The sequence below is a fragment of the Nymphalis io genome, chromosome 13 (assembly GCF_905147045.1).
Source record: "Nymphalis io chromosome 13, ilAglIoxx1.1, whole genome shotgun sequence".
Classification (NCBI taxonomy): domain Eukaryota; kingdom Metazoa; phylum Arthropoda; class Insecta; order Lepidoptera; family Nymphalidae; genus Nymphalis; species Nymphalis io.
The window spans coordinates 12,580,786-12,724,964 of record NC_065900.1 but is presented as its reverse complement, the minus strand read 5'-3'; the positions used below and the strand labels follow the sequence as shown (position 1 = coordinate 12,724,964).

Genomic DNA, 144,179 nt, shown 5'->3' with positions numbered 1-144,179 from the left:
GGGGTCCTCAGCGACGATAGATATGATGGGCTCGTTGACGCGGGCCGTATGTTTAATTCCTGGTGAACAAATAAAAAAACATTTTTTTTGATAATTCATACTAATTTTTACTTACACTTTTTATGTATTAATTTTATATATAAAACAAAAATCGATTATTTGTTTTTCGTTGTGTTTAAACAAAATTAATTAAATATGAAATGTATTAAAAAAATATATTTTAATTTTTTTTAATTCAATTTTCACAGAAAAATAAATTTTTATATGACAAAAATATTTTACCTGCATAATATATTTTTTGTTGGAATTTCGGCTCGTTATCATTTTCATCTAATATCTTAATTTTAACAGTGGTCACACTGATGTCTTGGCTATCTGTGCTGTTGTCTATGGAGTTCAAGATGGCCGCCGCATGCTCTAGTATCGGATTGTTACTGGCATATATTGTCATCGAATATTCGTCTTCTATTTCTCTATAAATTATGTCCATTCATATATAATTATGATTGTATTCATTCGTTTGCTGGTACATACATAGTAAATAATATATCATTAAGGATCCTGTGGCTAGTCAATAATTAAACGATTAATTAGGTATAAATAAATATATAAAATTTTAATTTAAGATAAATCAGTACTGTAAGAAAAAATAATGGAAATGAATTAAAAATTAAACAATAGTTAGCACGCAAAATTGCTACAAATAAGTCAAGTTTTTTTTAAATTATAAAATAGATATGCGGACTGGCAATCATTATGAACAGATATGACAGAATTTGATCATACGATACATACAGGCTACACGTATTTTTCTTTCACCGGAGTATACGAGATGAATTTTAAACACAAATTAAGTACGTGAAAACATAACAGTTCTTGCCCAGGAAACCGCATTACCATTTTTTTACCTGTCAAAAGTCATATTAGCTCGAATGATCCCTTGTGTTCTGTCTAGTGTGAATCCTCCATCCTGATTGCCTTCCAGTACATGATAGTATACCTTTCCATTATCACCCGAATCTTTGTCTATCGCTTTGACGCTTCCTGAAACGATTTTTTAATTGTATTAATTCAGCATAGATATTAATAAGTAATTTAATCTGTGGTTATTTATTTAGTTATTTGAATGAGAATGAGAAAAGTATAATGAGTTTTTTTATTTCTCATCGTTAGTAGTATTAAAAGTTCTTACATAAATGCCTTTAAATATATTTTAACTTAACAGTAAGCAAAAATTAAAAAAAACTAATAAAAATATTTCAATCTTTCTTATAGGACTTTTTCGTATTTGTGTAAGTGACTGCAAGGCATTAACTTCTGACACAGAATTAACTAAATAAACAAATACTTTTTAAATACACAAATAATTTATTAGAAAATTAAAAAATATATATAATCTCACCAACAATAATTCCAGAAGGTAGATTTTCTTTTACTGAAAATTGGTAGTGGCGATGAAGAAACCTTGGAGCGTGATCTTCGTCATCCACTAACACCACAGTTAGAAGACGCAACGTTTCAAATTGAGCTGGCTTACCATTGTCTACTGCCGCTATTACCAACTGTAAGAAATCAATATAAAAACCGATATAATGTACATAATGTTTTTACATCCATATTTTTATGGCAACATTTTGAAGATAGGGCTTCTATGTCGCATATTATTTTCTAAATCTTTGTAACTGGACACACAAAATTATGCTTGCAGTTCTCATATTGTTTATTAATTTATTTATTTTTCAAAATTAGAATACGTTTTATTTTCTTGATCGGTTAGTTATGAAATTTAACTTTTGTAATTCAAGAAAGTAGGCATAGAGAGATCTAGTTGTTCTTTAAAGGTGGTATTTTTTGATCTAAACGGAACTTTAAAAACGTAATGAAAATAAAATTTGTTTGCAAAACTCTTATTACCTGATATTCAGCCTGTTGTTCTCTATCTAAGAAAGTTTTCGTCTTAAGCTCGCCTGTATTCTTGTCGAGACTGAACTCTTGAGTTTCACCAACATTTTGATTATCCACTTTCAGATAGTAGGAAACTTGACCGTTTTCTCCAGAATCTTCATCTGTAGCTTCCACCGTCGTTACGAGATAATCGGCTTGCGCTGCGTGCTATAGAAAGTTAATGAAGTAGTTTATTTTATGGAGACAAATAGAGGTAGATCAGGATCGATCAAATCGGCGAAGACTCGATTTTAAATAGAATAGCCATGTAATCGTACGGTCAGTAGTTTGACAATGTCGTTTAAATTTTGGGTTTAATGTCTAATCATTAGAAACGTTCAGTCTTAAACGATCTATTCGGTCTGAGTATACCAAAAATTATAAAACATTTAATCGGACAGAGCTTATAATTTCCCTAGGACGTATCTCAGGTTGTCGCGGAGCGGGAGCGGGAAGAGGACGGCGCTGCAGACCCGCTCCGAAATGCATAACGCGTTTTTCCAGCGTTAAAAAAAGGACGTACCTCGGGCACCTCGAGCACGCGCAGGTCGGCGGCGGGGCGCACGAAGGCGGGGCTGTGCCGGTTGACGCGCAGCGCGGCGATGTCCACGCGCGCGCTGTCGGCGTGGCCGCGCCCGCCCGCGTCGCGCGCGCCCACCGTCAGCTGGTACGTCGTGTCGCCGGACACCGCTTTGGCGGGGTATATTATACCGCTGTTTGGATCTACCGTGAACACTCCTGTTGGGGATATGAATTAAATTAATTATAATCACCTAATATCAAACGTTTTTTTCACGTATGCTCTTTGTGTTATCATTTTACAAGACAAATTATATGTAACGAGAAGAATTGGCGAGTGACTGTTTTTACTCTTATTTGAAAATCTTTCGATAATTTTTATTTATCCTGTAAATAGTACTAGCTCCAAGCTTTTATATTAAGTATAAGTATCTTGTACGAAATAATGTACATTAATTATTAAAAAAAATATCATTTAAAATTATCAAAATTTTTTTTTATAGAATAGGAAGGCGGACGAGCATATGGGCCACCTGATGGTAAGTGGTCACCAAACGCCCTTAGACATTGGCATTGTAAGGAATGTCAACCATCGCTTGCATATCCAATGCGCCACCAACCTTGGGAACTAAGATTTTATGCCCCTTGTGCCTGTAATTACACTAGCTCACTCGCCCTTCAAACCGGAACACACCAATATCAAGTAGTGCTATTTTGCGGTAGAATATCTGATGAGTGGGTGGTACCTACCCAGACGAGCTTGCACAAAGCCCTACCACAATCAAAATTAAAATATGATAATAATTAGGTTTATGCGAAACGATTCCAAAAACTTAAGTAATATATTTTACCTGATTCACTTTGTTGCAGTATGCTATAAACAACTTTCCCATTGATCCCGACATCTTTGTCCTCGGCGAGGACCTGGAGTATCGCGGCGGGGGGATCCAGCTGCAAGTTCTCAGCGATGGTACTCTTATATACCTTCTGAGTGAAGATCGGGGGATTGTCATTGATATCCAGCACCGTTATGTGTATCTGTTCAAAGATTATTATAGTACGTTAAACTTTGAAATTGAATGTATATAGCAAATCAAAAAGTTTTTATAATAAGCAACTATCCGCTAGGGACAAATCGTGTAAAGCAACACGGTAATCAGCTCACCGGCACGCTGGCGGACTTGCGCAGATGTGCGGGTGCACTGTCGGTGGCGACGGCGCGCAGCCACAACTCGGGCCACACCTCGCGGTCCACGCCGCCATCCGCCGATACTTGCACGACGCCCGACTGCGGGTCGATGCTGAACAGCGATGACGACTCGCCCGACAGGCTGTATGTTACCTTACCGAATTCTCCTAAAGAAAGCGTACATTTAGTATAATATGAAAATAGTGTTGCACTACATAGCATATACTAAAAGATCGTAAACCTTGGTCAAAGATTGGTGGTTACAACCCGGGCAAGTACAATTATTTTTTATGTTTTCATTTGTTTGTGTTTATAATATTCATTTCGCGCTCGGCGGCGTTAAAAATCATCGCGAGACATGCCATATGCGTATCCTCCAACACGCATTGGACGAGAATAATGAAATAACCCAAAACCTCAAGAAGAGAGGAGACCTTGGCCCAGTAATGAAACATTTACCTCGAAATTTTATAAAAAATAAGTTCAACAATTTGTTCTTACCTTCATCCTTATCAACCGCAGACACGGTAAGAACACTCGTACCCGCCTTCGCGTGTTCCTCCAACTCTGCGCTGTACGTTGAGTTCGTGAACTTGGGCTCTTCATCGTTCACATTCACAACCTCCACGAGTACCCCGGCAGACGTCGACAGCTGCGGCACACCGGAGTCGAACGCAACGAGCGTAAAGTTTATCGAATGGATTTTCTCGTAATCGATACGTTGTGATGTTTTGACAACACCTGTTAATCGTAATAATGTAATAAGAAGAAAATAGTTATATTTATTTTTTTGTATAGAATAGGAAGGCGGACGAGCATATGGGCCACCTGATGGTAAGTGGTCACCAACGCCCATAGACATTGGCATTGGCAAGAAATGTTAACCATCGCTTACATTACCAATGCGCCACCAACCTTGGGAACTAAGATGTTATGTCCCTTGTACCTGTAAATACACTGGCTCACTCACCCTTCAAACCGGAACACAACAATACCAAGTACTGCTGTTTTGCGTTAGAATAGCTGATGAGTAGGTGGTACCTACCCAGACGAGCTTGCACAAAGCTCTACCACCTACTGGTAATATTTAACATACTAATTATAAGTGGCTTACGCTATTTTAATTATGTAAGTCTTTAATAACTAAAATATTTTGTGTTCGGTTTAGTACTATTATAAAATAGTCCCTTATTTAGTTTAATCGAATATAAATGATATATCAATATAACTTAAGAAAAAAAGAACCTGTATAACTAATTCATAACTACGCGCTTAGATCAAAGTCGTTTAAAATATCTCGTGGTTCGCTCAAAGTTCAATCTTTATATTTAGTTGAACAAATACTAACAATTATAATTAACTTACCAGTGACATTATCGATTTCGAAGTAGGGGCTCGGGGGGTGTATGACAATTGCGGCGATGGGCGTCTCCCGATCAGTCGCCGTGTACGTGTTGAGTACGGTCCCTATTGGCTGCTCCTCCAGTATTCGCTCTACATAAGCTGGCTGACCGAAGACGGGAGCATGACGATTGACATCCACTATGTTTATTATTAATTCTCCTGAAATTTCGTTCAAAAATTCATTCTATTTCATTATGTATTGTATATTAGGCTTTATAATATTGGTAACATTTTGTTATAAATATCATCAAAATTAATATATAACGTATGCTTGATGGATTGATAAACTTTATGTAATAAAATAATATGCGTGGGATCTTTGTACACGTGACAAAAGTAAAACTTATTAATATCATAATTATTTCATTTAAAAGTTACATAAAATGTGTCGCGTTCGTTTGTTTTTAAAAATGTTTTATATTAAAAATCGGAAATACACGCATCAGAAGCGAAATCGTTCCGGTGCAGAAATGTTCTACTCAAAAGTTACATTGCGAAATTTACTCCTTCATTTATAAATGCGTTTTATTTTCAGGTGGTAGTAGAGCTATGTGCACGTGTGAGTACTATCCACCCATCAGATATTCTCCCGCAAATCAACAGTGCATAGTATTAAGAATAAACACCATTGGTCCTCTGCAGCGTGGGCGCCGACGCGTCCGTGACGGCGACCGGCAGCGTGACCACGGCGGCCCGCCCGCGGTCCACGCGCTGCGCGACCGCCACGCCGCCGTCGGCGCGCACGGAGAACCACGACCCGAATATCCCCTCCTCCGTCACCTGGCCAGAACCGCACCGGGATATAATGTACGTTAAAAGTATTGGTAAAAATTCATTAAGATAATAATATTCCATTTCCTCTTCCATATTCTTTCTAGAACATTTTATTGAATCGATTTATGTTGAATATAAAAATCATAGTGTATTAAATAGAAAATGATACTCGTAGACATTAAATAAATTTACTCCTTATGGAGAAGGTTTGGAACCTATTCCACCACGACGTTCCACTGCGGGTTTATCGATTTAGCAACATTTCCTCCAACAAACAATTAGATGCTCCATATCTACTGCTAAACACCCCTTCCTCCTCAGGCCTTAGAATGTTTTTATATATATAATAGATGACCATTCTCAATAAATAAACTATTTAACGCAAGTTTTTTAAAATCCTGAATGAATGATCCTGGTTTTAATGCGTTCAAATTAACAAACAAGATCAAATAAGTGTTATTAATTAATATTAATATTAGTACAAATAGATTAAAAATACCTTTATAATATAATACTACATAAGACGTATTTATATTCTACTATATTTACCTCTTTCCCATTCTTATCTACGGCTCGTATCGGCCGATCCGTGGCTAACTCGTAGAGCAACTGTCCGTTGTCGGTTATGTCCGGGTCCACCGCGGTGAGGTGGTGCAGGAGGGTGCCAACCTCTGCGTCAGCGGATACCTCCGCCCTCTGCACGGGAGGAGTGAAGGAAGGCTTCTTGTCGTTCACGTTGATCACGTGGATTGTGAGTTCCGTTGTTCCGGTTAGACTCGGTATACCTTAATTATATATTTGTGTGAAGTTCATCGGTATATTCACAAAATAAACAAACAAGTTAGTATAGGTCACGATTTAGACCGGCACAGGGTAATGTACAACTACAGACATTTACAATAATATTATATTACAATGGAAAAACTAAACAGTTGAATAAGGACGTAAGTTTTATACAAAGTTTGCTGGTTTAAAGTACAATTGAATTAGGATAAGCTATGTTTTTTAATTCACAGTATATTTTTTAAGTTTCTAAATGTTTCAATAAAAAAAGTTTCAAAAAATCCATACCCATATCAGTTGCTACGATTTGTATCCGATACGTGTTCTTCCGGTCGAAGTCCAGCTTGGCCGCCACGCTGACGACGCCCGTGACGTTGTCCACGACGAATGAGTCCAGAGCTCCTTTCTGGATGCCGTACTTGATCTCTGCATTTACCCCACTGTCCAAATCTGTTGCTCGGACTGCAGCGACTTCAGTACCTATATTATATATATATTATTTCAAATTGATAATTTCTCACTATCACTGAATATTTTTGTTTAATAAGGCTTTGGTACCGAACCAAAACAGCCTGTGAATGTCCCACTGCTGGGCTAAAGGCCTCCTCTCCTCATTTTGAGGAGAAGGTTTGGAGCTTATTCCACAACGCTGCTCCAATGCGGGTTGGTGGAATACACATGTGGCAGAATTTCAGTGAAATTAGACACATGCAGGTTTCCTCACGAAAAACACCTTCACCGTAAAGCACGAGATTAATTATAATCACAAATTAAGCACATGAAAATTCAGTGGTGCTTGCCCGGGTTTGAACCCACGATCATCGGTTAAGATTCACGCGTTCTTACCACTGGGCCATCTCGGCTTTTTTTTAGGCTTTGGTAAATAAAATAAATTACTTATATATTTTTTTAATTTTTGATGATACAAGATGATTATCGGTTCGTTTCGGTACAATCTACATTTCGAACCGGTTGTAGGTGTAAATTAAATTAAACTTTAAATTAACTTAAAACTTTGAATAATGTATATTTAGATAGCATTATATGATACAGGGTTTGACCAAAATAAAATATAACTCAAAAACAAAACACATTCTTTTTATATTAAAGGGCCACAAGTGCAATGGTTTACGATCCACCTGCGATGCAAAAGTGACAGGTTTAATCAAAACCCCAGGGGCTATTGTTGTCCCCACTCTTGATGCAAGCTTTACGCTTAATTGGAAGAAATAACTAGACGATAGATAGAAGGCATAATGGATATTAGGTACGCATAAATAAAAAATCTTACCAACAGGAGCATCTTCAGTGATATTCGCATCATATTTATCCGTATCAAACGACGGAGCATGGTTGTTGACGTCTCGAATTGTAATTTCTACCTTGCACGTTGAATTGTGTACTCCATCTGTGGCCTGAAATATTTTTTTTATATAAAATAAAAATAAAAAATAAGACGTGTTTGTTACATGACATTACAAATCTCATAATCGACCAGATATTAAGAAGCGGCGACGTGCACAAACATGTATTATCTCATTCTCATACTCAACAAATGGGACTCGCTGAAGATGGTCAGGAGCAGGACCACTATATATATACAGACTTTTACATAATGATAATTACTTTATCGAAAGTCCAAAATATTTTACCCGACATGGGATTCGATGTCTTCGATATTGGTCTTGCGATTACACCAACGAAGTGGACCCTCATTTCCCTCAAATATGCTTCAACCCTACTATTCTTCAATCATAATTTACTAAACATTGTTAAGTTTTAGTACATATCTGGATGTAACTCACCAAAACAGTGAGAACAATCTTATTATCTTCGGTTGAGTTCAGAACAGCGTTTCCTAGTACTGATATCCTTCCAGTGATGGGCTCGATCCAGAATGGAGAGTTTGGAGGGTAGGCTATTGAGTACCGAATGTCAGACGTAGTGTCGATGTCCCTCGCTTGTACCTACATCAAAATATAATTAGCAAAACCTATTCAAATTAATGAACACATTTAAGTACATGATTTAGTTTACCACATAATACGAAAAACACATGCAATTCAATAAACTCTGATCCTGCAATGTTTATTGTAATTAATATGCTTAAGACAAGATTGTAATATATACAACAAAAGTATAACAAATATATTTTGAACATTTAATCAAGACTTTGTTTAAAAACATATTGCATAACTTTGAAAAGATATATTTGCTCATAATAGTAAGTAACTTCTATCTTTAGACATTTACCAGCGATGAAATTGTATGGTTTCCTTACAGTTAACGTATCAATAATTAAATTTTTCTTACAATCAACTCTGGTTCGAATTTCACAGCATCCTCGTCTATAGATGCTTTGTAAACGGGTGTGATGAAAACTGGTGGATTGTCGTTGGAATCAGTGAGGGATATTTGAAGAGATACAACTGTCATCTGTCCCGCTCCGTCATCGTCTGTAGCCTAAAATATGATTATATTTTACAAATAATTACGAAAATTATACGTTCTCGTATCTTTGTCTCTCTATATATATCACCCCGATCTAAATCAAAATGTATAAATTTTATATAATATTGTCTAATAAATTGAATTACAAGCGTCATACTGAAAAAGTTATACATATAAGGTATAGATAGACATCTGACATATTTTAATATAAATAGACACGAATTATTTATTTAGATATATTAATAAAATACATCGGAAACGAATTATTATTATGTAGTCTAAACAGGTTAAAATATATAAGATTCGTATATATGTTTATGTATATGTTATGTTTTTGTAAATTAATTATCGAATATTCTTATTGTTAATGTAACTTAGTTGTGTTTAAGTAAAATACCTTATATTGTAAGAAATAGTCTCTCCTGGTCTCGTAGTCGAGGCAGGGCGGGCGGCCCGGCGTGGCGCACGGAGCCACCGTTATCACTCCGCTGCGGTTGTCCACGTGGAACAGTTCTGCTCCGTTACCGGACAGTTGGTACACTATGCCTTCTGTACCGTATCTGTGAGGATGATTTATATAAATTGTGGTTATTAATGTTCCAGGAAGATTCAATTCACGCACAACAAAAAATAAAAACCCAGGGTGGGCCATGTGGCTATTGGCGTTCCTGGTGAACTAGGTAGGACGACGCGGTAATATGCGCAAATACCTCGCAATGCGTATTGCTGGTTTGTAATGAGTAGTCCAGCACTTAGCTAGTACACCTACGCACATACTTTATTCCGCCTAGCCGGTGGGGGAAATGAAAGACTTTTCCACCGATTAAAAGATAGTTTTGTCAATTTAACTCAAATTAACGAGAGACTTTGGTATCGTTCCTGATCACATTTTCACCAATATCAGGATATATACATATGAATTAACCGGTTTGCAAAATAGTCCACGACGAGTCAGCCGTTACCTGCCGGTGTCGCGGTCGGCGGCCCGCAGCGCCGCCACGCGCGCGCCGGCGGGCGCCGCCTCGGGCACGGCCGCGCCGTACGCCGCCTCCGCGAACTGCGGCGCGTTGTCGTTCACGTCCCACAGCGACACCGTCACGCTGGCCTTGGACCATAGTCGCGGCGAAGTGTGCAGCTCCTCGGCTATCACCTGCAAACGGTGACGCGACGGGTTACGATACGGCCGGGAGGTCGACGATCGCACGCTGATTTTGGAGGTCGTACTGAGAACCGGCGTGAATCGTTTCGATTAAAGAAACTGTCACTGGCGTCTCGATCAGACTCGGTATTTAAATAGGCTGTTATTTATTTCAAGTATACTTAATTTAATATGCGGACGGTCAAATGGAGACTACCGCTCTTTGATATTGGCGCCGTCAGAAATATAAACCATTCCTTACATCAGCAATGCGCCACTAACCTTGGAAACTAATATCATATGTCCCTTGTACCTGTTGTTACACTTACTCCCCATGTCAACGGGAACACAACAGTACTTAGTATTATTGTGTATCGTAAGAATTTGTGACGGGTGGATTGTATCCACAAAGACTAGCTTGCTGAAAACCAAGTTTGGTGGTAACCAAGTAAATGTTTTGCTTTTTTTTACATTAATATAATATAAAATACACAACTTACCTCTAAAATAAATTTTCTCTGATTTGGATCCTCATAATCTAGACTGGAATTCAGTCTCAAAGTAACGGTAGCGCTGCCGGTCGCCACGGAGGGTTCTATCACAAATGCTCCCATCTCATCAGACAGACGGAGAGTGAATACTGAATTTAAACCCTGAAAAATTACATATTAGATATTTATAGAGTTAGATCTACAGTCATAACGTAACAGATATATTTACTTGATATTGATATAATATTTCTCATTTAAATGCCCATTTTCGATTCAATTGATTTTATCTTGGTAAAAACGATTTATTTATTCAAAAATATAATTCATTCCAATTGAAATAAGGAAAAGGTGAATAATCAAGTTTGACCTTGAACTGACATGACATTAGGGATAACTAAGGGTATAAATATTTTGAGAAATTTCTCACCACATCGGTGTCGGTGACCACCATATCCAGGTTGGGTAACGGCGTCCCGGGCGGCAAGCTCTCGGGCAGCCCTACGCTATATTCGCGTCGGTTGAACCGCGGCGGCTCGTCGTTCACGTCCTTGATGGTGATGGTCACCGTTGCCAGAGACGATGTAAGTTCGGAGACTAAAGGCACACCGTTCACTATTTCGCTTGCCTGCAAAATATATTTTAAAATCTCAATTTTAAGTGCGAACTGTTACTATTTTATCTGTAAAAAGATATTTATCGTCTATTAAAGCTTAAAGCAAGAGCAAAATAAACTTGTATATAAATAAACAAATTTCAAACCATTAAGTTCGGAATCTATCCTAAGCTTTGATCATATAACTAACTAATAAATAAAATTAAAGTCAGTCGTCTGTGATTTCATACTAACGGCCTCTTTTTAAATTAATATGGCTAATTGTGAGTTACTGTTACTTTATGTGTGTAAGTCAATAGACATTATTTACGTTAAATGGCAGATTTTTAAGAATTTTCGTCACAAAATGAATTCCACACTGGCAAAGCCGCGGGTTTAGCTAGTAAATAAAAATTAGAGCTTTCTTGTAAAACGCCTCTTATATATCCTTAGAAAGTTACAAGTTTGATACAAAAAGAAAAACAAAGGAATTAAATATTATATATACATTATAAGTTCTTATGTACAAAATATCCAAAAATACTTACCCTAACTGTTAAATTGAGCGGAGAAGACGGATCAGCAAGCGCTTCTCTGTCCAATGGTTTAGCTGTTTTTAGTTCACCCGTTGTGCTGTCCAACCAAAAAAAGTCAAGAGGATCTGAAATTAAAATATTGTTGTTTTACTGTCTTAGTGACAATGTCCTTCTACCCGATTCTTTCTACGGTAGTCAATTGCAGATTGATACAATATTGCATAAGATTGTCCGAATAAATTGGTACCAAATCTATTCTGTTATACGATTGGTGCAGAATTGTGCTTTCTGAGGCACAGACTCTGTCCAATGGTTTAGCTGTTTTTAGTTCACCCGTTGTGCTGTCCAACCAAAAAAAGTCAAGAGGATCTGAAATTAAAATATTGTTGTTTTACTGTCTTAGTGACAATGTCCTTCTACCCGATTCTTTCTACGATAGTCAATTGCAGATTGATACAATATTGCATAAGATTGTCCGAATAAATTGGTACCAAATCTATTCTGTTATACGATTGGTGCAGAATTGTGCTTTCTGAGGCACAGACACAGCACAGCAGGGGAACACAGATAAATTTTGTTATAGAACCTAGCTCTGGATTACTAATAAGAATTTCGTAAAGGACAACTCAATATTATCTTATTAGACTAATAGTGTAATAATCTGATTAAGCGAAAAAGCACAAGCTCATACCTCGTAGATGATCCACAACACATTCACTGTGGTATGGCTATAATTTATAGTCATTTTGACAACTAAAATTTATAAAATACACTTATAAACTATTCTATGATTCAACGTACTTGTAATGAGTTCGAGTTTCACGTCCCTCGGCTGAGCTCTGTCGGCATCTCTGGCTTTGATGACCAAGGCCACCGTCCCCACAGCTGCGTCCTCCGCTAACGCCCCACTGAGGGATCCACTAAATACGGGCGGACTGTTCTGTACGTCTACTACCTTCACTTCGACATGAGCTGTTGATTGGAGACTACCATCCTGAAAATATTTATAATCTGTTATAGTTATCCTTTGCAATTATTAAACACTTACCGAATATTAACTGAGTAAGTACTTAATATTGGGTAATTGTTTGTTATTACTCACAGATAGTATGTGTGAACAAATATCATATGTAACTCAGCTTTACTAGGAACTCCTATGCTAGCACTTAAAATAATTTCTTAACAGAAAGTAATAGTAACTCGCATATTAGCTTTACAAAAGAAAAATAATATCGTATATATTTTATATTACTACATAATAAGATAAATAACAAACCGTGGCATAGATCTGAAACTGATAAAACTGATTCTCGTTGTAGTCCAACTTTTTCTTGAGGACCAGAGCCCCATTGTACTGGTTGGCGGTTGAATGTAGGCTCACAACTTCAAAGTAGTCACATACTTCTGGCCACTACAAAAACAATTACAAATATATTAGTCCTAAAACTAAAAGTAACAGCGTGTAAATGTCCCAATTCCAAATTGTTGGGCTAAGGCTTCCTCTAATTTACTCCACCACGCTGCTCTATTGTGGGTTCCTCACGATGTTTTCCTTCACTGCTGAGTACGAAATAAATTATAAACACAAATTTAATTTAACAAGATTCAAACCACGATCTTAGATTTAAAAAAAATGCTGAAAAGAATCCTAGAAAACCTTAATAGGTTTTCTAGGATTCTTTTCAGCGAAGTAATCTTCGCCCCCAGCACTTACATATCTGTTACGTTCAAAAGCCTTTTTGAAATATGATTTTATTAATATTTAGCTATGATTTTATTTATAAAATAACTGATATATTCACAAAGCTATGTCTTCCTTTGTTTCCTTGGTAGTGCTAGATAGACTAAAGAATTATAAGATGGAGATTAAAAACAAACCTGTTCGTTAGGAACGCAACCAACTTCTAAGCTGTCTCCAACAGAATCGATGTCTTCAACTTCAATGTTTCGTAAAATAGTTTTTCCAATCTCCTCGTCTTCAGGCACATCAACTTCGTAAGGACTCTGAAAATTATAAACTCATTAAAAAGTTAGTCAACTAGTTAAATACTTTAAACATAAATCGTAGCTTTGGGAGCATCTCTAAGCTTGTGCCGTTCGGTATGAACATAATTTATCTATTTAATTACCTTTTTATATTTGGTATAATCCTAAGCTCTAAACTCCAACTGGTTTATTTTATTAATAATACTGGTTGGCCAAATTCCCAAAAAAAAAAATCAAGCAATACGTCAATCATCCCTGTCCTACCTGTTTTAAGTTAGATTATTTACGTGTAAGGTATTTTATTTTCTTATCTTTTGATAGATCACGGCGTTAACTTATGAAGAGCGTGAAACGAAAATATTCCGAAGGAATTCGATTACCAAATAAACATGAATAAAAACGGAATTAAGACTTAAAATAAAATGTCCGTTTAGTTTGTTAATGTGACGTAATATCGTCGGTCCCTTAATGGTCGCTCAATAGTGTACTTACATTTTTAAATATTGGTGGGTTGTCATTTTCATCCAATACAATGACGGTGACTGGCTGGGATTGGTACAATGGATTTTTCGTGTCAGGATCCTCATTTTCAATAGACACCAGGAACTTAATCGTATCTTCTTTCTGCATATTAAAAGATAAACAATACTATTGATAAACGTTAGCTAAGTTTATATTAATTTAATTAAATTCCATTAATAGGTATACAAACTTTTTAGAATCGGAAAAAGTTGAAATATACAGATGTGTCGTAAAATAAATAAATAAAAAAATACCTCTCTGTCTAAAGGGAGAACAAGTGTAACTTCGCCAGTCGAAGAGTTGACAGAAAACTTATCGGTCCCCACAAGGCCATATTTGATCTGAAATAAAAATAATACATAATTACTAATGATAGTTTTATAATTTATATACCTACACAATATTAATAAATAAATTTTCTCTCTTATCATTAGGCCTAGGAAATGCGTAACACCGGATACTGACTAGAAAGTCAATTTAACATTATATAAATTAATATCAACAGTTTCAATATGAGTTCCTAATGGTACTGCTCTATATTAATACTGCTCCATTAGCATACTTAATTTCTATTTCCATAGTATTATGTCACATGGTACCATTGTAAATATTAAAACTGAAGTATATTTTTTATAATACAATTGGACGAGCAGATCGGCCACCTTTCCTAACATCACCAATACGCCACTAACCTTGAGAACTTATGTCCTATGTTCCGTGTGCCTATAGTTACATTAGCTCACTCACCCTTCCAACCGGAATACAACAACGGGCTTGCGCAAAGTCCTACCGAGTCATTCATTTTAAATTCAATGAAATTCCTACATTAAGTTTGTACGAGTTTACATACTTGTGTCCGCGCTAATTTTATTTATGTGGTTCAAACCGTTAAGGACGAATTAAAATTTTTATACACAATAAATATGTGTTTAAATACATCTTATATTATCATATACTAATAATTTTAAATAAATAAATTTATTAAAACAAAAGTTAAATATTGTCACAAAACATCCAGTAGCCAAGCCTGTCTTGCGGGTACCAACTACCGGTCACAATTTCGCACGCTTAATCAATAGCTCGGACGATATGCTATCCCATAAAAAATTAAATAATAACTTTTCTTTATAGATCCACCAACCCGCATTGGATCAGCGTGGTGGAATAAGCACCAAAAACCTTCTCCTCAAAAAGGGAGAGGAGGCCTTAGCCCAGCAGTGGCACATTCACGGGCTGTTACTGTATTTCTTTATACAAAATGCAGTCATATATATGAAAAATATAATAATATATAATACCTAAAGAACAAAAAATTAATAAATAAATAAAATATAATCAGTGTAGTGGACAAGAGACAAGACAATTCTTATATGCTATTGTACAATTTTTTTCTATACTTATTTTGCTTCTTTGTATTGACACGGCTCCCGCACCGTGGAGTAATAATAATAATATGTTTATTCATAATAGAGATAGTAGTTAAATATTGTAGTATTTAATTTTACAATTTGTAAAAATTAATTTAATTCCAATCAGGTTATATAGTACTGCACTCCTCGCTAAGTTATAAAATAATCTGTATTAAGGAGTAACACTAAGCCTTTACTGCAAAACAGCAGTAATTGGTGTGGTTGTGTTCCGGTTTGAAAAGTGAGTGAGCCAGTGTAATTACAGGCACAAGAGACATAACATCTTATTTCCTAAGATTGGTGACGCATTGGCTATGTAAGCGATGGTTAACATTTCTTACAATGCCAATGTCTATGGGTGTTGGTGACCACTTACAATCAGGTGGCCCATATGCTCGTCCGCCTTACTATTCTATAAAAAAACCGTATTAGTTTCAATTGCTTGTAAGAGCCTACTTGAGTAAAGTATATTTTAAATTAATTTTGTACATTGCTTTTAAAACTCACACTACTCTACTGACTGACGTAATTTTTAATGAAATACTGTTTACTAAATATTATTTTTATTAGTCATCACTGTTTCTCGTTTATTAATAAAATTGTGTAGCTATTTATTTTCTCAACATTTCATTATTATACTTACACATTACATATATTATGTTATAAAAATTATAATGGCTCAGTGGTTAGAAGACGAGAATCTTAATCGGTGTTTTTTTTATAGTATAGGTAGGCGAACGAGTATATGGGTCACCTGATGGTAAGTGGTCACCAACGCCCATAAACATTGGCATTGCAAGAAATGTTAACCATCGCTTACATCACCAATGCGCCACCAACCTTGGGAACGAAGATGTTATGTCCATTGTGCTTGTAATTACACTGGCTCACTCACCCTTCAAACCGGAACACAACAATACCAAGTACTGCTGTTTTGCGGTAGAATATCTGATGAGTGGGTGGTACCTACCCAGACGAGCTTGCACAAAGCCCTACTACCAGTATACCGAGTTTACTCCAGGCAAGCAGCACTGAATTATCATGTACTTATTTTTTTTAATTTAGCAACACAACCAGTTTTTCTACACACACAGTTTTGAAGAATACTCTTGATAAACCGTATAAAGCACAAAACAGGTCCTGAGTCTCCTTGCAGCGGTAGTATTATGTATAATGAAGATTTGGATATTATTGGTTACATCGCTGAACCAACGCGGCCTGGCAGCTGACATCATACATGGCATCCGCAACATGCTTACAATATTTTTCTTAACCGCCGAGCGAGTGATTAATTCATAATTCACGAAATAATACATATACTTACAGGCAAACCCTCTGGATCAGTGGTTCCTTGTAATGTGTATACAATATCTCCTACCGCTGTACTTTCATAGAGAGCGAAGTTGTCCATGTCTTGAATGAAGACCGGCAGCTTGTTGGTTAAACCTGGAAATACAATAAGGTTAAAATTATGAGTTTTGAGAAACGCTTTAATATAAACTACATATAACGACGATAACACCGTAATGTTTTAGTTGTTATGTAACTCTTGATCTTATTGCTTAATACTTAAATCAAAGAATTCAACAAATTTATTTTAACGAAAAACACTGCAGTGCTATTTTGTAAGAATTCGCTTCATTACTCACTTGAAATGTTGACATCCGACTTTGTTTTGAAATTATATAATTATTATGGTCAATGTCGCATGTCACTTTCTGATATTTCACGACCGTTTTCTGCGGTTTCTAGTCAGTTCTTACAGCATAACCGAAGTACCGAGAATTCCGCAAGGATCAAAGTTATCTACATTCAGTATTTATATATATACTAATATATTGAATCTAAATTCTGAACCGGTAGCTTTAAATGCTTAACTTTGTAAAACGACGATTAAAAAGCTCGTAAGAGCATACTTGAATGAAGCTTATTTTTATTTTGTTTTCTTTTTTTTAATCTTGTTAAAAAACCAAATGTATCTTTAATTTTCAATAAGCAAATGTTTTTACAAAAATATTTTCTAAAGTTAAATTGGACAGTTCGTAAGCTATATCAGGGTTTTGAGGCCATTGTATAAAATACTGATTCATCTCAGTTAATTGTGTTAATGAAATAACAGTTATTTCATTGTTTTTAGAAAGATACTTTTAGTTTATGTAGAATGTTTAATAAATGATTCTAATTATAGGATAGTAGCAATTTCTCCAGCTTGTATGATAATAACACAATAGTTCACTATCCGATAAATGTCCCAGTTCTTCAATGTAAATAATTCTTTTATAGCAATAAAACACATTAAAAGGTAAATAATTAATTTATGTTTAATAAGCGTTTTACACGTGGCTACAATCGCATCATAATTCGAAATTGCTAAATACTAATTTCCCTGGTTTACATGGTTTTATACAAATTTTCATCCTCTTTACTACCGTAAAATTTCCAAAAATCCCCTTTAGTGCTCACCTAGCATATAAAAGTAATCCGTATGCAAAGAGCTGTGCATGAATATGCCAGTCAGTTATTATACATATTAATAATAAAACAAGGCGTCTTACCAACGTGGAAGATCACAGCTGCAACGCAGACCACCGCAGCAGGCCATCTCGACGCCATGTTGCGACTTCTGAAAAGAAAATAACCGTTTTAACATCCTTTAAAAGATAAAAAAGTCATTAAGTTACTAAATCTTAAGCTGTAAAGATCTTAAAATGTACTTAAGGTTACATAAAGATAAGAAAGCTAAATATACATATCGCAATCGAGTCTATGGACCTTACTGATAAAGTTGATGTTCATCCTTCTTCATATATTTAAATTTAGGTGACTTTTTTGTCATATATAATATTGTTTATATGTTTCATATTATTTACGCAGTTCCACTTTTATTATTTAATTGATAAATTCTTTCTTTCGGATGTTAACAGCTATCTTATTGTGCTCAACTGAATTGTAATAAGGTGTTTACAGTATTTAATTTCCAGTTGTGTTTGCTTTTGAATGAGTTTGCACAACTCTGTACAAGTTTTAATTTTATATTATACTTTATTATAATTACTAAATCGCTAGCAAACCATAATTAAAAAATAAAATATTGTTTTAGTAATAAAGTGTCGGTTGAAATTTTGCTACATGTGTAATAGAATTGAATTGAGGAGTAAGCACCAAATCTTCTCAAGGTGGAATTAGACATTTGCCCACGAGAATTTACAAGTAGTGGCTTTGCTATTTTACTTGACATTATTCCAGGAGTTAAAGACTGTACACGGTTTAACGTCAATTATTTCAGCCTCTCTGTTATTACCAGTGATGCGGTAATTGAAAAAACGTTATGTAGGGCTGCGTTCTCTGACTTTTAAACAAAAGCCAGACATATTAAATGTCCATCCCTGAATTTACATCACGTGTAAGCAACAGTTCAAATATGGACGTCTAAATGTTTTTCTCTTTCGCTCATTGGAATATACATAAAGCCGTCTCAGTCGCTCTTGCCGTAGAGATATTGCGGTATTTAGTAAATAATAGTGGACATCAGTTGTGTAACACATAATTTTTCATAATTATTATATATAACATAATTAATGTTTTATTCTTTTATATACCTAATATGATTCTTTATTTTTCCGTCCGCATAAATAAATGTATGTCACCTACATATTGATAAAAAAGAATAACTACTGAAAAAAATAATATTCGACTACAAGGTATCATCACCCAAAATGGTAAAATAATTTGAATAATTATATTTATAAATAAATATATATATATCGAGTGTATTTGTGTTTGCGCAAACACTTGTGCTCTATAAATACGTCCTGCGAGGTTTAGCCAACCTCTTCTCAGAGATTGACTACCGTGGCCTAAATCAGTCAAGAGGACATCAATGATATGAACGGCTCATTAATTCACACCTAAATACTAAATTACAAAGTATTGTTGTTTGTTAGTAGAATAAATGATGTGAATGTAGTACCCAACATAGATAAGATATAGAACCTTGCAATTGGTGGTTTAGCTCATTAAATCTTAAAATCAAGCATAAAAGATGCTGAAGGCAAATGCCAGATAACAAATCACAAGTCTCTATCTCGTAGAATCTCGACTAATTAACTAAATAGTCAACAATAGACCGACCAGCAATTGCAAAGGTCAATTAGTCCAAGGTCGTTCAGTAGAACTGCAACAAGTACATAATTAATTTATCATATTCACAGTGACCTATTAATGGAATAATAGTCTAATGACTTCCTTAATGTAGCTTATACAGCTGCAGGACACCAAGCCCCGATTTGATTGTCGGATCAGGTCAAGTCATTGTATTCTTTAATACATCTGAATGTAGTTTGACACAGTTTACTTGGTGGTAGGGCTTTGTGAAAGCCAGGTTGGCCTCACCCATTTGCCCGTTGAGCAGGCACCACTCATTCATCAGATATTGTACCGCCAGTTATACTTAGAACTGTTGTGTTTGGGTTTGAAGGATGAGTAAGCTAGTTTAACTACAGGCACAGAACCATAACATTTTAGTTCCCAAAGTGACAATGAAACCATTTCTGGTTTCATTATAAAAAAAATAAACTAAATAAAATTTGATTAAAATCAGTTCATAAATTGACCTAGTTCTAGTCAAATTATGAATGAATCTTAACGGGTAAAAATCTGTAAGCGTGAATCTTAACCGATGATCGTGGGTTCAAACCCGGGTAAGCACTCGGAATTTTCATGAGCATAATTTTTGTTTATAATTATCAGTCAAGGTGAAGGAAAACATCGTGAGGAAATCTGCAAGAGTCTCATTTCACTGAAATTCTGCCACGTGTGTATTCCGTTAACCCAGATTGAAGCAGCGTAGTGGAATAAGCTCCAAAACCTTCTTCTCAAAAAAGGAGATGAGACCTAGCCCAGCAGGACATTCACAGGCTGTTACTAGGTCATAAATTTATATTACCTGTCAATGTTAGAAAATAAGTTACGCCACAGACGGTCGCGTGTGTCGATTTTATTAGATTTTTTACACAACCTAACAAAATTGCAATTATAACGGTAATTGACACCAATAACTCAAACATAATCCCACGACAAACATCGGCTGCTGCGCGGAGAGCGAACAATGAGCAAAATGTCAAGATTAGCATACTGGGTTGTATCTGACGAATATATATATATATATATATATATATATATATATATCAGGATTATAAAAAAATGTACTCAACTGTTTAATCTTTTAAATTATTTACGGACTTTTTATTAATATAACTATTAATAACTCCTCGCCTTGAGAAGCTTATTCCACCACGCCACTCCACTCTGGCGTATGCTTCCATTTCCTTAATCGAACGCTTTACACGTTATCAATTATCAAAACAAAATAAGCAATTCAAATTCCAATGGTGCTTGCCCAGGTTTGAACCTGCAATCATCGGAAAGTTTCACGTGCTCTAAACACTGAACCATCGGGCGAACTTGACTCAAATATATATGGTACAATATATTACTATTTATATTTTTCCCTTCAAATCGACTTGAAGGTCAAAATCGAACACAACTTTCACACCGTTAGGCTGAATATAGAGCATTCGAATTTCAAAGCTTTTGTACAAAAATTAAATAATTAATACACGTATTATTGTTAATATTTTTAATTTAATGGAATTATTATTTGCTAAACTAGAAATTTGCAATAATAGTAATTTGCTGTAACTAAATTGCAGAACCGAAATCTCATTGGAACGAAAAATATAATTTTTGAATAATTTTTGACATTATTATTATTAGCCAAATAATTCACATAATACCGCGAATAATACTAACATACAAATATCAATCAAATGAAAATAATTTCGAAGCTATTTAAATCATTTTTTATAATGTAATTGTATTTGTTCTCATAGGGATGGATGTTAACCTATCGGAGTGTCATGTTAATGCATATGAGTGTTAAATAGAATAAATGCTTGACTAGACGAGATATGATATAGCGACATACAATATACATAATACATGGTGTATATAAGTATTATATAGTGCCCACAGTGATGACCCATAGAAGTGTTGTAACCGGGACAAGTACCACTGAATTATCTTGAGCTTAATTTGTTAATTTATCACGTATTCGGCGGTAAAAAAACATCGTAAGGAAACCTACATGTGGCCGATGGAAATCTGCGACATGTATTAAAGTATCTCCCCTTATCTTCGATTGTGATAGAGTATATGCAGTTTTACTATATATTTTATGTTATTTGTATAGCTCACGTTTGTATTTAGCTATGTTTAGTGAATATATACTGACTCTACCAATTGAGTTTTTTAAACGAAACGATAGAGTGATATATAATACGTTGCGTAACTTATTCGCATGGCTATCATTAATGCGATGAATGCTGTGAATTACGCTAGATGCTTGGGAATATTTCGAAACCGTTTAACGGATCCTCAGTTACCCTGAAGTTACTCACATAATTAACCTATGTGTTACAGATTAAAATAACAGATTTTAACCATTGTTTGAAAATACATTTTCGTCAGTATGTTTCTAAATATTTAAAACATTAAACAATTATATTTCAAAAATGGCCACAAATACAGATTTTTTATATCATTTATAGTTATATTATTATTCATATATAATATTTATTATATAACATATGTATGTTCTACATATTTTACAGTTAAGCTTAGACGCGCAATCAAACCAAAGGGATTTGGATATACAATTGTTGGTAGGGCTTTGTGTTAGCTTGCCTTGGTGCACCCACTGATCGCATATTTTACTGCCAAACAGCAATACTTATTATTGTTCTATTCCGGTTTGAAGGTTGAGTAACCAGCGGTAAAAATTATAGGAACAAGGGTCATTACTGTTCCCAAGTTTGCTGTCGCATAGGCGATGTAATGAATGGTTACCATCAGCAGGCCCGTTTGCCAATCTACCTACTTGCAAAAAAAAACGATAAGAAAAAATATGAATTCGAACATAATTTAAATGCTTATATTTAACTGTGTATTAAATTAGAAAAAATAACTGTATCTACTGAGTTTCCTGCCACTAGTTATATAGTAAATAGCCGTGAGAACATCTTGAAATGAGTACATAATGACGATGTGTCAGGCTCAATGCTCAACTATACCTGACCCCGTCCCATCGACCGTTACAATCGGCATTATCGTACAGTTACGCGCAAATGACCTCATGCTTCTTGCAACTTGTCGCGACCATTAGGATCGATCCACACTATCATTCCACAAATCGGTCTCGTAGTTAAAGTATTCTCAACTGTTAAGATAAATTCCGTTTGAAACTCTAGCAATAATCAGTTTCAAGGAAATGTCATATACAATGCTATTTTGTAAGAATTAACTTCATTACTTATGTGAAGTGTCAACCTTATCAACATAACAACCGACTTATGGTGATATACTATTTTGGTGCGTATATTCTAAAAATGTTATAATTATTACGGTCAATGTCGCGTATCACTTTCTGACATTTCACGACCGTTTTCTACGGTGAATTTCGAGTTTGTTCTTACAGAAGAGCCCTACTGGTCGAGATGGAATTGTAAAGACGTGTACAGATTATGTGAATGCTCTTCTGTTCAGGGCTCAATCAGATATTTCCCGCAGAAATGGCAAGTGGATTTCGGTTTAGAACAAATGATAATCGAAGTAAGATTGTATAATGTGTTCGAAATTATAGTGTGAATCGACCCTTATTGTCGTGAATAGGATCATTTTGGAGATATTTCTTCTTAGAGAATGACTCTTTCTTTCGAAGAATAACGTTTGGAACGATTTTACCTCCGCATGCCGTTGCATAAAGACGAGTGATTTATTACAGTCATGTTGTATCTGGTGATTTAGTCTCCCTTAAGATTGGCTGCCAAGGTCAAAATCGATGATCGGTTTTGTTCGATGATCATTCTCATGATGCGTTTATAAAGTTAGTTTTCTCACAATCATACACAGATTAGAGTGCAAGCCCCTTTTGGGGGAAACATTTTTAAAATTTCTGATCTATTTACCCGGGGTTTAAGCTTTCATCAAAACCAGCTGCATGTTCTTGTTCTTTGTTCGTTTTATATATGTTACCAGGACAAACTAACAGAAGAGCAAGGTAATGCTAAATAATATTAAGGTTTCGTTCAGCTCAAAAAGCATATTTCCGGCTATTACACATGTCTTGTTTTGGGGGGAAATGTGTAAAATTTAATCCCGAGTCTATCGTTTGTAATTTAGGGCCTGGAAGCTTTAATGTTGACCTCGAAACGTCATAATGATTCTATCACTATCCCACTTATGAAATCGAAATGGGATGGCACTTCTTTTGAATGCATCGCCACGACTTTCGACTCTACCAAGATGCATTTGTTTTACATATAGCATATTCATTTCTATTATCGATTTCGATAATTGATTTTCTGTCTTTGTTGTCCGACTGGCAGTCAGTTAGTCAGTGTTAAGCATATATTAAGTTACAATAATTTTTCTTTAGAAACTAATATATTTCTGAGCCTATAGCCTTCTATCGCACAAACTTTCTAGTTTTATAATATAAATTGATTTTAATCAAATTTATACTACGTGCTTCGGAGTGCACGTTTTCGATAATGTTTCTTGCGGCAGATTGTCGTTATATTGTACTCTCGTAATATAATTAGTCTGTTATCATTTATAGATGTTAATTATTGTGTAGGCTTTGATATATTAACCTATACTTATATATAAATGGGCAAGTAACTTTTGTCTGTCTGCTTTCAAAGCGAAAATACTAAAAAGACGTTGATAAAATTTGGTGCGCAGCAAGCTTGCACCCCAAGAACAGACATAGATTACTTTTACTTATCACCACACCCTCCTCCCCCACACAAGCGGGTGAAGCAGCGGGCGGATACTATTTTAATATATTTATGTTTAAATGATTCAACACAGGCGATCAAACAGACTGATCAAACGTTTTACTAGATAGGAGGATTGTATTACATTCATATTATCATTATATGATTTTTCAATTTATTTAAAGATGGCTTACATTGATAACGTGACCTGTTATTCCACATAAATGATCCTTTACTCATAGACATTGACAGTTCAAAAAGACCACGTGTTACATTTATTTATTTATTTTGTTTTTCGTTCGGAATTGTTCTTCTTTTTTTTTAATAAGAAAAAAATAATTTAAATCTATAACTATAGTTTAATGTTACAAAGTAATGTGACACAATAATTACTCGTGAAGAAGATCAAACCTATCCATATGACATTGGTATGGATAGCAAAACATGCTTATAAAATCACTTTTATATAATTTTATAATCAACAGATTATAAATTGAGATAAGAATTATAAAATCGCCATTACATCTAATTAAATATACACAGATCGCATTTTACACGTAAAACGTGTTCAAACAGCGTAAAAAGTTGCCTCCGTACGAGATCGTATTGCGTAACAGATGAACGAGACAAATGTTGCGAGATTTCACGCAAGAAACGATTCAAACACTTTATTTTTTTCATTGTTCTGGATAAGGTAATGTGTTATCTATTTAACAACACTATAGCAAAATTGCAACAGAGTGAGACATTAAAATTATTTTATAATATTTTTTTTTAATATATAGGCTAGCGCTTGACTGTTATCCTACCTGATGGAGAGTGTTGAGGTGGAGCGTGCTTGCCTAGAAGATGCCTATTCACCTTGACTTGAAGGTACTCATATTGTAGGTAAAAACGGAGGTCGGGATGGTATTCCAGACCTTAGCGGTGCGTATCAGAAACGAGGAAGCAAATCGTTTCGTACGTGTCTTTAGTACGTCAACTACGTACAGTTGCAGATAATTTTCGATGCCTCGCAGTTCAGTGGTAAAAAGGTGGTTGGGGAACCAAATTAAAAAATTCCTAAGCACACTCTCCGAAATATATCCCGTACAATACCGACAGACAGGCAACTATACTAAGTTTGATCAATATGGAGAATATATATATGAAAAGTAAATAACCGACTGTTTGGCAATGGTCTCTTCTGAGATTATTCTACCACGCCTCTTTTCAAGTTGATGGATACTATTACGACGAAATTTCATCTTCTGATGTTATACTTCAATATCGAACTTTAAATTAATTATTAACACAAAATAAATACAATACGAAAACGCAGAAACGCCAATATTTAGACAAGCTTCATGTCTACTAGCCAGACAGCTGGTAGATTCTTATTAAATGAACGAAATACAATACATGGGATGTGCTGTACTAAATTATCATTAACACACCTGTCTGACAGGGCGTTAGGCTCGATATAACTATTGTATTATAATATTCAATGCTATGTACACCCCTACTTTTATTTTTGCTGTTATACCGATAATGCCGTCTCTTGTACATATCTCTTGTATGTAATTTATGTCTATATTTATTGGTGTACAATAACGAATATTTTGAATTTGAGTTTAGAATATTCGTTTATTTAAATTTGTTTAAATGATATTTTAGTGTAAGATCCAGTACAGTACTTAATGTTATCATTGTCATGAGTATATAATGTTATTATTAAGGTTAAATAACATATTACACGGTAGTATGCGCAAGCGATCCCGTTGTGCCCCCCTCCCCCACTGTTCCCTTGGGGGAAAGGCATAATGCGTTTTTCCAGCGTAAAAAAAAGTTTAAATAATATATGAAACGTATTATTTTAATATAATACCAAAACATATACGTAATATATGCCAATGTGCCTATATTTTCTTACATACTATTGTAATCCATTCTATATAACCTATTAAAAGTTAAGGACTCGAAAACGTTTTTAGCGGGTATTTATTGAAACAATGCTGTCTTCTTCTTTCGAATGTCAAATCAATAATGACAGAAAGAGAGGAATCAGTGTTTAATTAAACATTGCATTTTATAAGTAATGCTGTTGGTATGTTGGTTAGTTATATGAAATAAGTTAGCGCTGCGAACTTCGTCCCTAACCACACAGATTGCTCACTAGCTCAACGCGTCAGTAATGCTAACAATGCTGTGAAACAGGTAACCCGTTCGCTAACTTAGGTTAGCTTGAGTAATACTTGATTTTGAGTTATACATGTGTATATATGAATATATATAACTACAGATGAGATACAGTATATCTTAAAAAATAATAAAATAGATAAATGTATTATAAATTAATTTAGGTATTGTTTAGCTAATTGAGTATATTATGTACACTCGTTACTGCTGATAGATATATAATATATTTTACTTGGTGGTAAGGCTTTGTGCAAGATCTTCTGAGTAGGTACATCCCACTAATTAGATATTCTACTGCAAAGGTAGTAGTACTTATTATTGTTGTTGTGTTCCGGTTTGAAGGGTGAGTGATCCAGTGTAATTACAGGTAAAAGGGATATAATGTCTTGGATCCCAAGGTTTGTGACGTATTGGTCATATAAGAGATGGTTATAATTTTTACAATGCTAATGTCTATAGTCGATGGTGGCCATTTACCACCATTCGCCTGCCAATTCTAAAATACATATATTTATTATTTTTTATAAATCTTTAATGACCAAGTGTCCGTACTCCATGCCCTTTATAAATTATTATGCAAGCATTAACTTTAAATGCCTATAAGGATGCACTACCGTTACTCGGGGAGCCCCACTATTCAACTTCGCTCCTCGAAACTCCAGTAAGCTCTTCGATCACGGTCCACTCTCTGTCACTTATTGTCAAGAAGATGGTGTAAATCCTTATCACATATGTGACTAACTTCACTTTTTTGATAAAGATATTTATATATGTATTAAAATATATTTAGGTACTGGTAAAATGTATAAACTAGTAGAGTGCTTAAAAAATAGTGCATTGCAAACTCTGCTTCTGTTATAGATAATACGTTTCACATACATAAACGTTGCACTTAAATTCGAAATTTGAATTTGCACCCAAACAATTTTCACATCCACTATTGTAATTATTTTATTATTATTTCTTTTTTTTTGTAATTTTGCAAAAGGTATTCGCAATTCAATTATTATATAACAACTAATAATAATTAGGAATATTAATGAATCGTACCCTCAAAGCATAAATATTTTGCAAGGAGCGTGAACGACAATAGGTCAGGGTCGAATCTGCGACTTTCACATCGCTAGACAGCCAGTTTATCGTTGAGCTACTAAGACTCGACATTGTCATGATTTCCTAGGCGATAAATAATTTAAGCAAGTTAAATTTCATTAAAATCTATTGATAAAGATGTTAATATTAAAATCTTTGGCGTTTAATAATGTTGATATGATGACAGTCACACTCTGCGCATTAAATGGTTTATATTTAAAATTTTAAAAATAAATAAAGTTCATGTTTATCTTAAATTAATAAATTATGTATCAATCAATCAATCAACTGCCAATCGTTGTCCACTGCTGAACATAGGCCTCTCCCAAGGTGCGCCAAAGCTCCCTGTCCTCCGCCTTCCGCATCCAGTTGGTGCCCGCCACCTTCTTAAGGTCGTCGGTCCACATGGCTGGAGGGTGCCCTACGCTGCGCTTGCCGATTCGCGGTCTCCACTCTAGGACTCGTCTGCTCCAACGGCTATCGGTCCTACGACATACGTGACCAGCCCACTGCCACTTCAGCCTGCTAATTTTGCAAGCTATGTCGGTGACTCCGGTTCTTTTCCGGATAATCTCATTTCTGATCTTATCCTTCAAAGATACTCCGAGCATAGCTCGCTCCATAGCACGCTGAGCGACTTTGAATTTGTGGACTAGTCCCGCAGTTAGTGTCCACGTTTCGGCACCGTATGTCATGGCAGGTAAGACGCATTGGTTGAAGACTTTCGTCTTCAAACATTGCGGTATAGACGACTTGAGGACTTGACGAAGGTTGCCAAATGCTGCCCATCCCAAGCGAATTCTTCGATCGGCTTCCTTCTCGAAGTTGTTCCTACCGACTTGTATTATCTGTCCTAGGTAGGTATATTCACTAACAACTTCGAGAGGTTTCCCCTCGACGTATATCGGTCCCGGCACGACATGCCTATTGAACATGACTTTGGTCTTGTCCAAGTTTATACCGAGACCGACACACCAGGAAGACTCGCCTAGGCTACGCAGCATTTCGGTGAGTTGTTCCAGCGACTCTGCTATGATGACGATATCGTCGGCAAATCGAAGGTGTGAGATGTACTCGCCGTTTACATTGACTTCAGTCCAATCCAACGTCTTGAAAACGTCTTCCAACGCGTTGGTGAATAGTTTCGGGGAAATTACATCCCCCTGTCTCACCCCTCTGCGCAGTTGGATCGCCTTCGTCTTACAGTCCTGTATGTGGACAGTCATTGTAGCAGCGTTGTACAGACATCTCAGTACCTCGATATATCTCCAGTCGATATGACATCTCTGCAATGAGTCGAGCACTGCCCAGGTTTCGATGGAGTCGAAGGCTTTCTCGTAGTCCACAAATACCATACACAGCGGCTGATTGTACTCTTCTGTTTTCTGTACAATCTGCCGAACAGTATGGATGTGGTCCACGGTGCTGTAGCCTGATCGAAAGCCGGCTTGCTCTGGGGGCTGGAACTCGTCAAGTCGTCTGGCGAGACGGTTCGTGACGACTCTTGAGAACAGCTTATTCACGTGACTCAGGAGGGAGATTGGTCTGTAGTTTTTCAAGAGGGTTTTATCACCTTTCTCGAAAAACAGTACCACCTCACTCCCGCTCCACGTTTCCGGGGTCTTGCCATGTTGGATGACGGAATTAAAGAGGCTTTCTAGCTCTTTCAGGACCGGAGTCCCGCCTGCCTTAAACAACTCTGTTGTGATTCCATCATCTCCCGGGGCGTTGTTGTTTTTAAGCTGTTCTAGAGCCGCCCTAATCTCGCCTGCTCAACGACCTAATCTGCCTGGTCAACGACCGGGAGCTCCTCGGAGAAATGGCGCATAAGAGGGGCGCGCTGGTCATCAATACTGATTCCCACGGGTTTATCCGATCTTGAAGAGAACAACTGCCCATAAAACCTCTCTACTTCTCCGACAATCTCAGGCCTAGAGGTAACGACCCCACCATTTTCAGTTTTAAGTTTTGTCAGACGCGGCCTCCCAAACTTGCGAGTGAACACTTTCGATCCCCGATTTTGCTCAATCGCAGCCTTGATGGCACGGGTATCGGAGCATCGGAGATCGCGTCGCGTCAGCGTTTTTATTGTTCGTTTTAAGGCCTTATCTGACAAAAACGATGGTAGTTCTCGTCGTTTTCTCATCAGCTCGAGTGTCTCAGCAGAAAGTTTTGGTGCGTTGTAAGAGACACTCTGTGGCGGAAAACACTTGCGGGATGTGTTTTCCAGTATTTTGACCAGCGTGTCAGTTTTCAGTTCGACACACTACTGATTTCCACAATGCTGCTAATGAGATCCTTTTTGACTAGAAAACCGACACCACCCTGGGAGAGGTTATCACCTTCGCGGAAGTAGAGTAAGTTACCGGACTAGAGTTATCGTGTCCTCCCCCTGTCTTCGGACTTCAGATAACCCCAGTATCCAGTTTATATGACTTAACTCTACTTCTAATTCGGCGAGGTGATGGTCCAGCCTCATCGAGCGTCCATTGTACGTTGCCATGTGAAGTCATCTTATATGGTAGCCTGCCGTGAACCGGTGATTCTTAGCACCCTTTGCCCTGCTGATACCGCGACCGCTACCTTGATCGGGCCTAGCGGGCTTGCCGGTAACTGGGGGCCTTTTTTTGGGCGCATCTGCCATTTATGAGGGTTTGCCCATACTCGACGCGCTGGGCAGGCGTGTTGGCGAGCGCAGTAGGGGGGTGAGATGTTTATGGGGGGGGGGACGCAGCTGCCCATCCCCCCTTTTCCCCGTCCCTCAGTCGCCTCTTACGACACCCACGGGATGAGATTGGGGGAGTACTATTCTAAGCCGGTACTCCACGGCGAATTATATATAATCCCATATTATATACTTAATCTATAAAGTAAATTTTATATAAAAGATAAAGAAACGGTGCTTAAAATTTTACTCTTCCAATACAATAGAGTGGTGTTTAGCGGTTTAATATCTGATGGTAACCAGACGGGCCCTACCACCTATATAACTATCCAATAAATACAACTTCTAACGACTTTATAACCAATTATATGCGTTATCGATTATTAATTCACACGAATATTTCACGAACACCAATAAACTGTTTATGTGGTACAGCTGGAAACACAAAATCCTACGGATCATTTTACATTCGACCTTTAATACATTTAAAGCTTAATATATTTAAAATCATTGGTCAATAAGGCTTATTATTGTACATAAGATTATATAACGATAAAATTCTTTGATCATCATGCAGGAATTTTAATTGTAGACAGATTAATATTATAAATGTGAAAGCAATATCGTGTGTTTATTACCTCATCTCGACTAAAATACTGGATCGATTATGACGAATTTCAAATCTTTTTTAATTTTTAATTTGGTAGGTGGTCTGGAAAAGGGGCCACATGAATGTAAGTGGTCACTACCACCCATGGACATTGGTAGTGTAAGAAAGATTAATCATTCCTTACATAGCTAATGTGCCACCAACCTTAAGTTGTTGCGTCTCAAACCGGAACACAATAATAGTACTCTAACACAATAGCAATACTCAGTTATTGCTGTGTAATGGTAGAATGAAATGAAAATGAGTAAGAATCATCATCATCATCTTTTAGTCTGTGCTTATAACAGATACCGGTTCAGAATTCATGCAAATTCTAGTCATTAAAATAGGCTTTAACAAGGACTTTGGACTTAATTTAGATGTCGGTTAAATACGTACATAGATAGCTATAGGTAGATAGCCTATAGCATACAAGTATAATAAACTGTTCGAATTAAGATTACATTTATATATCCATCTGTTTACGAGGTCAAGGCTGATTGTTATATAAATATAAAGCCTTAAGTAAATAAACTTAAAACTTTCTTCAATATAATTAATTAAACAATAGCTTATAATTTTGACACAATCGTTTGAATTCGTACAGTTAACGTTGAAACGCTATGATCTTAAAATAATCATAGCTCAAAACATTTCTAACACATAGCACCCGTCTTATTGTCTATTCTGGTGACTTGAGAGCGAGTTCATTTTTCACCCAGAGAATCGGAATTGCCATTCAACGCAAAAATACTTCTAGCATTCTTACTACCATTCCACTGGTAGATATGTATCTTACTTTAATTTTGATCTCAATACTCAAATTATTAAGTCTACATTTAAACATTTGTTGATTCTATTCGTTCGATCAAATTCGGTATAATTGTTTGTTGATCAACATGCTATTAGAAAAATATTCAACACTTGAAACTCGACTTAAAAACTGACATTGGTGATTTGTTATTTTGACGAGTTCAGTTCATTAAATGAAGACCGCGGATTCAAACCTGGGCGAACAGTTTTTGTAATTTTAAAATTGGAGCAAATATATAACACAAAATAATAAATCAAATATAACCCAAGGCATGGACGACACACGTCTGTGCAGAAATTAAATTAGAATTTAAAAAAAAGATGGAAAAGCATTGTTGTACCTTTAAGTGTAATTTGTGTTTATCGTGATCGACGGTGAAGGAAGACGTCGTGATTAACATTGATATAACTCCTCAAAAAGGAGAGGAGGTCTTAACCCAGCAGTGGGACATTTACAGGCTGTTACTTAACTTTTATACAATACTTTTTGTAATTATTAGTCAATATCGCATACCACCCCTGACGGAGTGTGCCGCGTGGGGGCACCAGAGGCATTCCTTGGCGGCAGTTGTCGGCTGAGATCTCTCCTTGCCGAGCATCATCAACGTGATGCTCGGAAGCGAGAAGTACTAGTCGGAAATGGTCTCCTTCTGTGAAAATGTGATGTCGCAGAAGGAGGCCGCGGAGCAGGAGCAGGAAAAGGATGCCGCTGCAAACCTACTCCGCCGAAGAAGACTGGGGAGAAGAATGAGGCGCTATGCGCACCTTCTCCCTCCGCCGCAATAGGCGTCGCCGGGACTAGGGTGGTCCTCAGTACCCTGGTAATCCCAGGCCGCCCGTCAGAGCGTCGCGGTAGCATGCGCAAGCGATCCCGTGGCGCTCCTCGTTGTGACGGAAAGGCTACCGCAGGTTTTTTAGTGGGCATTCCGTTGTTCGGGGCGCACTCGGCGCCTCGGACATCGACGAGCCCCACATACCCCCCCACTGTTCCCGTGGGGGAAACGCGTAATGTGTCTTTCCAGCGTAAAAAAAAATCACATATCACAATCACGGACGAGTTCTACATCGAGCAGTTAGTTTCCACAGTGTTTACAAATTATTGATATATCAGCGAGACAGTACCCAGCCAACAGTCACGTAACGAAACTGGTCACATAATCACCAGGTGGGTTGGAACAATGTAATGCAATTGAAACGATTTCTCAACAACATCGTATCGAGATTTGATTCTGTTTCACAACAATGACGTTCGTGAATATTTATGATGTATCAATTAGCAATTTCGTATAAAATTAATGTTATACGCAAAGTATTTATTATATTAATAATAACAAAGTATATATTATACTACCTCGTTGGTCGAGTGCCTTGATGTAAGGCTGCAGACCCGGAGGTCCTGGGTTCAATTCCCAGGTCGGGCCAATAAAAAGTTATTGGATGTTTCTGCCAGAAAATTCTCAGTAGCAGCCCGGAGTCTAGAAGTTGGAAGTATGTAAGCTCCCGTACCTCGGAAAGCACGTAAAGTCGTTGGTCCTGCGTCTGAACTCTTTCCGGTCTTGTTTCCGGTATAGTCATCGGATTATAAGAATTAGGGAATAGAGTGCACCTGTGTTTAAGCACACAGATATCCACTATAAAATCTCCTGCATAGTTGGCTAATGTCTGCCAAATACGCTGGCCACCGTGCCCGAAATCGGTCTGGAGAACATTATTATTATTTATTATAGTAAAAATCCCACTAATCCCCTTTTATGTAATACAGTAATAGTAAAAAGTAATAGCCTATAAATATTCCACCACTGAGCCTCCTATCCTTTTGACGTTTGAAGCTAATTCCACCACGCTGCTCCAATGCGGTTTGTTGGGTATCCACGTGCTCTAACCTCTGAGCAATCTCGGCTGAGCTTATTTCACTTTACACCACGATATTTTCTTTTACAATCACACGAGATATAAATGCATTATTTAGCACACGAATCCGAACTTCGATTAAGATTCACGTGTTCCGTCCACTTACATGAAAGGTAAGTTATCAAGATTAAATCGAATGTATAGCTAAAAAGCCGAGATGGCCCAGGTGTAAGAATGCGTGAATCTTAACCGATGATCGTGGGTTCAAATCCGGGCAAGCACCACTGAATTTTCATGTGCTTATTATAATTCATCTCGTGCTTGACGGTGAAGGAAAACATCGTGAGGAAACCTGCATGTGTCGAATTTCACTGAAATTCTGCCACATGTGTATTTCACCAACCCGCATTGGAGCAGCGTGGTGGAATAAGCTCCAAACCTTCTCCACAAAAATGGAGAGGAGGCCTTAGCCCAGCAGTGGGACATTCACAGGCTGTTACTGTTACTGTACTGTAAAGTTAAAAACCACCGTTTCAGAAAATAAATTCAAACGAGAAAACTCGAAAGTTAATTCTCAAATGAAATGTATAGTCAGCTACAATTATCGTTAAATGGATCAATGATTTTTATACAATAAAATATACATCCTTGCAAGTATTATAGTCGGATAAGTTATATGTTACGGTAATAAATAAAGACACAAATAAACTTATCTCTATATAATTTTAGTATGATTAAATTTTTTATTTAAAAATAGCTTTTGTTCCACCCTCGTGGACCGTAGCATTATGATAAATAGCCGATAGCCTACCTCAACAATTAGGCAATTAAATGCAAAAAAAATAATCAAATACGACTTCTAGTTGGCGTGTTTAAACAAAATCTTTAGCTTTATTATATTATCTACATAACTAACTGATTAACGAATACTACCAGGCAAGCGCCATAAAAATTTGCAAACGGGTTCCTTTTACACAATAAGTTAGTACCGAGAGAGGATTTTCAAAATTTAACCCCTATGGTAGGGTAATAAAGTTTGTATAAAAATCGTTCATTTTTGAATATTATTATTAAGTAACTGAATTATAAGGCCGCGGGTAATGTGCTAGTATAATATATTCACATTTTAAATGTATTCGAAATAGACAAAAATATCTTTCAACAGTATAAATGATACAATAATATATTAACGTTATATACTTTTTATAATCAGATAATTAAATAATACATTTACAACAGCGTTATTTAATTACATACATTGCATATACATATACGTTATAGCCATTATACTTTTAAATATACAAAAAATATAACAATTATGCCATTAAAAATCTGTCGAAATTATGAGTTAAATATTCAATGAATAATTTGTTTTTGTGTTTTTTTTTCATAGGGTTGCCAGACCACTGGATTTGACATATTTTTTTTTTATATTGTAATTTTTTTTTAAGAATCGTAATAAATTAAATAACGGATTTATAATTTTCTTGTCAAATTAAACTTTTCTAAATATTTTTTATTTATATGTTTTAATTAACTTATCTGACAAGATAATGACAAGATAATGGGCAGTTGTTCTCTTCAAGATCGGATAAACCCGTGGGAATCAGTATTGATGACCAGCGCGCCCCTCTTATGCGCCATTACTCCGAGGAGCTCCCGGTCGTTGACCAAGGAGAGATTAGGGCGGCTCTAGAACAGCTTAAAAACAACAAAGCTCCGGGAGATGACGGAATCACAACAGAGTTGCTTAAGGCAGGCGGGACTCCGGTCCTGAAAGAGCTAGCAAGCCTCTTTAATTCCGTCATCCAACATGGCAAGACCCCGGAAACGTGGAGCGGGAGTGAGGTGGTACTGTTTTTCAAGAAAGGTGATAAAACCCTCTTGAAAAACTACAGACCAATCTCCCTCCTGAGTCACGTGTATAAGCTGTTCTCAAGAGTCGTCACGAACCGTCTCGCCAGACGACTTGACGAGTTCCAGCCCCCAGAGCAAGCCGGCTTTCGATCAGGCTACAGCACCGTGGACCACATCCATACTGTTCGGCAGATTGTGCAGAAGACCGAAGAGTACAATCAGCCGCTGTGTATGGCATTTGTGGACTACGAGAAAGCCTTCGACTCCATCGAAACCTGGGCAGTGCTCGACTCATTGCAGAGATGTCATATCGATTGGAGATATATCGAGGTACTGAGATGTCTGTACAACGCCGCTACAATGACTGTCCACATCCAGGACTGTAAGACGAAGGCGATCCAACTGCGCAGAGGGGTGAGACAGGGGGATGTAATATCCCCGAAACTGTTCACCAACGCGTTGGAAGACGTTTTCAAAACGCTGGATTGGACTAGGTATGGAGTCAATGTAAACGGCGAGTACATCTCACACCTTCGATTTGCCGACGATATCGTCATCATAGCAGAGTCGCTGGAACAACTCACCGAAATGCTGCGTAGCCTAGGCGAGTCTTCCCGGTGTGTCGGTCTCGGTATGAACTTGGAAAAGACCAAGGTCATGTTCAATAGGCATGTCGTGCCGGGACCGATATACGTCGAGGGGAAACCTCTCGAAGTTGTTAGTGAATATACCTACCTAGGACAGATAATACAAGTCGGTAGGAACAACTTCGAGAAGGAAGCCGATCGAAGAATTCGCTTGGGATGGGCAGCATTTGGCAACCTTCGTCAAGTCCTCAAGTCGTCTATACCGCAATGTTTGAAGACGAAAGTCTTCAACCAATGCGTCTTACCTGCCATGACATACGGTGCCGAAACGTGGACACTAACTGCGGGACTAGTCCACAAATTCAAAGTCGCTCAGCGTGCTATGGAGCGAGCTATGCTCGGAGTATCTTTGAAGGATAAGATCAGAAATGAGATTATCCGGAAAAGAACCGGAGTCACCGACATAGCTTGCAAAATTAGCAGGCTGAAGTGGCAGTGGGCTGGTCACGTATGTCGTAGGACCGATGGCCGTTGGAGCAGACGAGTCCTAGAGTGGAGACCGCGAATCGGCAAGCGCAGCGTAGGGCGCCCTCCAGCCAGGTGGACCGACGACCTCAAGAAGGTGGCGGGCACCAACTGGATGCGGAAGGCGGAGGACAGGGAGCTTTGGCGCACCTTGGGAGAGGCCTATGTTCAGCAGTGGACAACGATTGGCTGTTGATTGATTGATTGATATCTGACAAGAGTGGTTAACATACTTGCATTAATATAAATCAGTTCAACAGTTGAAATTTTGAACACTTTTCTGGACTTGTAATAATACTTGTTTTCTTGGTGATAGGTATTCTTTGCAAGCCCTTCGCATTTATTCGTTATTACAAACCGATAATTATACTATACTATACAAGCAAGCGTTGCAATGCCTTATTAAACGATACAACTCGCACGCAAACAATCCTATTTTTTTAAATATGTTAGTTTTTTAGATTTCACAACCCTAAGAAAAGACGACGTCCAAGGCTCAAGCATTATAAACTTTACACACACTGTAATAAAATAGAAAGTCAAGTGCAAGTGCCATTCGTGTTGTTCGTATTCGTATTGTTTTCCTTTTGACACTTGAAAGTGAAACTGTGTATTGTATTATAGTCCAGTCAGTGTCGTATGACATGTTTTAAATAGGATTAAAAATGCAACGCGGATTTCTAAGCGACCATCTCGCTGAATATTGGAAAACTTTTTTAAATATAAGTATTTCATATGTAACATTCAACCGCTTGATGAAATTGTGCAAACATGTGCAACCGGAACTAGTTCAACGTGAGCAAATTAGGCCCAAAACTTTCTCTTAAAGGAAAGGGAAGATCTACATGTTGTAACTTGCTTTTTTTGGATACTAATAACGAATTTGTAAATAGATACTCATAACATTCCTATAAGAAATAAACACAAAATTATTTATTTATATATATAAAACTTTATATGTAATAAAATACCTAGTTAAACTACAAATACACTTACATAAGGATAATACTTTTGTTCTAAAAATATATTCATATATTTGTATTTATAATAAAAATGTATATCTTAATGTACAAACGATACATATAAAATGTAGTTTTAATGTAAAGCTAAATAATATTGTTATAAAACTTATTATCTTGTTAGTTTTAGTAAATAAGCCAGTATTCAATGTACTAATATAAATTATTGCACTCATTACTCGACTGCAAAGATCCAGCAACTCTTTTGTGTAGCATTGTATATACCTTTTTAACATGAACACAAAGCGTTAAAACTGTCTCTGGTGCTAAATAAAAATGCAAAGAAGCATTGGGGTTGAAAGTTATATAATTAGGGATTTGGTAATTGTGGGAATAAAATTACCAACTTCTGTCTTTTTCTTTATCATATTGTATTTAAAATAATAAACGATTACAGATTATAACAAAAACAAACCGCTAATTTTTTACCGGTTCTTCTCAGATTTAAGTATTTTAGTTAAAGCTTCCATTTTTTTAGTTAAGTCTTCGACATTAAAGACAACAATTTGCATAAACTTGATTTTTTTTATGAATTGACGTTATAGCTTTTTTTGCATTTGTTCATTTATAGTCTTAACTTCGAAGTGTAATCTAAATAAATAAAGCACTGAAACATTTCTAAATTGATCTACATCAAAAAAGATTACCATAACGGAGTTTGCATTTCTGTAAGTTTTATTTAAGCAAAAAGGTTTTCATTTCACGCTCCACCGCAGATAAAAAATCACGTTGGCACTTTACAGTTTCCTTTGCCTCTGTTTTTTTTATCTATCCTATTTACGATGGCGTGGTAAGAGGGCTGGCTGAGAAATTCTGAGTCTAAGGTACTGGTTGACATATTAAATTACTTTTGCGGTGATAAACTTATAGATAAAAAATACTGACTCATTTTGCACAGCAAGATAGCATTGACCTTTTGCAAATTATTCGACTTATAAAAATATATTTTAAAGGTCAAATAAACATCGAATCAATAACACGTATTGAACAAAACTTGCTCTTATGCCATTGTACTGCTAATAAAAAGTTAAAATATTAACAGGTAAGTTAACACTGAGTAAGTGATTCCGTCTCGTTCTTGCCATATCATAATGGTTGATTAAAAAGAGATAGCTAAAGGATTATCGACAATGATAGCAATGATTATTATTATTATTATTCCTCTCGATACAAAAATATAAGTTGACGTATGGCTGGAAGTTACACTTAGCTAATGCACCTAAATTTAACTTCCAGCCATTTTTCTATCTTACTATTAAAAGATAATTTTATGTTTTTAATATATTACATTCATGCATATATTACCTTTTTATAATGTTTCTTCTTGTACTTTAAAAATAATATGTTAATTACCGTATTAAATATATATATACGATAAATGAGCTATATCACGCAGTATATACTTTACATACGCCTTTGGAGTCGAATATCGTATACATATATAAAAAGAGTAGACTATTTTATATATATATACAATAGTAGCAATATTGGAGCTTATACAGTAGTGGCAAATTATAAGGGTACTCTTGGATTCATTCCTCGGTTCCGTTTAATAAAATTGTTAAGAATTTCGTAATAGCAGGTTCTACAAGACACTCCCGTACAAGAAGTCCGTAAAACAGTTGGCCCTGCGCTTTAACTGTATCCGATTGCGATCACATCGAATTGTCATCGTAAAGAGTGCCATTGCGCACACAATTGTGCACTATAATATAACTAGCGCAGATGACGAAACATTATTGAAAACGGCGGCCATGCCCGAAATCGGTCAGGAGAACATCATCAATTGCAAATATATAAAAGAAATAGGTCAATATCAATGATATAATAATAATAATGTCCTGGGACATTTTTATATAATCCATCTGATCCCAAATTAGGGTTGTACAGAGCTTGTACTATGGACACCAGACAACTGATATACTACATATACTATTTTTCTTTTGTAAATACATACTTATATAGATAATTACACTCAGACTCAGGACACACAGATATGTTCATGAACACAAATATCTGTCCTGGGTGGGAATCGAACCCACAACCTTCAGCGTGAAAGGCAAGCATCCACCAACCACGCCAACTGGCTCGTCAATATATATATACTCCATTTAATTCCATGTCCTAGTTGTTGTTCTATGTAGAATCTACATTTCGAACCGGTAGTAGGTTTATGTTTAATCAAACATTCAAACGTGCCTGTAAGAGCCTACATTAATGAAGTTTATATCGTTTTGAATACCAAAACATTGTACGTGCAGATATTAATAACACTATCTTCTTGCAACATTCCTTACAAAATATGACAATCAGATTTTGACATATTATATTATTATACATAAAGATATTTATAGATATTATAAAACAGACCTCGTCTAAATACTTTAAGTAAGTAAGTAGTAACAGCCTGTGAATGTCCCAGTGCTGGACTAAGGCCTCCTCTCCTTTTTTGAGGAGAAAGTTTGGAGCTTATTCCACCACACTGCCCCAATACGTTGGTGAAATACACATTTGGCAGAATTTTAGTGAAATTAGACACATTCAGGTTTCCTCACGATGTTTCCCTTTACCGCCAAGTACAAGATGAATTATAAACACAAATTAAGCACATGAAAATTCAGAGTGCTAGCCCGGGCTTGAACCCACGACCATCGGTTAAGATTCACGCTTTCTAATTACTGGACGATCTCGGATTTTTTTATTAATAAATACTTTAAACACAAACATATTACTTATTCTCGAAAATGTATTAACAAATCTAAGTACTCTTTTTTTATTAACGCCCGGGATGCTATTTTTTTTATTAAATATGATTCGTCGTATAATATACTTTGACTTTAGCCAGAAATCACCACATAACACGTCAGCAACTGTACAGAGTATATAGATTCAACGGAATTAACAATTCTTGAACATTTATTATTAATTATATAATTATATTATTCAGGCCACAGATACCGTGGTCATGAGTTCAAAACCTAGTTGAGGGCATTAAAAAGTTATTGGGTTTTCCGTCGAGATATACACAATAGCAACCCGGAGTCTGGAAATTGGCAGCGTTTACAGTCGCGTGCTTCGAAAACCCGTCGGTTCGGTTTGGATTATGAGAGTGAGAGAATAGAATCCCTTGCAGTTAGCCAGTCGCCATGAGAATGGCCACCGAGGATGATTTAGATCGGAAGAACATCATAACATTCTTTTTAGAAAGGTCAATGAACTATCTTTGTGTAACTCATTCTTATAAAGGGCAAGAAACAGAATACTAAATCTCAGTTAACAACGTACTAACAATGTCAGGGGTTTCAGTGTCAAGGTCAATAGTAATGACCTAATATTAAATTAGCAATTGCTTTTCTATATAGTTAATATTAGACAAAAAAATAAAATTGACAATATCTTATCAGAAATAATTAATTGTCATGCAGATTTCTCGCTCCACTTTTAATTCTAGCACGCTGGACACTGTTATCGCTATCTTCCGGTCCGTGGTATATTTTTGTAACTATTTTCTTTCATTTTTCTGTCATTATTATTGGCAAGCAGACTAGCAAATGGCTCCGGACCAGATTGAAAAGATTTTGTTTTATTATTTAAAATAGGAAAACTGGCAATTTGGCCACTTGATAAGTCGTCGTCAACACACACATAACCATTGGAATATTATGAAATATTAACCATACCTCACATTGTCCATGCACCACCAAAAGTGCCTGTAGTTACACTGACTCACTCACTTAAAGTATTACTGTTTAGCCTTAGTATAAATTGGTATAAAAATACTATTAAGTAGTACACTGAATTTTCATGTGCTTAATTTGTGATTATAATTCATCTCGTGCTTTACGGTGAAGGAAAACATCGTGAGGAAACCTGCATGTGTCTAATTTCACTAAAGTTCTGCCACATGTGAATTCTACCAACCCGCATTGGAGCGGCGTGGTGGAATAAGCTCCAAACCTTCTCCTCAAAAAGAGGAGAGGAGGCCTTTAGCCCAGCAGTGGGACATTCACAGGCTGTTACGGTTACTTTAATTTTAAATTATTTTAATTCAATTTGCAATCAATTAATATAACTTACGAAATCAGAACCGGTTTTAAGAATGTTTGCTTAATGTATTTCCACATCATCGCGTCACATATTTGCATATCCGACTCAACGACATCAAAGCCTCTCTCATTCATGTCTTGGATGTATTCGTTTCAAACGTGATCATCGTAACTAGTTCAAAGCGACTTCAAACGTCGATTATTCGCTGCCATTCATCTCAGCAATTACCAATTGGCTCGTTCACATTCACTTTAAATTACTTTATTTTTTTATAGGAACTTATGTTCGTGACTCGTTTCAAATGTTTAAGTATTCGCAGATAAATAATGTTCTAATAAAAATGGTATTACATATTATACGTGGACTCTCTGTGCAGCTCTCTGCGTGTAATGTTTTATATAACTCCTATTAATACTTCCGCGACTGACACTGTACCTGCAGCTTTTGTTTTTAAAATACCTCAAAACTATATCTCGGCTGACGATAGCAACTAATTTCTGATCAGCTGACCCTTAGTGCTTGGCGTTAAAATAATTAATCTGAGAATCGTGAGTACCTACCCAGTTGGGCTTGTATAGATCTATATAACTACCAGTCAAAAGGGAACAGTTTGAATGGTGTTGTAACAAAAGCTGATCTTGTGAATATGAATTCTGATCATTGGTAACTAAACACCATACGGGTAATGTTCTCATAATAAGCTCTATCATAATAATATCTATGTGGGCTTATCTTTACTAAAATATAAAGTTTGTTTATTTATTTGAACGCGTTAACCTCAAGATCTAACATACGCAGATCACATATTGAGAAAGGTATAGCCTTTCTATTACTACGACCAGTGTCCAATGAAATTGTGCCACGTATGTTGGCACAAAAATGCATTGGATTAGCAAGTGGAGTAAGATCCAAATCTTCTATGCCAGAATGTTTAATATCAATATATGTTCGGAAGCTAAATAGGAACTGCATTTGCTTGCAGCTAATTAATCCTGAGCCACGGATGACACACGATCGTATTGCTACTAATTAAAAGGGGAATGACCTCAACAGTACTTAAATGTATAGTACCATAAGGCAAACTGTCTCGTTTGTTATTGCTACTGTATAATGGATTTGTAAGAAGAAATCAGCATGGAAGCATAATAGCACTGCATATTATTTAATATAAATTGTTTTTATATTTTTTACAATATAAATTATAAAATCAAATCAAAGTATTCTTTACTAACCCGCGTTCGACCGCAAAATCTTTAATACCGTTTAGACATTACCATATAACATTATTCATAATCGATTCGCGAAAAAAAACTGCATTTTGAATGCCAGCGAAGTTGTCAGAACTTTGGAAACAAAACTAAAGAAGATAAGAAGTTAAGAGTAATATTGTTGGATTATAAATAAAGGTTATTTAATCAAGAACTGTTTGTAGTGCGTAATATAGCAATTATAAGCAGATCGCATGGGAAATATATTGTTTGTTTATCTTTCCTATTGGAATACTCCATTCCATTATCTATACCGGCTTATTTTAATAACAAGTAAAAGTTTATTGAATTTTTTTTTTAATATCATCTAATACATATTTATAAAGATCGAATATATTTTTATGGCAATTCTAAAAGGTAGATCTAATTATTATTATTATTAAAAGGTATTTGTTACCCTTTCTAATTAGTAAGCAGATATTCGCTAAATACAAACATGCAATCTTTAAGATATAAATGTTATGTGCATGATTCATTCGGATCTCCGTGTGTGACAAGCCAGTTGAGAATGGCGAAACGGACCTTCTCGCAAGGTCGTGATACACTCTCTTTAGTTATATTGTCGCCAAAATTCGTCGTAAATAAATATTTTACTCCTAAAATTTCAATTGTGATGCTGCCTGTGAATAAAAACTTACGCGCAAATATTAAGAAGATAAAATTTAAGTTAACAACTTCAATTAAGTTAAAAACACATGCATATAGAAATATTTAAATCTATTCATTTACATGGTTTTTAAGATTGTAAATTGCAAAATATACGTGTATAACTAAAATGTCAGCTTAGCTATATATATATATAATTGTGAACTACAGACATGCAGTGTATATCTTCCGTTTTCGCGATAGCTACACTTTTTACCAAAACCCTACCAAAGCTTTAAATAACAAATAACTTTTTTAGCAACACCACAGCACTAAACGAATAGACGAAGAGTTCAGAGAGCAATTCCGATCTTTTATGCTGCACAATTGATGTTATATTCGAAAGTCAATGGATGGACCGTCGTCGAAATTGTCCGATCTTCGATCTTAAATAAATTTGATTTCAATTTCAAATTCATCTTCATAAATGAACAAGGTTATCACGTTTGACGCATACGTGTATTTCATACATTTTCAATGACGATCGGCTAGACTGATTTGGATAATTTTACTGTATTTTATTATGGTAGGTCTTCAGATAGTACAGAATATTCTTTGACATGTATTGTATCTTTACAAAATATTATAAAATAAATACAAGAAATGCTTTACTAGTTCCTTATTCGTTCCCGTGTAACTGGTACCTTATCTACTGTTCCGTAATAAATATTTAATATATTATTTTCAGATACATAATTAAGAAAATGGGGGGAAACCATGTTAACAAGACTGTCTACTTTATGCAAGAAATAAATATAGTTTAATAAACTTTAAATTTTTATTATTTGTTGCCTGTTAGTTATGAATAATTATTGTAATCGCAAATAGAATAATCAGTAAATTAAGTAAATTTCGCGTTTTATTATACTTAATTTCGAAAGAATGGTTCTTTCATTACATACCTTTACATACCTAAGTAAGAGGTATTGTCAAGCTTTTAACCTTGCCTTGTGAGAACCTTTTGATAAAATTACTTTTAGTTTTAAGCATTTGCTTAAGTTGGAAATGTAATTAATATACATAACATACTGGTGGTAGGGCTTTGTGCAAGCTCGTCTGGGTAGGTACCACCCACTCATCAGATATTCTACCGCAAAACAGCAATACTTGATATTGTTGTGTTCCGGTTTGAAGGGTGAGTGAGCCAGTGTAATTACAGGCACAAGGGACATAAAATCTTAGTTCCCAAGGTTGGTGGCGCATTGGATATGTAAGCGATGGTTGACATTTCTTACAATGCTAATGTCTAAGAGCGTTGGTGACCACTTACCATCAGGTGGCCCATATGCTCGTCCGCCTTCCTATTCTATAACATATGCCCTAATTAAGTACTTCTTTTTTTTTTTGATGTCCCTTGATTTCGAATTGGTTTTTTTTAAACACTTAGTTTTTATATTTATACTCATATTTTTTAGAACATTTGAAATTTGTTTTTAAATACAAATAGACTAGGATCTAGTGTAGTTAGTCAATAAAAATATAAGTATTTTTTAATGTAAATAAAATATTATATAATTTTCGTACTCTAACTTAAGTTGCTTTTATTAACCATAAAATGATCTTATCAAACAACATGCATTTATAATTGAACGTAATAAAATTGCTAAGCTTAACCATCTAACTTATGCAAATAGAAATAAAAACAGTGATTGCAGCGTGCGCAGACGCAATGTGCAGACTAACTAGGAAACTTGCTCATAAATGCATGCGGAACTTAAAGACTTTTCACAATACTTAACAATTTAATAATCTGCAGTAAATAATGAGTTTGGTGTAAGAACTTAATGTGTTATATCGTAACAATTGTATTGAATAAATAACATTTTAAATCTTGTTAAAACTTCCGTATTATCGTTCTAAGTAAATTTATTCACAAGAAGTTCAAACAAAGACATTTTTTAAGTCAAAGAAATAAACCAAAATAATGCATTATGAAAAGCTTACCGTTAAAAATTACTCAAAATTAATACATGATTGCACATCCGTCTTCCGCGTTGCAGCCTACATCGAGGTGTGCTTTAAAATTCAGACTTCACCAGCCAGATACCGTTAGCTGTAAGACCATCACAATTCACCGAATTATATTCAAAAACACACACACACAATGTTTATTACACACACTTATTAGAATAACACAAGTTTTAATAATAACTTCTGTTTAAAACACACGCTAAGTTATTTTTAATTTACGAGATATATTTTTAACTCGCCACGGTGGTATTGCGTTTACAACTGACGGCTGACATCATAACAAGTTTACGGTTCATGCAAAGTTGTATTGGCTAAATATATCTTTTTTCTCTTTTACTCGCCCTGTCATGTAATCAGAATAGAAAGAGATATAACATTTCGTAAGTTCATAACAGGGAAGTCTTTTGAATACAGCGCTCCTAGCGTGGGAATCGGAAACCCTAATACAATTAAGTATTGATTGTAATGCTCAAGTTAAGGACGTGTCGAATAGATGGCGCTGATTTTGTATAATGTTGGTTTTCTACTTACGTAAGAGATGGCGCTACATATACAGTCACTAAGGCCTTACTAATAAAAAAAATTACTTTTCGGATCTTCGAAACTTCGCATAATATAACTATTTTTACTTATTTTCTATTAAGTTTTTAAACGACTGCTGTGTATTCGAAAAAAAAATTGATTTTTTTGAGTGAGTTTGACGAATTGTAATAATACGAAGTATTAATAAGTTTTAATTAATGTTTCGTTGTAGCATAAATCTGAGTGGCATTTAGGGTTGTCACCTTTTTTGAGCAAATAAATATTTTTATTTTTGAAGTTAAAAAAATTAAGTATCTACTATTTAAAAAAAACCTTACCTTCTCCTCAAAAGGAAGAGGAGGCCTTAGCCCAGCAGTGGGACATTAACAGGCTGTTACTGTTACTGTTACTGTTACTGTATTAAAAAAAAAAGTAATTAAATACATATTATACTACTTGCTTTTTGTTGCGTATAAGAATTTCTTATAAATATTTTAACAGCATATTTACAATTACAATAGTACGTTTAACGTTCAAAAGTAGACCGTTAAGTTACAGCCAAAAAAGTTAACCATTTTGTTTCTTTTAGTAAACAATTAAAAAGCTTCAAATGTAAAATTTATAAAATAAAGTATTTTCACGTACTTTAATGCCTTTGCATTGTTATAAAGTAGGGTAGCAACCCTAGATAGCAATGCTAGATGGAACTGTGAAATGAATCTTTTTAACTAGTGAATTTATTAATGTTTAATACAACTTACCAAATACATAATAATTTTGTTATGTTATTTGTATTGTTTGCTTTATAAAAATAATTTTTTTCAACAACGTGTCGCATGGGCGATAAGGAATGCTTAATATTTCTTACAGCGCCAATGTCTAGGTGCGGTGCTGATCAAATATCATCAGGTGGCCCAATTGGCCGTACGCCTATGTATTTATTAAAATAAAAATAAATTATACTAGTACTGTTCTATTGTAGTTACTAGACAAATACAAAAAAAAAACCTTAATTATTGTTAATAATAATAATAATTTATGAATTAATCAATATTATTATCGGTCAATACTCTTTGCACATGCGTTACCAAGGGTGTAAAGTAGTAAGAACAGTAACGAGGGGTCCCTTATGACGTTTAAAATTGATTGTCTACTCACCCTTTATGCCTAAAATAGTAATTTCATTGTATATTATAATACGTTGAGGGTAAATAAGGGCTTTCCCAATTCGAAACTACGACCCTACCAATTACAATATAATGACGTAATCAAAGTATTAATGTTGGCATTGGTGCCCCCCACCTCTTTTCAAGTGCACTTAAACGAAGGAACGATTTTCTTCTCCAAAATAAAAACAATGTAATGACAAAATCTTAAATCTGCACGATATTGCACGATGCAATTATTTTTTTAGCGATGGTATATTTGTTTTTAATTTAAAAAAGTAATATTGAATCTTGAGTCAATCAAATTAATAAAAATAAATCTTTTAAAATGATTATTATTACTATTTAAATAATACTAGATACTTCATTCATGAGCTATTTCTACCGCCGCAGAGCACTTTATTGTATTTCTGTGTACCGGTTTGAAGGGTGAGTGAACTATTGAGATTCCAGACTCAAGTGTGAATTTTGGCCTTTTTGGCTCTTTATTGGCCCGACCCGGAATTGAACTCAGGACCTTAGGCATCGGCCTTATATCTAGCCACTAGACCAAAGAGGCAGTCTATATAATACTTTCTTACATTAATTCCCCTAAACCCTAAACCCCTATTCCCCTAAACTAATTCCCCTGAACTATAATATCCTCCGCGTAGTTGGCTAGTCTTTCTTGACAATGGCCGCCGTAGCTGAAAACGTTCAGGTGGATATAATCCTCCACCTCAATCTCGTCACACAAGTTTTATGCATGACTTGGAAAAAAAATCTCAATATATTTTGGAATGAAGTCTGAAAGTAGTCGAATTTAGATTGAATTAAATTAAACTGAACTCATTTTGGAATACAAAAAAATACCAATTGTAAAGTGTATTTGTTTGATTTTTTCCAATTCAATAAGGAAAGACGAAGTAATTTCCTACATTATAATAGACAGCTGGACATTAGTCGAGACAACTTGACAGTGTTTACTTAAGTGCGTCCCAGTTACGGATGCGGCAGAGCTGCGCACGCGCAGGCAATCATTTCACTCTCTATAACAACGGACTGTAGTAAATGGATCTTTATTGAAACATACGTTATTTAAAAAATATATGTCTTTGTAAAAGTTTTAACTTAACATCATATCAAAATGTATTGAAGAAGGCTTTCTTATAAGCACTTTTGAATCTTTATTTTACAATTTTAAATTTAAACCATAATAACTTCTATCAACTGGTCTAAGATTATGAACGATAAAATACATAACGTTCTGTTCGCTTTTGCGCCAAACACTTCATTTATTTAAGTTACATAATATTATTTATTTGAATATTTGCTAAGTGTTAGGTTATGGTTGAAAATATTTTTTTATTACCTTTCTCAAAATGGAATATTTTATCATATAATTATTTGATGATGTCTTTCTGGACGATTTCGGCCACGACGGCCAATTGCGCAAGTTTTATACTTTTATATTATATTGAATAATATTCTTCTAAACGCGCTGTCCAATGAGACAGCAGATGGATTATCTCTATTGTGGTGGAGCTAATTGAAATGCGACTGCTTTAAAAATAAAACCAATTTAAACAATTTGAAATCGGCAATGATACGAATAACCGGTTTACAATCGACATCAATAACGAGGAACATATACAAAAATTAAGCTGGATAATATGGATTGATGTTAGGTATTGACAGTGTAAGGAAGGTTAATATTTCTTACAGCGTCAATGTCTACGGGCGATGGTGACCATTTATCATCAGGTGGCCCAGTAGAAGTTTGAGTACTTTTCAAAAAAGGTTGGAAAATATTGTTTTACTATGGACTGCTTCAATTGGTCACAACTAATGCTATTCCATAGGTGGACATCGGGGGACATCTTGACCACCTCATTACTTCTATAAGGTGTGGGATTTTGAAGTTAAATAAAACAGCACATTTCCGAATTAGTTTAATTAATAGTTCGACGATTAGAATAAGGCAGGAGTTACGTGTGCACACACATAGGTACAGGATATTTATGATTTACATTTTTCAATTGTAATTTTATTTTAATTAAATTTGAAGTATTTAATTTTTTAAGAGGTAAGAATTTTTTTTCTTTCAATTTTTTTTTGTATATTTTGGATATTACAATTTACACTGTCTTAAATGCAAACTGTAATTGCCTGTAAATGGTATCATATATATTTTTAGCTGTGTTGTTGTTCTAAAAAATATATCATTAACATTTTTAAAAGTTTTAAAAGGAAATAATTGTAATACTTATTTTGTCCTTTAAAGTGAAACTAATTTGATTGTTATTAATGCAAAATATTGTAAATTGTAACTTGATGTTTACAATACAACGTAACTACCGCAGCCTTACAGCTGCGCACGCGCCAGTAATCATTTCACTCTCTATAGACAGTAGCGTTGAACATTTCAACTTTATAATTTATAATGGAAGTTATCTTAATTGATATAAAAATGAGGTTATAATTTAAGTAATATGTTAAATTTCAATTAATAAGTTATTATATAATATATTGTTCATTACAAACAATTTCTTAATCATTTATCTACTAAATGTTTAGTAAATAAAAACTATGTTAAATATAAAATAAAAATACAATAATAATTAAAATAATTGTGTATTATTTATTAAATAATTATAACTGCTTCTAACAACTGTTTTAGCGCCTATAGTTGACAATTTCATCCGCCTCCAGCGCGCACGTTTTCCCAGTGGGGATACAGGCGCCGGCACACCGCGGAAAAAAGTAAAAACACTATCGTTAGTCAATAACAATGGTGCGCGCGCGCCTTTTTTCCTTCCATTTCTAATTCGGACAGCGGCTACTGCGGACGTCACTTGCGTCTTTTCGCGCGCAAAAAAAATACACGTCAATGCGTTCGAAAACTTTTACTGACAAATCAATTGTGAATTATTTACAGCTTTTTTTATTGTGATTTTAAAAATCAGTGCTAGTGTTAATATGGCGTTTAAGTGTTTTATTAGTGTAGTTTTTATTTTGGCGGTGATACAGTTTTTAGAACTTTCATACGCGTATAGTCCAAGAGGTGAGTTTGTTTTTATTAAAATGTTTTCTTGTATAAAGTAATACTGAATTGATTAGTTTCGATTGTTGCAAATAGGTGAAACTATGTTATTTCAACAATAACACCTGAAGCGATGATTTTATTTCAAATTACGGTTGTTATCGGTTAAGAAGCCAAGCTTTCCATAGTAGTTCAGGAATTTGTTTAGTTATAGAATTAATTTTCGATAAAAATATGACGCGAAGTTCATTTTCATTATCATAAAAATAATTTAAGATGATTTATCATTACCGCTTTATTTTACTATTGTCTGTATAATAATGTAATGATTAAAGTAAAAAAGTAACAGCCTGTGAATGTCCCACTGCTGGGCTAAGGCCTCTTCTCCTTTTTTTGAGGAGAAGGCTTCTATTCCACCACGCTGCTCCAATGCGGGTTGTTGATTATATCATGTATATTTCATTATATTCATATGGTAGATACTATATTTTTTCATCTCATTTTTTTTGTGTGTCTTTTACTTTAGTAATATTTCCTACACTATCTAAAACAAATTTAGTCTATCAATTATATATCGATAATTAATACCTAATAATAATTATTATAAAAGGTTAACGATACATCAGGATAAGTTTGCAAAAGGTGCAAAATATGAATTTGTTTTAATAACCAACCTTTTGATTTTCATATGCCTTGTATCAATATTGACATTTGTATATATACAATTAAGAAGCCGAGATGGTTCAGTGGTAAGAACGCGTGAATTTTAACCGATGAACGTGGGTTCAAACCCGGGCAAGCACCATTGAATTTCCTGTGATTAATTTTTGTTTATAATTCATCTCGGGCTTTTTGGTGAAAGAAAACACCGTGAGGAAACCTGCATGTGTCAGAATTTCACTGAAATTCTGCCACATGTATATTCCATCAACCCGCATGGTAGCAGCGTAGTGGAATAAGCTCCAAACCTTCTCCTCAAAAAGGGAGAGGAGGCCTTAGCCCAACAGTGGGACATTTACAGGCTGTTACTGTACTGTATGTATATATATACACGTCGTATTTTGTATATATACCCGAAAACGTAATATTTAAAGAAATATTAAAATAGATCAGGCAATTCAATTATGATAACAAATAATTTGTGATTTAAGTTTTAATTCATATTTATATTAAGGCATTTTTTTTATCAAGTTTATTATTATGATTATATTTTATTCTAGTTTCAAATAAGTTTTTAATCAAGAAATCGTTGACATTATTCAATATTGTCACTGAATGAACGCGTTAAATCACTTTGATTTTTGGGTTAATTTATTGCTTTATCGAGTATATTGTACATTTGTAGTCAAAGTAAATAATAGAACAGAGTTTTGGATGTCTGCCATATTGTATATCCATTTGATACATTTCCAAAAAACTCTCACTTCTCTTTTTACAAATCAAAGTCTATTTGTTTGTTATAAAAAAAACAAGTAAATGTTTATAATTCTACTGGGAATTAAGCAGATTACGGTCGAACACAGATCGGATTTTTTAAAGTCGACGAATCGATATTTTACAGTATATTAACCATATTATAACCATAAGGGTGAGTGAGCCAGTGTAATTACAGGCATAAGGGACATAAAATCTTAGTTCCCAAGGTTGGTGGCGCATTGGCTGTATAAGCGATGGTTGACATTTCTTACAATGCCAATGTCTAAGGGCGTTTGGTGACCACTTCCCATCAGGTGGCCCATATGCTCGTCCGCCTTCCTATTCTATAATATATATATATATATTATTTATTATTCTTGTTTCAACCGCGATCTTACATTTTATTATTTACGATCGACATATGTACATAGAACCGCATTAGTTGTTATCATATCTATTTTATAATCAATCAATCTATTTATTTGTTATATATAATCCGGTTTTTATTATTTTATTTATTTGAGCCGGTGGGCGTGGTTGGTGGATGCTTGCCTTTCACGCCAAGGTTGTGAAGGACAGATATTTGTGTGCATGAACATGTCTGTTTCTCCTGAGTCTGGGTTTAATTGTCTATATAAGTATGTATTTACAAAAGAAAAATAGTATATGTAGTATATCAGTTGTGTGGTTTCCACAGTACAAGCTCTGTACAAGCCTTATTTGGGATCAGATGGCCGTGTGTAAAAAATGTCCCAGGATATATTTATTTAGTCTATATATCAATTAATATATCGCATTCATTAATTGAGATGTTATACTATAAATAAGTTGGCTACGAATAGAGATAATCCATAGTAGTTTTATGCATTTATGGCAGATGGGTACCTCGATATTGTGAACTAGTTTTATGTATCGTGTCGTTATTCATCAGAAGCCTATTGGGGTCATATATTTCTATAAAGGTATTATTTCTCTTGTAAAGTTTGTGACTTCTACATCTTTGCATCCAACAGCTATAAATCTTATGATTCGAAATATTCACCGAACACAAACGGCGGCACAACACATACTGACACACAAGCACTTCAATAACGTCAAAACGAAATACAACACGATGCGTGCGTCTCGTGTGAATATACCTTTATTTAAATCGATGGACGTAATAACGATAAAAAACACTAGTGATAAACACGAGATTGAAATGTTCACTTTTGTTAATATCGACGTAATATATTCACTGAATCATATTTTTTATTAATAAAGGTTCTCTTCTTTATCGTCAATATCGCGTATCACTTTCTGACATTTACAACTGATTTCTGCGGCGAGTCTCAAGTTTGTTCTTACAGAATAGCCTGTAGACCTATAAAAATTTGACGGGCCGGTTGGCGTGGTTGGTAGATACCTGCCTTCCACGCCGAAGGTTGTGGGTTCGATTCCCACTCACAACAGATAATTGTTTGCATGAACATGTCTGTTTGTCCTGATTCTGGGTGTAATTATTTATATAAATATGTATTTACAAAAGAAAAGTAGTATATGTAGTATATCAGTTGTCTGGTTTCCATAGTACAAGCTCTGCTTAGTTTGCGATCAGATGCCCGTGTGTGAATAATGTCAAAAAAAAACACCGCGCAACTCTAAGGAGTAAATCAAACAAAATCAAAATTAAAATGATTTATTCAACATTGAAGCATTACACTTGCTTATTGATAGTCAGACCAGAAACTACCACCGGTTCGGAAAAGAAATTTCCGCTGGTGCCTGAGAAGAACCAGCGGAAGAAACGATAAATTAATTAATATAAAAAAATACTTTCATGACTTAATAAAGTACATTATATTAAATGTTTAAATTCAAATTTTATAATTCAATTATAATAATTACCTCTCAGAGGAAAGCTTTGAATTGCACACAAAAAAACGGGTAAACGATAACGCGATTACAATGGAAACTTGACGTCATCCGTAATAGATATCTCAATTTGTGTCTGTCCACTTTGCACCTTGAAAAAAATTAAGTTTCTTCGTTCAATTTAGAAGCATTTATTACGAGAAAAAGATAATATAATATATTTTTATATACATTTCTAACTGCTTGTTATGAAATATAAAATAAAATGATCAATTAATTCGGTAATATATTCTGTCTCGGAAACTCTAACGATTTGGCTCAATTTTTTGTATTTAATTAAATATTTTAAGCTTATCTATATGCCTTTACAAAAAAAACCGTAACCGTATCGTAACAGCCTGTGAATGTCCCACTGCTGGGCTAAAGGCCTCCTCTCCTCTTTTTTGAGGAGAAGGTTTGGAGCTTATTCCACCACGCTGCTCCAATGCGGGTTGGTAGAATTCACATGTGGCAGAATTTCAGTGAAATTAGACACATGCAGGTTTCCTCACGATGTTTTCCTTCACCGTAAAGCACGAGATGGATTATAATCACAAATTAAGCACATGAAAATTCAGTGGTGCTTGCCCGGGTTTGAACCCACGATCATCGGTTAAGATTCACGCGTACTTACCACAGGGACATCTCGGCTTTACAAAAAAAAACACTAAAATAATCAAAAAAAAATCCAAATATAAAATAATAGTCATCAGAGACGAGCGAAGCTCGGTCGCTCAGATACTGTTTTTATAATATGTGTTGGCTTATATATTAAAATCTTATGTATGCAGCAGGTAATATTAAAGATTTTTTTTATATAAACTTTATCTATGAATAGCATCATATAGTTAGCATATACGTATTAATATTTTATACATTACTATTAATGTAGTTATTCTACGGTCTTATATCACATTATATTATAAAATTAATTCTATATGCAATATTAACAAACTGTATATAGACTATTTAATTTAGATTTGTATAGATATGTAAGTCAATTATGTATATAAACATTTTATTAAATTTCAAATAATGAATAAAGTATATAATAAAAACTGGTGACAGTACATAATCGTCAGATGAAAACGGAACACATCTCCAATTCACTATCAAAAGGTAGTCTTAAGTCTGTATCGATTTTCAGTCATTTTTATTGAGTTTCTAAGATTGTGTCGGGAATTAGATTCACTTTCACGTATTTACAGTCCGACGAGGAAGCGGAGACACGTGCTCCGCGGAATCATTCTTACCTTAATACATTATTCACTTGATGCTGTAAATATTTCATTAAAAATAATTCATTGTATTTATATAATTATATCTTAAAATTTTATATTAGATTATTATACAGATTTTGGTTTCTATAACATATTTAGTTAAGCCAATGAAATATATTAAATGTATGTTAATAAGAAATATTAATAAATAAGGCGTGTTGCTTGATATTATATAGTATTTACATAACATATATACGTGTGTATAACTTAAGAACCGGAAAAGTGAGATTCTTGTCGGTTCTCCTCGGTTGAAATATATTCCTAACCCATATTAACAAAAGCTGTAATTTTAAATATATTTTATATATGTTAAATAAACAATTTTTTTTTATAGTATGGGTAGGCGGTCGAGCGTATGGGTCACCTGATGGTAAGTGATCACCATAGCCCATAGCATAGACATTGGCATTGTAAGAAATGTTAACCATCGCTAACATCGCCAATGCGCCACCAACCTTGGGAACTTACTAGACTAGCTTGCACAAAGCCCTACCACCAGTAAACCAAACCAAAAATTATAATGACACTTTCATTATCATATTGTCAAGAAAGTCATTCTTAAAAAAACTAAGGTTTATTTATTATGTTTATATATATTTCAATAAATATATACCATATAAAATAAAGATGAGTACGTTTAAATTCCTGATTGTATTGATTCACTAGGCAAATTCGATTTAAATAGGTAAGTAACTAAGTGCCTTTACTTAAATTTAAATCCAACAATATGTTGTTAGAAATATATCAATACATAGAATTTGTATTGAATAAGTCATTTTATTGATTTATTTGTGTGAAATCAACCTCGAGTGAACTTGATTGCCGCTTTCTCGTTTTTATACGAGTTGTAATCTTATTAATACATATTGTAACGCCATTTAACTTTATTTACTTTTTATTGTTATGTATATCGTATTTAAAAAATAATTTGATGTAGTTAAAATTAGAGCGCTAATGAACATTGAAAGTTTATTTAACGATCGGTAATAAAGTTTTATTTATTTAAAATAGGTAGGCGCAGGTGAGATGGCCCAGTGGCTAGAACGCGTAAATCTTAACAGTCGTGGGTTCAAACCCGGGCAGGCGACTAAATTTTCATGTGCTTTATTTGTGTTGTTAATTAATCTCGTAGTTGACAGTGAAGGAAAACATCGTGAGGAAACCTGCATGTGTCTAATTTCACTGAAATTCAACCAACCCGCATTGGAGCAGCGTGGTGGAATAACCTCCAAACCTCCATCAGTTGGACATTCACAGGCCGTTACTGTTACTGTACTGTAGGCAGACTTTCAAATGGAAGCGCCAATGATTATAGACATTGGCACTATGAGAAATATGAACTATCCCTTACATCGCCAATGCACCACAATCTTCGGAATTAACATGTTTTGTCCTTTGTACACTGGCTCACTCTCCAACACGAACACAATAATACTAAGTAAGTATTGCTGTTTTGCGTAGAGTATGTGACGAGCGGCGTACTAAACCCAACCGTGCTCGAGTAAATTGTTTAAATAATTTGAAATAGTTTTTCAATTTATATTGAAAAACTATTACTATATCCATACATAAAAAGGAACATTCATTATTATTTATTAAGACAAATGATTTATATGTGTACTTTCATAACTATCTTCAATTTATCTTAAGTTAATTACATATAATTCACACTATATCAATGACTAGCTGACCCGTGCCCACTTCGTTGGGCGGTAAACATTTTTACTTGTGATCGATTGGCCGAATATCAATAAAATTGTCTCGCGTATTTGATATTTTAAATTATCTCTTAAACTATGCCACGAAGAAACAAACTGTAAAAAAGGAATTTTATCTAAATAAAATGTCCTTGTTACTAAAGCAGTTTATTTTCCAATAAATTGACGTTTATGAAAAAACCGTCTTATAGAAATATCACTCGATAGATTACGACACGGTCACCGTTCCATATGTATGTCGTATTATCTCTTTAACCATTCGTCCAAATTATATACAATTAAAGGGAAAAGTCTTTTGTTTTCAAAATTTGAGACGATAAGTTTACTTATTTTGATAATAATTCATTGTTGATAATATGACCAATAAACTTGACCTAATGATTTAAATTATTATTTTTAATATAAAAAACAACTTTTTGTGACTTAAATATAAAAGTTAGACATATGCTGTCGCTGCCTTTTTTGTAGGCATTATCAAGCGCTGCAACTTTTCTCTAGAACTCAATCATATATCTCTCTTCGTTAAGGCAGCGTTCGTAAGAAACGTTTTCGTTCGACCGATTTTTCTCAGACTTACTTTGCAAATCCCACTACCACGAAAAAGTCTTTATTTTTCGGATTAATATATATAGCCTATGACACTCACAAATGACGTGGCTTTCTATTAGTAAAAAAATTTTCAAATTCGGTTAAGTAGATCCAGATATTACCCCCTACAACCTCACAAACCTTACCTCTTTATAATATTCGTATAGATGTTTCAATGATCCTAATAAAAAACTCATAATGAAATAATATATAAGACACATCAACATTAATATTTATTATGTAAATACTAATATTAAAGTTGCGCCCGAACCTTGACCGTCGCACTGGTTTGTCAAAATGATTCTTTGTAATGAATTACAATTTACAATGTAACGGTGGTCACGGCGAGCGAGATCACGCAAATTGTTTTTTTGTTTTAAAAAAATTACATTTCTTGCCAGTTGTTTTCGATTTCACTATTTGTTACTGGCTATTATTTATATTGGAGTGCTTTAAGGCACTCTCAAAATAATGTAACTCGTGTTCAAAAACTGTATAAAATATATAAAAATATTCATGTTAATACATAGCTCAATATGACATTATTTTATAATTTAGTAACAAGCACTAAAAAACAACGAATTATCCATTTAAATTATTTTGTATATTAAAAATAATATTTAGTTGTTTGTTTTCAAAAAATATATTTAATTAGTTTCACTTTTAATATACACACACAAATAATTCGAAGCTAATAACACTAAATTGCGACACTAGTTTCCCTAAATGTTATTTTTCGAGGAATTCTGGGTAATGTAGGGTTTAGGAAGCAGGTTGCACATTCCTCGCTCGCAAAATTATGAATCATATTTTCATTTATATAAAGTTATTATTTCAATTATTAATTCGATAAATAATTGCCAGAAAAAATTCAATCAACAATTAATTTTACTTGGTGATAGGTTTTTGTTCATTCTTTTCTGGGTAGATACCACCCACTCATCACATACATACATATTCTACCGCCAAACAGCAATAATTAGTATTATTGTGTTCCGGTTTTGATGGGTGAGTAAGTCAGTGTATCTAGAGGCACAAGAGAATGAAATATTTTTTACAGCGTCTGTCTATGAATGACCATTTACCATCATATGGCCCGCTCAGTAAGCGTTCGCCTTCCTATTTTATAAAAAATAAATATAAATTAATATTAGTTAGGTTAGTGTAAGTCATACTAATTTGACAAATTAAACTTTAACCATTAGAACATTTCTAAAAATATGTGTGAAGTTTCAATCGATTTTTTTATAAAACGATATGTGTTCAAAAGATGCTTGTCACCCAAATATTATTTTAAATATTATAAAGTAAATAAATATGCTAGACGGACGATATCAATATCATTCACATTTTATATATTTAAATTCTTGCATTGTTCTCATAGAAGCGACTTGTTATGTATTATCAGAATAAATATATCTTTAACCTTTTATCAAACGTTATGGGATTGTTATACGCTATAAAATGTACATGCCTACTTATATAAATAGCGAATAGCATCTTGCGGCTCATTTTTTTTTTATAGAATAGGAAGACGGACGAGCATATGGGCCACCTGATGGTAAGTGGTCACCAAACGCCCTTAGACATTGGTATTGTAAGAAATGTCAACCATCGCTTACATGGCCAATGCGCCACCAACCTTGGGAACTAAGATTTTATCTCCCTTGTGCCTGTAATTACACTGGCTCACTCACCCTTAAAACCAGAACAACAGAATATCTGATGAGTGGTTGGTACCTACCCAGACGAGCTTGCACAAAGCCCTACCACCAGTAAAAACACATATTTATATACATAATGAAGCTGTAATACATTATCGTATCACCGGAAGGAAAATGGATTACGTATATATCGAGGTATAATTTCAATTCCGTCGTCAATGTAATATAAGCCGAGGCTTTCACTCTAGGGTCGCCGGATCGATGCCTGGCGGTAGCGGTGACTGCAATCTAAACGGCAAATTAAGATCGCGTTGATTGTGATTTTATTGTTATTTCTGTATTAATTGTTCTGTTTTGTTTTAGTACAATTGTTATATAAGCTGCAGAACTGTTTCTCAAGCAAAGCTCACTCATTTTAGGAAGAAATTTTGGAGTTTATCCCACAACGTAAGGGTCGGTGTTTTATTGGAATCAATTCAGATCCAATTGAGACCATACCGCAACTGGATATTTTTGTTAGTAGAGTAGGTTAAACGGGAACGATTACGTTTAGATTTGATTGCGATAAAGTGATACTTTGTTAGTAGAATTGGTCTCTTGGGTTCAGGTCCTTCTACATTTATTTTAGCCTGCATTTGTTTGTAACGTGTTGTATCAAGCGTCCACGGGGAGGATTGAATTGTTACCTCTCGGCATCTAGTTTACGATTTATCTTATTACCAATTATTTTATCTACTCATTTTGTTATTTACGTTTTATGAAACGTAATGAAATTAATTCCGTAAAATGACGAGTTATAACAATATTAAGAACTTACTCGAACATACAAAATTTTGGTTTTGAATTTAATGGGCATATGTAATTTATTTATTTACGGATATATTTTTATGATAACTTCATTACTTTCCTTAGTTGCTTCGTGCTCGGATAGAAACACTCAATTAAGTAAGCTACGGAAGTTCTGATCTTGCGCAATTCCATTATAAGTCCTATGGTATATTTAATGAGTATTCAATTGGAGTCCGACTTACGTAACACAAAAGCACGGGTTCCGTAAACCACGTGCGTCTCAGAATGCACTTTATAAGCTTATATAGGGGACAAGTTATAAGCGTTTAAACGTTTATTTTTATACAAGGTTCTTTTAAGCAATTTTGAATTTCAGGATTGTATTCAATGTAAAGCTTGGAATCTAGATCCCGGTGCTACCGGCTTAGAATCTAAGATTCTACAGAGAAGAACCTTTAAGAAACTTCTTACCTATATCCCGTGTCCAATAAGCAAAAACATATAAATATTAAATTTAAAGTCATTTCTCTTGCACACTATTCGAAATGGTGTTGCTTTAAATATATATAACCTTAAAAATAATAATAGATAAGATTTTATATATAATACATGAATATATGTTTAGATGATTAAAAGCGTGGAGTAATCGTTGACTTCATATGTTCTCATATTAATTTTATTTGTATATTATACACTGTGTGTTTTCTGTTAAAGTAACTACCGAGTTTCTTGCCGTTTGTTGATAGAATCTACCTTTCAAATCGACTTCTTTACACTTTATTAAGTACTGTAACATGACGATTCAAGTGCTTATTAGAACATTCTTCAATACATTCAAATAAACATTAATTTAAATTTGTGTCTGTTTTAAATAAACATCAAAATAATTATTAATCTGTCTTACTTACTTAATCGATTTACTATTCCAAAAAAAGCATGAATTGTAACTTTCCGCATGTATTATACAAAAAAATTATATAAAGATGATTATGATTGTAAAAATAATTATTTATGAAGCCGCTATCTCCTATAACTTGTACCAAGTTCGATTACGTAACATATTGTTATTGGTTTCTCGGACTTATGGGCTAATTGTTGCATCACAAGCCTTCGTATTGAACTTCATATTGAAAGGTTTTTGAGCGGATGACTTGTGATTTTGGGCCCTTTCCTTGCAGCTTTGCTTGTGTATAAAAGTAATAAATAATAAATGTTTCGGCTGGAAAAATGCCTCCTTTTACTTTAAGTCGAAGAAGGATGGAAAGTCAACTACATTGAAGGTTATGCGATAGTAAGTCAACTTCCCCCATAGAAATTGGCACTGTAAGAAGTATAAAACATTTCTTAAACCAAACTGAATTACCTCTTACTTGAAATTACACTGGCTCACTCGCCTTTTAAACCGGAAAGCATGCAAAATAATACTATTTGGCGGTATTAGGTAATGATGTGTTCCTGACCGATTTCGGCTATTGCGGCGAATCTCAAAGGAAACTAGCCAACTGCGCAAGACATTTTATAGTTCATAAGTGTTTGCGCAAAACACAGATCGACAGACCTGGGATTTATTAGATAATATCTGCTAGTTATGTGTACAGCTCTACAACTAAAAAAGTCCTGAAGATATATATCAGAAATATACAGTACAATTCAAGTTTATAAACAATTTTATTAATATAGAATTAGAACAAATAGGTGAAGCAATTACAGAACAAAACCACATAATGTTATATGCCACGATATAATATTATAGTACAGTTTAAGTTTCACGCGGTAATAGTGGTAACGTAATCAGTGACACGTCAATGAAAGTAAAAGGTGCTAGGTTCGATGCCACAAGGAACAGTCGGTTTTCCAATCACGTCCACTGCGCAGGAGTCGATCGTCATAATTTGATTTTAATGTATTCTACGACGTTGCGATACGTTGATACAACTGTTGAATTACTTGATATAATGCTGTGATTACTTCCGGAATGTTTATGTACTATTTACTGTATATGTTTGTATGTTGCATCATCACTCTATATTACATGTAATATATTCTAATTTTTTGCATTATGTAGGTAGTAAGCTGCATGATAATAAGTGGTCACCAATGCCGATTTGACACGATCGAGAAGTGTTTAGATGCAGGAACAACGGCCTTACGTGATTTCCAAGGCATAGGAATGTACACACTTCAACTTTTCAGTCAGTTTTTTTGGCCCGACCTGAGTTTTGAACACAAGACTTCGGATTCTGCGGCCTTGCCACTCAAACAACGATAGGAATATAAATAATATAATATTAATAGATAGTAACAATAATATTATGTACACGTAAGGTATGATTGAGATAAATATTTGTACAGTTGTAGTTAGCATATCACGTGTCTCTGATGTGAGCTTTGCAGAGCCACAGCTGTACGAGGCATTAGATAAATATGGTGTAACTTCCGTAGTTTTTCCGAACCGAAAATGGCAAACACAAGGGTTTTAGTGGGTAAGAATACCAGCCCAATTCTCCTAGAATCCAGACATCTTCTAAATATTTCCACTGCAAAAAAAAACATTAATGCCATGAAGTTTCTGGCATAGTGTCCAGTAAATTACAAAACATAACGTATGGATCGTATCAAATAATTATTTACATCATTTTCATCAATATGGCAACCCATATTAAATCATATAATATATAATATAAAACAATACATATATAATTTTTCATACAACCAAATTATTTCACCGAACCAGTATCCTCGTAAAATAGGTTATAAGAATAAAACCGATCGTTCTAAGAATGGCATTCAATTGTCTCGTTAGAAGAATAGTTAAAGCAATTATAGTATCGATATTGACCGATAATATCGAACAGTAGCTCGACATCTCGATTAATTGCTATCCAGATCAGCTAGATAAGATTAGGAGAAAGGAAAGTGGTTGAATATTTCCTTGCTCCAGCTAGATGATGAACTTGGGGCTTAAATCTGACTGGTGGACACTATAATCGAAAATATAATAAACATATATTAAGCATCCAGAAGTGGAACTGATTGCAAAGACCTCGAAATAATCTTTTTAAAAAGAGAACACCAAATCATACAAATTGATGTAAATGATTGACTCAATTACTCGTAAAAATCCACATAACGCAATTGAACACATCCAACAAATGCAAGTCGCGCCAATTATTTATTAATTACTTTACATATCTTTCCAGAAACAAAATGGCGGTTTTAAATTAGCGCGCGTCTTTTTTTTTAACAACGCCTTTGTAGAGGTCATGGAATCTCCTAACTATACTGTTATATTTTTTTTGTATTTTGAGAAATTTTAATTTTGATAAGAGCTCAGAATCAACGAATTTACGTATCTTCCGGTACAGTACAGGTATAAGCGGAAGTGCACCGCTCCTAATCGCACTATTTCTAACATAAAAAAATAAAAAATATTTACTGACAATATTAAACCTAGGACGTCAGGATGTTACTGTGCAGCCTTATGAGCTACGCACAAGACTACCAAGGCTTTTATTTATATTGATTCCTATTAATCTTATAATATTAAATGAGAAATTCTTGTATATATATACATATCGTGTATTTCGGAAATGGCTCTATTTAGCTCAAATTTGGTATATAAGTAAAAATTTTGGAATATAAGTTTATCTATACATATATCTTTGCTGAAAAACGCAAATACAAATGAAAATATGTAACTTATTATTAGACAAGAGCAAAGCTCGGTCACTCAGGTACTAACAATAATATGAGACTTATCATTTGTGGTATATATAACGATGAGTCATCATCATTATCAATAAAGAGGCAGACATTTTTAAAAAGTAATGCTCGTTCATTTCTATTTAAATATTTAAAAAAATCACAATACCAAGTAAATGTTACCTTAATATATTCAAGTTAATGGCAACTAATATTTGAGAAAACTCTGAAAGCTCTTCAAAGGGTCCGAAACAAAATGATGACAAAATCCATCAAGATCTCATCAGGTCTAACGCGAGCTTTCACTTCTATTATTTGTATTATGCAATGAAGATTCTAATTATATGCTGACAAACCCTAAACAAACTTCGAAGAATGCTTCAGAGAAACAGAAGATTAGTTATTACGATGTAGTAAAAATGTATAATAAAGGAGTAATAAAATGAACATAGAAGTCAGTTATGTCTGTAAAACTGAAATTTCGATTGTGACCTGGAAATAGAAATGCAGGCACATCAAAATTCATTCAATCGAAATCCTTACTAATATAATGAATTTGAAAGTGAGTTTGTTTGTTTGTTACGTTTAACTACTCAACTGATCATCATGAAATTTTCTATACACATTGTCAGGGGTATTGAAAAGAATTTAGTACCTAACCCCCCCTTCACGCAGGCGAAGTTGCCAAAACAAAATTACCTGATAAATTAAACTGAATTTGAACCTGCGATTTTTCGTTATAACTGGTCCATCTCGAATCTCACATTCAACTGTTATATGTAATTTATACATTTCTTCACAATCGAACCCGCATCAGTAGATCTCTATACCGCAGTTTATCAATCTATCAATCAAACATTAATTCTTATCTGATACATCTTAATTGGCGTTCTGTTCGTCTGTCACGGCGGAATTCTTATTGAGCATTTGAAATTTCCGGATGACCGAATGTTCTTTAGAAAATAATAACTAAACATTGGTCTTATTGTCTCTTTATAAATCAAATTCTAAATATACATTAAGTTTCAGTCGTCATTTTATAAGATTAAATTAAATCTAATAGAAATAAGTTAGTGATAGTTACTTTTTCTACCAATTAAATTACGTGTGTTATCAGATATATAAATAGTCAGTGCTTACCTGGGTTTGAACTCGCTCTCTTAAGATAAGTAACGTCTAATCACAGTGCCATCTCAGCTCTTTTACATTGATTTAAATATAATTTATGAATCTCGATTGATATAGACTTTAAGGGGTATAGCTTAAAACAGCTTCCTAAAATCAAAATTAAATTATATTTATTGAAATACTTTTTTGTACCTTTGAATTCCTGACCGTCAAGAAACGTATAAAGAAAGTATATTATTGATTGCCTAACGAATACATTTACAGTTTTTTTTTTCATACAAAATGTATTGTAATACAAATGTTTTGTAATGAAAAAAAAAACTTTTTTTTAATTTTTTCTATTGTTTTATTTGTTTATTTCTATTCAAGCTGATGACCATTCTCGACAATATCAGATCTAGCCATTAATATGTCATAGCCAAATTTGAAAATCAGTATTGGATTCTCAAACTGGACGTAGAAACTAATTTTGTACTTATTTGGAGCAGACGAGGGTGGCACTGTCATGTATTATTATTTTTATAATTATGGATGATCGTTTTTCTATGAATAATTTTTTTTTCTTGTAGCTTACACTTAAATGTTTGTTTCTTTATTTGTCTCATTTCATTTTCTTTCTCTATTTTATTTAGTTAATATTATGTTTCTGAAATAACTATAAATTTATTTATTTATCTAAGTGCTTAAACAAGTTGCCTTGATACGTTGTCCCGCCAAGATTTAGAAGAAGAATTAAATTAAAAAACACATTAATGTTGAACCTTCGCACTTGTGACCAGTTGTTTCCATTAATAGTGGGGCCGAAATCATCACTGCTCGTTTCCCTAACAAAATCATTAAAAAAAAAAAACTTCTCATTTTGTAACGTTTTTTTTTAATCCAAAATTTTTATCAAGTCATCCAATATCGAGTCAAGTGTAACGTTGAAGTAACCCGGTACCGGAAGTGGTAATTTACCAGCGATTACTGCTGCGATCGTAATATCATTGTGTAATTCTGACCGCGAAATTACGTGTTATATGTACAGCAGTAATAATAGTAATAACGGAGAAGAAAGTTACAAAATTGTAACGAATTTATAACGAAAAAAACCCAGAACATGAAACCATATTTAATGTCAAATATTCAAAGCAAATTATTGTAATTATTTACAATTGATTAAGACAGTTCGTAAATTATATAAGCGTTAAATTACAAGTAGGTATTTAAGAAGCGTCAAAAAAGCGCAAATGTTATCGAGCCGTATATCGATGTTAGCATGGTTGGTTTGATCCTGATTTCTTGGGCTATGGTTTTCCCCACTCTTAGTCTAAGCATTCCATTTAATTAGCCAATCTATTTAATAATAAATAGGAGTACTTTAAAAAAAAACTCGCTCCTTCCTTAAAAACGCGTTTCCATTAATTACTAAGTTTCGCAGCGTCCCTCATACGCCAAGTATTTATTTATTTAATCTAAAGTACACTATGACATTTTTCGTACTTCTCAAAGTGCATGCTTAGTTTCATGATCATCTGACCTGAGTATAACTATATCACTTTCGCATTTATAGTATTTGTAAAGAATAATCTTTAAGCATTCAATATTCTTAATTTGTTTAAATACATTTGTTTTATTAAGATTGTTAATAGCAGTACTAGGATTCGATAAATAATATGTCACTATTATCAAGTTAATTAAAAATTCTAGATTTAGTAGCTAAACTAACTCGTATTATTACAATATGGTTATAGGTTAATTTAAATATATAATCAATTTAATTATAAAAACTAGATCTAATTTATAGGACTTCCACAAAAAGTATGAGGTGCTTCCGGTTGTCCTTAAAATAAAAATGTATTATATATATGTATAATTTATTCAATTTTTTTTGACGACTTATTGTATGTACTTAATGTAAATAAAATACTTTTTTCTATGAATTAAAAATAAAATAAAACTAAGGGCTAAGACGTCCTTTCCTGTTTAAAATTGAAGGCATGGAGCTTACTCCATCACGTTGCTTCAATGCGGGGTGGACGTGGCAGATTTTCATCCGTGTCATGAAGGTTTCTCACGATGCCTTTATTCACCACCGAGTACGCAATGAATTATAAACACAAATTAAGCACATCAAAGTTGAGTTGTGCTTGCTCGGGTCAAACCACTGGGCCATAGTTTTGGAATTAAACTGAATTATTTAAAACGATTTCAACCAAGACTTTTTAGCTTATTATTTAGCTAAATAACTATTTAGATAAAATTATAGTGCCTAAATATTTGTTATAGGAAGGCAATCCGACATGTCTGACGGGATATTTGGCACTATTATCAACATGCCCCAAGAATGTAATAATGACTAAACGGAAAGAATCGATGGTGTTCAATATTGACGTTATATAATACTAATTTACCATAAAGAAAGCTAGTTACGTCATCTCTAAGCGTAATTGTCATTAATGACTTTTACAAAAAGTACAAAAACGACTGGCCTATCGCTTTTTCTTCACAATTCAGTGACATTATTCAACATAGGAATAGTCCAGAGGAATATTGTTAATCTTTATTTATATATGTAATCATATAATACATAGCCAGATTTCTCCAATGAACACGTGAATTTTAACCGATGAAGATTGTCTCAAAAGAGTTCAATTTCGCGCAAGACAAGTTTTTTGTAATGCTTTTTTTTGTTATTAACAATATTTAATATAAGGTTAATATTTATAAGTAAATATATTATATCGTGTAGAGGAACAATTTCATTAAACAATATATTATTCATATAAATCTATAAATTTCGCTAGACACAAAAACTTTTAGAGTATCCGATTTACCAACTAAATGTATTTACTATTTGCACAAAAAAATTACGAATGATATACTAAAGATTCCTCGTAAAACAGTCTATTAGTGAAAACGGAATGAAAATCTAAACAACACTTTCTGATATTATCGCGAACGTACAGACAGGCAAAGCGGTGACTTTTATTGTTCATATATATATCTAATAAAAAACCACTTCATTATTGATGATTATCTGTTTCTTATTTATATGTAACATAAAGATAAACATATCACTTTACATAATATTACAAGTGTCAACTAAGCTGTTACAACATGTCAGACTTAACACTTAATTCATACTTGGCACAGAATGAAGTTTAATAATATCTGTGGAAATGGCATCGAGTATAAATCAATAAGTCGGGCTCGGCAAGAACTCGAAGAGTAACTACCACTGATTGACCAAATTTCTGTCTTTTAATGACAAGCCTTGGAGTTTATTCCACCACAGTGCTCTATTATTTAACATTGCTAAAGCATCCAATTTAAACATCATATTAAAACTGATAAATTAGTCTAGTATTTAAAGACATAAAAAGGGGGGTTTTCCTACAAAAGCTCAAGGAGAATTCAAATTAGTATAGTTTAGTGTCCTAATTAATATTCCAAGCTTGCTATATTGAGCGACTCGCGCCGCCATCTTGGAAAAATGGTACCAAGAACCAGTTCTTCGAAAATGTCTTCTTTCCAGCTTCTTCTTCGTTGAAAATAGTTATTATAAAATAAATATATTATTTCACTTTTGTAGCAAATATGAATCGGATAAATGGTTCACAAGCGGGGTAAAGCATACCTCGTTTCTACGAATCGCAAAATCGCAAACCGCAATTATGCATAAATATAGCGATCTAAGGCATTAAGTGGATCAAGACTTTGATATGAAAAAATTCATACTTGAATAAATAATATTTTCATTTAATAAGATCTTTGATAGATCCCGCGGCTGGCCCAAGGCTCTGGCTCAATGTTGTGAGGGACGATATGAGAGAGCACGATCTCACTAAGGAGGACGCTTTAGATCGGGCAAAGTGGAGGCGTAGATGCAGGAAAGCGGACCCTGGCGTTTCTAGGCTGGGAAAACGCTAGGCAGAAGAAGAAGAAGAATGAGATATTTGATATACTGCCAGAATAATATCACGATAAAAAATATAAGCAAATATTCCGTACATAAAATCTATGTCGTGTTTGTTCTAAGACATGCTACAATATATTTCTTAATTAGTATCTTTGGCACATCCGACACGATAACACTTCCATCGTATTTCCTGTTCCGTATAACAGTCTCGTTACATCGTTGACGTAGTTCTTCATAAATTATTCATGACAGCGCAATTACTCAATTAGGTGTGTAACGGTGAACACTTAAACTATTAGCATTTCATTTTAAAGAGATTTATATATATAGTTTTAAATAAATTTTATTTGATTTTTTGTTAAGACTTGTAACAAATTTATATATATATATATATATAAAATCTAAATCCATATTAATATAATCCATATTAATAAAATCCCAAATCCATATTATATATATCCATATATATATATATATATATATATATATGGATATATATAATATGGATTTGGGATATATATATATATATATATATATATATATATATATATATATATATATATATATATATCTTTTCCAAAATACATAAGCCATTCTTTCTTTTATTAATCTATATGAATATAGTAAAGCGGAACAGTTTGTTTGTTATTTGTTTGAATATGTTAATCTCTAAAACTACAAGTCGGATTTGAAAAAATATTTTTGAAAGTGATAGTTCAATTCTTGAGGAAGGTTATATGGTTTTTTAACATCACGCTTTGATCCACGGCGACAGCACCGTTGTATCGCAGTGAAAGACGGCCGGAGCATCTAGTATAATATATTTCATGACTATATTTTCGCGGCTTTGTGTGAACCACTTAGTTTTCTACCCGTAAACATGAACACTTTATATAGAAATGTATTCTGTTTTTCATTGTAAAAGAACCAGTGTTTTTTGGCTCATGTGTAATGGATAATAGTTCAGTTTGAATGGACAACACTCTTTGGACGACAATGTGAAACCGCAGGAGAAAAAAAAATAAACAACTGTGACGTTACATTGACGCGACACCATTGGTCGAGATCTTTAGCCACTTTATATTGAATACTGGGTACTCATGATGGTATCGCATAAAGTGGCGTGTTGATTGTTGGCGTCGTTGTCAAAGTTTGGAAGTAGAATTAAAATGGATACAAGTTATTAAGTTGAATAGTGTTTTGTTTAAAATAAAATATATATTAATCAATAGTTATGTATAGCAGAGATATTATCAAAATGAAATATATGATCTAACGATTGTTTATCTTTATTCCTTGATCCTTGATTATTGATTGATCAGAATAGACTCACTCTTAGATGGACCAAGTGGATCTACGTTGCTACATTCTTAACTTACGGCTTTATAATCTTATAAAAACGTTGGTACAGACTTAAATTTAAACTATTCGTGTTCGATGATAATTATGAAAGACGGTGATCACCAGCGTATTTTATAATTATGATCTAAATAAATTACGTATGTATGTAAATTCTAAATGAATTAATTATGTTTATCAGTATATAGTGGACGTTAAGACGGTTGGTTGTTTTCGTACCGTATTATTACAATGTCAATAATTCACAAAGACGGTGAAAGTCTATGTTGACAGTTATATATTAGTTTCAAAATGGCCACTTCCTGCTACCCGTGTTTTCTCGCGTGGGTTGGCTCGCTATATTAACTAATATACATAATTACTAATATATGTACATAAGGAGAGACGAGCAATGCTTAGCATTATTGTGTATAGGTTTGAAGGGTGATTAAGTGCGTGTATCTAGAGGCACAAGAGAATGAAATATCTCTTACAAAGCCAATGTCTATGGATGATGGTGACCATTTACCATCATATTGTGAGTTAGTGTAACCACAGGTACGATGGTGCATTTTCGATGTAAGGACTGTTTAATTTTTAATTTGTTCTATGGGCGGTGGGGAGTGATATGTTGTCACTATACCTACCTAAATTCAATTTAAAGAAGCTTTCGAACAGCAAATCTTTCCGGGTGACTCCATCCTAATTATCCATATCATATACCTATTCAATCTTAAATGCTCACCATTATAAATCAGAAATATACTAAATAATAATCTAAGACGGATATAGCGTTTAGGAAGTTGATAAAAGTAAACATTTACTACAAATATATAAAACCGTTAAGCGTGAATCGCGTGACGAAAGTGTTCCGTGGTACAAGGAATTATCTAATGCAGATACGATGCGATTATAACGTAACGACAGTTTTTCTTGTCAACGATATACTTATTAATATGGAAAATAGATCAACGCGTTTGTTGCATTTTTTTGGATTCCTTAGATAACAACGATTTAAGAGGTTCGTTGGAGAGGTTTGGTTGGAGCTGTTTATTAGCTTTTCCGTTTGTACTTAGTAACTGGGGGTATAAAATTTACGATATAACTTTTTTGGGTAAGAAGTTTAGTAAAAGTACAAACTTTGAATCGTTGATTGTGTTTGTATATGTAACTTTTAACTGTTGCTACGTGGGCACTTATTATCGGGTCTTAAAATAGAGTTTATATAATATATATTATTATATGATTAACTTTAAGTTTGTGTAATGCCGATTAATAATTTGTGGTCAAACCTTATTTACCTTTAATATACGGAACCATCTTTACATAGGTTTGAGTCGCTCCTGGATCGTTCCTATTAATGCAATGACGCGTTGTAAAGTGTGTTCCGTACTTACGTTGCGTGCGTAAATCTATTACCATTTAAAGGCTGAATGCGTTAATCGAGTTTCTTACTGAAACATTATTAGATAGAAGATTAAAAAATAATTACTCGTCATTATGACGTCATTATAAATTAATATGGCGGAAGGTAGCCTTATCAAAATTAAAATATTATTTGTTATTTCCGTAAAAATTTTTTTTTCTTTATAAGTAATTTCTATTTGTTTCAGAATGTGGTGTTCCTCTAAGGAGGCACACGAGGCAGCCACGCGAGAGGTCAGCAGGGCAGCTCCGAATTATCAAGGGGAGGGAATCGAAGCGCGGCGCTTGGCCGTGGCAGGTTAAAATTGTGGATATTTTTATACTAAAAAAAATGATAGCGACTTGAAGTATTATTTTATAGTGGAAAAATCTTCATGGATACCCGCGATCTCGGATAATGATGATGATTATGATCATCACCACGGCCAGTCTTCGCTCCGCAGGTGGCGAAGTTACGGACACACTTGCGTATTCATCCGCTTTGGAGAAAACACTTATTGTTACTTGCCAGTTGAAATTGACACGCTTTCAAACAAGGGCTGTCTATACTTTTCCCCCTTTTCATAGAGCGGCGTGAAGTCCTGATGGAAGGTTCCCTCAAGAACATTGACACTTAGCATAATCTACTATATGCTGCCGATTTTTTTTTAAATGTTATCACGCTTCTTCAACACTCGCTCTTAATATAATACAATAAAGTAGACTTTTTCATGCAGTCCCGTTAAAAATGCCAGAAATATTTCTATATCATTAATATATAGATAAATATCTCATAATAAATTATATCTATATAAAACCGAACTGTTTTTGAAACATGGCAACCATAATATGATAGCCATAGTGTACCGTGGTAGTTGGCCATTCAGCAATATATTTATTATTGCCATTTAAAAAAAAAAATATTTGCAATCTTGAAGAAAGCATTACTTGCTAAGATTTTTTACAGAAATTATATAGAAAATTATCATATCGATAGTTAATAATAAACAAATTTTTAAGTCACATGATGCCTTAGCTGTTATTGCTTAGCTGTTATTTTAGTATTTCTCTAATCCCATGTAAATCTTAATTATATTAATTATTCTTATAAATTAAGTAAGATAACGTTGCAATGAATTGCATTCGTAATTTAATTTATTCAACAGTTATATAATTTTCTATGAAACAGTTACTTTCACTAAATAATATTAATGGTCCTAAAGAAATAAAGGACGGTACACATCTGTGTCATTGCGCAAAGGCGAAAAGACAATGCGGTATTATGCATTGAGCTGCGATAGCACTTTTTAAACTATTGAAAGTAGGTACTGGTGATGGGATAGTTAATATTTCTTACACTGGCAATTTATGGACACTGGTGGATGCTTATCAGTCTATTTACAAATCTGTTTTGGTCGTTAAATAATTAATTAATAGTCTAAATTTTTTAAACAAGCGTTTATATACAAAATTTCGTTCCTATGCTGTTAAACGTTAAGGAGCTCCTTCGTAGAGCCAATCTTGGGTGCAGAATCAGGTCATGCTTATCATAAAAATTGCATTATTATCGGAAGTGAACCAACATGTAAAGTTTCAATTCAGTAGGATAAAAATTAGTTTTTATGTTTCAGCTTGCATGATTTGCCCTAAACAAGCCAACAAACATTGCAAGTTAAAAGCTTGTAAAGTTTTTGTTTTTATATTTACCAAGAATGTGTTGCAAGCTGCTTAATGTGATAAACCAGCAACAAAAGCTTGTACAAAATATCAACTCTAAAAAAATATTCACTTGCAAGATTTCATCGACAAGTAATAACGGGCGAAATAAAATATAAGTTGAAGGATAATCAAACGGCTTTTGCCTTTTTTGTTCAAATTTCCTTCAACTTCAAGGTTTAAAGAATATTCTACTTTACAGCGTCCAATTGATGACTCATTGTATTTCACATGTTCCAGGTCTCTCTCCAACTACTTCACCCGAACTACGGTCTCATCGGGCATTGGTGTGGAGGAGTTCTGATCCATCCACAATGGCTCCTAACCACCGCACACTGCATACATAAGTAATCATTTTATTTGTTAGCACTTGCCTGAAGGTTTATATTATGGAACGACATACATAACTTATTTAAATGTAAATCGCTTATATACCATAAAAACTTAACACCAAATGATCACTAACATACTTGTAATTACAATCCTGTTCAATTTGAGATATTATATACATACTTATTATGTATTTTATTATACAAAAGTCTGCCACTTGTCAAAGCTTGGAAAGAAATTCAAACTTGTAAAGTTTTAAAGTTTTACCGTTTTAAAGTAACATCGTCAAAGTCTAAAAACTTTAAATGTATGCGATATAAATAATATACAAAATAATGTTATGTAATAAAAATATTAATAAAGTAAATTATTAAAATCGCTTGAGTCTTCGGGGAAAGATATCAAGTGGTAAGTATAAAGTAATTTTTGTTTTGCTTAAATTAAAAAGATCACTTATGTTTTCAATATGAACTTTTATTTCGGTCATTTTTCATAACCACACAATTTACTTAGTCTTAAATTCACGCTGTAATTGTCTTTAAATTATATTGTCAGCGTATTTAGCATCTAAACTATCATTGTACATTATAAGAATAATAATAGAATTATATGTATAATTCTGTTGGTGGCTCTAGTAAAATAAATAAATGAAAACGTCCCAGTGATAATTTCAGAGTCGAAACAACAAGATCTCAAATATTTGTAGTTATACCAAGTTAAATTTGTTAAAATTTAGTCCCATAATATGAGATATAATAATACTATCAGAAGAAGGAAAGAGAGGTAAAAGAAAAGATACACAAGACAGATATTTAATCACACGGACAAAATCAATAGTAACGGTAGTTAATTCTACATATTCGTGATACTGATGATGATGATGTAATTTTAATGATATTTTTTAACTTTACTTATTATTATAATATGTAATACAATTTAAATAAACAATGACATTGATAAATAAGTTATTTATGAAATCATTACACAGCGCCTGCATTTTTTTCCATAGCATTTTAGCTGTTTGGTGACATGGTAATATTTTCATCTAGTTATATCATTGTTATAATATTTAACTAAACTACTTATTAAATATTGGCTATAGCCTTCATAGCTAAGTAATGAAAACACAATGATTTGTTTGAAATGATTTATCTCATCATTGAAGACATACTACATAAAATATTTAAAATATTATACAAGTACTATTTATATTATCTTCAATAAATTAATTTCAGTGAACTCTTCAATCTACCAGTGCCAGCACTATGGACTGCTGTCTTAGGAGAGTGGGATCGTGCTGAACAGCGAGGGTCCTACCTCCCTATTGAGAGGATTGTCCTTCACCAGAGGTTCCATAATTATCAGCATGACATAGGTAAGTTAATATCTGTATTCATAAATCCAAGAATAAGCCAGTTTTAGTAACCACTACTAATTGAATAAATTTTTAAAATTAACATTAAATATAAACAAGGAAGCTTCCTCTAACAACAATTTATTATTATTAATATTCTAGCTCTCATGAAAATGATAAAGGCAGCTGATGTTAGCGCCGGGAGTCGGATACGCACTATCTGCCTTCCTTCGTATGAACTGCCAATCAATCACAATACAGAAAGAAGCACATCATTCTTCAAGAAACCAGATGAAATAAGAAGAAAACCTAAACCTCCCAGACCAAATCCAGATACAGCTGTGAAATATTTGGAAAAACTCAACAATTTAACTAAAACCGTATTCTCGGGTGTTATTAATAAAAAACATAAGAATACAAGATACAACGTGAGAGTTTCAAACGAGTCGAACAGACCGACGGAGAGAAAAAACGATGAGGAAATAAACATAGATGAAATAGAAGAGAAAGTTAAAGATCTAGCTTACGACAGTGCATCATTGGATAGCGTCGTTAAACTTATAAAAAGTAAAGCAGCTAGAGATAAAATTAAAGATGGTATTAAGAGGAGTGATAAAAAACTTATGTTCGGTGAAGAAATAGATCCGTTTATTGATGATAATAACGGGTTAGATTTCAAAGATGAATGCTATGCGACAGGGTGGGGACGGGAACAGACCAACGGCACTTTAACAGATGTCCTGTTGGAAGCTGAAGTGCCAGTCCTGCCACTACAGCTTTGTAGGGACAGATATTCGTTGAGTTTACCATTGAACGATGGACATTTATGTGCTGGTAGCACAGATGGGAGCACTGGGGCTTGTGTGGTAAGTGACAAGATTTATTATTTTTTCTAATTGAAAAACACTCATTTATTTCAGAATTGGACGATACTTTAACGATACAAAACTCAATTATTGTCTTATCCGCCAAATGCCATATATGATTTTACTATTTTTTATTAATATACTTTATTTGTTAAGATATAATAAATACATAAATAAGAATTTTATCAAAAATATGTACATATAATCATGATCATTACATAGGATTTGATTTAAATGAGTATTCAATATTTCTAGAATAATTTTTAAATGTAATAAAACGAATGATTTGCAAACATGAATTGAATAAGATTAGGAAATTAATTCTGATATTTGAAATGTAGATTTATACATCTTGTTACGAGATAAGATTAAGGAAATTAAATACTGCTTCACATTTGATTAATAGTCTTAGACTATAAATAATAATTATTTATAATAATTTTATCAATTGTTTGTTTCTTATTGTATTACCTGAACTGAAAGGGCTCAATAATATGAATAGGAAATTTAATTTCGTTCATGCGCATAATTTAAATTTATAATCTTAATAGAAGCATATGAAAAACACGCGTATCTTATTCGGCGGTAAAGTACAACATCGTGAGGAAATGAAATCGTTGTATGAAATTCTGCCACATATACGTATATCTGCCACGTAACCCCGCAATGGAACAGCACGGTAGACTGTTATTTACTTTATGTTGACGAAATTATAAAAAAATATCGTTAAATACTATTGGTATTAAAAAAAAATTCACGCATTAACGATTGGACGGATTTTTATAATAAATATAATAAGAAGTTAAAAAATTATTTGATCGTGGGTATCGTTAATTTTTCCAGGGTGACAGCGGGGGCCCACTCCAGTGCAGATCAGGTGGTCGCTGGGAACTGCGAGGCTTGACGTCCTTCGGGTCAGGATGTGCTAGAATGGGTGTTCCAGATGTTTACACGAATGTTGGACATTACGTGTCCTGGATTTACGCTCATATTTATGCCAGTTGAAAGTTATTCGGCGTTTAACATTCGAGGTGCTAACCACGAGTCGCTCGGATCGAATAATTCGGGGAGGTTTTCGAGTATTTTTACAAAATGCATCAGACTGCTCGTCTGGAGGCTTAAGCCAATTTAAATTATTAAAAATAAAAAAAATATTTATCAAAGTTAATAACGAAAATTGTATTCTATATTTAAAGGTCTCAATATTGAGGTTACACAAATTACATAAGAATAGAATATGTAAGTGAGTATTTATCGCCGCACGTGTGAAATTTCGTTTGATGTAACAAAAATATATTTACATATTATGTAATTTATGTACTATAATTACCATATATGGAGGGTTTTATAACACCAAATTATTTTGTGTATGTTCAAAATCACCATCAGGCTTATTTGGTCTTCTTTATATATAATAACTATTTATAAATAAGTAAAATGTTATACCCAGTAGCAGTACCAGTCCAGCTGTTTCCTGTTGCTTGTTTTAAGAATAGCTAAAATTATTAAAGAGAACGTTTTTATGCTCACGTTATTCATTTTGAACGTATTTTCAAGATTCAGTCCTATTCGAAGTATGCATTAAAGAACATTTACGGCCTTACTTCTAAATGCTGTTTATCGGGATTGGAAATGGAGTTAGGTACAGAGGTACATTAGAGAGGAAAATATAAATTAGGTTCAACCGACTATTTCGGGTACTAGTATTATAAACAACAATTCCAATTTATATAATCAGTTTTAATAATTTTAGGAAAATAATAAGTGATTAAAAGACTCATAGTAATTACGTATGGATAACTTGATTTTGAGCAATACGAACAGGTTAGTTTTTTTTAAGACATGCAGATTTTTTGTGGCATGCAGATTCTTTTGAGAAGAACCGGCAAGGAACTCAATAATTTCTTTTAATCTATTTACATATATGATAATTAATACAATTAAATTTATTATGTATTTTATATTCCTAAATTTGTTCACTGGTGGTGGGGCTTTGTGCAAGCTCGTCTGGGTAGGTACCACCCACTCATCAGATATTCTACCGCAAAACAGCAATACTTGATATTGTTGTGTTCCGGTTTGAAGGGTGAGTGAGCCAGTGTAATTACAGGCACAAGGGACATAACATCTTAGTTCCCAAGGTTGGTGGCGCATTGGATATGTAAGCGATGGTTGACATTTCTTACAATGCCAATGTCTAAGAGCGTTGGTGACCACTTACCATCAGGTGGCCCATATGCTCGTCCGCCTTCCTATTCTATAAAAAAAAATATACATAAAATATTTTATCAAAGGTCTTATTAATTCCACGAAACAGAAGAAAATCATTATTAATTTCTTACCTTCCTTATTAAATATTTATTTAACTGGTGGTAGAGCAAGCTCGTCTGGGTAGGTACCACCCACTCCATCAGATATTCTACCGCAAAACAACAGTCCTTAATACTATTGTGTTCCGGTTTGAAGGGTGAGTGAGTCAGTGTAATTGGTGCACAAGGGACATAACATCTTAGATCCCAAGGTTGGTGGCACATTGGCGATGTGAGCGATGGTTAACATTTCTTACAATGCCAATGTCTATAAGCGTTGGTGACCACTTACCATCGGGTGGCCCATATGCTCGTCGGCCTACCTATTCAATAAAAAATCGCATCTCTACTAAGAATCTAATTAAAATTACACACAAATTAAGTCGTGTAGGTTAAAACTTCTATGTATTAGAAATTTTAAAGCCATATCATTTACTTAAAGATAAGTTATCGTTTAAGAATATTTATAAAAATATAACTTAATTCGTTACCTTTATAGCTTATTTATATATAATGCTTATTAAGGGTTTTAGTTACCCCGTATTACTTAGTAATAATTAACCGCCTCGTTGATCTAGTGGCTTGATGTAAGGCCGCAGACCCGGAGGTCCAGAGTTCAATTACCAGGTCGGGCCAATATAAAGTTATTGGGTTTTTCTGTCAGAAAATTCTCAGTAGCGGCCTGGAGTCTGTAAGTTGGAAGTGTGTACACTCCCGTGCCTCGGAAAGCACGTAAAGCCGTTAGTCCTGCGCCTTAACTCTTTCCGGTCGTGTCGGTTTGCCGTCCCGTCGGATAATCTGTAATATCTCCTGCGTAGTTGGCTAATCTCTCTTAAGATTAGCCGCCGTGGCCGAAATCGGTCTGGAGGACAATATTACTTAGTATTTTATTAAAAGACAATAAGTGCTGGCTTTTGTCAATTAAAAAGTTTGAGGTCAATAACCTCCTTGAGACAGCTAAATATTTTGTGTGTTTTTTTTTTCTTTAAATAACGTTAAATAAAACGACTTATTAATAATCAAAGGAAATGTATAAACATAATGTGTTCCATATATAAAAAATTCCCTTGATCAGTATATAATGTTGGCAAATTTTCGAAGTTGATACTGATTTTTATTGATATAGCATTTGAAGTGTTTTTTTATCAGCGCATTTAAATAAATGGAGAATGTTCATGTACATCAATAATTTTCATATGAAAATAATAATTATGATTTAATTGTTGTAAAATAATATAAATAAGTTTGTTAAAAAGTTGATGATAGCTACGAGTTAGGTGTTTGTTTCATTGAGTTATTTACTTAATTACAAAGTGTAAATATTGTATCTAGTCTGTTATGTATTTTTAAGTTTTTAGTAGATTGGGTAACAAATAAATAAAAAAACTTTTTTAAAATATTTTATTCTTATTAACATTACACCTTCAGTCTATATTTACAAATCTTAAAATTAAACTATATAGTTTAAAAGTAGTATCACAATAAATTACTATATAAGATTATTCAGATGGGAATAAAAAAATATATAATAGAAATATATATTTTTTAACATTGTCTATTTGCACTTAACCTGGATAATGTTGTTAATTTGTACATTTACCGGTAAGACTATGTTATTCAAACTTTCCACTTATTTAATACTGACATTTCGTATTACCTAATGGAAATTCTTATGTATATAATATGTTACAAATACATTTAGGTCAATTGTTTTAACCCTTACCCGCCCATGGGGTCGTTTTCGACCCACTGAATAACAATATTTAATGACTTCATTCATTCTGCCAAACAGTCTGGGCATATGTTCGTTAATATTATTTGAGCTTATTATTAGTAAACAATTATAAATGTTGTTGGGTTGTTTAAAAACGGTTTTCTATTTGTTCTGTTAAAAAAATTGAAGTGCCTTCTAATAGTCAGTAATAATACGCATATGCATAATATACATATACATATGTATACTTTTTCATTACAAATAGATTAACAAATATAAAAGATTTTCCAAAAACCAGAAATTTTGTAAAGATTGTTCGACAGCTTATGTCTAATTGAGCAAAACATTCAGGTTACATTTATTACATAATATATAAATAAATGATCTGTAAAAAAATTATGAGCAATTGAGCAACTGAAATGTAGTCAGTTTTCTTAAATACAAGTAAAACACGAAACGATTCGAGACCACGACCACATTTTTGCGATAAATAAAAATTATCTATTTATAAGAATTATAAGTAACGATAGTAAATGCCGCAAATTAATATTAGGTCCTTACATATGAAATTAGCGTTTTGTCGTACTGACCACTTTGATCTGAAGTATATCTCTTTGGTTAAGAATTCCAAATCCAAAATTTATAAATTCATTTAGCTGGTACATTTGAATTTTGAAAACAGTCATTCATTTGTTTTTTTCTCATTATTGAAACAGTTTGAAGGATTAATGATGTGTACGGCGCTGGTGTCGCAAAAGAAAGCACGGTACGTTTTTGGTTTCAACGTTTTCGTTCTAGAAATTTCGACCTTCAGAACCAACCCCGTGGACGGCCGGAGACTAAAGTGGAAAATGAAGAATTAAAGGCTAATGTGGAAGCGGATCCATCACAAAGCGCTTCATAGATAGCTGCAGGCTTCGGGGTAAGTGATAAAACTGTATTAATCCACTTGAAGCAAATCGGGAAAGTAAAAAACCTTGAACGATGGGTACCTCATGAATTGAGTGAATCGAACTTGCAAACATTGCGTCGACTGCTCTGTTACTTTGCTCAACCGACACAATAATGAAGGGATTTTAAATCGAATCATTACTTGTGATGAAAAGTGGATACTGTACGATAATCGGAAGCGCTCGTCGCAATGACTGAACCCTGGAGACCTAGCCAAATCCTGCCCTAAACGAAATTTGACTCACAAAAAGTTGCTTGTGAGTGTTTGGACTAGCGCCGGTGTCGTTCACTACAGCTTTCTAAAATCTGGCCAAACGATTACGGCAGATATCTATTGTCAGCAACTGCAAACCATGAAGGAAGAACTAGCTGCTAAACAACCGAGATTGGTCAATCGCTCTAGGCCACTGCTGCTTCACGACTACACACAACCACTAAGTTAGATGAGCTACAATTGGAATGTCTGCGACAATTCCGGAATTTGGACAACTTCTTACAGGGAAAAAAATTCAACTCCGATGCGGCAGTCCAAACCGCCTTCAAAGAGGTTATTGATTCTCACCCCCATGGTTTTTTTTAGTAAAGGGATCAATGAACTACCTATGAGATGGCAAAAGTGCATAGATAACAACGGTGCATACTTTGATTAATTAAATATATTTTATAAAAAAAATTGACTTTATATTCCTCCCGTACAAAACACCAATTTCATATGTAAGGACCTAATATATCAAGTAGTATTTGTCGTTGTTCATTGTCACGTTGTGTCGATAGCGATGAAAATCGATTTTTTATTACTAAGCTTATTTTAAGAAAACTTTCTCAAAAGAATAAACCTTAACCCTACATTAACAAGTAATTTTTAACATTTATACCCATAATTCCCGTAAACAATTTTGGACGGATTTTAAAACGTATTTTGCGTTATATTAATAATTTTTGTTATATATTAAATCAGATTAATTGATTTTGATCTTATCTTGATAATCGTTTTGGTGATTAATAAACTTCGATGTTGTTTGAGTACGAAAGTTAGGACATACGGAGTAGTATTCTATAGCATTTTGTAACTATTACCAAACCGATCGTCATTACAAATGGCGGCATTTGCCGGGTTTTGCTAGTCTAATATAAAAGATTCGTTATTAAAAATGTTAAAATTACAAAAAGCATCTATTGTCAATTATTTATCTCTCTGACCGTATGTATAGTATAGCCCCGTCATGATACTAGCTTAATTAAATAGTTCCTCGGTTAGTCGAAAAATAGTAACGTCATATCCAAAATCCATGGGAACCAATTTGTATTAGTTGTTCCTATATAAATATATGCTACTTGTAATTAGTTAAATAGAAGTAGTATATATTACAACCAGTTATTAATAGTAACATACAATAAGGTCATTAAAACAATCTACTTATACTAATTACAATAAAGAAATTTTCAACTAGTATTGAGGTTTTTGTAATAAATACATTTCGTTAAAAACTATATTTGTAATAGTATAATGATAAAGCTTATTCGTTTAACAGTAAGTCTGGTATATGACCGTCTTCTTCTGTGATGGCAAGTAAGGATACAGCTTCCTTTGCCAATTCCTGGTCATCGATGAAGCCGTTATTATCGGACATATTTAAAATGACACTGGATTTCCTACGTTCTATAGTTTTTCTTTGTTTATTGGTATCTTTTGTATTGACGAGCTTATACTTAGGTCTCCAGAGACGATGACCGCCCTGGATTCCGAAAAACATACCGACGATGAAGAGTATGACTTCAAGGGTGATCACCAGAGGGGGACCGATGACTAAGCGGAGACGAAGCAGGTAGAGAACCTCTGGAGGTGGTTGCTTGCAATACTGAAATTATTATTGTTTTATTAATAATTATTAATGTTTTTTTCGTTTAACTACGCTAGTTGAGTTTTACATATTTCCAACGTCACATATAATTGATATAACACATAAGGGATTAATCGCTTTCAGTTTTGATATTTATATTTATGATTTTACTTTTCTTGGTGGTAGTGCTTTGTGCAAGGCCCTCTGGGTAGGTGCCACCTACTCATCAGATATTCTACCGCTAATTAGCAATACTTAGTATCAGTGCGATCCGGTTTGAAATGAGAGTGAGCCAGTTTAATTACACAAGGCACAAGGCACAAGGGACATAACTTGGGAACTAAGTCCCAAGGTTAGCGTGCGCATTGGCGATTTAAGATATATTTAATATTATTACATTACCAAATTTTCTTTATCCTTATCAACGTGTATACAAAATTTCATAAAGATGGATGAAATAGTTAACAGGTGAAAGCGTAACAAACAAATTCACTTTCACATTCATGATATTAGTAAGGATGGTAGTAGGAATGACGTATGGAACAGTGCCAACTTGACTACTAGTAACATTTTTCAGTTGAATCGTCAGTACTATCAATAGCAAAAGCAATTATTTAACATTAAACTATTAAATAACATGCATGACGAATATATACGTAATTAATCAATTGCATCAATTTATCACACAAAAATTATAAAAAAAAAATTACTTAAATGTAAGATGTTCTTGTAATATATTTAAAAAATATATATTAATTCAAACTCATTAAAATGAAGTCGCTTGCGTAAATAAACAAGTTAATTTGAAAGTAACATACCAGTGACAGCCACAGTATCGGCATGACCTTGTCTTTCAAAGGTTTCGTGATAGGATTTCCAGAGGACGTCCGGACTGCAATGTTAACTTGAATGTTCGTCGTCACAGCTATCGGGGCTCCTAACGTCTGCATTAATTATAATTAATTAATTAAAACATAAACAACTTGAAAACAAAATTAATTAAATAAATGTAAAAATATACTTATTTATTTTATTTAAGATATACCTCATAGCTTACTATCGACTAAGCATTTTTGTTGTAAAAACACATTTCATCTTAATGTACTGTGTGATTAACAATATCTATTAAATTAAAAAAAACAAATCATTATATTTAATTTCAAACATTTAAAGCCTATTTAGCATAAGAATAAAACTGAACTACGTAAATAAATTATTATGATTACATAATATTAAGCAAAAAAGAAAAAATAATTCAGGAGACTTTTGTACATAGTAATAAAATTTTTAATATTGGCTTCAAAATATCAGTATTGTTTGGAGTTCTCATTGTATGACTCCAACAGTATATGTTTAAGATCGAGACGTTTGAGGAAAACCTCGTTTGAGGAACGCCTCAAGGCACTAGACGAAAAGCGCCAGTTAAGAAAAGAGAGACCTAAGCCCTTCTACACATACATACAACTCTGCGGGCCAACTGTACTGTAACACGTGTCGTAGTTTTTTAAAAACAAATTTGGTCTAGCCATTAGTGCTCATGTTAGAAATAATAATTAATTTCTAGGGTCGCCGTCATTGAAATCGATTAGTAGGATTTTATATGTTTTCACAGCAAGCTACCAACCAACGGGGGTAAATTGTGCATGGGGTCTGCTACCCACTAATTTGTTATTCTACCGCTAAACAACAATACTCTCTATAGAACCGACTTTAACGGCGACTGGAATTGCGTGCGTGCGATTTATCTGACACACACTGTCGACATTCCGATCTATAAAATGATTGGAACAAATCTAAACGTTGATTTTCAATGGCAGTAACAGAATTAACAAATACAGTCGCACATTTAAAAATAACATTAAAAAAAACATCAGCCGTTAACGTCTATTGAATTAAATTTTCCATAATTACGAAAACATTTGTCAAAATTATCTTTGTTTAACAAAGAGTTGTTAATATTATAAACAAATAAACTGCAAAAAATATGTTAATATATATGTATGTAATAAGAACTGACGTATGTACGTTTGTGACGTGTTTTCGGACATCTTCTTTTTGGCTGTTTTAGTGCAACGAGTACCGCGATGTGAAAGCATTTGAATTTTCCTTTTATAAAATTTTACACTTGACAGAATACAAAATTATTATCTAAAAATAAACACAACATTTTGTATTATCAAAGAACTCGTTAATAAATAAGTAATATCACTACATTTTTTTTTAAAGTAATTAAATGAGAATATTGTTTTGCTGATTGCCTTGTAATTTACCTTCTCAGTGGCTGATTACGGAAAAAAATTGAAAGTTTCTTTAAAATATTCCAATACTCCTGGAGGTTATTGGTAACAAACAAACTTACAAATGGCTATGAAATTGTATTTTATGTCACAAGTTTTAAACATAGTTTTTTTTACATAGCAATTGTTCGATTTGTAAATAACTTAAATAATAAATGATTCTTGACCTTGAACTTCGACTCTTGTCAATCACGTGTCAACCACTAAGATTAGAGCCATCTTAACTGTTATGCAAAATCACAAAACCATTTTACCCTTTAGCTAGCTGATGTGACGACATTACTTCATCATTAAGATAACTTTCTACGTGATATGATTATACGGTTTCCTTTGATGCTACCGACTTTTTTTGATCCGACAGGGACTTACAGGCGTGTCCGCGCAAGCACGGCGGTACGCTTTCGAAGACAAATTACTCGTTGGTGTCTGAGTGACTTGTAACAGTCCAGCTTTAAGGACAAAGTATAGCAAGCGCTTAAACCGCTCGTCTAAAGCTATGTTATTTGGTGCGCTTTTTTATCTCAAATATAGCCATATTCCTTCCATTCCGCATTTCCAAACAAGCTAAATATGCTCACCCAGAAAAAGTCTCCTCGAATATTTATTATAATACTTTTATTCTTGTAAAACAAGGTGACTTTTCTAAATAAAGGCTAGCTAATTGATTGTTAAGGCTTATGATTAATTTAAGCGCTCCCAAGTCTCTACGGTCGCCATTTGATTTCACTAAAATTTAAATGGATCTCCTTCAAACATATTATGTCTACTTGAATAGATTGTCATAATGGTTAACAATATCACTCCTCCGCTTAAAAGAGTCGTAGCATGACGTAATAGCCAATCTAGCCTAGACCAGCGTTCTTTAATAAATGAATTAGGTGACGCAAATGTTTCATGTCAGACTAGTAGTTCCTAAGATTCCCATTCAAACAAACTAACCCATTACTTTATAAGCATAAGGTTAATATAACTATATAATAATATACTAAAATATTCGCGCCTTGAAACTTTACCATTGCTCATAATCACCTTGCGACGCTTTTACTAAGAATCACGATGGAAAAATACATTTTGAATGTGTAATGCGCTATTAAGAACTTGATATTTCTCCTGTTATATTTTATAACAAAATATTTAACATAATTTTTCTTTTATTGTTTTGTTTATAAAATGAATAATTTTACTTGTTATTTGAAGAAATATGTTTATATATGGTTATATACAAAAAATAGCTGTTTTAGCTATGAGTTAGATTTCAACTGCATGCACGTTTGTATTAATAAATCACAATTATGAATTGAAATAGCAATATATTCCGAATAATGTTTCGAAATGTATTCAGAAGGAATTGCTATGTTAATTCATATATATATTATTTAGGTTAGCGTACTGGTGGTAGGGCTTTGTGCAAGCTTTAATCAGATATTCTACCGCAAAACAGCAATACTTGATACTGTTGTGTTCCGGTTTGAAGGGTGAGTGAGCCAGTGTAATTACAGGCACAAGGGACATAAAATCTTAGTTTCCAAGGTTGGTGGCGCATTGGCTATGTAAGCGATGGTTGACATTTCTTATAATGCCAAAGTCTAAGGGCGTTTGGTGACCACTTACCATCAGGTGGCCCATATGCTCGTCCGCCTTCCTATTCTATAAAAAAAAATGAATGTTTTGTAACTCATTTGTCTATTTTCTTTCAATAGAAAAATATGTATACTATTTTAGTTAAAAATACATATCAAGTATTTATCACTTAAGTTATATATTCTATGTTAATAACATGCAAACTTCCGTCTGAGAATAGTTGAATATCCGCAATATTATAATTATTTAAGGACATCGTGTCCAAGAAACCATATATGGTGTTTATGTCTATATGTATAATAGTAAAAAAATATAAATATACAAGGATAAATATATAAGAGAGCAGAGTCTATAATGGCTAGGATGCGCGGAGTTTCTAACGGTATCCTAAATACATTGATACTGAAAATGGATAACCCATCTGTTAAACATTCGGGGCAACTTCATGTATCTACTCGTTGTTTTAGACCCCTTATGTATGCTAAATGATAGTTAATATATCTACTAACATAGTTTTTAAGCTTGTATATAACACTATAGATATTTATCTGTAAATAAACATTTATTATTATTATATATGCTATATTATACACATAAACTACATTGCCAATAAAATATAAGAGGATTTTTGATGTGTCGAATTGCCGTTGCAACGGACTATGAGATTGATAACGTGTTAGCTTGCGCTTGCGCAGGCAATCTTATGAGTACTTTCCATCGAGACCGTTTACCGTGGTCGACATTGGTCCCGAGGTCACAATAATCATCATTTAAGTTTATAATATAAAATTCTTTGATTTGACTTTTGAGCAAAGTTAACTTCTACAATAATTTACAAATTCGCTAATTGAATACCGATGACAAAACAATAATTTATACGTACGTAGGTATTAATAAAGTTTTCGTATAAGAAATATACGTTTCTAGTTACATCATTACAATTAATATTTTTTCATACTGTAATTATTTAAACCAATTATTGACGTCAAAAAGAATTCAATTTTACATAATTAAAATAATTATTAAAAACTTATTAAAATTAAATCCTATAAGTTAAAGTTCAACTTAATTTATTTTTTGTATCTAATTTAATAGAAAAAAGAAAAACATAATTAAATCGATAATAAATGAGTACCTATTTAAAATAATCATATAATAATTGGTTTCAAACATTAAGCATCGTATTATTATAGTTATAACCTAGGACCATCTTTTCTGTTGAATTAAATTGATTATAAACATTTTATGTAGACGCGTGCGAAGCAGAGTCGGGTGCAGTCCCCGAGTGACTGTTAATTATAATAATATCCTCCAGACCGATTTCGGCCACGGTGGCCGATTTCAAGAAAGATTAGACAACTACGCAGGATATATTATAGTGCACAAGTGTGTACGCAAACACAGGAGCACTCTCTATTCCCTAACTCTCAAATTCCGATGGGACGGCAATCCGACACGACCGGAAAGAGTTTCGGCGCAGGAACAACGGTTTTACGTGCTTTCCGAGGTACGGGAGTACACACTTCCAACTTCAAGACTCCGGGTTGCTACTGAGAATTTTCTAACAGAAAAACCCAATAACTTTTTATTGGCTCGAACTGGGAATTGAACCCAGACCCTCCGGGTTTAGACCAACGAGGCAGTCAATATACAATACAAAGAATGAAGAGGATTTTTTTTGCGTTAGGGAACAGGGATTCAAATCTACTAATTTATAATGAATACGTTAAATCGTAACTTAATAGTTGACTTTTATGTCAACAGTCGATAATTAAATTAAACAAGAAAAAGGATAGACGGCAACGATTGTAATCCAATTCGATTGCGATAGTCACAATTCGATAGCCACTGATTTCTGTAACTTATACAGATTTACGAAAGAAGATAAATAAATTATATAACAACTAAGTCGATCTGTCGACCTTAACCTAACGTCACGGGTTCCTATTTATTTTATTTTATCAAATAGGAAACCAACGATATATATTAAGAAAAACATTGTCTTATTGCAGGTATAAAAATATTGTAAGAAAATATAGAATAATAATAGGCTAACTTAACATTAAAAAAATCCTCTAATTGACGAAAAAAAAAACATATCTTTAACTTAAATAACAAAAAAATAGCTGAATTTTGATATAAATATAAATTAGTGAATAGTATATTGGGGCGCGCAAAATTAAAAAAGTTAGCTTAGTTAGTGCTTATAATTCATGAGTGTGTGTTCAAATTCTGCCAAATATACCAATCAAACTTATTTGGTGGAATAAGATCCTAAACTCCAGAACAAACAGGAGAAGAGGCCTTTACGAGCTGATCATCTGGTTCCAATTACAGTGAACATGTGTATATATTACCGGTTCTATTTCAACAACAGACATATGCTTCTGGCGGTCTGGCTTGAATCCTTTGAAGAAAGCTTGCTGCTCTGGATCAGTATCCATGTAATGTGGCTTCGATAGCGCTATCGGAAATCCTGTGAAAAATGTCGCAATAATTATTACATCATTATTAACATTAAATAAATTTATTTTTACAAACAAATATCGAATACGCATAAAATTTACAATTAAGGGACTAGATGTATATAAAAGCCAATGTCTATGAGCGTTGGTGACCACTTACCATCAGGTGACCCATATGCTCGTTCGCCTACCTATACTATAAAAAGTACTCCTACCTCAACCCTATCCTCTCTTTTTCACGGAAATTTGGACCTCTCTCGTATAATACATAAAAACTCTGACAAAACATCCGTTTAGTAATGAAAAAAGCTCTGACAGGGCAGATGATAAATCGCATCTAATATATATATACTACTATATTATAATAAATTTTGTCAACTAGTTATATTGTATTCAAAAATATCGCTCTCAAAAACGATTTAAGCTTGACATTAAACGAAACATGATATTTCAATTTTAGCGGTGACATACATTCTAATAAATTAAACAATATAATATATATAAAAGGCTTATGTAAGACAAATATTCAAAAGACATTAAGTTAGTTTGATAATAATAATTTTAAACCGGTTGTTTTTCTTATTAGCCCTATCACACTTTTAATGGTGTTGTCATGCGAACATGAATTTATAATATATTATTTCGTCATACTAACATTCCACTATAGTTTATAAACTGTTACTATGAAGCGCTTTAACAATTTATCAAAGAGAAACTTTATTTATATATTTTTCTTAAATTATTATATTATAACAGACGTTTTGATTCCGAATGATCATTACAGTGTAATTATTAGAATGACTATAAATGTTCTGGTGAAATTCTAATTGTGCTTCAATTTTAAGCTACGTATACTTAAACGCAACGCGTTGTTGGGGTGCGTTTAGAGCAAACTTTCAGGGTCGGTTTTCTCCTTAAAAAGATGAGGAGGCCTTAGTAGTGAGTTTCTTTAGGTCTTTCCTGATTTACCCTATAAGTAATAAGTAACGTCTTTGACTATTGTCTGCTTCTGCGTATATTAAGTTGTACGCGTTTTTACGCGCCCTTCCAACGCAGCAACGCAACAATCCTATATGAAAAATATATGCCAGGACTAATACAAGATGGCTCCTATTTTTATCATTATTGTATTATATTGTTATGTTAAGTGTCTAATATAAAATTGATTTCAATATTTAATTTATTAATAGGTTTTAGAAATAATGTTACTCATAATATTTATGAATAATAGTTTTAAGGCCATAGACATATTTAAATTACAATAAAAAAATACAATTTTAATAAATATTTAACAATAACGAAATAATTTATTTTTTACTTAAGCCCTTTTAAAGTACTATTTAAAAAAAATTAAATAGTCAAGGTGGAATAGATATATATATATATCTCTTTGTAATTTTGTATATGTAACAGCCTGTGAATGTCCCACTGCTGGGCTAAGGCCTCCTCTCCCTTTTTGAGGAAAAGGTTTGGAGCTTATTCCACCACGCTGCTCCAGTGCGGGATGGTGGAATACACATGTGGCAGAATTTCAGTGAAATTAGACACATGCAGGTTTCCTCACGATGTTTTCTTTCACCATAAAGCACGAGATGAATTATAATTACAAATTAAGCACATGAAAATTCAGTGGTGCTTGCCCAGGTTTGAACCCACAATCATCGGTTAAGATTCACGCGTTCTTACCACTGGGCCATCTCGGCTTTTTTATATATATCTTTGGTTTCATCTCAATGTCTAAGGTTAGCTATCTATAATGTTTGACAGTACACCAGAAGGCTATTTACGAGTAGGGTAAGTGATCTGTCATAATAAATACGTAAATAATGAATTGACAGATAAATAAAACACGACTTATAATGATAAAAATACAATAATAATTTTTTTTATATACAATTTCGTCGATCATGTCTTTACCAGTTATTTTTAAGATATATAAATCTACACACATATGAATATAACGGGCGATGCTAGACAGTTAGGCACGTAAAAATCAAGAAAAAAAAGATTAATCATATAGCTTTTAAAGAAACTTCAGGAGTGGGACGTGACATCTTAGTTTTTTTTTTTTTTTATAGAATAGGAAGGTGGACGAGCATATGGGCCACCTGATGGTAAGTGGTCACCAACGCTCTTAGACATTAGCATTGTAAGAAATGTCAACCATCGCTTACATATCCAATGCGCCACCAACCTTGGGAACTAAGATTTTATGTCCCTTGTGCCTGTAATTACACTGGCTCACTCACCCTTCAAACCGGAACACAACAATATCAAGTATTGCAGTTTTGCGGTAGAATATCTGATGAGTGGGTGGTACCTACCCAGACGAGCTTGCACAAAGCCCTACCACCAGTAAAGTAGTTTCCAAGGTTGGTGGCGCTTTGAAGATATAAGGAAAGATTAATATTTCTTGGCACTAACATCTATAGGAGATGGTGATAACTAACCATCAGGGGGCCATTTGGTCCGTCTCCCTTTATTATCGAAACAAAATCAGGTCTCTCTGGTAGTTTCGGATTGATTCGCCATTTTCTATGAACTGGTATTATGATTATGAGTTGTCGTGCATTATATCTGATGCGTGAGATTTTTTTAAATCCATTATCACATAGTGGGACATTTGTAGTATCTTGAAAACAGTGGAATATGTATAAAGAAAAGAACTGTCCCAATCAAAACGTAAACTTTGATCACGTTAGAAAATAAGATCATAAAATGTTACAAAATATTCAACTTACCGTAATAACAGCTACTGATGTCAACGAAGCCGTTAGGTAAGCAGTTACGATTGCACGTACAAGCGTAGGGCGAAGTGTTATTGAACGCTGTATCGTCCATTTTGTACCTAAAAAAAACATCAACAATTATAGCGTCACCAATTAATCGCCACTTGCATAATTACAAGATATATAAATAACCTAAATGCTGCTTTTATTTACGGTATTAAGTGCAAGCGATGTCTCATGATATTTTAGAGTATTGCAGAAATCCGTGGGCCTGGCAAATACCGTGATTTCCACATAACACAACTGCTTGTTGTGGGGTTTCAATGTACATTAGCAATGGTTCATCAAAATTTCAATTAAATCACACACAAGATTATTCACACAAATGCTTGATATATTAAGTAATTAATTTTTTAATGGACAGGTCCTCGTGTTTTTGAAAAAATTACTAGCTACGTCTATTTCCTTCTGGTATTGAAACTTGTAAACCATTTCCGTGCAACAGTTTGAACCTGCGATATTTGATAATGATCTACGTGTCCAAATCTATCCAAATCGATAAGCAAGGATAATAGATTTTATTTTATATCGATTTATTTGATAAAAGAAAAAAATTGAAATAAATTTATAACTAAAACTCTTAAATGATTCATGAGGAAATTAATGTTAAATATTTTATCACCAGTATAATAAATTAAAACAGAAATATATATAACATTCTGAATTGTGTCGTTGCAAAGGTATGTAAAGATGAATGCGTGAATCGCATTGTGTTCCTTATTTCGTATATATAATCAATATATATTAAAAAAAAAACTTAGATATCTAAAAATACCACCTACCAAAAATAGTAAACAATATTTTATGATATCATTCTTGTTTAATTTAATCATTTTTATAAGACTTATTTGCGTATTTTATTATTCCACTTTATTGCTTAAGTTAATAAATTAAATGATGTAGAAGAAAATATGTGTGTTAAATATTTACGATGAGAATGAATAAGTAAGTAACAGCCTACTCCTACTAGAGCTTAGGCCTCCTCTCCTTTCGAAGTTGATACATGTGACAGAATCTGATTTGGAGTTTTCGCGATTTTGAACCTACACTCTGAGTTGAGATGCATATGCTGTGATCAAAATGCTCACAGAAATTTTGCCTTTTATATTGATTTACAATGGAACCATCACTCCAGCTTAGCATTAAGAAGAACAACAACACTCACCGATACAAATTTAATCCGTGTTCACTTTTCTCTTCCACGAAGTTGAATGGGTAGACGCGACAAGCTTGCTTCCTGAACACTGGGATATCTAAATTCTTGTCAATGTTCGGAGGTAACATTAGGCCTTCGTAGGTTCCTTTCACGCGGTTGCAGAGTATGCTGGTAGATTTAAGAAATATATAAATTTTATGATTATCACATAACGTTCATATGACAAATATATGATGTAAAAACAAATACCCTGACTCCCAAGCCTTTTGGTAATTGTAACAATTTATATGGGCCTTAATATGAAATTCATATTCATATTTTTAAAATTGTTAAATAAATATTATATAAATTTACTTAACAATATAAATATATTGTTAAGTAAATTGATTTGAAATCTATTTAACGCTTAAAACAAAAACAAGGTAGGCAAAAAAATAATGCAAAAAAATTAAAGGGAAAATCTTATACTTTTCTAGCTCACGCTTCTTTTTTTTCAATCTGTGCACCAGCTAACTTCCACAAGTATTTCTCGATTATGATTCAAGTATTCGTTACCATATCACATTTTAGCACAAATTTTCGGCCCAATCGTCAATTTTATTATAATGCAAAAATAAATAACTTCTTTAGCATTTCTAACGGCACTGCTGTTCTTGACGTCATACGGCGATCTGTTCTAAAATATTCCATGCTAACTGCATTTCGAATGGGTTTACTGATACGTCTACAATGACGTCACATTTTTTGTGTAAAATTTTGGCCTATCTCTATGTAACCTTTATTATTATTAATGCAATGCTAATTTGCACTACTGCATTGCCTTGTCATTACTTAAGGCGTGCAAATGATTGTTGAATGGTAGATACCGTTTGCAAATTACTGACCTATTTATTGTTTAAGACTTATACTTAACCACAATTCTAATTACTAATTGCTTTGCATAACAATTACCCTATTCCACTGTAATTATCCTCTTATGGACACAACAGCGGAAATTCTGTTGTATAAAAATAGATTCAAGTCCATATTAAAGCAGGACTTGCTAGACTTGTCAAGGAGTGCACCAGTGTGCGATGCCCTAAAGGGCTAATATCATATCGGTGAGTCGGTAAATCTCGTCATCGTCTATATCGGTCAAACCTTTTATCATGTCTTATATAACTTGCAGTGCTTTATAATTTTTTTTATTATAATAAAATAAAAATGTCCGGATATTTATGACATAAAAATGTATGAATAAAATTAAGCAAGTATCAATAAGCAACTGTTTTTCAACATTAAACTTATACTATTGTGACACGCAGTGTTAACACAGCACAAACACAAATACGGAACGCCTGTCACTCGACAGCATGGAGTCACTAACTCCTTAGTAGGGCAATGTTACTTTTACAACATCATAATATTTATTTTGTCTGTAAGACGAGCCAATGGCATCTAGTAGTAGATGGTCACGTTCTCATATAAGCATTGGCACTCTTAAATTATATATACTTATAGATATATAGATTATATACCCTCTCTTAAAAAGTCAATGTCGACCAAGAAAATTAAGATGATATGTGCCCTCTGCTTGTATTTACACTAGCTGACAAAACATTAATGTGTAGCATTTAAATTCAATTTTTTAATAAAATATGTAGCCGTACGGGCAAATGGGCCAACTGATAGTTAATGGTCACGACCGCCTTTTGACATTGGGTCTATTAGAAATACTAACCGTTTCTTACATCACCAATGCACCACCAAGCCATGGAAACTAAGATGTTATATCCCTTGTGCCTGTTACACTGGCTCGTCACCCTTCAAACCGGAACATAACAATGCTTAGTTTTGCTATTCAGCGTTAGAATATCTGATAAGTGGGTTATATCTACCCAGACAGGTTTCATAAAATCCTACCATTAAATTATATCATCGATACTAAGGTAAGCCCTACCCATACTCCTGGCCGATTTCGGCTACGGCGGCCAATCTCAAGTGAGAGAGAGCCAACTGCACAGGACATATTATATTGCTAATAGATAATAACAGCTGCACTCTCTATTCCCTAACTCTCCGATGGTACGGCAAGTCCAAAGGATTTTCATTGCGTAGGACCAAAAACATAACGTGCAAAGGCACGGGAATGTAAGCAATTTCCAAACTCCGGGCTAAGATTTTTTTTTTTGACAGAAAATCTCAATAGCTTTTGACCTACTTCATCGAAATGATTATATAGGTGTTTTGTTTAAAGAGTCCTCTATGTTTGTTATGTCATACGTATATTTTTGACAAAAAAATGTCTAAATACTTTTAAAAAGATCTTAATTAACTTTGCAATATACACCGGAAATATTCAAGGAAGAATGCAGTCTTCCTTAAAGTACTCTTGTAAATAAGTTAGTATAATTTATATTTATACATAAAAGAGCCGGTTACGTATGAAATTATTTAATGTGTATAACGGAAAGCCGACATCTACTTAACATTTACTTAATACAGTTAGTAAATAAACCGATGGAGTCAAGGTCTCGATACAATAACAGTTTAAAGAAAACGTTGTGAATCATTTGAAAATAAATATTTATGATAAGTGATTGTGAGGTATGAGGACATTAATGACGTACTGGGAGTCATGTTATTATAATTATAGATTTGACTGATAAAACCATATTACGCACATTGCGTTTTGTTGTTTTTTTCCAAGAATGATGACAAATATTAAACACGACAATTCATGATGTGAAAACCCATTTAAATTATTAATGACACTGATACTCTAATTTTTGTATCGTTGTGCTCCATTTTGAAGGGTGAGTGAGCCAGTGTACTGACTGCTACAAGGACATAACATCTTAGTTTCCAAAGTTAATAGCACATTGGCGATGAGATGGTTATTGATGGTATTTGGTACAGTGCCATTGTTATGAAAATTAATTGGTACAGAGAATCAAACTAGCTCCGGCGACACCTACACTGGGAGAAGTTAGGCTAGTCTTTCCTAAGAATAGCCTCCGTGGCCGAAATTGGTAGGAAGACATAACCTAGTGACCAAACAATAGTCAATCAAAACAGATCACTAATTTGAACTGGATCACTAAATTGATTGAAATGAATAGATAACAAAGTTCTAAACTTAAAGTACAGCTGTTCTGCAATTAATTGTAACATTCATATATGTGAGTTGGACAAGATAATATTAGCAGAACCGGAGTTTGCAGTTTCGACATTTCTACGGTACTGGTACTTACAATATACGTAGTCTTATATTTCATTATTACACATGATTACTGAGATCGTTATGTCTAACATAAATCTTCTTATCAGCCCCGGATTTATGCTTAGGCCTACATGGCACTAACCGAGGGGCCCCAGCCGAAAATAATATAATTTTACTTTAAAACTTCGATGAGGTGGGGGCTCAAATATCAAAGGGCTTTGGATTTTTAAGTCGCCCGGACTTCTTATAAGTATAATTTTTAATTTTATATTTATGCTTTAAGCTTATAATGTGACGTTCAATAAATATAACTTTGATTTTTAATTCTAAACAAATCCTCTTCATGCTGTTAATGAAGTTACTCACTGTGACATTTGTAGACTAATGCAAGAAACTTCTAACTGTTTACAATTCTGCGAAGATGTGTCTGCAGCTTTTTGTGATTTCTATGATGTATATAAATAATTAATTAATAGTTCGATAAGAGTTAGTGTATTTCTCAGTCCGTACCTCGTATTCCAATCAGTATATCCTTGCTCAGGAAGTCCTTCCAGATTGTTCCAAGATTTTATTGAAAATCTCTGCGATACATTTCTCAGTTCCACTTCAACTTGTTCCTTTCTTTGGGCGTAAAACTGCAAAGATGACAAATTGATAAAGAATAATTCCAACTTGGACTGTAGTATATTAAATAATAAAAGATATAGCGACATTTGTATAGATCTACAGCATATTACTATTAAAGGCATTCTATGTATTAGATACAATATTATTTCACAATATAATGGTAATAATAGGTAGATTTTTAATATGATTAAAAAAGAGTTACTTCTGAGTTTCTTGCCCGTCCTCGATAGAATGTTATCAGATACGACTTTAATCATATAAAGTAAATTTTAAGTTGATTGCAAGTATTCAAAAACTTTTCAAAAGTTAATTGATACGCAAAGTATACGTGCAGTTCATTTAATAAAATGCCAAGACCTTTATTTGCACATGCGTTTCATCACTCTGTGACAGAAAACGCAATGTGGTAACCAGCACGCAGTGAAAGTCTAAGATTATGTCTTAACTTGCAAATCCATCGCTTAATGGGTTAAGTTCCAATTCATGGACTAATATTATTATTATGTTATTTATAAACTTTATTGTACACACACGCAACACATTATTATAGCAAAGAATATATAACATGTTATAAGCGGATAAAGGTCTTATCGCTATACCAATCTCATCCAGACAAACTTTGTAACAGCAACTTAATTATAAAAATGAAAATTGATTGATTTGAATGATGACATTTGATGACATACACCGCTTGCAGGTAGAGCGGCGGTCGACAAAATCACATTGCGAACCGATTTGAAAACCTTCCTTTTATTAACTTCTTAATTCCAACAAAAGTATTATAACATTTATTTTTATTTTTGGCACCCATAAGCTTTATCAGCTTTTTTAGGTGCTGCACAATCTGCACTGTATTTGAATACAAGCTTAATAATTTAATACACGTATTGGATGTATTACTTGACCAACATTTAACGAATTGAATAATTTAGACGAAAGCGAAGTCGAATGCACTTTGTCTCATTTCATTTCAAAAAACAAAACTCCTTTACCTTCAGATATAACTACAGAATTTAATATAAGAGGTTATCTTTTTTTCAACGATATCTTTATTTGTTTGTTAACTATTTCACGTTTGACATTGTTAAAATCGGTTTACTATCATAAGGATTTATAGAGTATAATTATCATTGTAATCATTTGTCTTCCAAATTGCATATTGAAATCATAGCAGTGACAAGAATGAATACTCCAAGGTGATACCTGAGTTGCAAGTGATTATATTTAATGAATAGACGCATCTACTTTCATTTTCATTTACGGATATCGTGAGGATTTGTGCAGTTATTAAAAACAGACCTGGTTCAGTAGTAACGGAATGGTTTCTAGAAAAAAACCAAGCGAATTTAACTAATTTATAACGGTTACTATACGTTCCCGATTACTATCTGAATCTTCTTCGATAGAACTAGATCGTTGTAGTAGAATAGAAAAACGAATTGAAAGCAACGATTACGTTTCAATTGCTATAAAATGACAATTTATTAGTCGAATTTAAGTGTTAGTAAAATAAGTAGAATTGTTTCTTCATATTCGCGTAATAAGTTAAAGCAGTTGGCTAACTATAGAACGTTCGAGATTATGCCAAAATTACGTTAAACTTGAGGACAAATTGGGGAAAACAAATAAAAACTGTTTTAAGTATGATTGATTAATTAAAATATTTTTGTCACTTCAAGGTGCTGTAATAACGATGTCGGTTTAACCTCATATTAAATGGTGTTCAGATAAACAAGTTTGCAAGTGAGAAAATAAATATGACCTTGATAAATGTAGATCAAGTATGTTAACAGTTTTAAAAAAGGTCCTTTTATATCGTAACTAGTAATTACTAATGAATCAAATTAAATAATGTTGAAATAATAACAATAGTGTTTTCCAGTGATACCTTCTAGTATTCGTACGTAATAGTATAAAAAGCTAGGGCTTGAAAATGGCCGCCGTGAGTCACGACCGAAATAAGTCAAGTTATTGTTATCATCATCATCGATTGGTAAAGTACTTTTAAAGCTAAGATGACCCATTAGTCAGGACACGTGAACATATACTATACTTAATTTGTATTTATAATTCAGTTTGTGCGCGGCGTTCCAAGAAAACATCGTGAGCAAACCTGCTTACGTCGGATAAAAATCTGCCACATGCCACCAAGCCTCTTTGGAATAGCATAGAATGAGCTCCAAGATTTCTCCTCAAAAAGGAGAGGATGCCTTATTCCAGTAGGATTCACCGTATTCCGACGCAAAAACATATATATTTTAAACTACTTACTCTATCCATTATTCCAATCTTGCCAAAGTCGATCCAGCCAGGTAGAAGACGGCTTGCTATCGTCACAATGGGGTCATTGTAGCCCCAAAGCAGTCCTTCCGCTGTGATATTTATGAAGAGTTTGGATCCAAGGGCAGATATTGAGTAATAGGCTCCGACGTTCGCGAAGTAACCCATGTTATCTGCTAAAAGCGTACTGATTGCCTGGAGAAGATAAAAAAGAATTAAGGAACACGTTGTCAATAAAATATTATTTTAAAGATGAAAAATGATCTTAACGTAAACGTGATTTGGAACGTTTGGGAAATTATTAACAAAACTAATATTAAATTATAAAAAAGTAATTGGGATTTTTTTAAGTCGAAAAAATTCTCAGTAGCATCCGGAGTCTGGAAGTACGAAGTGTGTGCACTCTCATGCCTCAAAATGCATGTAAAGCCATTGGTCCTGCACTTTATCTCTTCCGGTCGTCTCGGATTTGCCGTCCAATCGGATTATTTGAGTGAAACAATTGAAAGTCCACTTTTGTATGCGCACACAATTATGCACTATATGTCGTCCTGTGTTAGCCAGTCTCCCTTGAGAATGGCCGACATCGGAAAGGAAGACATCATAATAGTCCACTATAAGTTCCGTTATGAAGCAAACATGCTACCACATACGATATATGCTTAGTCTTATAAAAGGGCAATAATGCTATTGAATAGATTCTAAGCACTTAAATCCTAATGGAAGATCACAAGTTCATATCCGTTAGCTTCTACAAATTACGCAAATTACTTAAAATAGACAAATTCTTAGAAATAAGCCGCGTCATTCAACTGTAAACGTCATATCAATTAGCAAGTTACAAAATAATTCTAGTATGATTATTTTCTTGAATAATCTTAAGATACTTGACGCAAATCAATCGTGTTTTCTTCAACGGATAAATATTATTCCGTTCGTGAAACGCGTATAAGCATATTAATTGTTTAAAAGGAAATAGTGTCTTTCCTTGTATGTTGAGAAATTACTCATAAACAATATCACATTATATTAAAAACACTTTTAAATCGTTTTTTCGATATTCATCAAACGGGAAACTACCCACGGACAATCTTATATAATATATAAGATTTACTTTAAACTCCATGCCTTATTATATGCAATATATAAACATATTTATAATACTATATAAATACGACGCTCCTTAAATAGCAAGTGTTTATAAGATATGCCCGAGAAAAATACTTCCAGTTCTATAAAAAATCCAATTCTAGTAATAATTAGAATGTTTATATTAAGTCATTAATAAATTCTTACTCATTATATCCATGACGGTCATTCCATATACATTAACAGTAACAGCCTGTTAATGTCCCCCTGCTGAGCCAAGGCCTCCTGTCCCTTTTGAGGAGAAGATTTGGAGCTTATTCCACCACGCTGCTCCAATGCGGGTTGGTAGGATACACATGTGGCATAATTTCAATTTTAAATTAGACACATGCAGGTTTCCTCACGATGTTTTCCTTCACCGCCAAGCACAAGATGAATTATAATCGCAAATTAAGCACATGAAAATTCAGTGGTGCTTGCCCGGTTTGAACCCACGATCGTCGGTTAAGATTCACGCGTTCTAACCACTAGGCCATACAATTCTTAAATATTTCTACATAACATTCGAATATCGATTCCGCAATAGTAGTTTCCCTGTCGTAATTAATACATTATATATAGTTATTTAACTGACGGACGAGACGACTGCAGACAGTCCTAATCGATACATATACCCTTCAACTTCAATTTCGTTAGTCAAAGGTCAATGATCTTAAGTCAACATGTATCTTTGTATGTACATAATATATAAATTCTATACAACTTTATAAGTTATTTTTATAACAGTCGTTATTTACATCTACCTACATAAATTTTGAATACATTCAATTATAATATTCCACTTATTGATAAACTTAATATTATTATTTTAATGTTATTTTATTTAAATTATCTTTTAATATATCTATATTTTATGGAGATAGATATAAAATATAGGCGCGGTTAAAATGTTGGTTAATAAAAAGTCCAAAGGATATTATATCGTTTCGGTGTATAATAATAGAATTATGATTATTTCATGATCGTTAATATTTTTTAATCCTCTCTGTAGAGACGTGATTTACTGTTATTGAAAACTTAAGTCACCATTTTTATTAATTTATGAATTAGATTTACAATAAAAATAAAATGTTTTTTTTCCACAGTTATATTTCTCGCTAGTAATTTTACACGATGTCTCGTATTGAGACCTATCTGGTGCGTTATTCAAGGCGCGAGAAATTCTCGTGACGTAACAAAACACGTTCGGTTACACAAATTACCCTTGAAATATAAAATAGCCCCAGCCTAATATGACTTCCAAATCACAGGTCGATAGATCTTATGGTAACCATAACCCACATTCAGTTGATTGAACGCAAGACCTTCAATTTTTTTTAAGTTAACTTATATGCTTGCTCGACCACACCTGATGGTACTGATGTAGCCGAAAATGCATCGCATTTGCCTAGGACAGTGAACCTTAACCTTTTGTTGCGGCACACTTGTAAAGATTTCAAAATTTTTCGGCACACAAAGAATAATATGTTTAAAAATTATTTACTTATCTGCGTAAAATAGATTACGGACTAAATTTTATGGATTTAAATAAATATTCCTGTTAAAAGGCTTTATTTTTAAATCATATTATTTAATAATATTATCATAATTATATCTAAAATTTGGGGGCACACTTTTAGAATTTCGCGTCACCCAAAAGTACCGTGGCACACTGGTTGAGAATCACTAGCCTAGCAGATGCCAATTCACTGCATTGAAGATACCGGGAATATAATATTCAAGAATTTTTTTTATTAAATAATGTAATAGTAATTACATATGACCATATATTTCATACATAATATGGTATATCGTATATTATGGGTACTATCAACTTATCACTTTTTTTAATAGAATGCTTTGAATTTGCCCTTGTTTGTGGAGGAACTGCATTATATACACTCGTAATACTGCATTTTTAAAATACGGTCGGAATCTGACCCAGGTTAAGGTAAACTCTATTTGAGTCTCATCTGACTGATTTGTTAATTTAAACCAGCTTGACAATACTGGCTTTCCTCGAGGTAGCTGATCCTCTACTACTTATCCGACGGCCAAGAGAACCAATGTCTCGATCCTGCAACAACTGCACATAAAAACGAGATTGTCAAGTATTTGCTACCAACGTGCCCTTCGTTATTTTGGTCATATAGCGCGAAGGCAGCCTGATAGTCTCGACAAGCTGATGGTGCTTGGCAAAGTGGAGGGAAAACGACCAAGTGGCCGCTGCCCCACACAATGGTCGGACCAAGTTACCAACCTCACTGGTCTCCAAGTGACCACAGCCCTGAGGAAAGCTGAGGACAGGAAGGACTGAAGAAAATTCATAAAGATCGTGACCCAGACCCTAGATCAGAGTGGACACGACCTTCAGCAATGAAGTAAGCGACCGAGAAGAAGAAACTACGGTCTCACAAAAATTTCAAGGTTGTGAATTAGACAGAATAACAAACGCAACCAATACAATTTGTATGTAGGTACGTGTGGTACCAAATTGACAAAAAACGGCAAATCCAATTTATTATTGTTATCACTGTCAATACAAAAGATCGTATGTATAAATTGTGTTATTTACAGATCATGTAAAGTTAAAATTTTCAACTTTTTTTAGTTTTATAGTCCATGGAAACTTAAAGTATTTACATATATATAATAAAAACAACAAACGAAGAATTTATGTTTTTATCTGAGAATTATTTTCAACATACGTCCTTTTACACTTGCAGTAGAATTATATCACTCAACTATATTATAGCTCTTACAACTTAGTGTAATTGATAAATGTATAAACAAATATTTCATATTTGTCTCCACTGGGATATCCTGCGACCAGGGTCTAAAAAGACACATAATATTAACACTCAAACCAAAGTCAATGTCTACATGAATAGTACAAATATTTGTCAAAAATATTAACGCAGATTTGCAAAGAGCTAATGTTGTTTTTAAAATTGCTGGCTCGTCAACACAACAATACCAAGTACTGCTGTTTTGCGGTAGAATAACTGATGAGTAGGTGGTACCTACCTAGACGAGCTTGCACAAAGCTAATTCCTAATTCTCTAATTCCTGCTTCCCCCTTCCTTCTTAAGTCCACGCGAGCTGGTTCTCGATGTCACCGCCTAACTGTGACATCAATTCCATCGCGCACAAAGAAATTTTTCAACTCCTTTCTTTGTCGCACTACCAAAGAATGGAATTCCTTACCAGCTCACGTGTTCCCTTCCTCTTACAACCCGGGTTCCTTCAAACGAGGCGTGAAGAGGCATCTTGCGGGCCGGCAAGGCGGGGACGGCTAGTACAGAGCATTCTTCCCGACTGTACTGGCCGTCGTCGCGTTTGGACTCTACTACGACTTACCATCTGGTGGAGTAGAGTCATTTGCCATCCCGGGGCATATAAAAAAAAAAAAAGAGCTCTACCACCAGTGCGGCATATTCCACCATCTTGCTTCAGCGAGAATGAAACACATTTAGCAGAATTTCATCCGATCCATGCACCATCTCGACTCCTTACCAACCATAAATACATAATATAACATGTGTACTTAGTGCTTAAATGACTCACTCACCCTTTTCACTAGAATACAGTATGACAAAGCATGATATACATCGTATTATTAGGTATTATCGTATTATACATACATAGTCTTAAAGACATACATAGAGCCGTGATAGCCCAGATTGAAAGATGTAAATCTTATCCGATTGTTGTAGTTGAGTCTGTACCTGGCTGGTGGTAATGAAATAAAGTGAGTTGCTAAGAGTTGATGTCTATAATTTACAACATGGTGGCAGCGGTAAGGTTTTTGTTATAGTTATATTAATTAGTTATATACATTATTTTAGTACTTAATTTTTTGTTTTGTTTATCTTTAATTTTAATTAACTTACAAAAGGAGAAGATGTTTTAATTGAGTATTTTTGGTTATATTATATTATTTTATATTTATTATTTTAGTACTAAGTTTTTGTTTTATTTAACTTTAATTTTAATTTACTTGAAAAGAGGGAAGATTTTGTAGTTGAGTCTGTACTACCTATAATATAGTCTATATTACCTATAAGAAATAAAGTGAGTTGTCAAAGAGGTGATGTCAATAATTTACAACACCGATGATTCCAGATTCGAACCCTGACAAGTACCACTGGTTTTTTATGTTAAGAAAAAAGAAAAACTTTATTAAAAACAAAACCGGTGTTCCAGACATAAAAATGTAAAAAGAACAAGAATACTTAATTAGTGAACACGAAGGCATCGTGAGCAAACCTGCATGTGGTGGATTAAAATCTGTCACTTGTGTCTCACGAACTTGGATTACGGCAGATAGATGGAATAAGCTTCTCCGAAAAAGTAGAGGACGCCTTTGCCCAGCGGTGGGATATTAACAGGCTATTACTTAATGTTAAAACGCTAAAATAAGCAGTGAATGGTACCTACAAATACTCCGATATATTCAAATTAATTAATTCATTGTACAAATGTTACGCTGTTTCGGAGAAGAAATTACCCTGACTTCAGAAGAATCAGGAAAAAAACTCGTAGGGTTTTTTATCAAATTTTATAATTTTAAACTATTTCAATATAACATATACAAAACCAGGAGGCGATAATTAATTTCTAAGGTATGATAATTCATATCCATGAACAGTTGAACGCTTTCTGGGAAAAGCGCATATATGACGAGCCGGTTGGTGTGGTTGGTGGCTTACCTTTCACGCTGGAGGTTGTGGGTTCGATTCCCACTCAGGACAGATATTTGTATTCATGAACATGTCTGTTTGTCCTGAGTCTGGCTGTAATTATCTATATAAATGTGTATTTACAAAAGAAAAATAATATGTGTAGTATATCAGTTGTCTGGTTTCCCTAGTACAAGCTCTGTACAAGCTTAATTTGGGATCAGATGGCCGCGTGTGAAAAATGTCCCAGGATATTATTATTATATTATTATTATGTTTGATGTGATTTCAAAGAATATTTTATGAATAATATTCAATTAATTAACATAATAATACACTACAGTATACATGTAATTTTATGAATTATGTATTTTTTTAATATTAACAGCAATATAATAGTATTTTAGTATTTTTTTTTATTTCTTTACCATAAATATTAATTATAAATTCGAATAAAACATTGTCTTCAAGTTTTTATTTGTATACTTCGAATATATATATATCCAACCAACACGTGTATTTCTCATACTGTCAATAAAACAATATGGCTACCGTTCAAGCGGAATTTGGACGCTAATTAAATGAATGTCGAACGTTGACGTTTAGCCTCGATAATACAATAGGAGAAAGGTTTTGAAAAAACAAATACTCCAACTTATATTAATATACAATACCAGTGTTGGTTTTTTTAATAAATTTTTCACTGGTGGTAGAGCTTGCGCAAGCTCGTCTGGGTAGGTACCACCCACTCATCAGATATTCTACCGCAAAACAGCAGTACTTGGTATTGTTGTGTTCCGGTTTTTAAGAGTGAGTGAGCCAGTGTAATTACAGGCATAAGGGACATAAAATCTTAGTTCCCAAGGTTGGTGGCGCATTGGTGATGTAAGCGATGGTTAACATTTCTTACAATGCCAATGTCTATGGGCGTTGGTGACCACTTACCATCAGGTGGCCCATATGCTCGTCCGCCTTCCTATTCTATATAAAAAAAAGTTTGATGTTAATAAAAATAACTACATTGAGTTCGTTTCGCCAATTATTTTTTGATCAGTTGTTTTAGTAGATTTCTATAAAGTGTATGCTTCTATATTGAATAAAGGTTTTGATTTTGATTAATCAACTTTAATTAACAAACAAAAGCGCTTGTATAAAAAAAGATAATCTTTTATTACGCAAATAATAAACTTATATTAAAAAACACTGTAATTGTTGTTCGTCTTCATTAATCAGACGGCGACTACAATTATATTTTAATTATATGAATAGGTACTGATTTTACAAGATCAAGGTGAGTTTGTAATTAAAATAATAATCTATATATCCTGTACATATTAAAAATCAACGTTCCATCTCCTGTCTGTATGTCCATAAACACCCGAGATACGCGTATTAACTTCCCAGTGGGAATTTTGTGTAAGGGGTCCGATTTTGTGAATCCCGAATTCTGACATTTCTCCACGTTTCAAGGTCGCTAGAGTCCATCGCTAAGGGTTTTAAGAGGATGCCTGTGTGTATGTGTGTACGTGTGTGCGTAGGTACGTTCGGATTTTATTTCGTCAAGATTATATCGAGGACAAAAAATGATATCGAGATGGGACCAACTGCATTGGTTGACATTGATCGAGTCATTTTTTATCTGCTAATCAGGATACTGTAGCAGTATTCTGTACGAACAAACTCGAAAACGGTAGTGAAATGTCTGAAAGTGATATGCGATATTGAACATAAAAATTATAACATTTCAAGCATCAAAATAGTATATCATCATAAGTCGGTTGTCAACATTTCACGGATGACTATGAGGTAAGTTCTTACAGCACTGCAGCTTTTCTGTTGTTTGTCAACCGATTTTCTTTTGTTTTTTATGAGTTATCTGTATAACTCATTATTAAGTTAATTAAGCAATTATACAACAGTTCAGTACCTTTTTCTCCTCTGATCTAAAAATAAAACTGAATTATCTTCATTTTATTGTTAGTGTATTCCGTTCACCCGAATGTGTAAATCAAACTTCTTTGGAAATATGAATAGAAAAAAAAAACGATACATAAAAAATCAGATATGATTTCTAAAAATTTTAAATAATAATTATGTTGGAATTTAGACGAGCGACACGCGATTTTGATTTGTAAAGTAACTATTTTTATTTATTATTTATTTAAAGCTTTAATGTATATTCCACTGAATTTCTTAAATATATTTATAAAAACATTTATTGTTCTTTTTTAATTTAATTTAATTTAATTTAATTCTTTGAAGTAAATTAACATATTTAATATATTTTTTCATTGTCATGTCTTAAGTAATTCTAAGTGGTCACGACTTTATCTATTGATTAGATTGTTATTATGTACAAGTACTAATTATTGACACAAACTATATTATTTAATAATACTAAATAAAAATAAAATTAGCAGTTATTATTTTATGTATAAACACGTTTACTTTAAGATTGATTACTGGGACTACCTGTCCCAGGTTTGCTGGGGTAGAATAAATATATTACATAATATATAACTCTATTAGTCTATCAGGCGGATTACTTTTTTCTGATATCTTTAATTATTAATCTTCACTACAGTAACAGCCTGTTACTGTCCCACTGCTGGGCTAAGGACTCCTCTCCCCTTTGAGATGAAGGTGGTAAATTTACTCGTGGTAGGGCTTTGTGCAAGCTCGTCTGGGTAGGTACCACCCACTCATCAGATATTCTACCGCAAAACAGCAATACTTGATATTGTTGTGTTCCGGTTTGAAGGGTGAGTGAGCCAGTGTAATTACAGGCACAAGGGACATAAAATCTTAGTTCCCAAGGTTGGTGGCGCATTGGCTAATTTCAATGAAATTTGACACATGCAGGTTTTCTTACGATGTTTTCCTTCACCGTCAAGCACGACATGAACTATAATAACAAATTAGTCCCAGATTTGCTTGGGTAGAATAAATATAATATATAACTCTATTAGTCCATGAAGCAGAATATTTTTTTCTGGTATCTTTCATTATTAATCTTCATATTTAAGCAAATTTAAACAAAACCTGAATTATTAAATATAATAATATACCTGAACTTTCCTAATCAATCCATTTGTCCATTGATGTTTTTTTTTCGATAGTCTTTGAGTTTACCGCGTTCAGACATACGTGCCGAGGATCTTTATTCTGTTATATGTCGTGATATTGTAATGAATCAATCTAGAGTGATATCTATTCTGCTTTTTACGTGAGTAAGGAATAATTTTATTCAGTTAAATTAAAAATAATTTATTCTTAATTCTAAATTTTATATCGATCGTTATTTTGGACTACAATATGCAGTTTGATTTTTATACTAAATTTTTAATATTAATATGATACGGCCTTACTTTTAAGCCTTGCGTTGTGATTGCTTATTTAAAACCTGATATCTTGCTTTCTGACATTATTGATATGATATTTGAAAGAGGAAGACAGCATTGTTTTCCTAATCACCCGCTAACGAAAGCATGTGTAAAATAACAGTTATATGGTTTGTAAATTTTTATTGTCTAACTTAGGATATGCTAATAAAAATGTGAAAAATATAGAATATATACTAACAATTAGAGCGATATTCGGCGCCATGACCTTCACGTCCTTGTAATGGGCCACTGACTGCTCCGGGAGGAACTTGAGCACGGTCTTTGGATTCATGGTCATCACGCCGCGGTCCTTATAAACCGTTAAATTTTCGTTTGTTCTCAATTCCCTGCAATTAAACAAATATTTGAATTAAGCTGATTAGCATGGATACCTTGTTTTCAACATCGGAATAAGATGAAATAAAAATATAAACTAGTAACTTCAACATCTCTGAATACTGACTTGGATTAGATCCCTTAGGGTAAGACCAGCCTGTGCTATCCAAAATGAAATCATTTCTATTTAAGCACGTAAAGTCACAAGTATTTTTAATCTGGTGCTTAGTTACTTCTTTCCCTCGCACAGTTCATCCATCCTTTTCATGATTTTCTCACCTTCCATAATCATTCATGCCCAACACCTATTTATTTTTTTAAGGTACTCACGGCCTCAAATACATTAGTAAGAAATATTACTCACTGAAATTTAAAAGGTCCTATCTCCTCAACCTCAAACTGCGTGGCCTCGCCGTTGAGATATTCCTCAGTGTTCGTGTAGTTAAAGATGTAGACGTCAGAAAATACTTCATATGTCGGATTCTGCCACATTCGATATATAAATTTTCCTTCTTGTACATCTAGATACTGTTGACAAAACAGAAGTTATAATTATTATCTGAAACTATAATGAATTACATAAAACGTTGATTATAATTAAAAAACAGAAAGCAAAAAAATGTCTTGGAGCTTTATATGATTTTTATCGTTGTTTGCATTTAATTGTTTCTATAATTATTTTTTATTTAATGTAATACGTACTTGCTTCCTGTAGTTTAACTGTCAATATTTATTGCATTTGTGTATTGTTATTAATTCGTGGTCATGTTTCTACAACGGCCTTAGCGTACTTTTTTTTTATTTTAAATATTGCAAATAGTATTATTCACTTGTATATCATTATGCAAGCTCATCTGGGTTTGATAAAACATATTTTTCAATTATTCTAACACCATACACAGAATTGCTGTTGACATTGATAAAGCAGTGCTATTACGGGTACAAGGGACATTACATCTTAGGTCCGTTGGATCATTCATCAGCGTTTTAGGAGAAGGGGGGCAGGTGTTTGAAATAAAAAAGCCGATATCCTTCCTTAGGGTTCAAGCTTGCTTCGTACCAAATTTCTTCAAAATCGATTCTGTGGTTTAGCCGTGACAAAAAGACAAACAGACATAGTCACTTTCACATTTATAATATTAGTATCAATTTATTATTGAGTACGGTCGAAGGTAATCAGTAGACCTCTTGTGTAAGAACAAAATTAAAATTCACCGCAGGAAATGGTTGTCAAATATCAGAGAGTTATTTGCGACTATTATAGTAATATAGAATTTAAAGGATACACACGTCAATATAGAAATTAAAATGTACTTAAGCCAATTAGGTTGTCACAGGCACTTTCAAATCTTCTTTAAAAAAAAAAAAAGTTACAACCGGCTCTGGATGTAATGCTAACGGAGAAGAAAGAAAGTGAGATACGAAGCGAGTTTTTACAGAATGGTACTGTATATATAATGGATGAATTAATATTACATATATGGGAAAAAATAAATCATTAATATTCTGTACGTATAGTCGAGATTAAATTATTTATATTTGTATATATTTTGTTAAAAGTCAACTCATAGAAATTTGTTTAATTTTTAGATGAACGAATATAGTTTTAGGTGTGTTTGTGTGTGTGATAAAATCAAGTGTTTCGAGCGAGCGTGCGTCGATCGTTGCAACACGTATCCGTTTTAGCAACGCGGAATTACCTTTAGAAATTGTCATGCCTTTCGCAAATGTTGTCTTTTAAGTTATTGAGTTTCGTGTGTAAATGTGTGTGTGTGATTGTGTACTTGTGTGCGCGCTCGTGCGTGAGCATTCTTGTTTGTGCGTTCATATATGTTCGTGATCATGAAAACCTGAGCGTCAATACATTGTTTAAAAAAACATCTCTTTTATTACATCAGACATATTTTATATAAATTCAAAATATATATACATATATTATATAGTATTGTTTTTAATGCTTATTTTGTTTTTTGATTTTATTTTAATTTTATTAATTATAAAAATGACTACATACATACATAGTTTAAAATATGTTGTTGATATATGAAACCTTTATGATTAACTTTATATATAGAGGTAATTTTAAACGTATAAAAGAGGATGATGACCTTGACTTTGACAAGTCAGCACATAATTAAAATTAAAAAAACTAACACGTAACTTGATTTTGCGTAACCTTGGCAAATCCAAAGAAGGCTAATTAGAGGTCGGAATAATTATGTATTTTAAGGTACTCGTATGATTGCAATGTTAGGTCTTTAGCCCCACGATGAGAACATGACCTTATTTTGTTAGATATTCTACTTGTATATACGAGTACATGACTTATCGAGAAAAAACTAGACTAAAATTAATCGCTGCTCCACGCGTTTTCAAGCGATTTAGACGTTTCTTTGAATCAGGAGCCCCTTGCTGTTGGTTCAGCATCGGTTGTATTGTTATATCTTTGCCATTGTATGTGTGAGGTGTATGAATAAGTTACACTATATCTGGTGTGAATAAAATAGTGAGTTTATTAAGTTTCTTACACTTTGGTTTGCTTTACTAACATTATTTTTGACGAGATTTTGCATATTTATATATATAACAAATATGCTTTTTAGTGTATATATATAAACGTTGCAAATATACTGAATGAACAATTCAAAATCACATTATATAAAAATATTTGCTTTCAATATTTACGTATATAACATTATTTGACTTCCTCGTTGGTCTAGTGGCTAGGTGTAAGGCCGCAGATCTCGAGGTCTTGGGTTCAAAGCCCAGGTCGGGTCACTTAAAGTTATTGGGTTTTTCTGTCGAAAATTCTCAGTAGCAACTCGGAGTCTGGGAGTTGGAAGTGTGTACACTCCCGAGCCTCAGAAGCACGTCCGTTGTTCCTGCGCCTAAACTCTTTCCGATCGTGTCAATTTGACGTCCCATCGGACTTTGAGAGTTAAGGAATAGATAGTGCACCTGTGTTTTCGCACACACTTGTGCACTATAATATTTCCTGCGCAGTTGGCTAATCTCTATTGAGATTGGCCGCCGTGGCTGAAATCGGTCCTGAGGACGTTATGTAACATTAATATTCTTATTTTTTTTCTCACAAGCAGCATCCGCGAACACGTTCTCCGGTTTCAAGCATGTTAATGAATGCCGTTGTAATTGTGCACACACGAAAGTGAATTTTAGTTTTCACGGGTAGTATGTGGTTTTGCAATGTCTAATATTAAATAAACAAAACAATTAATACGTCTGTCATGTGTAAACATTCGTATATTTTTTTGAGGAATGATATATAAATAATTTTCCGCGACTTTATCATGACATTGTCACGACACACGAAAAAAATTGTCTTCTTCATTCGAATATCAAATTGTTAATTACAGAAAGGGATAAATCTATGAGTAACTATTGACCCGCTACACGTTATTAGTAATTGTACTTAGTAGTACTTATAAATGTCCCACTGCTGGTATAAATGCCTCCCTTCTTTTAAATCTTTTGAAGAGGCTTTGGAGCTTATTCCATAACGCTGGTCTGGTGCGAATTTTTTTATATACAATATGTGGCAGAATATCATACAAGCAGGTTTCCTCACGATATTTTCTGTCAGCGCACATGAATACTTAGTGATGCTTGAATCGATTTGTACTCACAATCGCTGGTTAAAACTCACATGTTCTAGCCACTGAGCTACCTCGGCTCTACACATTATCGTCATTATGTCGTATTACATCATGTATATGTCTATGTGACAATTAACTTTTTTATTCGTTTAATTAATAACGATAAGCATCTTAAATTATAAGATCAAAAGTTAATTAGATGTAAATCCTTTTACATTAGGTACTTGTCAATTAAACCACCAACCTGCGTTCACTCACCATTCTATCTTGGATATGGTAACTTTAATTCCATTGTTGGAATCGCATTAGTTATGTTTTTCATGCCTCGTACATTTCTGGCTGTCTTGCGACAAGGAAATTAGGCGTGAGATCATGTCGCTTTGGGTAATTGTCGTGATGTTTTTTGTGACACACTCAACATTTTTCGAAATAAATTATGCAAAGCTATACTTGAGTCCTGCTTGCTAGCCGTTCATGAAGAAGTTAGTAACAAAGACTTTTTTATTCTATAGTCAGAGGTATATCAATTTATTTGATTCATCAATATTATTTTAATATAAGCAATTATCTGTTCTGTTATATTTTCACATTTTTTTCATTTAAGTTTTATTTTATTTTATTTTTATTTTATTTATATTTGGGAAACATACAGTGTGTTATTACATAGAATTAAGGAATTATTACTAAATCATAAACCAATAAAGTTTCCACTTAAAAATAGTACAAATGTTAGAGTATGCGTGTAAAAAAGACAACAGAAAGAGACAAAAATACAATGCAATCTACGAGTACAATCAATACGACTAATTACAAAGTTAAAAAAAAAAAAAATCAAGAAGTTAAATTACAATAATATTAATGAACATAAATATAAACAATGTCATTAAAAATATTTAAATTTGATTTCAACAATTAAAGTAACATCATAAATCATCAATTTATGGCAAGTAATTGATTCAATATACATATACATTATTAATTTACAAAAAAATATTAATTTTATTAATTATTTATTAAACAAGTATTCTTTCAATAATTTTCTTATTTTATTAACATTCTCTGTTGTAAAAAAAATCAATTTCGCTAAATCGTTTATTGTAATCGGTGCAGGCTCTGTATACAAATATATTTTGCGCATACTTGCTTCGGGTGAGTGACGGATTAAAAAGTAAGCACTTACGTGTGGTGATTCGAGAGCATCGGAAACTAATACAACCTAAGAGAAACGGGGAATCAACTAAATTATTAATTAATTTAAATAAGAATATTTGATCTCTGATCGCTCTTCTGTCAGCGAGTGATAACGTATTTAAGCATTCATTATTATGTATAAATTCCTTAAAACGCACAAATCTTATAAATTTATTTTGGACTCTTTCCAATCGGTGTATGTATGTTTTGTAATGCGGATTCCAAACAGTGGAAGCGTATTCGAGGATAGGTCGTACAAAGGAATTATATAGAAGAGTTAGGGTACTAGTTTTCTTGAAATCTTTCGACGTTCTAAACACAAAACCAAGCATTCGACAAGCTTTAGCCACTGTCTTACTTATATGCAAACCGAAGGTCAACTTATTGTCCAGATGTATACCCAGGTCTCTCACCTCGGTCACTCTATTAATCTCAACACCGTCTAGACGATAATCATATATAGTAAGATCGCGTTTCCGTGAAAAAGGAATGACGCTTCATTTATTTATATTTAAATATAGAGAATTGTGTTTACAATATAGACACAATCTGTCTAGATCCTCTTGCAAAAGTGAGCAATCCAACGGAGTCGCAATCTCTCTACAAATTTTCATATCGTCTGCGTATAACAGAATACATGAGTTTTTAATTATGCCATTGACGTCATTAATATATAAATTGAAAAGCAGGGGGCCAAGGTGAGATCCCTGAGGTACACCTGAAGAGACAGGAAAGAAGGATGAGCAATAACCTTTGATTGTCACAGCCTGGCTACGGTTTCGAAGGTATGAACTTATCCACCGAAGTAAATCGCCGTGTATACCGACTTCTTTCAATTTTTTAAGTAATATGTTATGTGAAATTTTATCAAAAGCCTTGGAGAAGTCGGTATAAACTACATCTACCTGGTTGCCCTTATCCATAGATGAAGAAACACGGTGCACTAACTCACAGAGGTTGGACTCTGTCGATCTACAGTTAACAAATCCATGTTGTTGTTCAAGAATAACTGAACGTAATAAAGGAAAGATAGAATCATAGATAATTTTCTCAAAAGTTTTCGCTATGACGCATAATTTAGAAATAGGTCTATAATTCATTCATTTAGCATTGATATGCATGATATGTTGACGTACGTATATCTCATCACTAAATTTAGCTGTTTTAACATTATACTAAGTGTTTTATTTATAATGCATTCATTAATCGTACCTAGGAAAGCACGTACAGCTGTTGGTCCTGCGCCTGAACCCTCTCCGGCCGTATCGGATTGCCGTCCCATCGGATTATGAGTGTGAGTGAAGCTGACCGTGAGCGTGAATTAATGCGCAGTTGGCTAATCTCCAATGAAATTCACGCCGTGGCCAAAATCGGTCGGGAGGATATCATTCATTAATCATTATTAAACGATATTACTAATGTTATTATTTAATTTTAAGTCATATTTTGTCTAAATTATATTGCAATTAATGAATTAGACTAATGGTGTACGACGCACATACATTTTGCAGGTCACGGTCATTTTATAAAGAGGGACCGTCAGCAAAAAAATCCTTTGATATTTAAGTTTTTTGATTTACTGTTATTAACTGTTTTTTTATTGATATGTAATAATATTAAGAGTTCACATGGCCCAGTGGTCAGAACACGTGAATTTTAACGATTATCGCGGGTTCAAACCCATGCAAGACCAATGACTTTTCATGTGCTTAATTTGTGTTCATAATTCATCTTGTGCTCGGCAGTGAAGAAAAACATTATGAAGAACTGCACGTGTCTAATTTCAATAAAATATGCCACTTGCGTATTCATCAACCCGCTTTGGAACGGTCTGATGGAATAAACTACAAACCTTCTTCTTAAAGGAAGAGAAGGCCTTAGCCGTGGGACATTCACAAGCTCTTTTTTTAATTATGCTAAACAACCTTAATTTTATATGAATGACGATATCATCACATTTCTCGATGGCGTGGCACTTGCTGTATTAGTATATTTCATTATTTATCGTGCCTTGTGTCATTATAAAAATAAAAATATACTTTACTTTAGCAAACTTTTACCAAGCACTTTCAGATCGTCATTTAAAATGATTATTTTTAACTAGTTTCCAGATGCTTCGCCCGTGTGTAAGAGGGGGTGGAAGGTGCTTCGTACCTGAGTCTAAAAACATGTATGCAAAATTTTATAAACCTAGTTTATTTTGGTTTAGTTACTCAGAGTTAAAGCGTTACAAACAACCTTACTTTCGCATTTATAATATTAGAATTAAAAGTCAATTTAAGGAGGAACCTCCCTAAGTGTTAACAATAAAAAAAATATTTTAGCATTAACGAATTTACTGTAATTACATCAATAAGCAATTATAGCTTTTTATATTTATTAAATCTTTAAAATTTAAAAACAGCATTCATTGCGACATAATACAAATCACGTAACCCAATGGATATGTCAACATTCCGATAAAAAAAAATGTAATTTATTTATAATTGTCGGTGACTTGCAATATGGAGTTGAAACAACACCGAAAATTGAGCAATAAAAAAAATGTAATTCCGTTCGCGTCTGTCTGTACTTTTGGACTTATCTTGTAAATTGTCCACTTAAGCAGTGTTACGAGATTAAATTTAACAAAAGTACTTATTATGTAAAGCAATTTTGTTTGTTTGCAAATAGTAATTACATTTTTTATCTGGCATTTTGATACTAGTCTTATTTACTTTTAATGATAAAAAAATAATTATGATTTTGTTCAGTTTTGTTCAGTTCAGTTAGCGCATGCGTAAAAGTCAGAAAATCGTATAATATTGAACTCGTGCATTGTATAACATAACTGTCAACAATATAATTAAAAAAAATCATCCTTATATATATTACATAAATTTAACCTTGCCCTTACCACGTTATACCCTACTCGCCAATTTACATAGCTGTGTTATATAATTTTATTTATTTAACAATAGATAATATCCTACAGACCGATTTCAGCCGCGGCGGCCAATCTCAAGAGAGATTAACCAACTGCGCAGGAGATATTATAGTGCACAAGTGTGTGCGCAGACACAGGTTTCTATCTATTCCCTAACTGTCATAGTCTGATGGGATGACAATCCGATATGTTCAGAAAGAGCTCAGGTGTAGGATCAACGGCTTTCCGTCCTTTCCGAGGCTCGGGAGTATACACACTTCCAACTTCCAGACTCCGGGCTGCTACTGAGAATTTTCAACAGAAAAACCCAATAACTTTAAGTGGTGCTACCTGGGAATTGAATCCAGGACCTCCGGGTCTGCGGCCTTACATCTAGCCACTAGACTAACGAGGCAGTCAATATATAGATAACAAATGACATAACAATAGCATACAAAGTAAACAATAAAGGGTGCGCAAAGGCGGTTATCGTTTATATAGTGCACAAGTGTGTGCGCAGACACAGGTTTCTATCTATTCCCTAACTGTCATAGTCTGATGGGATGACAATCCGATATGTTCAGAAAGAGCTCAGGTGTAGGATCAACGGCTTTCCGTCCTTTCCGAGGCTCGGGAGTATACACACTTCCAACTTCCAGACTCCGGGCTGCTACTGAGAATTTTCAACAGAAAAACCCAATAACTTTAAGTGGTGCTACCTGGGAATTGAATCCAGGACCTCCGGGTCTGCGGCCTTACATCTAGCCACTAGACTAACGAGGCAGTCAATATATAGATAACAAATGACATAACAATAGCATACAAAGTAAACAATAAAGGGTGCGCAAAGGCGGTTATCGTTTATATAGACTTCTCACAGACAACCTTTAGTGAAGAAATTTTGTAAGAGAACAGATAAGTGCATTTAAATATGAGACTGGCCTTGTGTCCTATCTCAAGAGAGAATAGCTATAGTTATTGTTAACTATTACATAGAAACTTTTATATTAAAGTATAACAATAAACTACACATATCTCAACATCCCAATAATACATATATAATAATATATATTACATAGAGTATAAAATATATTTTAGCTATTCAAACGATATTTCAAAAGTTTTCAAGGATTTCGACTGCCGAATATCCATGAGTGTGCGTTCCATACTTTAACAGTTTTTACAGGAAAAGAGTTAATGCAGGTTAATTAAATACAATTAAGCAATTAGGTGTATTGTAGGTTAGCTTGTATTGTAATTATTTAAAATCAACAAATACTAAATGCAATCTTTTAAAGAGTTATCCATGCGTCCATGTTTTTTTTTAACATGAGATTTTAAAATTTGCGTGTATGAGTTTATCAAATGAAGCTAGTTCAGATAATTTTGATTTATTTTTATTTTTTGGCATATAAAAAAGTTAACATTATCAAATGTGATTGTTTACAGCTACATTAGTCATAGACTGCGTTGCAGTCCTTAGCGCCCACCTCCAGGAAGGAGACAGCGTTCCACCATTCAATATACATAGTTTACTTACCTATTACTTATAAATATAATAATTTATTTGAATATACAATTCAGTTTATATTATCTAAAACATAGTAGTATCATATATAAGTTTTTTTGACTACTAAATGGTTTGTAAATCTTTATAGCATATATAAGTATTCCGGTTTACATAACGTTATTATTTTATCGAGGAATGCTCGATATGTCTCGTGATCACGGCCGCAACCAGTTGACGACGGTTAGTAACTGAAACCGGTAGGCTTATGTACATGTTGGTTATTGGATTAAGTGAAACAAAAAAAAATCAATTTATTTTGCAAACATATTAAGCAATGTAGGCTTAAGATAAAATCTTATAATGTTTTTCTTCGGTCTCGAGGAAAAAAATATTGTGTAACGATTCGTAATTCATTTCGTTAATTGAGTGTCACTTGTACTAATACTTGTACTTGACCGATGGCCGTTGGAGCAGACGAGTCCTAGAGTGGAGACCGCGAATCGGCAAGCGCAGCGTAGGGCGCCCTCCAGCCAGGTGGACCGACGACCTTAAGAAGGTGGCGGGCACCAACTGGATGCGGAAGGCGGAGGACAGGGAGCTTTGGCGCACCTTGGGAGAGGCCTATGTTCAGCAGTGGACAACGATTGGCTGTTGATTGATTGATTGATTGATTGTACTAATATTAAAAAACCGTACATACCGATTTATTTCTTCGAACACTTGTTCCTAGGGTCCAGTTAGCAAATTTAAATTGCTTTGTAGCGAAGTTTATGATCAACATAATTTCAGAGATATATCAATAAAATATCCCAAAATGAAGTTGCCGAAATTCAAAGTAGACTGAAGTCAAAATAAATCACGTAGCTTGGTAAACCGCTTGTGATGAAAGGAGACGAGTCTTACAATGAATCTGATAACTGATTAGACTTAAAATATCGCGGTCTGAAAAACTTAGCGAAAGGCCGGGTCCGGGTTTCTGGGCCAGACTAATTAATGTGGTATGCAGAGCTATTCGCATCTTAGAAGAGAACCACGTCCAGTACTACACTGGGTCTAGATATTGAAAATAATTTACTCCTCTTAATATTTGCCTACAAACGACCAGGTACACATTGGCTTAGATACTTATATAGAACCGAAAATGATAAAGATGAGAGTAATAAGTTTTAGATTCTGTAGAATTACTCATGGAGTAAATAGCCAAAATAACATAAATTTCTTTATATTATTTTAATGCTAAAGATATGCAATAAATGCAAAATATTATGGCGACAATTTTATATTTTTTTTTTTTTTTTGATACTTTATAATATAATATGATATCATATTATATTATAAAGTATCAAAAAAACATCAATTTATACGTATACACCGACTTCAGTGACGCATAATACAACTTAGAACCACAACTTTTTATTCAAACGCGTCACAAATAATTAAATCACATGTCAGATGTCGTTCTTAATGAGGTCGATAATTTTCAAACAAGCTTATAAAAGCTGTAAATAATATAAACCTACTTCGTGCGTCATTAGGTTTCATCTGCGGCAGTATAAGAATTCTGCACAAATATATCCTGAATTATAAAAAGAAACTTGTTCTCACATAACACTTATCACACCGATTGGTTTGCCATGTGTAATAATATTTGAGAATCATTCAAGTTAAAGACAATTCGTTCCATATATAAAATCACAACCATATTAAGATATATATATTACGCAGTTGTACTATATCTTAAGCATAAGTAATTAAATTATAACCAATACAATTTTAATAAAATATGCCTTATAATTATTTCGTGAATACAACAAAACAAATATAAATATTTTAATGAAGACTGCATAACAGAATTACACGAAGAAACTTCCCATCACATAGCGTAAAATATATTTATTTTATATTTTTTAATCTGTAGTTGGGAAGCAGACGAAAAGGAGATGACACACCTACGACTCATGGGTCACCAATACTCATAAATATGGGATATGTTAGATTTATTAATTATTCTTTAACACCAATATGGCAAATACAAACCAACAAAGACGTTTTAAGTAATAAAAGATGATATTTGGGGGTAGAATAACCGATTAGTGCATATTTACTCCTACCAAGTGTTATTTAAATATTAATTGTCCTGTCATAGCCTTTTTAAATATGGTGCCTAGTGTTTGGTTTATAAACATTAATAAACTTAACAATAATTGTTTTGCTGTATAGTTAACGCCTGTTTGAATCTCTTCTAACACAGGCAGGCATGATAAGGCATGAGATGAATAACAACTCAGACTTGATCAAAATAAGGTCAAAGTTTTTTATCCTTTGAGCCAATTAGATTTAATAAGATATGATGCCTTAAAGCAGGGTATTAAATATACCATGAAAGTTGAATTTGTTACGTTTTCTCGGTATTATTAAACTAGTATTCGTCCAGTAAACTATCATTTACTACGAACACCATTGTACTGTTTATTACTAATGACTTATTGAAGGCCCGTAATTCTGTGTGTATCTATATCTGTTCAAAATAATGTCAAAAATTAAAGAAGATTTTTTCTTATTAGTTTTATAAAGAAGCAAAGTTTAGGTTAATAAATTGTAATTATTGTGAGTATCCATGGCGTGCTTAAATTGATAAACAAATATGAAAACAATGTGTAGTTGAATTATTCGTCCATAATAAGTTCTAAAGAACGAAGTACCCTGCTTAGAGGAGTAGATAATATAAGAAAATTTATTATGATACTTACCCAATTTGTAAACACATCAATGGGATCAACTGCCGCCAAAACCACGGAGACTATAACTAGGAGAGATCCGTAAACCACTCTGATGACAGATCCTGAAAAAGAATAACATTAATATTAACGTAATACACAGTAACATAATATTTTTTAACAAATGGACAAATAACTGGAAAATATTGAAAGAAATTGACAAACATGGAAAGAAAACTTCGTGAAGAAACCTGCATATGACCGATTGGCTGGAAACCAAATTGGTTTCAACATGGGGTCTCGAAGCACCACCTTCTCCTTTAGAGGAGAAACGATCTTAGCTCAGCATTTGGACATTTAAAGAGTGTCTCTAATACTTCTAAGCAAAAAAAACTTTCTTAAATCACGAATATAATATTATTATTATATACCTTAATTAGATCATTACCAAGCTCAATATACATATATAAAATACTACCTATCCGACCTAGTTAGGTACGAGTTGAATAAGGCGTTGAATATGGCGTATGCCAACAAAGTTTCCAGTCGACATCATTTCAAACGATAATTTTAACAATAATATATATATTTCAGCCAATTTACACAAAACCCTTCCACAGAAATGTCTCCGTCTATTGGTGAAAACCGTATTGAAATTAGAACGATAGACAAACAGACGCAGCGGACTTTGTTTTATCATATGCAGCGCTATATATTTCCAATAACTAATAACGGATTTTATATGATGTATAAAATCCGTTATTATTTTATATGATGTATTTTATATTTTAGGTATGCATTAAAAGCTTGAGTTTTTATGCACAAAATATGTAAATATGAATTACTTGTTTTTAAATGTGACTTAAAAATATATAGATATAAAAATGATGAATTCATTAGCAAGCCCGTTCGGCTTAATAAATTAATATGAATGAATTTAAGGAAATATTTAAGGATTGATTGATTAAATATCATAGTTCGGCTAGTTAGTTCATGGCCGCAACAAATGAGGGTATGTCAAAATAAAATGTACAATGTTTCAGGATTTGTAACTATAAAAAAGACATACTTTTACTGTAATTCTACATATGTATTATTTATTTATTATGGATCTCCAACTAAGGATTACGAGTGCATTACATCGTGGAATATTTTTTTTAAATATGTGTGCTCCTTCAATTAAAGGAGACCACAGCAAGCACATAAATAATGACTAAGCAGAAATTAAGAAAATTATAAGCTAAATGTAATATAGTGGTACTCAATAAAACATAGAAACTAAAAAAAGGTAAACAGTGGTTAAACTAAGACTAAATTGTGCAAATGTAAGTTAAGAAATATATAAAAATAGCTACAAAAATTAAAATGAAAATAACGAGTAATAATAAAACTTAAAAATAAAAATTTTAAACAAAACATTAAAAACAAAACATTATGTATTAAGAAACAATTTTTTGAAATATTTTTTAACTTAGTTAATTCTGAGGTAGGTATTATTAATTACTCGATATTATATTTTAAAGACCACATTTTTTACTATACATTTTTAAATCAAATTGCATTTAAAATGTGTTCCAGTTTGAAGGGCGAGTGAGACAGTGTAAGTACAGGCACGAGGGTATAATATCTTAGTTACCAAGATTGGTGACATAGGCGATGTAATGGATGGTTAATATTTCTTACAACGCCAGTCTCAGTCTATGTACGGTGGTGACCAAGTGATCACCACCACAGTGTTTTATATAATAAGCAGGTAAGTACCATCCACTTACTTATTATATAAAACACCTTAAAATATTACAATCCTTTTTTGGCAGTCGTGTAAGAATTATACAGATAGAAGACAACAATAATTGTTTATTCAGGTCATAACAGTTGATCGATATTAAATCTATAAACTTAGCTCCGGTTTCTTATTTACGTCCGTACGTAACTGTGCAAACGAGATTGGGCCGGTTTCATAAATATTGTATTCATTATCAACTCACGTAACCAATTCCTTTATTAATTTATTCATTTATTTGATTTCTTTTATGTTGTCTTGTAGTCTCCACAGATGTGTTGGTTGTTGATCTGTCACGGTAGCATGCGCGCGCAATCGATCCCGTGACGCCTCCCGAGAGACGGTGACTGTACCGCTAGTTTTTTAGTGGGTATGCCGGCGCCTTCAGTCCCACATACCCCCTTTACCCACATACCTTAAGTGGGGGTAACGCGTAAATGCATTTTTCCAGAGAGAAAAAAAAGTGTTATCTGTGCTTTTGGTGTATCTTTCTATGAATTTAGATTTTTGAAATGCCTGCATGTTTTTATTTCCAGACAGAAACACCATCAACATTTTTTTTTTCATCTTGTTTTGTGTCAGTTCTTTTCTTTGTTGTTGTCAATTGATCTTGGCGGGATTGTGGATTCCTAGGCTGGTCTGGAAGGTGTTCGGCCAGCCTGTCCTTGACCCTGTCATGGGGTCATCTCTATTATGGATCACCATGATAAGGTAATCCAGAATCTCCTTGGTAGTCTCCATTTGCCTATTCACCAATTAAAAGACGAAGTTCTTCGTATGACACGTTTTTACAAGCACTGCATGGGATACACTGTTATATAGTATTTATTTATTTGAATTATAATCCAATGACTTTTATTTATTAAATTTTTGCAATCATTACTATTATTACAACAACAATTCCTCCCGCCACGTCTGTCGGTGTGAACGTGATAAACTCAAAAACTACCGAACTGATTATGTAACAGCCTGTTAATGAATCACAGCTGGGCTAAAGCCTAATCTCCTTTTGAGGACAAGGTTTGGAGCTCATTCCATCATACTAAACAGATTTTCATCCGTCTTATGCAGGTTTCCTTACGAAGTTTTTCTTCACCACTGAGCAAGAGATAAATTATAAACACAAATTAAGCACATGGAAATTTAGTTACTTTCCCGGGTTTGAATCAGCATTATTTAGTTAAGATTCACACTAAAAATATATAATGATGTATATTTATGTAATAATTAAGTACTTACGACGTTTCTTAACAGTAAAACTCTGTAACCTCCTAATAGATATTTTTCCCTTGCTCGGAACATGCTGGATGGCTTTCTTCGCGCCCACCACCATTTTTTTACTGTAACAAATTAATTGAAATTAAAATATGCGTACTTTGTCGCTTATTAATAACTAGATGGTCATATTTCCTTAAACATTTTTTTATTAATTTGTTTTCTATGAAAATATTTCTAATTTTGATAAATTATAATTTAAAAATAAGAAATGATTAATTTATTATCATTGTTCTTTTTATGTAAAGTTATAATGATGATTAATTAGTTTTTTAATATAAATATTTACTTAAAAATGTATCTACCAAAACGAGTTTTTTAGTTTACAACGGTCGAAAGGCGTGAAATCACATATCTCAGCGAAAAATTTCGGAAAAAAAAAATCAACAAATAAGGAACAATTTTAGCTCGGGTTAGTAGTTTTCATGACATGATACTACATAGATAGGAGGTTTGTCAAATGGCCACCTGATGGTAAATGGTCACCACCTCGGTGGTGGACACTGACGCAATAAGAAATTTTTACCATACCTTACAAATTATAAATGCATAGGTTTATTTATTGGTTTGCTTGTTTGTTACGCTTTTACCTCTTAACTATTCAACCAATCATCATAAAATTTTGCCTACATGTCCCTTTCTAACTTATAAATACTAGCCTAATACCTGACAAACACCTCCTCTACGCGGGAGAAACCGCGGCCAGCGATACTTGTTTTTTAAGCAACACGCACTATCCATCTTTTTAAATAAAATACAACACGAGTAAACTATTTTGATATATATATATATTTAAACCTGATTCGCAAAAACAACCAGCCTATAGTCATAAAATAATAATATTCAAGTTTGCTCGTGAAATATAAAAAACACAGAAAACCAACATATAACATCACAAACAGGAACACTGCGATATTTTTAAAGACATCAACGAGTTTTACCTTAAAACCTGTAAGACGGATCTAGATTTAAAAAAATTATAGACCTTGGAACATTACGGAAGAAAATCAGGAAGGAAATTATGTCAATTATTTACAATAATTATCTCCTACTTTGTTCGTATGTAACTCCATATGTTTTGCAACTTATAGATGACAAATCCTAGAGGGATTTTCTACTACAAAAGTAACTGCTTTTTATTACTACTTTTATAATATCCAGATTTATTAATTCATTATTTTAATAGCGTTCGCTTAGCGGTCGATATGTGACCATAACCATTATTGAATATTTTAAGAAAACATGACATAAATTTGCATGATTTGAATATTTTACATATTTTTTATAACATTATATAAGGCACTAGCTACCAAACAAGAAAATAAAAGACAATCAGTTGAGAAACAAAGGAGTAAAAAGGTACTGCAATGTGCAATGTTGACAAACGATTCATAGTAATAAACTATTTCGTTGTATGTATTTTTAAAATTTTATAATTATTATGATCAATGTCGCATATCACTTTCTGACATGTCACGACCATTTTCTGCGGTGAGTTTCGAATTTGTTCTTACAGATTAACCCTACTAAAATATTTATCTTTGCTTTTTTTAGAAACATTAAAGAATTACGAGAAATGCTCAAATACAAAAATGCTAAATTAGAATTTTCCTTTGAAATTGGGTTAAATTATTAAACCAGAATATTCACATAATAACGGTATTATATATGTATGATTTAACAATGTAACCTCAATGTACACTTGATATAGAACACAATGTGCTCCAAATTCATACAGCTTGTATCAATAAAAGTATTACATAAGATTTGATTATAGTCGTAGTATGAATCCATATTCTGAACCGGTTGTCGCTTTACATAGAACCGACATAATGGTCTTGGTAAATTGGCGATTCAAGTGCTTGGAAAAGTCTATTTAAATAAAAGTTTTTATTTGAATTAAATTTAAATTCGATGGTTATATTTGACAAACTTGTCACTTCGATAGAATATAAATGCTTATTGCAACATTTCGTATCGTGTCTAGAAAGAGGTACTTTCGTCCGTCCGTAACAGCCTGTGAATGTCCCACTGCTGGGCTAAAGGCCTCCTCTCCTCTTTTTGAGGAGAAGGTTTGGGGCTTATTCCACCACGCTGCTCCAATGCGGGTTGGTAGAATTCACATGTGGCAGAATTTCAGTGAAATTAGACACACGCAGGTTTCCTCACGATGTTTTCCTTCACCGTAAAGCACGAGATGAATTATAATCACAAATTAAGCACATGAAAATTCAGTGGTGCTTGCCCGGGTTTGAACCCACGATCATCGGTTAAGATTCACGCGTTCTTACCACAGGGCCATCTCGGCTTTTTGGTACTTTCACCACCTTAATATTTGCTTATGAATTCGATGATAATATATTCAGATTTCATATAATGTGGATTACATTATATGAAATCTGAATATATTCGAAAATACTTGAGGTTTTCTGAGCTGCGATTGGCGAAAAGCATCACTACTAATCAATTAACATTTCAGATCTGTCTGTCTTACCATCAAAACGGCTAAAATAAACACAACGGAAAACGTTTGCGCGAGGTTACGAGGTAAATAAATGCGCAGTGTCACGCCTTGTAGCGTTTTAGCGAACATTGGGTCGGTATGCGGGGTCGAGCAAGCTAGTACCGTATCTTTTGTGCGCTGCGTGTGACATTTGCACGAGCATACACTACGCTACGCTTCGCAGAACATGCGCCGGCCATCTGATTTATGTTTTAATTAGATATTGCAAGATATAATGTGCAATACAAGACAACTATGTTATTAGATGCTAGATAGCTATCTAGTCCGGTATTGCAAGTTGCAAGATGTAGTTCAAGATGATCGTGTTAGATCTTTCTGCTCGTTAAAGTACAAATGTCTTTATCAATATGAATTGCTAAAGTTTATCAAAAATTAGTTTTTATTCTACAGATTATTATATTAAATGATGAATTGATTTTTAAATATATTATATAAAATTTAATCATTCAGTTGGCGTTTTAAAACAAAACGCTGTCTTTTAAACCGGACCTTGATTTTTTTTAAGTATGAAATTTTTCCCTATCAAAAAGCTTCAAAGACTTATGATACGAAGATAATTTGAAATCATACTATATATAAATAAATATGCATATAATCGCTGATGCGTCAGCAAGTGCGTCGGTAGCTTTTGACAACCGATCGAGGTCAAGTTCACACAAAATGTTAGGAGGAGATAGATGGCGCTGTAGTCATTTATATATCTTTTTAAATGACTAATATCTTCTTTATTATACTTCATTTACAGCTGAAACACTATGGACTTTGAAGAAATAATGCAAAAGTTTATCTAAAAGATATAACATTCCGTGTTGTTGCTTAACTGTAGAGAAAGGTTGATTAATTTTTCAACCAGAGAATCGAAATAGCGATTTAACGTTGAAATGCTGCTAAGTTACATAATTGAATTCATTCCACGTTGTCATATCAGTCATATCATTCGCCATTGGTAATTTTTTTATACACTTTTTTAAATCACCAATGTAAGTAAATATTATGTAAAACATTTTAATTAAAACTTTACATACTTAAAAAGATGCTTATTTTATTTATAAGAACTTAAAATTTACTGCCGCCTTTCAAACTGTTTTTAGCTTCCCCATCCGTATTTAAAAACGAATAATGTTTTAATACGCGGTATACATAACAGAAACGATTCGTTTTGCTTACGGATACTAGAGTTGCCGACTGAGCGTAATTCAGAAGGTGAGATTGGCTTATTTACGGATCAGCTAAGCTGTTCTTTAGGATCAAACTCTACACTTACCATAAAATTGAAATGTCAGAAAACTGAGCCGTGTGAGGTATAATAATAATTTATTTTTAGTTTCCCCCGCGAACATCGTTTTTCAATGTTTCACGAGTGAGTGACGAAGTGAGTTCTTACAGATCAGTGCTGCAGTATATAAGTAATGGAGAGTAATGTAAAGATAAAATAATAACACACCAGACATAAAAAAACCTCTAAAAAGTAAAAAATCAAATGTACTTGTTAGCCCTAACTTTATTATAAGTACCTAGTAATATTTTATACAACCGTCGTCTCGTCGGGGGACCGCAATTTCAAATCAATCGGACCTCTGTATATTGGTAAGATAATTTTGTCAAGTAAGAAATGATCTGATAATCTTTAAACGTCTAAAGAGATTTTTATAATTTATAGCCAAAAAATATCTCGATCATATTAAGTAAAAAAAATTAAGGCTATTTTAACTGACTTATGTCTCTGATTAGAGTCGACTGTAAAAAAAAAACATACCAACTTTACACTTGTCAAAAATACTTTATTTCCTAAAGTAAAAATACTTTGTTTTCGATAAAAATACTTTCATTATACGAAATATTAGCACTTGTTTAATAATTATTCAAAATCTTTCCGTTTTTTTAATATTTGACGCCACAGGATGAAATAGATACTATGGTCTTTGTAGCTCAACTTAAGTGATTTTTGTAGTTTAAAATTTGTTCATCAAATTACACTATCATGGAATAGGAGTATCATTGCCAACGCCTATTAGTCAAGGTTAATAATCTGGCCAAAAGAATTGGCATATAAATTTTTACCTTTTCCTGTTAATAATGAAAAAAAAAAATAACCAAATAAACAGAGCTGGAAAAAAAGCGGCAACAACACAAGTAATTGAACACGATTCAGATTATTTCATATCTGTACGAGAATATTAAAATAAATTCAATAATCAACATTTTTAGCAGAAACGTCATAATATTTTTAGCGCGCTGTTGACGTCAATTCGACAAGTTTTTTTTATTTTATTTCGTCGTTGTATTTTAATTTTTCACATACAGCCGTTGTCGACCTTCGCACACCTGGGGCCCAAAATCACAGGCGGAGGTAGAACGAGTAAAAAATTTTAGATTACTCATTTAAGAACTAAACACGAAAAAATTGCGTTCCTCGGATCATTAGAATTCACGACGTTAGCTTAAGTTATGATCTGGTAAATTACCTTAAAGCTCTTTTTGTATCTACAAACAGTCAAAACTTATTATTATTAACCCGCGAATACATTTATAAAGTTTTAAAACGTGAGAGTTGAAGGAACCATAGTGTGTATTGTGACAAAATATTCATGTTAACAAATTAAAAAAACTTTAATAATATGACGTAACACCATCAGCCAAATATGTTTTCAATCAAATGTTATTAAAATTATATATTTATTAAATGTTAAGAAGTGTTAAACAAAAAAACGATTTGAATAATAGATATATTAACCACCGTCATTTATTATTAATTTATCATTTATTTATAATATGTATAAGCAGAGAAATAAAAGATACATATATCATTTGAAAGAATGGGTAATTTTTTTGTATTTAATGTGTATTACAATATGTGAAAAAATTATTAAAACGAGGACTATTAATTATTATATTTGATGATAATCGGAATCAAAACCAAGTATACATTATTTAAGAACGTGTTAACAAGCACTTCACACTGTTATTTATAGAATTAAAAGATTAATGATAATATAAAAAAATATTATTTCATCATTTATAATTTTATGTCCAAATTCCTAAATATAAGAGGAAAATATATATTTTACTAATGAAACTATGTTTATTTAACACAATAAAATATATAATATGATAATGCTAAGCAATAAATTATTGATTTATTAAATTAAAAAAAATACCATCTTTGTTCGTTGTTCTGATGCCAGGTGTATTTTTTTTTAATTGACAATTATTTTTTCAATTATAGAATAGGAAGGCGGACGAGCATATGGGCCACCTGATGGTAAGTGGTCACCAACGCCCTTAGACATTGGCACTGTAAGAAATGTTGACCATCGCTTACATTGCCAATGCGCCACCAACCTTGGGAGCTACTACGATTTTATGTCACTCACCCTTCAAACCGGAACACAACAATACCAAGTACTGCTATTTTGCGGTAGAATATCTGATGAGTGGGTGGTACCTACCCAGACGAGCTTGCACAAAGCTCTACCACCAGTAACTATATAGATAACCATAATCATATTCTAAATTAGAAATGGTTTTATTTGAACTCCAGATTTTCGTGATCTCGACTCTTACAGAATAAATATTATAAAATACAATAAAGAACTAGATATCGCGCGTCTGTACATTGCCAAAATTAAAAAAAAGTTACTTAAATACATTTTTTTTTATTTGTCTGTATGTAAACGCCAAACCCCGAAACTAGGAAACGAATTTCCTTTCAGTTTTAATCAGTAGATTAAGCTCAGCTTGACTCAATACTAAGACTTTGTTTCATTGAAATGGTATGACAATGATAAATGTATTTTCATTTAAAGATCAGTTTAATTTTGTCGCATTCTTTTAAATGAATCGTAATATAATCGACTTTCGCTCGTAAAAAGTCGCAGGAACTAGCTTGTTAATTAATGTCTGTTAAACCATGTTTATTTTAGAGGAAAATATCGTTTTGACCCTAAATTAGTACCCTAAATTAGTTAATTATTTCCCATAGGAATATTAAGTCCCCTAAACAATCCCCGCCCGAAATCGTACATCGATTGGTTTGTACTATTTGATAGAGAATTTAAGTTTTTGTATATATTCACATTTAACTTTTTCAATAAACTTTTAGGTTCGAAGTGTTATTTTTCACACTAACAAAATGAAATGAAATATGTATATTTGCAGAAAACTAATACTTATTTTAAAAATTAAGACATTATTTAAATAGCAAACAGCTCATTTCGCGATGATTTGAGCTGATATTATTATAATGAATGTAATAATACGTTATTGTATAACAACATAAATACTTACTATCCCATTTATGTTCATACACTAGAAAAAGATAGCTTATATTGCAGAAATTCAGCACACCAGTGGCGCTTTTCTGTAAGAATACATTCAAAACTTACCCAAGAACACGATCGTAAAATCGACACACAAAACTGATTGCAATAATTAAAGACATGAGTGGATAAAGGTACGTAACAATTTCTTAAATAATAAGGTAAAATACGTAAGAATTTATTAAATTTATATTTTGTCTCATAATTTATGTGCGTATTTTCACTATGATGGCCTAGTTCGTCTAGTGACTAGATATAAGGCCTCAGCCCGGAGTTCCTGGGTTCAAATTCCAGGTCAAGCCACTAAAAAGTTATTGGGTTTCTCGAAAATCCTCAGTAGCAGCCCGAAATCTGGAGGTGCCTCATTGGGTTATGAGAGTTAGGGAACAGAGAGTGCACCTGTGTTTGCGCACCCACTTGTCCACTATAATATGTCCTGCGTAGCTGGCTATCTCTCTTGAGATTGGCCGCCGCGGCCGAAATCGGTACAGAGAGCATTATTATTATTATTACGTATTTTCTTACAATTTTAGGAAGATGGCGGGTGCTCATTTTAGGAAGATGGCGGGTGCTCAATGGATGCGACTAGCACAGGACCGGGAGAACTGGCGCGCCTGTGAGGAGGCCTATGTCCAGCAGTGGATTAATGTGGGCTGAATATGATGATGATGATGATGACAAACGAATGTCATGAAATAATGTGCTTATTATGTGTTCATTACACATTACTTTCATTAATTTTCAATTCGTGCATTTACTAATTACATGAACCGGCTTAATAAGGTGGTATGTTTTTATTTTTATTAATAATACTATTTTTTATTAAAAATTTCTTTAATATTTCACTGATAACACACAACCTAATATTCGTAACTCAAAAACACGCATTAGTTCAAATATTCGCAAAATTAGAAATTTTGGTGCTTATTTTTATAAATTTACAAATATGTGACTTATCACAATCAACTCATGTCTTAAATTATAAAATTTATAGAATATACAATATGGCGTATTGCGTGAAATCGGTTTTTAATATATTATCACGAATGAGATACAAATGTTTTTACAGTCACACCGCTGTGCAAACTTTTATCGCAAATTTCAAAGGTATTTTTATTAAATTAAGGAAATCGTTTCCGAGTATTTAACTTAAAACTATACTAATCTAGATTTTATTTTACAATAACAACAAAAACTCGGAATATTATTAAATTATAACACTATACTTATTTTTAATTACGAATGATTTTTTTTTGGTTCCTAGTTTAGTATTTAGATTTATTCAAATATTTTATTTAAAAATACTTTTCGTTACTTTTTATTAATATATAATGACCCTCCTCCTCTTTTCGCTCATAAATGACAATTTTATTTTAAAACAAAAAAAAATATGATTGCTAATGTACAATAGCCGAGATGGCCTCGTGGTCAAAACATGTGAAGTGATTACAATCACAACCAAATTTTGGTTACAACCAAAGTTCACAGATACAAATACGGGCAAGCACAATTGGTTATATTCAACAAATAATTCTCCTCAACAGCTAAAAGACCTTTGACCTACAACATCCATTATACAAAAGATATTTTAAAGACAATATCAGGAATATTTTAGCATTGTTTGACTTCTTAAAATGACATTAACGAATCGACAACTCAAGTGCCTACGTCATCGGATATGGCTCTCGCATTGCTTTGCTAATATAAATATAATTTGTTCTAGACATACAAAAACTAATTACTAGTATTTTAGACATATTGTCTATTTGCATAAGTTATATGCGCAAGTTTAAAATCAACGACCTTATTTGTAAGTTAAACACTGATATCGCGTTTTCTGTCATTGATTCAGCATTTGAAAGAAAAAGACACAGCATTGTTTAACTAATCACTCGCTAAGCAACGTTTGTAAGGCCGTAAATTACATATTCAAATATTTGGAGCAACGTCACATTTGGTGAAGGGAGTTCGTACGTAGGTTCGGACGTTCGGGCGAAGGGAGGTAGACACCACCCGCCGATAATTTATGATGATGTCCTAGAAAATCGATTTCAGCCACGCGGCCATGATGCCACCTGATGGTAAGTTGTCATTTGGCGGTAGCGTATGTGGTGAGTGTGGTACCTAACCAGAAGAGCTTAATCGAAGCTCTACCATCAAATGAGATAACGGACATAAAGTATTTGTTCCTGTAGTTTGTGGGACATTGACGGTGTATAAATTGGTTGGTGATAATGACTATGGCTTTGAACGATTGTATTAGTAGTATAGTAGTCGGGAGTATTACTTGACGTAAAGTTGTTGACTCTGTGCGATATGTCTCTCCAATTATGTCCGATTGCGAGACTATAAGAGTGAGGGTAAAGACGGTAAACCGGTGCTTACTCAAACATTTTTGCAATACAACATCTGCTGCAACATAACGAAAATTATTCTTGGTCTTCATTACGTCTTTCCTGTTTCCTTGATTGATCAATCAAATAAATTAAATAATGTGTATGTCTTTTAACTTTATTTTTGGATATAACCTCTTCAATGACTTTCAATGATCAAAACTACTTCGCTATTAAGAATCTTTCAAGTTGTACATACGTGACTTGTGTGTGAATCAATTTTAAGATATTAAGGATATTTTTACTGCACCATATTCTTGCTTTAATGTTACATCAAATATAAGATTTGAGTAAAAATAAAATCATATTTCTTTTTTCCTGTTCGTCTCAATGTGTGTCTAAGATAATATCTACAATTGATGCCAAATTAAATTTATGGGTTTGTAAGTGTGTCAAAAGAATTCTACCACAGATTAATAAAAACCAAGAACTGAGAAGTTCCGGCGAAAGAATGCAGCGGCAGTTTACAATAGTTTACAATTTTCAATGTAATAAACATATCGTCAGAAGACGATCGTTTTTTTTCCCGTGTGCTATCATCCACGAACTCCCCAATTGCTTGGACTCTTTCAGGGAAAAAACAGGAGCGCTTTTTACATACTAGTGTTCAGTTTTGAAGCAAGTGAACCAATGTAATTCCACGTGCAAGATACATATCATATTAGTGATCGTGGATATTACTTTAACGGTGTAAGAAATGATCAATAATAATTCTTACATACAATGGACCATATATATATCGTATGCGTCATTGACACACACATAAATCCTTTAAATCAGAAAAAACTTTTGGAATATAAGACCTAGCACAATTGCTTATAGACTAAAAAGAATTAATGATCCTTAATGAAAATGTTAGGGGAGCATTTGAAAATACTATAACTATATCTAGCTGTAAGGACGTCTGCGATATATTGCTTATATAATTGTTTATCGATATTACATATATAGTTGTTATATGAATATAATTGTTTCTAAATAGAAGACTGTTCTATATCTTAAGTTTTAATTCAATTAAAATATTTCAACACATCACTAATGTTACTGAAAAAGCTATTCTGTGAAATTAAAGTTTCAATTTAATTTCAAAAGGTCGTTGTTTATTTTATTTTTTCATTCATATATGATGAACGTAAAGCCAATCAATAATTACCACGGAAATAGCAGATTAAAAACATAAATATTATATTTAATTGCAACGGAAAATTTAAGTCTTATTATATGTTGTTTTTAAAATTACGGTACTATTTATAGATTCAATTTTCATATTTATTTTGTACTTATTAGTATAGCTGTCACATTCTATAATCTGCTATAAAGCATATATTGTTGTATATACGACATTTTTCCACGTACAAAAATATCTCAATTTAATATCAGTCCATGTCCGTTCGTCGACTTATTTCATAAAAAAACCCTTCAATATGTATATAAATAATCATATATAAATGAGTAATATACATATATATATTTATAAAGTAGAAAAATAAACGAACATATGGGCCACCTGATCAACGTCCTTAGACATTGGCATTGTACGAAATGTCAACCATCGCTTACATAGCCAATGCGCCACCAACGTTTTTATGTCCCTTGGGCCTGTAATTATACTGGCTCACTCACCCTTCAAACCGGAACACAACAATATCAAGAACTGTTGTTTTGCGGAAGAATATCTAATGAATGTGTGGTACCTACCCAGACGAGCTTGCACAAAGCCCTACCACCAGTAATAAAGATTTTTTTTTGATTAAATAAATTACAGTTACATGAATAGTAGAACACTTCCTTAGTTTCGTTTACCATTTGTTCCTCCAATTTCACTTCGGCATAAGCAATTCTATTTCCAGTAAAATAAATATTAATTTAGAATTATTTACGTTTTACCCATTCATCTTTTGAATAGTTTACATCAATTAAAGAATGCTACAGACAGATATTCAAGGTGTTGAGAGACGTCTAATATGGTATCGCCTTATACGGACATATGTGAATGACTTGAATAATGAGGAACTGAAAAATCATTTCTAGCTTCCTATCAATCGACCTTGGGATTATCCAGAAATACTTTTCCGAATTGCGATTTTTTTTTATATTTGATACGAAATACATATAATACACAAAAAGACATAACAGTTAGAATAAAAGAAGTAAATTTTATAAAACGGATGTTGCAAATGACAGCCTTATTGCTGTAGAACGATCTCTTTCGAATTCATTTATAAAAATACATCAAAATCTGTGACTGTGACTCCTCGTAACTGAAAGAATCGTTGGACTAATTTATTATATGGGGATTATTAGATAGAGGTTAGATATTTTTATAGATAAATTGTAGAAATATACGAGGAAATATGATCATATTTTTCCATACATAATAATTACATCAGCTAGCTTAGTCTTTAAATCGGAACCTGTTTTGCGATATTATTTCTATGAATAAAATACATAAAGACGTTTTTTCTATTCGTTTACAGAATGATTAAAATATAAGAAATACACAGGTAAATGAAATAGTTTTTATTATTTGTTTTTTTTTAATATCCCTCTAACATTAAGAGATCTCACACTTAAATCTTCTTTGCTTTCTCTTAAGAAAAAATCTTTTTCTTAAGAGAAAGCGCTTATTTAATAGATATGCTATTAAAATCACAAATTGCGTTCTGAAATCAATTATAATTTTGATACATCGGGTACAATAACTAAATATTTAATTATTAATAAATATTCGTTTTACAACATAAATAATTATTTTTAACAAATCTATTTTGTGCAGCAAACCTGATTGAGAATGTGGAAGACCTAATTATCTATTGGTATTTTGTTGTTTATCCCGCAATAGGTTGAGTAACCGTAGCCGTTGATAAGTATAAGTAATGCCTCAGCATTTAAGTTACGAGCAATCAAAAAGAATTTAAGCGCCTCCATCTCATTTAAGATGCAAAACACGCCGTGACCGGTTCTGATTGAACAATAGCATATGTTATTATTAAGCTATTTAACTTAAGTATAGATTTATTTAGTCAGTGATATTGGGCATTTAATATTTCTAGTAATATGTTTATATTCATCATTTACTACCATAAAACCAAATTCATATATGCTAAAACCTATACGATGGCTTTACTCTATAGGGATCGGAGGGGTCAGGTTATCGTTTTGATTTCATGCATTCGCGGCTACGTGCGCTGCTCTGCGCATATAAAGATGAACTCTCCTCAGGGGAGGTGCCAATTCAGAACTCCTGGATTACTTCGTATCCAAGGGAATTAGTCAGTTAATTTCCTGCGGTATTAGCAATTACCTGGACATATGCGAGCAACTACTGGACCATAATTTTAATGTCCCATTCTTCTGTAAATCCTTTTTTTATTAGAATACAGTATTGTGAAAAAGGAACAGCCCCAATATGTCTTACCCACTCTCTCACACACAAATGTGATCCTTGTCTGAGCTAAAAAGGAATATTAAAATTATATTTAAAACAGATATTGCTTTTTGAAATAAGTTCATAAATAGAAAACTTCACCACCACAAAACCTACATAGCCTAATATATTTAGTCAACAGAGGGCATCGAACCACCTACCGTTAGCTCTTAGCGTCAAACTATCGTCAGAAAATTATTGTATGCTGAAAGACAAAAAACAAAGAGTGGACTTGTCATGTCTTAGAAAATACCAAGAAAAATGATCACATGCAATTATTTTCAAACAACTGCCGAAATAATTTGTCAAAAGTTTGGGGAAAAAAAACGCTAATAGATTTCCGTTTAACACGAGTGTTTTGTATAAGATGATCCAAAATTGTATTGCTTAAGTATAGCTTATGATTTATTTCTTTTATAGGATCTTCATTCAGCTTAGAAAACAATTAGCATTTAAGATTTTTTTGTGAATTAACTCAATCAGTGCCAAGTGTACACATTAATCTATTACACGAAAATATTTGTTTTTCGAAGAAGACCATAGTTTCGTCATGTAGCCCAGCACCAAGAAATTGTTTTCGATATATCGAAATATCAAAATAATTAATAAAGCTTTCTCATAAATAAACATTTCTTATAAAAAAAATTTGTATATCTATATTGGCGAAATACCACTCATCACGAGGTCTCCTAAACTATGCGCCCGATTGGCTTGAAACTTGTCACAGCTACTGCTTATCTAACGTAGACGCTCACTAAGATCGAAATTTACGCGAATCCTATCCAAAATACATTTTTCATCTTACTATAAACAAACAAAATTGAAAACAACTACTGTACAAATCATAACCACGTGGAATGGTGGCAACAGTCCTAGCAAGTTTCTGATTTTTCTCATGATTATGTATTTTTTCAAACTAGCGCAGTTTTTTTTGTGAAAATTAAGTCTGTTTACTTGTATAACTATACCTGTGAAACAAATATAAAACGATGCACTTTGCACAAATCAGTTTTAACAAACATGTAATGTACCGCATCGCTGACTTTTATCTAACGTTTATATAATAATTGCGTTTCAGTGGTATAACGAGAAATGGAATTTTAATTAAGAAAATAAAACTAGCGATATATGTATTGTTACTTATATTTGTAGTGCAGTTTCTTTATGTAACGTACTACATACATACTAACCTTGATCGTACAGATTTAATTTAATATATTTTATTTAATATCCTGGGACATTATTCACACACGGCCATCTGATCCCAAACTAAGCTGAGCTTGTACTATGGAAACCAGACAACTGATATACTACATATACTACTTTTCTTTTGAAAATAAATACTTATATAGATAACTATACCCAGATATTGGACAAACAGATATGTTCATGCACACAAATATCTGTCCTGGGTGGGAATCGAACCGACAACCTTCGGCGTGAAAGCCAAGTATCTACCAACCACGCCAGCCGGCCCGTCAAGTATGCCCGTCAGTAGTAGAAACAACCGTCTTACGCCGACGGTCGCTAATTCGATGTCTAGTATATATTAGACATAAATATCTACGACAAATGCTTTGTAATAATAAACAAATTGGATACTTCGATTCGATGGTAAATCGTTAAAAAGTGTCTTACGGTGATACGCTGTTTTGAATTATCAAATCAAAGTATACTTTATTCAATTATGGTATCTCAAGCGCTTTTGGATGACAATACAAGATTATATTTAATATAAAGTATGAAGATTAAATATTACTCTAATCAAACATTGATGCGTTTATCCTTAAAATATAATAATTATTGTAATGAAAGTCGAATATAGTTTGTCTGTAATTGAATAATTGAGTTCGACATCGAGTTCCGAGTTTATTATTAATGAATCGCAAAATGAGCTTTCAATTAATGTAATTTAATAATAATTGTAATAAAAAACTCTTTAAGATTTTATATAGTCATCATCAAAAAAATTATGTTTACAAATTTTCAGCTTAATTTACAAGACATAATACACACACTAATAGGTGAATTAAAAAAAAAACCTAATAAAAAATAACAAAACGCTGCTATTAAGCGTGGATTATTTTTTCCCGAAACTGATTCGCTAATTGCAAATGAACTAACATTTACCTTAATTCCGGTTTTAACGAAGACAATTAACATATTTCATTGCGTCTATTATATTGTCAGGTGATTGCTACTTGCGTCACGGTAGCACGCGCAAGCGATCCACGGGATCGCTCCCCGTTATGCTTTTTAGTGGGTACCGATGTTCGGGACACACTCAGTGCCCTGGACACCGGTGACTCCCACATACCTACCTCCCCCTACTGATCCCGTGGGGGGAACGCGTAATGCGTTTTTCCAGCGTGATAAAAAAGGTGATTGCTACTAAAAACTATTATATTATTAATTTTGTTGTCAAATTAACGTAATAATGAGCTGAGACAAGTTGCAAGATCTTCAAGTTTTGGAGAGAACAGTTAACACTCATCATTATTAAGCAGATATGAAAAGGCTTAACCGAAAAATGGTGGTTGAAATTGTTAGATGAAAGTTATATGTTCCTTGTGCCTGTAGTTGACAATGGCTCACTCACCCTTGAAAAGATCTACCACCCAGAACTCATTCTTAGATTTTCAGATTTTATTTAATTAACTTATGTAAATTATTATTATTATTGCACATTATTATTGCACATTCATAAATTTAAATATCATGTTACAGTAACAGTAACATCCTGTGAATGTCCCACTGCTGGGTTAAGACCTCCTCTCCCTTTTTGAGGAGAAAGCTTGAACTTATCCACCACGCTGCTCCAATGCGGGTTGAATACATATGTGGCGAATTTCAGTGAAATTAGACACATGCAGATTTCCTCACGATGTTTTCTTTTCACCGTCAAGCATGAGATGAAATGTAATCACAAATTAAGCACATGAAAATTCAGTGGTGCTTACCAGGATTTGAAACGACGATCATCGGTTAAGATTCACGCTTTCTTACCACTGGTCCATCTCGGCTTTTTATTATCATGTTAATAAAACATTAATTAATAAAGCTTGTTACATGATTAAAGATGATATAGATGATAAAAAGCGAAGAGTTATTCGTTGATTTCCTTTAAGGATAAATAACAGTTGAATTGTTCTTAATTATTAATGTAATTTAACTGTCGGAAAAGAGTATTGAGTTTCTTGTTAATTCGAGATGAATCTGTTAAAACGAGGATTAAAATGTGTATTTTTTTTCATTATCATATGAAAATAGCATGATTAGTTTGATTAGCAATTAAATCAGTAATTTAATTAAATATTAGATAGTGTTTCAATATCATTATACGAGTGAGTTATCTCTGAGCTAAATGTGTCGCAGGAATTATTTTATATGTTCTATGAATATATTAAAAATCTCTCCATTTTGTATACGTCATACGTATATATAAATATGTAAATCGATTGACGTTTACGAAAGTTAGTAACATTTTAATGTTATTATAAAAAAAAAAACAGGAAATTTCTTCGAAACCACTCCGGAGAATACGAATTCGTTATCTATGGAAACTATGCTAAATCTAAAAATTTCTAGTAATAAATTAGGTTCATACAACAACTTTGTCATTTTACATGTCATAAAAGGAAAGCTACGACCGGTTCGAAATGTAGATTCTACCGAGGAAAACCGGCAGGAAATTCAATCTTTGCTATTTTCCACGAATTTACATAGGTATGGTAATTAAATTTGCTTAGACTGAAATCTTTGTTGTATTTATCTGTGAGTAGCTGTGCCCGCGGCTTCGCCTGCGATGCGTTCAGTTTGTAACAATAAGAAACTCATTATAATTGAAATAAAATATAACATATGTTACTCCTGAATAAATTAGCTTCCTAATGTTGAAAGAATTATTAAAATTTGTTGTGTATTTCAAGAGTTTATCGATTACAAGCAAACAAATATCTTTATAATATTTATTACCTATGATATCCTTATTTTAAAAATATTAAAAATAATGTGTCCGGATCAACATTGTAACGTTTACAAAATTCAAGGTTTTGAGTTTTTTTTAATATGTAAGTAAACAAAGGTATGTTTATAGACAGGATAATATTCAATATTATTTTTAAATGAAAGTAAAGAAATCTGATTAACACCTGTAATTAAGACAACACTTAGACTTTTTCTTTTGTTTCGCTAATGTTGGTTTTAGTAAATAAATAAAATTAACAAAGTTTTAGTAATTAATTAATTTTTAATCTTTATGATTGTTAACGATTGTTTCTTTGTTACCGGTAATGTCAAAACAAAATATCCGATTTTTTTTTATTTAACAGAACGTATTTTTTTTTAAATAAGAATATCACGCCATCTTCATTCATTAAGACATCGATTGTTTCTTTGGAATAGGTTTTTTATAGTTTTTAATATGTTTTGCTTAGTCATTATTTTAAAGATAATTTGTTTCATTAGTATTATATTATTAAATTTGATTTCAAAATCAATTTAACTACAATAGTTTATTTAATAGATATCAGTTTATTATGATAGATATATCATCAAATTATGTCATTTATAATATATGCTTTGTAATTTAATTTTTAAGTTCTCTGTAATGTATATTGAAAGTCTTCAACAGCTGTTGCAGCTTTAATTTTAAAATATATTTTTTAATACACTTATATAAATATATTTACTCTGCTAAGTATAATTAAAATAAATAAAAAACAATAATGAAATAATTTTTAGAAGTGTGTGTTTCGTGAGCAGTTTAACAAAAACATTACATTGACTGAAAATCAAACTATAATAAAAGAAAAACGAAAATAAATTTAAAGTATTTTATTTATAATATATTTTCTTCTTTACCCAGAATGTTTTTTTTCTTTTAAGAATAATTTTAATATTTATTTTATATATTACAAAATATAATATAAATACATCAATCGTTATTTTTGTAATTTCCCCAAAAATTTAAATATCGAATAAATAAATAAAAAAGTTAATGAAAAATCAATTATAATTAGTGTTAATATGCATAATAATAATAAAACACGTGGCTAACAAATTAACTTACATTAAATTAATTCACGTTTTGACTGTCACAACACTATAAAACCGATCACAATTCATCGACACTTCCCACGTAAAGCACCACACATTATGCGCTCGCGCACAACACTAAGCCGAACCGACTCATTTATCCTATATAAGGTCAATTCGATCTTGTCTCTCTGTATGAATTTCGTCCTAAGTTATTGACGTAAAACGCAAAACTTGAATACGAAAAATATCATAAAAATATACGACGCACAAATTTTTTTTTCATAAGAAAAGTAACTTATCATTTTATTAATGAACGTTCTCTTGGTTTATGCGTTCGGAAACGTATTTATTTATCTATATTTAAAATATTATGTCCTTGGTTAAGGATATTACAAATATATTTATTTATTTTATAGTTTTTTTATTTGCTCTTTCATAAAGACTATAAATTAAAAAATTACAGCCAATTTAATCAAATATATACGGATAATAATCAATTGCACGAAGTTTTATTACTATTCAAGCCATGAACGCCTGGAATGGTGACGAGAACGTGGAGATCAATCACTTACCGCATTCTAAATCTGGGTGACATATAAATAAATAAATTTATATATATGTATATAAATAACGTATAAAATATATATATATTAAACGCTATTATTAAACAGTTTTGAACCGCAGTGAGATTTATTCACGTGCCGATTTTGGCACACATATTTGTAATATATTTAATAATTCAGCTATTCGTAATCTGATGGTATATCCTGTCAAGGTGCGCCAGAAAATTCTCGGCTTTTCGCATCCATTCCGGTCCCAATCCTGGCTGGAGAGCGCAGTACGCTGCGCTTCCTGTACCGCAATCCCCTCTCTTACGACTCATCAGCTCCAACGTTCATCCTTCGACTTACGTGACTAGCAAACTGCGATAACAGTCTGCTAATTTTGCAAGTTATGTTTCGGTCTTCTCCGGATAACATTAAAAAGCAATAAAACAATTTAATAAAAAATACTAGCATCCTTAATCGGGAAAGATATTCGTTTTTATTATAAAATTCCTCAAATACTATTAGCTTTGCTAATTAATAAATCACATGTGAAGAAAACATTGATTAATACGGCGTATTATTCAATAGAATAATAATAATATCCTCCAGACCGATTTCAGCCACGGCTGCCAATCTCAAGAGAGATTAACCAACTACGCAAAAGATAGTAGTCTGGAGGACATTACCATCATCACAGTGTGTAAGTGCAGACTTGGCATTGGTTGATTTTCACGCAAGATAACAATAACTCAATTGTATCTATCTATACTACTGAGCTTCTTGGCGGTTCTTCTCGATAGAATCTACATTCCGAACCGGTGGTAGCTTTAAATGTAATTTAATCTTGTAAAATGACGATTCAAAAGAACCTTCTTGATAAAGTATATTTTGATTTCATTTCATTTGAGCGATCGTTAAGTAATTTACTTTAGCAATGCGGATAGCGACAAAATAGCTTCACGACTTATATTCTATAGAACAGTCTTAGTTATAGAGATAATTAATCTTGTGGATAAACAGTGAAGTCCTATCGAATGAGAGTGAGTAAATTGTGTTTGTTTGTGTGCGCGGCATTATGATATAATCTGCGTGTGATCTTGAGATTGGGCGGAAAGTTAAAAGTATTTTTTAAAGCCAATTAGGTAAATATTACAAGCAGTTCTTTGTCACATGTAAATACTACGAGTATGTATTATATTATATTGTATATAACTAGCCGAGTTGGCGCTCTAACGTACATTATTTTTCATAGTTCATTTCATCAAAGAATACTTCGTACAACATACTTGAATTAAAAAAAACGATACAGATAGATATTTTACTTATTAAGTAAATCGGTTGTATAGTTAAACAAAACTTTGTCTCATTCTTTCGAATGTCAAATTATTAACGTCAGAAAGAGATTAAACACCACAGTAAGGTACTATATTTTGATTTGTATACATATATTTAATGAAATCCTCAATGTTAATGGTTTTTATGTAAATCTACGAGGAAAATGAAATGATTCGCAACAACGATTATGCAATTTATTAAAATAACACTAACAATATGGATAACATTTATTTCATTGACTAGTCATTGCCTAATTACAGTATATATGAAAGTGTCTGCACGGGAAAGTAGACACTTCCAACTTCCAGACTCCGGACTGCTACAGAAAAACCCAATAACTTTTTACCGGCCCGACCTAAGGTTTGAAAAGTCTTCGAGATCTGCAGCTCTATATCTAGCCGCTAAACCAACGAGGCAGAAAAAAATAAAATACAAATAAAATAATTGAATTATATTCCCTTGGAAATTTTTTTTCGTTTTAATTTTTATGTTTCGGGATTAATCCATCATGCTCCAATGCGTATTGGTCTAAATTTATTAGTGTTATGGGGGCAGGTGGTAGGTATTCTTTATCCTTTTCTGTACCCCCAAACATCGTGTTTGTAAAATTCATGGTAATCAATTGAGTAGTTAAGACGTGAGCGTAATAAACAAACAAACTCACTTTCGCATACACATATGTTCCATACCTGTTCTCTTACAGAAATTCTTTCACCAAAGGTTGTCTGTAAGAGATCGCTATAAGCGATAAGATCGCCTTTGCGCATCATTTTTTATTTTTCTTTTTCTTTGATTGTTCCCTACTTCTCTCATCTTATTTATATGTTGTGCAACAATTGTTAAATAAATAAATATGTTCAATATAAGTTAGGGTATATACTTTGCGTATTTATTTATTTACTTCGCACCAGTTTGTAGCGGAAACCAAAGGATAACGAATGGAAAATGAATTAGATTTCACTGGAAACTGTATTGATTTGTTTTTTTGATAATATTTTATTGTATATATAAATAGTATTTGTTACGCTATTAATAAAATATGCTCTTGCGTTTTTGTATTCCATTTTTGTATGAAATGTTAAATCTTATAAATAAGATAATAATTATAATAATAATTTTTAAAAGTTGATTGTTAAACTATATATTATTTCAACTACTTTTTTGTCCAGAGGGTGGATCTACCAGTTATCTGTCCGATAGCTGGTTGGAATCACTACGGGTACGCGACCCCGGACTGCTCTAGCTACTAGTGTCACATTCCTGTATCTTCCGTGATCACAGTATCCTCACCCCTCTCCTTGATACGTTGTTTCCCAAA

At 33.2% G+C, this 144,179-nt stretch overlaps 3 protein-coding genes across 5 annotated transcripts in view; 1 reads left to right on the top strand and 2 right to left on the bottom strand.

The window, feature by feature from the left end:
* LOC126772992 (cadherin-87A-like) overlaps nt 1-45,991 on the bottom strand; it is a 53,303-nt gene extending 7,312 nt beyond the window's left edge. For all 3 annotated transcript variants that reach the window (XM_050493593.1, XM_050493594.1, XM_050493595.1), the window contains exons 1-29: nt 45,716-45,991; nt 18,294-18,361; nt 17,063-17,184; nt 14,584-14,670; nt 14,300-14,431; nt 13,700-13,825; nt 13,098-13,232; nt 12,623-12,815; nt 11,834-11,946; nt 11,121-11,318; nt 10,703-10,855; nt 10,027-10,214; nt 9,462-9,624; nt 8,927-9,076; nt 8,419-8,580; nt 7,905-8,028; nt 6,902-7,093; nt 6,380-6,615; nt 5,683-5,836; nt 5,018-5,215; nt 4,154-4,393; nt 3,629-3,819; nt 3,315-3,501; nt 2,468-2,682; nt 1,915-2,112; nt 1,403-1,562; nt 909-1,044; nt 283-473; nt 1-59 (exon numbers count right to left, since the gene is read on the bottom strand). The exon at nt 1-59 is cut by the window's left edge and continues 118 nt beyond it. In XM_050493593.1, the coding sequence (XP_050349550.1) occupies nt 1-59; nt 283-473; nt 909-1,044; nt 1,403-1,562; nt 1,915-2,112; nt 2,468-2,682; nt 3,315-3,501; nt 3,629-3,819; nt 4,154-4,393; nt 5,018-5,215; nt 5,683-5,836; nt 6,380-6,615; nt 6,902-7,093; nt 7,905-8,028; nt 8,419-8,580; nt 8,927-9,076; nt 9,462-9,624; nt 10,027-10,214; nt 10,703-10,855; nt 11,121-11,318; nt 11,834-11,946; nt 12,623-12,815; nt 13,098-13,232; nt 13,700-13,825; nt 14,300-14,431; nt 14,584-14,670; nt 17,063-17,184; nt 18,294-18,351 (4,461 nt within the window). In that variant the 5' untranslated portion in view covers nt 18,352-18,361; nt 45,716-45,991. The remainder of the gene's footprint in view (nt 60-282; nt 474-908; nt 1,045-1,402; nt 1,563-1,914; nt 2,113-2,467; nt 2,683-3,314; nt 3,502-3,628; nt 3,820-4,153; nt 4,394-5,017; nt 5,216-5,682; nt 5,837-6,379; nt 6,616-6,901; nt 7,094-7,904; nt 8,029-8,418; nt 8,581-8,926; nt 9,077-9,461; nt 9,625-10,026; nt 10,215-10,702; nt 10,856-11,120; nt 11,319-11,833; nt 11,947-12,622; nt 12,816-13,097; nt 13,233-13,699; nt 13,826-14,299; nt 14,432-14,583; nt 14,671-17,062; nt 17,185-18,293; nt 18,362-45,715) is intronic.
* Nucleotides 45,992-50,330: 4,339 nt separating this feature from the next.
* Nucleotides 50,331-76,609, top strand: LOC126773023 (transmembrane protease serine 13-like). The gene is made up of 6 exons (XM_050493642.1): nt 50,331-50,473; nt 71,483-71,592; nt 73,230-73,336; nt 74,555-74,694; nt 74,836-75,539; nt 76,383-76,609. The coding sequence occupies exons 1-6, from the start codon at nt 50,389-50,391 to the stop codon at nt 76,542-76,544; spliced, it is 1,308 nt and encodes a 435-aa protein (XP_050349599.1). The 5' UTR covers nt 50,331-50,388; the 3' UTR covers nt 76,545-76,609.
* A 2,664-nt stretch (nt 76,610-79,273) lies between these two features.
* Nucleotides 79,274-141,101, bottom strand: LOC126773005 (lysosome membrane protein 2-like). The gene is made up of 12 exons (XM_050493618.1): nt 141,010-141,101; nt 123,240-123,340; nt 120,251-120,342; nt 108,645-108,808; nt 108,144-108,291; nt 98,743-98,946; nt 96,355-96,479; nt 92,652-92,810; nt 91,439-91,545; nt 88,590-88,708; nt 83,173-83,298; nt 79,274-82,372 (listed from the first exon to the last, which is right to left on the bottom strand). The coding sequence occupies exons 2-12, from the start codon at nt 123,331-123,333 to the stop codon at nt 82,031-82,033; spliced, it is 1,680 nt and encodes a 559-aa protein (XP_050349575.1). The 5' UTR covers nt 123,334-123,340; nt 141,010-141,101; the 3' UTR covers nt 79,274-82,030.
* Nucleotides 141,102-144,179: the final 3,078 nt, after the last annotated feature.

Bases quoted from the DNA above. Each gene is read 5' to 3' on its own strand.
- LOC126773005 (XM_050493618.1), bottom strand. From the start codon at position 123,333: ATGGTGGTGGGCGCGAAGAAAGCCATCCAGCATGTTCCGAGCAAGGGA. The intron at 92,811-96,354 runs GTACGGACTGAG...TAAATCTACCAG, and splicing joins TATACTGATTGGAATACGAG to CATACTCTGCAACCGCGTGA. The intron at 83,299-88,589 runs GTAATATATACA...TAATTAATGCAG, and splicing joins CTGTTGTTGAAATAGAACCG to ACGTTAGGAGCCCCGATAGC.
- LOC126773023 (XM_050493642.1), top strand. From the start codon at position 50,389: ATGGCGTTTAAGTGTTTTATTAGTGTAGTTTTTATTTTGGCGGTGATA. The intron at 50,474-71,482 runs GTGAGTTTGTTT...TATTTGTTTCAG, and splicing joins ATACGCGTATAGTCCAAGAG to AATGTGGTGTTCCTCTAAGG. The intron at 73,337-74,554 runs GTAATCATTTTA...AATTAATTTCAG, and splicing joins ACCGCACACTGCATACATAA to TGAACTCTTCAATCTACCAG.